This window comes from Coregonus clupeaformis, unplaced genomic scaffold, assembly GCF_020615455.1.
Source record: "Coregonus clupeaformis isolate EN_2021a unplaced genomic scaffold, ASM2061545v1 scaf0133, whole genome shotgun sequence".
In the NCBI taxonomy this organism is placed as follows: Eukaryota; Metazoa; Chordata; class Actinopteri; order Salmoniformes; family Salmonidae; genus Coregonus; species Coregonus clupeaformis.
This window is the reverse complement of record NW_025533588.1, coordinates 219,892-364,070: the sequence shown is the minus strand read 5'-3', so window position 1 is coordinate 364,070 and position 144,179 is coordinate 219,892. Positions and strand designations below refer to the sequence as shown.

The 144,179-nt window shown below is 42.6% G+C and overlaps 2 protein-coding genes and 1 non-coding gene across 9 annotated transcripts; 1 reads left to right on the top strand and 2 right to left on the bottom strand.

The window, feature by feature from the left end:
- Window positions 1-77,791: 77,791 nt before the first annotated feature.
- Window positions 77,792-128,888, bottom strand: LOC121555906 (nck-associated protein 1-like). 7 transcript variants are annotated; one of them, XM_045213638.1, is made up of 33 exons: window positions 128,610-128,888; window positions 124,731-124,748; window positions 114,895-115,005; window positions 111,942-112,034; window positions 111,648-111,704; window positions 111,369-111,511; window positions 111,186-111,276; window positions 109,526-109,663; window positions 109,149-109,197; window positions 108,487-108,643; window positions 108,231-108,257; window positions 98,844-98,900; window positions 98,641-98,737; window positions 98,173-98,279; window positions 92,682-92,814; window positions 92,489-92,570; window positions 92,296-92,354; window positions 89,782-89,927; window positions 86,372-86,504; window positions 85,638-85,757; window positions 85,164-85,303; window positions 84,829-84,960; window positions 84,239-84,457; window positions 83,812-83,942; window positions 83,369-83,466; window positions 83,077-83,170; window positions 82,759-82,841; window positions 82,311-82,391; window positions 81,909-82,002; window positions 81,534-81,650; window positions 79,294-79,403; window positions 78,609-78,698; window positions 77,792-78,145 (listed from the first exon to the last, which is right to left on the bottom strand). In XM_045213638.1, the coding sequence occupies exons 1-33, from the start codon at window positions 128,715-128,717 to the stop codon at window positions 78,029-78,031; spliced, it is 3,432 nt and encodes a 1,143-aa protein (XP_045069573.1). In that variant the 5' UTR covers window positions 128,718-128,888; the 3' UTR covers window positions 77,792-78,028. The 7 variants fall into 7 exon arrangements, with proteins under 7 accessions (XP_045069573.1, XP_045069574.1, XP_045069575.1 ...); XM_045213639.1 differs by having other exon boundaries at window positions 85,638-85,754; XM_045213640.1 differs by having other exon boundaries at window positions 111,942-112,028.
- Window positions 128,889-128,994: 106 nt separating this feature from the next.
- Window positions 128,995-136,437, top strand: LOC121555910 (dual specificity protein phosphatase 19). The gene is made up of 4 exons (XM_041869768.2): window positions 128,995-129,424; window positions 134,760-134,806; window positions 134,892-135,044; window positions 135,290-136,437. The coding sequence occupies exons 1-4, from the start codon at window positions 129,208-129,210 to the stop codon at window positions 135,470-135,472; spliced, it is 600 nt and encodes a 199-aa protein (XP_041725702.2). The 5' UTR covers window positions 128,995-129,207; the 3' UTR covers window positions 135,473-136,437.
- On the bottom strand, window positions 133,393-133,465 carry trnat-ugu. Its single transcript has one exon. It is a non-coding gene; the product is annotated as a tRNA-Thr (tRNA).
- Window positions 136,438-144,179: the final 7,742 nt, after the last annotated feature.

The window sequence follows — 144,179 nt, the reverse complement described above, 5'->3', positions numbered from 1 at the left end:
AGAGATCCTTGATGAAAACCTGCTCCAGAACGCTCAGGACCTCAGACTGGGGCGAAGGTTTATCTTCCAACAGGACAACAACCCTAAGCACACAGCCAAGACAATGCAGGAGTGGCTTCGGGACAAGTCCGGACATCTCTGGAGAGACCTGAAAACGCTCCCCATCCAACCTGACAGAGCTTGAGAGGATCTGCAGAAAATAATGGGCGAAACTACGCAAATACAGGTATGCCAAGCTTGTAGTGTCATACCCAAGAAGACTCAAGGCTGTAATCGCTGTCAAAGGAGCTTCAACAAAGTACGGAGTAAAGGGTCTGAATTCTTATGTAAATGTGATATCAGTTTTTTGTTTTTAATACATTTTCAAAAATGTTTAAAAACCAGTGTTTGCTTTGTCGTTATGGGGTATTGTGTGTAGATTGATGAGGGGGAAAAAAAACAATAATCTATTTTAGAATAAGGCTGTAAAGTAACAAAATGTCAAAAAAGTCGGGGTCTGAATACTTTCCGAATGCACTGGAATTTTTACTGTGCTGTGATGTTTCACAAAAGTCCTGAACCTTTCTATTGTCATAGTTTCTACATATTGTAAATTAAAGAGGTTTTGCTAAGAGTATTATTATTATATTATTTATTGATTGACTATGACTTTTCAAATTACCCAGCAGTGCTATTTGTGAGTTAGGCAGTACCAGAACAAGTGATCTAATGATTCTGTCTCTTCGCAGCAAAATTTGCAGAGCTGGGATGGTTATATCTCCCATATATATAACATTCTATTGGTTGCAAGAATTGTGTATAATAATTTTTGTATCAGTTCATAAACCATGTGCCATGGAAATTGAAAATGTCTTCACCAACTATTTTGCAACCTATATGGCACATCTGTACATTTTTTGCTCCTTAAATGAAACTGGTATACTTTTTTATTCATTACAATTTCCGTTAACCAATTTTGGTCTTTAATGCAGGGCTGACAGACACATGCCTTATCTTCTCCCCATTCCACTTGCCTCTTCCATTTTTGCAGTAATGCTGCAATTAGTTGGTTATAATTTTGAATAGAGTAGACATTTCCATACATTTGTGTTGGCTGCACGTGTGACAACTCCACCAGTCCTATTTATGATATCATTTACAAAGATTATACTGTTTTCACTTTTTAAAATCAATTAGTATATTTGAGTTTAACCATGATATTTGTTGTAATATTTGTTCTGTCTTTTCTGGTGGATTAAACTGAAATAGCAACCAATTTTATACTATTGGCAAAAGCAACAATCACAGCAAAATGTCAACGTATTTCTTATCAAAACACAGTTGAAGTCTGAAGTTTACATACACATTAGTCAAATACATTTAAACTCAGTTTTTCACAATTCCTGACATGTAATCCTAGTAAAAATTCCCTGTCTTAGGTCAGTTAGGATCACTATTTTAAGAATGTGAAATGTCAGAATAATAGTAGAGAGTGATTTATTTCAGCTTTTATTTCTTTTATCACATTCCCAGTGGGTCAGAAGTTTACATACACTCAATTAGTATTTGGTAGCATTGCCTTTAAATTGTTTAACTTGGGTCAAACATTTCGGGTAGCCTTCCACAAGCTTCCCACAATAAATTGGGCGAATTTTGGCTCATTCCTCCTGACAGAGCTGGTGTAACTGAGTCAGGTTTGTAGGCCTTCTTGCTCGCACACGCTTTTTCAGTTCTGCCCACAAATGTTCTATAGTATTGAGGTCAGGGATTTGTGATGACCACTCCAATCCCTTGACTTTGTTGTCCTTAAGCCATTTTGCCACAACTTTGGAAGTATGCTTGGGGTCATTGTCCATTTGGAAGACCCATTTGCGACCAAGCTTTAACTTCCTGACTGATGTCTTGAGATGTTGCTTCAATATATCCACATAATTTTCCTTCCTCATGATGCCATCTATTTTGTGAAGTGCACCAGTCCCTCCTGCAGCAACGCACCCCCACAGCATGATGCTGCCACCCCCGTGCTTCATGGTTGGGATGGTGTTCTTCGACTTGCAAGGGCCCCCTTTTTCCTCCAAACATAACGATGGTCATTATGGCCAAACAGTTATATTTTTGTTTCATCAGACCAGAGGACATTTCTCCAAAAAGTACGATCTTTGTCCCCATGTGCAGTTGCAAACCATAGTCTGGCTTTTTTATGGCGGTTTTGGAGCAGTGGCTTCTTCCTTGCTGAGCGGCCTTCCAGGTTATGTCGATATAGGACTTGTTTTTACTGTGGATATAGATGCTTTTATACCTGTTTCCTCCAGCATCTTCACAATGTCCTTTGCTGTTGTTCTGGGATTGATTTGCACTTTTCGCACCAAAGTACATTCATCTCTAGGAGACTAGAATGCGTCTCTTTCCTGAGCGGTATGATGGCTGCGTGGTCCCATGGTGTTTATACTTGCGTACTATTGTTTGTACAGATGAACGTGGTACCTTCAGGCGTTTGGAAATTGCTCTCAAGGATGAACCAGACTTGTGGAGGTCTACAATGTTTTTTCTGAGGTCTTGTCTGATTTATTTAGATTTTCCCATGATGTCAAGCAAAGAGGCACTGAGTTTGAAGGTAGGCCTTGATTGAAATACATCCACAGGTACACCTCCAATTGACTCAAATGATGTCAATTAGCCTAACAGAAGCTTCTAAAGCCATGACATCATTTTCTGGAATTTTCCAAGCTGTTTAAAGGCACAGTCAACATTTACATTTTAATTATTTAGCATACGCTCTTATCCAGAGCGACTTACAGTTAGTGAATGCAAACATTTTCATACTGACCCCCCGTGGGAAAAACGAACCCACAACCCTGGCATTGTAAACGCCATGCTCTACCAACTGAGCTACACGGGGCCAACTTAGTGTATGTAAACTTCTGACCCACTGGAATTGTGATACAGTGAAACTATAGTTTGTTAACAAGAAATGTATGGAGTGGTTGAAAAACAAGTTTTAATGACTCCAACCTAAGTGTATGTAAACTTCCGACTTCAACTGTAATTAATGTCACCTGAAATTAAAAGTACCAAAACAGACTTATTTTAGCAAAATTACATTAATTTGCATATTCTGTAAAACAAAAATATACATTTTTATTTTATACCATTTGCAGCTTTTTTCTAAGTACAATCCACATTAGCACTAAAAAGCTAATTTACCATAATTTGATTATAGTATCATTTAGTTTTCAGAATTGAAGAAAATATATATTTTGTCATATATATGTGGTAAAAACGACTGCAATTTAAAGGGGCAGTCCACCAAAATGTGCAATATCCTTAATTTTATTGACAAAATATCAAATATCAGTTCGTTTAAAAAAGTGATCCTGAGAGACATTTACTAACAATATGGTTTAGTTTTCTTTATTTACTTACCCCCACTGTTAGTGAAACAATGGGAGTGGTAGGGGCTATGGCAGCATGCTTCAAAAAGCATGCCCAGTTCTTCTAAGTCACTTCAAACCAAATGATATAGCACCCAAAATATCATAACAAGTTGCATATATAGAATATTGGATGATATTATAGGAATTCTGGTATATATTCTACTGAAAATGTGACAACTCTTTTTTTGGAGAATACACACCAATACAGCACAATGTGTACATTCAGTGAGCAGCTAGTTTCTGTTTTGCAGTTGTATCGAGTATTCATACCACTGACAGACTTTTATGAGCTGTTTTGTCAGCAAGATATATCTACGGTCATTTTTATTTTATACATGGTCATATCTAGTTATAATCAGTTATAGCCATAGGCAATTTTCTAAGGTGCTCCATCTCCGTAGGAGATTTGTCTCTCTGGTCAAAAGCACTGATACAGGTCCCCCTCCACCCTCTGAGTATATGTTCAACTTAATAGTAGTCTCCAGATAAACCTGGATTTAAATTAAAGGGTAGGAAGTATGAGTTTTTACTCACCAATGTAACAACACAGTGTGGTCAAAGACTTAGTAACTTAGTTGTAGTCACGAACTGGTTACCTATAAGTACAAATATAGTTATGTTTTTTAAGAGCAGTTGGAGGCTACGGAAGGAGTGTTGTATGGCATTGAAGCTCGTTTGGAGGTTTGTTAACACAGTGTCCAATGAAGGGCCAGATGTATACAAAATGGTGTTGTCTGCGTAGAGGTGGATCTGAGAGTCACCAGCAGCAAGAGCGACATCATTGATATACACAGAGAAAAGAGTCGGCCCAAGAATTGAACCCTGTGGCACCCCCATAGAGACTGCCATAGGTCCAGACAACAGGCCCTCCAATTTGACACATTGAACTCTATCTGAGAAGTAGTTGGTGAACCAGGCGAGGCAGTAATTTGAGAAACCAAGGCTATTTAGTCTGCCAATAAGAATGCGGTGGTTGACAGAGTCGAAAGCCTTGGCCAGGTCGATGAAGACAGCTGCACAGTACTGTCTAATATCGATCGCAGTTATAATCTCGTTTAGGACCTTGAGCATGGCTGAGGTGCACCCATGACCAGCTCGGAAACCAGATTGCATAGCGGAGAAGGTACGTTGGGATTCGAAATGGTCGGTGATCTGTTTGTTAACTTGGCTTTCAAAAACTTTCGAAAGGCAGGGCAGGATGGATATAGGTCTGTAACAGTTTGGATCTAAAGTGTCACCCCCTTTGAAGAGGGGGATGACCGCGGCAGCTTTCCAATCTCTGGGGATCTCAGACGGTACGAAAGAGAGGTTGAACAGGCTAGTAATAGGGGTTGCGACAATTTCGGCTGCTATTTTTAGAAAGAAAGGGTCCAGATTGTCTAGCCCAGATGATTTGTATAGGTCCAGATTTTGCAGCTCTTTCAGAACATCAGCTGTCTGAATTTGTGTGAAGGAGAAGCGGGGGGGGCATGGGTAAGTTGCAGCGGAGGGTGCAGAGCTGGTGGCCGGGGTAGTGGTAGCCAGGTGGAAAGCATGGCCAGCCGTAGCAAAATGCTTGTTGAAATTCTCGATTATTGTAGATTTATCAGTGGTGATAGCCACCCTTTGCCTTGATGAAAGCTTTGCACACTCTTGGCATTCTCTCAACCAGCTTCATGAGGTAGTTACCTGGAATGCATTTCAATTAACAGGTGTGCCTTCTTAAAAGTTAATTTGTGTAATGTATTTCCTTCTTAATGCATTTGTGCCAATCAGTTGTGTTGTGACAAGGTAGGGGTGGTATACAGAAGATAGCCCTATTTGGTAAAAGACCAAGTCCAGATTATGGCAACAACAGCTCAAATAAGCAAAGAGAAATGACAGTCCATCATTACATTAAGACATGAAGGTCAGTCAATACAGAACATTTCAAGAACTTTGAAAATGTCTTCAAGTGCAGTTGCGAAAACCATCAAGCGCTATGATGAAACTGGCTGTCGTGAGGACTGCCACAGGAATGGAAGACCCAGAGTTACCTTTGCTGCAGAGGATAAGTTCATTAAAGTTACCAGCCTCAGAAATTGCAGCCCAAATAAATGCTTCACAGAGTTCAAGTAACAGATACATCTCATAATCAACTGTTCAGGGGGGACTGTGTGTATCAGGCCTTCATGGTCGAATTGCTGCAAAGAAACCACTACTAAAGGACACCAATAATAAGAAGAGACTTGCTTGTGCCAAGAAACACGAGCAATAGACATTAGACCGGTGGAAATCTGTCTTTTGGTCTGGAGTCCAAATTGGAGATTTTTGGTTCCAGCCGTCGTGTCTTTGTGAGACACGGTGTGGGTGAATGAATGATCTCCGCATGTGTATTTCCCACTATAAAGCATGGAGGAGGAGGTGTGATGGTGTGGGGGTGCTTTGCTGTTGACAATGTCTGTGACCAGCAAGGCTACCACAGCATTCTGCAGTGATACGCCATCCCATCTGGTTTGGGCTTAGTGGGACTATCATTTGTTTTTCAACAGGACAATGACCCAACACACCTCCAGGCTGTGTAAGGGCTCTTTTACCAGGAAGGAGAGTGATGGAGTGCTGCATAAGATGACCTGGCCTCCACAATCCCCTGACCTCAACCAAATTGAGATGGTTTGGGATGAGTCGGAACGCAGAGTGAAGGAAAAACAGCCAACAAGTGCTCAGCATATGTGGGAACTCCTTCAATACTGTTGGAAAAGCATTCCAGGTTAAGCTGGTTGAGAGAATGCCAAGAGTGTGCAAAGCTGTCATCAAGGCAATGGGTGGCTATTTGAAGAATCTCAAATATAAAATATATTTTGATTTGTTTAACACTTTTTTGGTTACTACATGATTCTATATGTGTTATTTCATAGTTTTGATGTCTTCACTACTATTCTACAATGTAGAAAATAGTAAAAATAAAGAAAAACTCTTGAATGAGTAGGTGTGTCCAAACTTTTCACTGGTACTGTATATGTTGAAGTTGTTGTCTGTGAACTATCAAAAGTTAAAGTAATTTCAAACTCTTACCACGGATAAATTATGGCTGGCTGTTATTCATCATCCGTTAAAACTTACAGTATGTGCCTCATAGATAAACCATTGGCTCAATCAATTTTTAACAAGTAAAACATCTCTGTGTGGCCGGGACCTTAGAATAGATTACTGTTCCAAACTGTTCCAATCAGTGCAGATAAAAGATAAGTCTAATGTTGAGAATATTGAGAAATAGCCACATACTGTGCACAGACAGGACTCTTTGCCAATTTACTCCAGGTCACAATAGAGGAGTGCAAGTCATAGATCACCCCTCCAGAGTGGTTTCTGTCCACTCTCCATCCAGACATATGGTACCCAGCGACAAAGGAAATACAAGAGAGAGGAGGATAATCAATGACTGCTATCTCTGAGGAGAGGAAAAAAGGTCATTCCATGTTCTTACCCATGCAAGCGATACTTTAAGTGATTGGGCAGAAGTCCCAACGTGCAGGCAGACTGATCGATCCAGCTCGGGCTCTGGCTGAAACCTGTCAGTCGCTCTACATTTTTTTACTGAGTTACAGTTCATATAAGGAAATCATTCAACTGAAATAAATAAATGAGGACCTAATGTATGGATTTCACATGACTGGGAATACAGATATGCATCTGTTGGTCACAGATACTGTACCTTAAAAAAAATAAGGTGTGTTGATCAGAAAACAGTCAGTATCTGGTGTGACCAACATTTGGTTAATGCGGCGCGACTTTGACTTTGAGCAATTTAATGGGGGGATAGAAAAAAAGCAAGTGAGGGAGAAGAAGAGATTCATTTATTTGATTGCCATCCAAAGGTCTCTTTAAAACTTTTTTTTTTGTAAAAGTAGTATAAAATCAGAACTAATGAACAACCTTTAGCAGTTAGCTACTAAACAACCGTCTCTTCACCAGAACATCCGAACCCCACCGGACTTGAAACTAACTCTCGCCTCACTTTCTGAGTTGAATAAACTTATTTGAACAAGCCTGAAGAAAAAGGGGTGCTGAGGGATTCCAGTCCGCTGAACACGCTCATCACTCTTGAAATCGATTGGCCATTTCTCAGGTCCATGCAGATTGGCAGCCTATCCCCCTCATCCTCAAGCTGTCACTGGCCATGATTGAGCTTCTGAGTGCACCCAGACTGGCTAGCCTCCTGTCTTCCCATCGCTCTCTCTCTCTTTAAAGTAAGGTAAGAGAAAAACACAAGACCTTGGTGGTGAACTGCATAAATGATGCAGCCCTGTCATAAGCCAAAGCTCTGGATTAGAATCACTGAGGCAGAGCGGGTAAACAGCAGCACTAGAGAATGAAGGAAACATGAATGGTGCATGAAGATGCATGTTTTTTTCGGTACACTAAAAAGATTAGTACAGCTGGCTGCATTTTCTACCAATAACATTACATAACATGTAGTTGGAGAATACAAATAGCATGTACAGTTGAAGTCGGAAGTTTACATACACCTTAGCCAAATACATTTAAACTCAGATTTTCACAATTCCTGAAATTCAGAAGTTTACATACACTCAATTAGTATTTGGTAGCATTCCCTTTAAATTGTTTAACTTGGGTCAAACGTTTCGGGTAGCCTTCCACAAGCTTCTCATAATAAGTAGGGTGAATTTTGGCCCATTCCTCCTGACAGAGTCAGGTTTGTAGGCCTCCTTGCTCGCAAACGCTTTTTCAGTTCTGCCCACTAATTTTCTATAGGATTGAGGTCAGGGCTTTGTGATGGCCACTCCAATACCTTGACTTTGTTGTCCTTAAGCCATTTTGCCACAACTTTGGAAGTATGCTTGGGGTCACTGTCCATTTGGAAGACCCATTTGAGACCAAGCTTTAACTTCCTGACTGATTCTTGAGATGTTGCTTCAATATATCCACATCTTTTTCCTTCCTCATGATGCCATCTATTTTGTGAAGTGCACCAGCCCCTCCTGCAGCAAAGCACCCCCGTGCTTCACGGTTGGGATGGTGTTCTTCGGCTTGCAAACTCCCTCTTTTTCCTCCAAACATAACGATGGTCATTATGGCCAAACAGTTCTATTTTTGTTTCATCAGACCAGAGGACATTTCCCCAAAAAGTATGGTCTTTGTCCCCGTGTGCAGTTGCAAACCGTAGTATTTTTTACTGTGGATATAGATACTTTTGTACCTGTTTCCTCCAGCAATCTTACAAGGTCCTTTGCTGTTGTTCTGGGATTCATTTGCATTTTTCGCACCAAAGTATGTTCATCTCTAGGAGACCGAACGCGTCTCCTTTCTGAGCGGTATGACGGCTGCGTGGTCCCATGGTGTTTATACTTGCGTACTATTGTTTGTACAGATGACCGTGGTACCTTCAGGCATTTGGAAATTGCTCCCAAGGATGAACAAGACTTGTGGAGGTCTACAAAAAAAAATTCTGAGGTCTTGGCTGATTTCTTTTAATTTTCCTATGATGTCAAGCAAAGAGGCACTGAGTTTGAAGGTAGGCCTTGAAATAGATCCACAGGTACACCTCCAATTGACTCAAATGATGTCAATTAGCCTATCAGAAGCTTCTAAAGCCATGACATCATTTTCTGGAATGTTCCAAGCTGTTTAAAGGCACAGTCAACATAGTGTATGTAAACCTCTGACCCACTGGAATTGTGATACAATTGTTGGAAAAATTACTTGTGTCATGTCCTAACCAACTTGCCAAAACTATAGTTTGTTAACACGAAATGTGTTTAGTGGTTGAAAAACGACTTTTAATGACTCCAACCTAAGTGTATGTAAACTTCCGACTTCAACTGTATATGCCTTTTTTTTAACCTACTACATCAAATGTTTGACAAGTATACATTGCTGTTATGCTTACAGCCAAATTGGGCAAAATTGGGCTTGAGTTTGGTTCCTCTTGACTGAGCTTCATATTGTTCACAATACGGCACTCTTTATTCATAAGGAGAGCAGAGCATTCCACGTGTGCAGAGATATTGCTGACTCGTAATTTATCAGCGCTACCGCTGCCGCCGAACATAAATGAGGTGTGGTCATATGATAAAGCTAACCCTCGCTTACATGGTCTCCTCCCTCCTCGGAAGCCCATCTTTCACTCCCAGCAAAGTGGTTATTTTGTAGTAAATGTGGAGCGACGGGTAATTTGTGCTCGTGGAATATGAGCCTGTCTGTCTTTCCTTGGGTGATTTAACAGAGCATGAGAATGCCTCTTTCCTCGGCTCTGATGAGGATCCACTTTGTAATGGATCATTGAGGTTGAGGTGCAAGAAGAGGGGGACATTAGCTGGCACCGCAGACCTACATCGCTCTGGCGAAGACCCTGCCTGATCCCTAACGGTGGGCATTTACATTGGTGGCTTGAGCAGCAGACCACTGTCATTGTGAGGACACTTACCACATGCATGCACATACACATGCATACTCATACTCATACTTACACACACAAAGCAAGAGGTGTTTCATTAGCTCTTTCCTTCAATTACTGTAATGATATACTGTAGAAAAGTTGAAATCATGTTGCTGTCGCTCAGTATAAATCCCTACAATTTGTAGGGCCATAGGGTATGGGTAAAAAACGGATATATCATAGGCAGCATCACTTGATCAGAATGAAGGCCTTTGAGTGAGACAGAAAGTCAATGTGTAGACCAAACGGAATGAGGATAGTCAGAGATTAAGTCATTATGTTCAGGAGCCAAACTGTACTTTATAGCTGTTTCAGTGATTCTGTAATGACACTGTCACGGATTCAGCCGAGGCTGCCCCTCCTCGCTTGGGCAGTCTTCGGCGTTCGTCGTCACCGGAGTACTAGCTGCTACCGATCCATGTATCGATGTTCGATTTGTTCTGTCTTTATTGGTTACACCTGTTTCCCATTATGTAGTGATGTCTTCCCTATTTAACCCTTTGTCTTTCACTGTGTGTTGTGTGTGTTTGTTCATGTTTCGGCAGTCGTATGTGTGCAGGTTGTTCCCTCCCTGTGTGGAGGTTGTTGTTCTTTATTTTACCTTAGAGTAAAGTACGTCTTCTGATCAGCTCTGTGTCCTGCGCTTGACTTCGCCTACCGCATTTCACTGATGCCCTGACAGAAACACACACCATCTACATGGAGTCAGCAGGTACCGCGATGCCAGCCGGATCGATGGAGGAATGCGTACAACAACAAGCGGCCATGATCCAGGATCTCGGCACCGCCATGGAACGAGTGGTGAACACTGTGGAGCGATGGGAGAGAGGAGGTCTTCCTATACCTCCTCCGATTACACCACCACCTACCCCGATATCCATCGCTTCACCTCCTGGGTCCAGTGGGATTCGGCTCTCGCTCCCGTGGGCTTATGACGGTACAGCTGCCGGGTGTCAGGGTTTTCTGCTCCAGGTAGAGCTCTACCTGGCAACCATCCACCCGGCTCCCTCGGAATACGAGAGCGTGTCCGCCCTCATCTCCTGTCTGTCCGGTAAAGCGCTGGAGTGGGCCAACGCCGAGTGGGGGGGAATACACGCCGCAACTGTCAGCTATGCGGAGTTCACCCGCCGCTTTAGGGCGGTATTCGATCATCCACCAGAGGGGAGAGTGGCGGGTGAGCGTTTATTCCACCTCAAACAGGGGAAGAGGAGCACGCAGGAATTCGCACTGGACTTTCGGACTCTGGCTGCCAGCGCAGGATGGAATGAGAGGGCCCTCATCGACCACTACCGCTGTAGCTTGAGGGAGGACGTTCGTCGGGAACTGGCCTGCAGGGACACCAACCTAAACATGGACAAACTGGTGGATATGTCGATTCGACTGGATAACCTGTTGGCCACCCGCGGACGTCCGGATCAGGGGCCGTCCATTCCATCCCCCAGCACCTCCGACCCTACCCCTATGGAGCTCGGAGGTGCTGCTATGAGGGAGACCAGTAGAGGGGCCGTCCCCTACACCAACTGTGGCCGCAGAGGACACACTGCTGATCAGTGCTGGGGAGGGCCTCCAAGGAGTCGAGGCAGTAGGCAGCGCACTGATGGACCATTTCAGGTGAGTAGGCACCCAACTCACCCAGAGCTCCCTGTTGCGCATATGTGTATGAATGTTGTGTTTCCCGAGTTTTCTTCTCATTCCCAGCATAAGGCGCTAGTAGATTCAGGCGCAGCAGGGAACTTTATTGATCGTCAGTTTACCTGTAAGTTAGGGATTCCTATTGTGCCAGTCGAAGTGCCCTTCCATTTTACATTTACATTTACGTTTACGTCATTTAGCAGACGCTCTTATCCAGAGCGACTTACAAATTGGTGCATTCACCTTATAGCCAGTGGGATAACCACTTTACAATATGTTTGTTTTGGGTGGGGTAAGGTGGGGTAGAAGGATTACTTTATCCTATCCCAGGTATTCCTTAAAGAGGTGGGGTTTCAAGTGTCTCAGGAAGGTGGTGAGTGACTCCGCTGTCCTGGTGTCGTGAGGGAGCTTGTTCCACCATTGGGGTGCCAGAGCAGCGAAGAGTTTTGACTGGGCTGAGCGGGAACTGTGCTTCCGCAGAGGTAGGGGGGCCAGCAGGCCAGAGGTGGATGAACACAATGCCCTCATTTGTGTGTAGGGACTGATCAGAGCCTGAAGGTACGGACGTGCCGTTCCGCTCACAGCTCCGTAGGCAAGCACCATGGTGTTGTAGCAGATGCGAGCTTCAACTGGAAGCCAGTGGAGTGTGCGGAGGAGTGGGGTGACGTGAGAGAACTTGGGAAGGTTGAACACCAGACGGGCTGCGGCATTCTGGATGAATTGTAGGGGTTTAATGGCACAGGCAGGGAGCCCAACCAACAGCGAGTTGCAGTAATCCAGACGGGAGATGACAAGTGCCTGGATTAGGACCTGTGCCGCTTCCTGTGTAAGGCAGGGTCGTACTCTCCGAATGTTGTAGAGCATGAACCTAAAGGATTGGGTCACCGCCTTGATGTTAGCGGAGAACGACAGGGTGTTGTCTAGGGTCACGCCAAGGCTCTTCGCACTCTGGCAGGAGGACACAACGGAGTTGTCAACCGTGATGGCGAGATCATGGAACGGGCAGTCCTTCTCCGGGAGGAAGAGCAGCTCCGTCTTGCCGAGGTTCAGCTTGAGGTGGTGATCCGTCATCCACACTGATATGTCTGCCAGACATGCAGAGATGCGATTCGCCACCTGGTTATCAGAAGGGGGAAAGGAGAAGATTAGTTGTGTGTCGTCTGCGTAGCAATGATAGGAGAGGCCATGTGAGGAAATAACAGAGCCAAGTGACTTGGTGTATAGCGAGAATAGGAGAGGGCCTAGAACTGAGCCCTGGGGGACACCAGTGGTGAGAGCACGTGGTGCGGAGACAGATTCTCGCCACGCCACTTGGTAGGAGTGACCGGTCAAGTAGGACGCAATCCAAGAGTGAGCCGCGCCGGAGATGCCCAACTCGGAGAGGGTGGAGAGGAGAATCTGATGGTTCACAGTATCAAAGGCAGCAGACAGGTCTAGAAGGACAAGAGCAGAGGAGAGAGAGTTAGCTTTAGCAGTGCGGAGAGCCTCCGTGACACAGAGAAGAGCAGTCTCAGTTGAATGACCAGTCTTGAAACCTGACTGGTTTGGATCAAGAAGGTCATTCTGAGAGAGATAGCAAGAGTGTTGGCTAAAGACGGCACGCTCAAGAGTTTTGGAGAGAAAAGAAAGAAGGGTTACTGGTCTGTAGTTGTTGACATCAGAGGGATCGAGTGTAGGTTTTTTGAGAAGGGGTGCAACTCTCGCTCTCTTGAAGCGGTCAAGGATGAGTTGATGAGCGAGGTGAGATAAGGGAGAAGGTCACCGGAGATGGTCTGGAGAAGAGAGGAGTGGATAGGGTCAAGCGGGCAGGTTGTTGGGCGGCCGGCCGTCACAAGTCGCAAGATTTGATCTGGAGAAAGAGGGGAGAAAGAAGTCAAAGCATAGGGTAGGGCAGTGTGAGCAGACCAGCAGTGTCATTTGACTCAACAAACGAGGATTGGATGTCGTCAATCTTCTTTTCAAAATGGTTGACAAAGTCATCCACAGGGAGGAGAAGGTGGCAAAGAGCTTCCTAGGGTTAGAGGCAGATGCTTGGAATTTAGAGTTGTAGAAAGTGGCTTTAGCAGCAGAAACAGATGATGAAAATGTAGAGAGGAGGGAGTGAAAAGATGCTAGGTCCGCAGGAAGACTAGTTTTCCTCCATTTCCGCTCGGCTGCCCGGAGCCCTGTTCTGTGAGCTCGCAATGAGTAGTCAAGCCATGGAGCAGGAGGGGAGGGCCGAGCCGGCCGGGAGGATAGGGGACATAGAGAGTCAAAGGATGCAGAAAGGGAGGAGAGGAGGGTTGAGGAGGCAGAATCAGGAGATTGGAGGGAGAAGGATTGAGCAGAGGGAAGAGATGATAGGATGGAAGAGGAGAGAGTAGCGGGAGAGAGAGAGCGAAGGTTGCGACAGCACATTACCATCTGAGTAGGGGCAGAGTGAGTAGTGTTGGAGGAGAGCGAGAGAGAAAAGGATACAATGTAGTGGTCGAAGACATGGAGGGGAGTTGCAGTGAGATTAGTAGAAGAACAGCATCTAGTAAAGATGAGGTCAAGCATATTGCCTGCCTTGTGAGTAGGGGGGGACGGTGAGAGGGTGAGGTCAAAAGAGGAGAGGAGTGGAAAGAAGGAGGCAGAGAGAAATGAGTCAAAGGTAGACGTAGGGAGGTTGAAGTCACCCAGAACTGTGAGGGGTGAGCCATCCTCAGGAAAGGAACTTATCAAGGCTTCCCTGTCAATGCCCAGATAGTTGCCCTTTAGGGCCAGGTCTGATTAGGGACGTCATAGCACCCCTCAGGATGAAGACGCAGGAGGGGCATGAGGAAATAATTAGTCTCTATCTGATTGATTCTCCTGTGTTTCCCGTGGTGTTGGGGCTTCCCTGGTTAACTTCTCATGACCCACTATTTCATGGCAACAGAGGGCTCTCAATGGATGGTCTAATCAGTGCTTGGGGAGGTGTGTAGGTGTTTCCGTAGGGGCAACTACGGTGGAAAGTCCGAACCAGGTTCCCACCATGCACATTCCGTCTGAATATGCCGATTTGGCTGTCGCCTTCTGTAAAAAGAATGCGACTAAATGACCACCTCATTGACAGGGGGATTGTGCGATAAACCTCCAGGTAGGCGCTGCGCTTCCCCGGAGTCACGTGTATCCTCTGTCACAGGAAGAGACGGCGGCTATGGAAACATATGTCACCGAATCTCTGAGACAGGGATACATTCGGCCGTCCACTTCCCCTGCGTCATCGAGTTTCTTTTTTGTGAAGAAGAAGGATGGTGGTTTACGCCCGTGCATTGACTACCATGGTCTAAATCAGATCACAATAAAATATAGCTATCCATTACCTCTGATTGCGAGTATGACAGAGTCATTGCACGGGCCGCGCTTCTTCACTAAATTGGATCTCAGGAGCGCGTACAACCTGGTGCGTATCCGGGAGGGAGATGAGTGGAAGACAGCATTTAGTACCACCTCGGGGCACTATGAGTACCTCGTCATGCCATACGGTCTGATGAATGCTCCTTCAGTCTTCCAATCGTTTGTTGATGAGATTTTCCGGGACCTGCATGGACAGGGTGTAGTGGTGTATATGGATGACATTCTAATATACTCCACTACACGGGCCGAGAATGTGTCCCTGGTGCGTCGGGTGCTTGGTAGACAGTTGGAGCATGACCTGTATGTGAAGGCGGAGAAATGTCTATTCTTCCAAGAGTCCATCTCCTTCCTAGGACACCACTTGTCCACGTCAGGTGTGGAGATGGAGATTGACCGCGTTTCGGCCGTGCGTAATTGGCAGACTCCAACCACGGTGAAGGAGGTGCAGCGGTTCTTGGGTTTTGCCAATTACTACCGGAGGTTTATCCGGGGCTTTGGGCAGGTAGCGGCTCCCATTACCTCCTTGCTAAAGGGAGGGCCGGTGCGTCTGCAGTGGTCAGCTGAGGCGGACAGGGCTTTTAGGCATCTGAAGGACCTGTTTACTTAGGCTCCGGTGCTGGCTCATCCAGATCCTTCCTTGGCATTCCAGGTTGAGGTGGATGCGTCCGAGGCTGGGATCGGTGCTGTACTGTCTCAGCGCTCGGGTACGCCACCAAAACTCCGCCCCTGTGCATTCTTTTCTAAGAAGCTCAGTCCGGCGGAGCGCAATTATGATTTGGGGGACCGGGAGCTGTTAGCTGTGGTTCAAGCCCTGAAGGTGTGAAGGCATTGGCTTGAGGGGGCTAAACGCAAGGTGGGCCATGTTCTTCACTCGATTTGTGTTTACTCTCACTTACGGACCAGGTTCCCAGAACGCTAAGGCAGACACCCTGTCCCGACTGTATGACACAGAGGAGAGATCCATTGAGCCCACTCCCATACTCCCAGCGTCGTGTCTGGTGGCACCGGTGGTGAGGGAGGTTGATGCGGACATCGAGCGGGCGTTACGTACCGAGCCTACTCCCCCCCAGTGTCCAGAGGGTCGGATGTACGTGCCGCTCGAGGTTCGTGATCGATTGATCTATTGGGCTCACACGTCACCCTCCTCTGATCATCCTGGCATCGGTCGGACAGTGCACTGTCATAGTGGGAAGTACTGGTGGCCCACTCTAGCCAAGGACGTGAGAGTTTATGTTTCCTCCTGCTTGGTGTGCGCCCAGTGTAAGGCACCTAGACACCTGCCCAGAGGGAAATTACAACCCCTACCCGTTCCACAACGGCCGTGGTCCCACCTATCGGTGGACTTTGTGACGGACCTTCCCCCCTCGAAGGGGAACACCACGATCCTGGTCGTTGTGGATCGGTTTTCGAAGGCCTGCCGTCTCATTCCTATGCCAGGTCTCCCTACAGCCCTACAAACTGCTGAAGCCCTGTTTACACACGTCTTCCGGCACTACGGGGTACCTGAGGATATTGTGTCGGATCGGGGTCCCCAGTTCACCTCAATTGTCTGGAGGGCGTTCATGGAACGTCTGGGGGTCTCGATTAGCCTTACCTCAGGTTTTCACCCCGAGAGTAATGGGCAGGTGGAGAGAGTTAACCAGGATGTGGGTAGGTTTCTGAGGTCCTATTGCCAGGACCAGCAGGGGGAGTGGTCGGGTTATATCCCCTGGGCAGAGATAGCCCAAAACTCACTCCTCCACTCCTCTACTAACCTTACGCCTTTCCAGTGTGTGTTAGGTTATCAGCCGGTCCTGGCACCTTGGCATCAGAGCCAGATCGAAGCTCCTGCGGTGGATGAGTGGTTTCGGCGCTCGGAAGAGACCTGGAACGCTGCTCATGTACACCTGCAGCGGGCAATCAGGCGACAAAAGGCGAGCGCCGATCGCCACCGCAGTGTATGCACCGGGGGATCGGGTCTGGCTCTCGACCCGAAACCTGCCCCTTCACCTGCCCTGCCGGAAGCTGGGTCGGCGGTTTGTGGGGCCTTTTAAAGTCCTGAGGAGATTGAACAAGGTTTGTTATAGGTTACAACTTCCTATTAATTACCGTATTAACCCCTCGTTCCATGTGTCTCTCCTCAGGCCAGTAGTAGCTGGTCTACTCCAGGAGTCTGAGGTACGGGAGGTTCCTCCACCCCCACTGGACATCAAGGGGGCTTCGGCGTACTCGGTCCATTCCATCTTGGATTCGAGGCGTCGGGTGGAGGGCCTGCAGTATCTCGTGGAGTGGGAGGGGTACGGTCCGGAGGAACGGTGCTGGGTCCCTAGGAGGGACATCCTAGATCCCTCCATGTTGAGGGATTTCCACCAGAGTCATCCGACCCGCCCTGCTCCGCGTCCTCCTGGCCGTCCCCGAGGCCGGGGTCGGCGCACGGCTGGAGTCTTGCGTCAAGGGGGGGGTACTGTCACGGATTGAACCGAGGCTGCCCCTCCTCCTTGCTCGGGCAGGCTTCGGCGTTCGTCGTCACCGGAGTACTAGCTGCTACCGATCCATGTATCGATGTTCGATTTGTTCTGTCTTTATTGGTTACACCTGTTTCCCATTATGTAGTGATGTCTTCCCTATTTAACCCTCTGTCTTTCACTGTGTGTTGTGTGTGTTTGTTCATGTTTTGGCAGTCGTTAGTGTGCGGGTTGTTCCTTCCCTGTGTGGAGGTTGTTGTTCTTTATTTTACCTTCGAGTAAAGTATGTCTTCTGATCAGCTCTGTGTCCTACGCTTGACTTCGCCTACCTCATTTCACTGATGTCCTGACAGACGCTTTATGAAATATCGGGAACAATTATTAGAAATCGTCCTAATTAAAGATAGTGCTTTGTAGCAGTGAAGACATGGACAATTATTATGAGCGAGATTTCTGTAATTTAGTTATTGCTGTAATGCAGTGTAATGACATCCACTCATCAATACTCTAATGACTGTGTCTGTGCTCAGTAGGAAAGACATAGATAAATACCTGTTTTTATTATTATTATATTGCAGTCAAAGAAAAAGCAATTAGCAAGTAAGTAATGTCTAAGTATTCGTACTGATGTGATTTATTTTTAACTCGTCATTTATGATGAAAGCCCATTTCCAAACGCTGTACTGTACCAAGGATGGAAACCAGCTAAATGCAATCAGGGACACTATTGCTCTATCAAACTGTCTGACTCATTTTAGAAGTCGTTCTTGAAAGAAGTCAATATTGCATGTGTCACTTCACTTCATTTTGAACATTAAATCAATTATATAATCACGCCAATCCGAAAGCAATGTTTTAATGGGAAATGTTTAGGCCAATCCCAAGGGCTACGTCCCAAACGGCACCCTATTCCCTATAGTACACTACTTTTGACCAGACCCCTATGGTAAAAGTCCCCTGTAGCTCAGTTGGTAGAGCATGGCGCTTGCAACGCCAGGGTTCTGGGTTCGTTTCCCACGGGGGACCAGTATGAAAATGTATGCACTCACTAACTGTAAGTCGCTCTGGATAAGAGCGTCTGCTAAATGACTAAAATATAAAAAGTAGTGCACTATTGCATATAGGGGATAGGGTGCCTGTGTTACAAGTGATGTGTGAGGACTGACTGAGTCATGTTGGTTGTTTCCACCAGTGATATGTGAGTGTGAAAGCATGGCAGAGGCACTTCATTGAACTAGTGGAGCTAAGAGGTCTGTTCTGCATGGCGTGTCCTGATAGATGTACTCTGCTCTGTGCGGTGGCCCTGGCAGAGTAGGGTGGGGATTGAGGGCTAACGTTAGGGCCTCAGAGCCAGCTTGTAGGGCAGGAATCTAGCTGAGTGAATAGCAATTTATCAGGACTCTGCTTCGCTGAACCCATTGCTGTCATTAGAGGATGACTTAAATTCCATACCCCTCACATGAGCCATCAACATGGGAAATCTTTCTGCACTTGAAACACTGTAAGTGTGTCTACTGTATGTCCTCCAGGGGAAGGGGCGGTGGGGTATTGGGGAATAGCATGGTATGTCACCATTCTTTTAACCCAGTTCGAGTGTGGCCACTGGAATGTGAACCTCATAATAAAAATAGCAGGGGCATACACTCTTGCATCAGACCACACAACTACTGTAAATGTCAACAAATCCATCTTGCAGAATCCATGTCACCTATAGGGGACAAAACAACAACAGATTGCACCTTCATTGCACCTCTGAATAAATACATTCAGATGTATTTGTTTATGTGCACCTGTGGGTTGAGAGAATTATTTGCAAGTCTCTATTGTGATCTGTATGCTACCTGGCTCTCTGTTTTGGAGTAGCTGTGTGCAGAGGGTGGCAAGCTTCCTGGAGAGAGGAATAGCTCTGCTATTGGTTGTGTGATGTGATGTTATCTGACCCCTGAAATGTGTCCTGATGGACCATGATAATGGGCTATAAAAATAAAGATTCCATCTGTTCATCTATCGCCGCTCCAGCCCTGTTCCAGTAAAGAGGATGTTGTATTTATGTATTTGGTTTATTAGGAATGTCATTGAGAGTATTAAAGCACACAGCTCTTTTGCTTGCTGTGAAATGTAATGACTGTGGCCATGAACACAACAGTTGTGATACAATGGAGAGTTTTTCTGAACAAAAGTAATTCCACAACTGTTGTAGAGACACCGCACAATGGCTGTTTAAACATTTCTGTGCAGACAAACTTTCTGTTGTATGAAATGCGTTGTCAAATTGTTGTACATCAGTTGTACAACTTGAGTTTTTACAGGGCCTGTGAGGTAGACATCAGTATCCTGTTAGGAGGGTTGCTAGTTCGAATCTGGCGGGAGGGAGCCGGCAAACGACAGTTGCTGCCATCAATATCTCAGGTGCCCTTGAGCAAGGCACCTAACCCCTAACCTGCTCCAGTGCTGTTCTGTGGCTGACTCTACTGTTCCCGGCCTGTTGTCGGGGTGAGGCAGGGTACTGTGACAGCAAAATTATTAGGATTTTTATTTTTGCTTTGTAATTTCAGAAGATGTCCATAATACTGTATATCTGCAGTAATAGTGGAATGATAATGTTTCACAGTATTACTTACCCGCCAGGGTTGTGATTGGCTCTGATATTCACCAATTGATTTCTCCCACCGGAGCGGCATCTGATGTCAAAATGGGAAAGCTGGTTTGACTTTGTGGCTGTGTTATCTAGGGAAAACGGGTCAAGCGGCCAATATAGAAATCGCTCTGTCATTTACTGGTTGTTACACTGAACAAAAATATAAACGCAACATGTAAAGGGTTGGTCCCATGTTTCATGAACTGAAATAAAAGATCCCAGAAATTTTCCATACGCACAAAAGCTTATTTCTCTCAAATGTTGTGCACAAATTTGTTTACGTCCCTGTTAGTGATTATTTCTCATTTGCCAAGATGATCCATCCACCTGACAGCTGTGGCATATCAAGAAGCTGATTAAACAGCATGATCATTACACAGATGCACCTTTTATTGAACCCTTATTTTACCAGGTAAATTGACTGAGAACACGTTCTCATGAGAACACGTTCTCATTTACAGCAACAACCTGGGGAATAGTTACAGGTGAGAGGAGGGGGGATGAATGAGCAAATGGGAAGCTGGGGGTGATTAGGTGGCCATGATGGTATGAGGGCGAGATTGGGAATTTAGACAGGAAAACGGGGTTAACACCCCTACTTTTACGATAAGTGCCATGGGATCTTTAGTGACCACAGAGAGTCAGGGCACCCGTTTAATGTCCCATCCAAAAGATGGCACCCTACACAGGGCAATGTCCCCAATCACTGCCCTTGGATATGGGCGGCGCACAATTGGCCCAGTGTCGTCCAGGGTAGGGGAGGGAATGGCCGGCAGGGATGTAGCTCAGTTGATAGAGCATGGCGTTTGCAACGCCAGGGTTGTGGGTTCGATTCCCACGGGGGGCCAGTATAAAAAAATATACATATATGTATTCACTAAATGTAAGTCGCTCTGGATAAGAGCGTCTGCTAAATGACTAAAATGTCAAATGTAAATGTATATATATAGCTCACCTTTCATAGATTTCTATCAAATGTTTAATATACAGTATATGAGCAGTGAATCACAAACAAAAGATATGCTTTTGAAAATACAGAATTAAACTTTTAAATAAAAATCACAGTCTTTTAATATGCCCATAGAGTTTCATAAATAACTGTGTTTTTCTTTTCAACATATTTCTTGCTTTGCATGTTGGTCAAACATGTTTTTGAGAATGTGACAACATTTGTGACTCCACGGATTACATTTGTGACCTGCATTTTAGCTTCCTTTCCTAGCTTAATTTCCTTGAACTTTGTCCTTCCCTACTTTGCTTTCCTGGCTCTCTTTCTTCCTATCCTAGCTTCCTTCCCTCCTTTCCCAGCTCCTATCCTCTCTGAGCTTCATTTTATTTTCCTCGTTTCCATTTCCATTTTAGTCATTTAACAGACACTCTTATCCAGAGCGACTTACAGTAGGGAGTGCATATATTTTCATACTTTTTCGTACTGGTCCCTTGTGAGAATCAAACCCACAACCATGGCGTTGCAAGTGCCATGCTCTACCAACTGTACCACATGGGAGCTCCCTTTCCTCCTTTCCTTTCCTTTCCTAGCTCCCTTTCTTTCCTTTCCTTGGTCACTTTTCTTTCCTCCTTTCCTCACACTGAAGCTGGGAAAGGAAGAAAGGGATCTAGGAAAGGAGGAGAGGTAAGCAATCTATGGAAGGAAAGAGAGCAAGGAAAGGACAGGAGGAAAGAGATCTAGGAAAACAAAGGAGGGGAGGAAAGGAATGAAAGAGATCAAGTCACTTGGCTCTGTCATATCCTCACATGGTCTCTCCTATCATTGCTACGCAGACGACACACAATTAATTTTCTCCTTTCCCCCTTCTGATAACCAGGTGGTGAATCGCATCTCTGCATGTCTGGCAGACATATCAGTGTGGATGTCGGATCATCACCTCAAGTGAACCTCGGCAAGACGGAGCTGCTCTTCCTCCTGAGGAAGGACTGCCCGCTCCATGATCTCGCCATCACGGTTGACAACTCCATTGTGTCCTCCTCCCAGAATGCAAAGAACCTTGGCGTGACCCTGGACAACACCCTGTCGTTCTCCGCTAACATCAAAGTGGTGACCCGATCCTGCAGGTTCATGCGCTACAACATTTGCAGAGTACGACCCCACCTTACATAGAAAGCGGCACAGGTCCTAATCCAGGCACTTGTCATCTCCCGTCTGGATTACTGCAACTCGCTGTTGGCTGGGCTCCCTGTCTGTGCCATTAAACCCCTACTACTTATCCAGAACGCTGCAGCCCGTCTGATGTTCAACCTTCCCAAGTTCTCTCATGTCACCCCGCTCCTCTGTACACTCCACTGGCTTCCAGTTGAGGCTCGCATCTACTACAAGACCATGGTGCTTGCCTACGGAGCTGTGAGGGGAACGGCACCTCCTTACCTTCAGGCTCTGATCCTACACCCAAACGAGGGCACTACGTTCATCCACCTCTGGCCTGCTAGCTCCCCTACCTCTACGGAAGCACAGTTCCCGCTCAGCCCAGTCAAAGCTATTCGCTGCTCTGGCACCCCAATGGTGGAATAAGCTCCCCCACGACGCCAGGACAGCGGAGTCACTGACCACCTTCCGGAGACACTTGAAACCCTACCTCTTTAAGGAATACCTGGAAAAGTATAAAGTAATCCTTCTACACCCCCCCCATAAAAAAAGAAGAAAAGTGGTTGTCCCACTGGCTATCATAAGTTGAATGCACCAATTTGTAAGTCGCTCTGGATAAGATCGTCTGCTAAATGATGTAAATGTGAAGAAGAAAAAAAATATGTAAATGAAAGTAGGAAAGGAAGCTAGGAAAGTAGGAAAGGGATCTAGCAAAGGAGGAGAGGAAAGGAAGCAAGGAAATAATAGGAGGAAAGAGAGCTAGGAAAGCAAAGGAGGGGAGGAAAGGAAGGAAAGGGCTCTAGGAAAGGAAGCTAGGAAAATAGGAATGGAAGATGGGAAACACCAAGGAAAGGAAGCTAGGTAAGGAGGAAAAGAAAGGGAGCTAGGAAAGATGAGGAAAGGGAGCTAGGAAAGCAAGGGGGGGAGGAAAGTGAGCAAGGAAAGGAGGAAATTAAGATAGGAAAGGAAGCTAGGATGCCAAACAGATGCATTTCTAAAAGTTATTGTGATATATTCAGTTTGATCTTATTATGAAATGTAGGATGTTCTATTCTGGATGCTGTATCTTAAATCTGCACAAACAAATATCTCACAAATATGTGGAGCAACTCACTAATGTAAACCAACTAACTTACAAATGTAATGCAAGTCACAAATGTTGTCAATTTCACAGAAACATATTTGACCACTGTTGTGTTTGCAAAGCAAGAAATATGTTTATTAAATGTGCTCTGTTAATCCGAAAAAATTTATCTTGCATTTCTTTACTAATCATAATTTGCTTCTGGATCATCATGACATACAGTATGTGAAACTGTATGGGCATAGTTACAGACTGTGATTTTAATTTTCAAAACATATTTTTGTTTGTGACTCACTACTCATATTTTAAGCACTGAAAAGGCATTTGTCACTATTACTAGAGCTCCTGATAACCCATGGCCATACACTACATTTAACTATGGATTAGTTTCCTTGCTGACAAACATTTATGCGTCAACTAAAATGTTGAGTGTTACCGGAGGGGAAATGTTCCATGGCACTTGAGCTATTTTGCTATCAACCCAATTATTGGGTTTGAGGATTGTGAGAGTTAATTTGCAGATTACAGTCAACTGAACTACATTTCCTGCTCTCATTCTACCTCATTTCCTAGCTTGCAAAGCAGTATATAAACTGAGATATTTTGTATGCCTTTCATTCAGATGGCAATAGGCTACGCCTGTACCGCTTGTCATGAGAATCTAGTACTGTAATATTAAATACTTTGAACCAACTCTCCATCTAAGTGTTTAACTATTCTCTTGCATCCTGAACTCCTCGAAACCAGAAAACCCATCATAATAGATTGGCATCTGAACGAACAGGATACAGTTTACAGCCGAACTGACAGGTAAGCAGACTTTCATTTTTTTATTATTTTAAAATCTGCTTATCTGTGGTAAAGCTGAGCTGTAAAGAACATTTCAAATTCAATATTTTAAAGGGGACCATGAGTGGTGTTGAGTTATGTATAAGGGATGTAAGGAGAAAGATTAGACAATGACATGGTACTATGATTCTAAACAGGGTTTGTTCAGAGTAATGACTAAAAACAACAAAGGAGAAGGAGAGTGGGTTTAACAAGATTGGATGTGGGGTCTTTTAATGTGTACGACATTATAAAGATAGAGGTTTGAGACCTTTAATGTGAAAAATCATTATAAAGTTGTTAAGAGGTTCAAGTCCTCCACAATACGAGATTATAAAGTGTGATAAAGTGAGGTTTAAGTCCTTTGGTGTTGAATCATCATAAAGTGTGATAAATAGGTTTGAGTCCTGTGGTGTGAAATAATCATCATAAAGTGTTAGATTTGTTAAAGAGGTTCAAGTCCTCAACAATATTTGTTAAAGGTTAGTGTCCTTTGTAAAAGCCCTATGAGAAAATGTGTCCTTTGTGAAATTACTCAAAACGGTCAGGAAAGAGAGAGAGAACAATAATCATACTGCATAAAGAATCAGAGCAGATACAATTAAGCATGTTAAATCATGGCACCAATGACAAAATAGGCAAACTAAATGTTTATTAAGATCAAGGTGGGGATTTGATTCAAATATTGAATTACTAATATTGTATGAACTAACAATACAAGAAAATGGGGAGCCAATTCAGTATACCGGTTTCTGGCAAGACAGTGACAATTAAGAATAAATCAGAGCTAGATTTACCTCAAAGGGAATGAAAGGTTATGACAAAATTGTTGCAGACAAATCCGCATCTAAAATATATCTCTTTTAAAAGTATTGAAAATCAGACACCGCGTGACTGGATGTTAATTAAATTAGGATTTTTCTATGTGGAACCATATCTTAGTGATTTATCAGCATGGACAGATAATGACTATCCTCAAGATGGTAGTTTTAAAAGGGATAAATTACAAGTAGCACGAAAGTATATAATTGATAATACAGCCATAAGCAACCCGAAATGGGATTTAGATAATATGAAAGAGGTGTAAAAAGCATGGGATTTAATGAGTGCACAATGGCCTGTAAATATAATTAGGAAGGAGGAAAAGTCAGTTAAGAAATTACGTAATTTGGCAATGGAGCAACATAATCTACCTTCTGAAAAGAGTCAGTCCACATGGGCTATAAAAGGATCTGAAAGTATGAAAGGAATTTATCCACAGTTAGCGAACTCTATTCAGCCTCCAGCTTATAGTACAGAGGACGACGTAGAAGAGGATAGCGACATATATGATTGGTTATTTATAGAATCTTATGGGAGTCAGGCTAAGAAAAAAAATACTGCTAAAATCAGGTCAACATACATGTTTCCTATAGTTAAAATAGATAACTTTGAGATAATAATAATATAATGCCATTTAGCAGACGCTTTTATCCAAAGCGAATTACAGTCATGCGTGCATACATTTTTACGTATGGGTGGTCCCGGGGATCTAACCCACTACCCTGGCGTTACAAGCGCCATGCTCTACCAATTGATCTACAGAGGACCACACGGTGGCCCGAGGAATGCAGGGCATTGTGGTTACATCGGTTTGGCAGAGCTTTCGAAACGGCAGAAAGAAGGTTTAGAGGTCATACAGGATGAATAAACATTGAAAAAATGTGTGTGGAAAGTGAATATAAAATTATATTTGCATTAGTCAAACAAAACCAAAACGTCGATTTAAACGATAGATTAGCAAATCAAATTATGTAATTTTTTGTTGAAGCAGTGGAACGATACCAAATAGAGAAAAAGATGAACCTTGACCCAACATCCGCAGTCCAGACAAAGGATATACAGTGGGGAAAAAAAGTATTTAGTCAGCCACCAATTGTGCAAGTTCTCCCACTTAAAAAGATGAGAGAGGCCTGTAATTTTCATCATAGGTACACGTCAACTATGACAGACAAAATTAGAAAACAAAATCCAGAAAATCACATTGTAGGATTTGTAATGAATTTATTTGCAAATTATGGTGGAAAATAAGTATTTGGTCAATAACAAAAGTTTCTCAATACTTTGTTATATACCCTTTGTTGGCAATGACACAGGTCAAACGTTTTCTGTAAGTCTTCACAAGGTTTTCACACACTGTTGCTGGTATTTTGGCCCATTCCTCCATGCAGATCTCCTCTAGAGCAGTGATGTTTTGGGGCTGTCACTGGGCAACACGGACTTTCAACTCCCTCCAAAGATTTTCTATGGGGTTGAGATCTGGAGACTGGCTAGGCCACTCCAGGACCTTGAAATGCTTCTTACGAAGCCACTCCTTCGTTGCCCGGGCGGTGTGTTTGGGATCATTGTCATGCTGAAAGACCCAGCCACGTTTCATCTTCAATGCCCTTGCTGATGGAAGGAGGTTTTCACTCAAAATCTCACGATACATGGCCCCATTCATTCTTTCCTTTACACGGATCAGTCGTCCTGGTCCCTTTGCAGAAAAACAGCCCCAAAGCATGATGTTTCCACCCCCATGCTTCACAGTAGGTATGGTGTTCTTTGGATGCAACTCAGCATTCTTTGTCCTCCAAACACGACGAGTTGAGTTTTTACCAAAAGGTTATATTTTGGTTTCATCTGACCATATGACATTCTCCCAATCCTCTTCTGGATCATCCAAATGCACTCTAGCAAACTTCAGACGGGCCTGGACATGTACTGGCTTAAGCAGGGGGACACGTCTGGCACTGCAGGATTTGAGTCCCTGGCGGCGTAGTGTGTTACTGATGGTAGGCTTTGTTACTTTGGTCCCAGCTCTCTGCAGGTCATTCACTAGGTCCCCCCGTGTGGTTCTGATATTTTTGCTCACCGTTCTTGTGATCATTTTGACCCCACGGGGTGAGATCTTGCGTGGAGCCCCAGATCGAGGGAGATTATCAGTGGTCTTGTATATCTTCCATTTCCCAATAATTGCTCCCACAGTTGATTTCTTCAAACCAAGCTGCTTACCTATTGCAGATTCAGTCTTCCCAGCCTGGTGCAGGTCTACAATTTTGTTTCTGGTGTCCTTTGACAGCTCTTTGGTCTTGGCCATAGTGGAGTGTGACTGTTTGAGGTTGTGGACAGGTGTCTTTTATACTGATAACAAGTTCAAACAGGTGCCATTAATACAGGTAACGAGTGGAGGACAGAGGAGCCTCTTAAAGAAGAAGTTACAGGTCTGTGAGAGCCAGAAATCTTGCTTGTTTGTAGGTGACCAAATACTTATTTTCCACCATAATTTGCAAATAAATTCATAAAAAATCCTACAATGTGATTTTCTGGATTTTCTTTTCTCAATTTGTCTGTCATAGTTGACGTGTACCTATGATGAAAATTACAGGCCTCTCTCATCTTTTTAAGTGGGAGAACTTGCACAATTTGTGGCTGACTAAATACTTTTTTCCCCCACTGTAAAAGGAGTTTTATCTTGTATTTTAGATAGTGAAGTCAAAAATATTTCTTAGAGAGTTGAATTGATTGTGGATGATTTGGCAAGTAGCGATAGAAATAGACAATATGAAGAGGATAATATGCAGAAGGACGAAGTGATGGAACCACTTTTAGTCATGGAAGATAGGGTTTTGGATAGGCCACTTACATTAGCTGAAATATCTCAAATAATAAAAGATGCACCGCAGCCATTAATCAACCCACTAGGATTTATAAATTAGTGGCGCACAGCTTTAATGCATGGATCAATAAGTGTTAAAAACGTCAGATACATTTTAAATACTCTAATGCCAAATGTTAACATGGAAGCATTGATAACTTAATGTGAGACTTTATCATATGATAACGATGGGCCTGGAGATGGAAGGAATCCAGAAGACAGGTTTCCTTGGTTGAGTAGAGATCATAAAGAAGCAGATATCGAAGAACTTAAAATATTCTTAAAAGAACATGCTAGTCAGGAACAAGATGTTACCCAATTGTTAAATTGTAAACGTAAACCAACTGAAACAATGTCTAAATATGCAACACGTTTTCAAAAAACATGGAGAGAGGAGGCTAAATTGGAAATCAAGGATTTCGGAGGACACTTCTTTCATAAAACATTTTTGAATGGCATGGACCAAGAGTCTGCGTATACCAGTGGCGGCTGGTGAAAAATATTCTCGGTGGGGCTGTGCCATACTTTTTTTTTCCTGTAACCATCGCGATATATTTTAACACAAACTGCAGGACAGCAGTGCTCAGTGAAACATTCAGTAATTATTTAATGCCAATATTAAAAAGTTGAGGCATTCTTACACAAAAACATATTACACAAACCCAAGCCTTTCATTTGCATTTAAAGTGAACTTTTTACCATTGGTAGTAAACAGGCAACGCAACAGGGATGCTGTCAGAACAGAGTGGAAAGTGGACAATAACATGAAATTATTATAAAGTTTATAGGAAATCTTACACTGTATAAAAGGATGTATAATATAGAAATGGATATCAAGTGGATGAACTCAAACCTTTGACTGGAAGAATAGCATACAGTATTTTATGATCATACTAAATGTGACTAATTGTTAATGTGCTCCAGAACTGCAACAATTAATTGATACAAAACAACATATATACAGTAATATTAGCAAAGACACTATTAAGACTTTCTAGAGTACCATATATAACTGGATTTTTTATGCTAAGGTCAACTATATACAAAGAAACATGCGGCCAGAGCTGCTCTGTGTGTGTGTGTCTGTCATCTTATTTGTACAGGAATTTTGCCCGTCTGTCCTTCTGAGTGGCAAACCTCTCAATGACCCTTTGATTAAAGTCAGGAATGTCCCTGACAAGTTTCTTCTCCATGGAGAGCATGGCCAGAGCGTTCAGGCGATCCTGTGTCATGCTGTTTCTCAGGAAGGTCTTGATCCTTTTCAGTGTAGAGAAGCACCTTTCTGACTCAGCAGTTGTCATGGGTGTGGTGATGAGGATCTTGAGGAGGCTGGCAGTCTCTGTGAAAGTGCTCTGAAGGTTGTTCTCCATGAAGAACTGGTACAGGGGCACTGCACCACTACAAGCCTTGAACTCACTGTTCTCATAGATGAGGGACAGTTCGGTTTTGAGCTTGGCCTTGTTCAACATGGGGTACGCCTCCACGGTTGTTTCAAGCGCTGTATCGGGGAACTTCACACTGTGTTGTGGGAACAACTCTCCGTGCAATAGTGTTGCGCTGATGAGGTGCTGGGTGAAGGAGAACCTCTCTTTGGCATGACTCAGGATGGTATCACATACCTGTAAAAGATACATCATCAGCTTTAATTTGCAATTAAGCTATTTTGATGCAAGTGATCCTGACTGACACATGCCTATGTCCAACTCAAGTATATGATTACCAAGGTGCTGATTGTTCAGGGTTTTGGCTACATACTACCAGGCCTGAAAAAAGTTCTATGGGGAAACACTGACAATTACATCACAACTTACCTCTATAGCCAACCTCTGTTGTTCTCCTGGTCCCAGCATCCTCCGTCGCTTGATGGGCTGTTGCTGCTCGTCAGATGCGCTGTCCCCACACAAAGAGGGAATTGAGGCCCTGGGTCCAAAAAATAAAGTTTAATTTGATAACTTGCAATCAGACTTCTTAGCTCACTGTAATTCCCCCTCAACACACAACCAGTGACTTTTATATATATATATATATATATATATATAGACAGACAGACAGACAGACAGACAGACAGATAGTGTGTATATACACACAAACTATGTCTAGTAACTGCTTTTAACCTGTGATGTACATAATTAACTGATGTTATTACGTTTTAAAGCCTTTTTCTATTACATTTGTGAGAGGGATGCAACATAATTTTGTTCTGCTGTGCACTTAGCAATAAAGTTAATCTTCAATAACAACTAGGCCTCTTCTAGAAATTGACCTGGTGGACACCTGAATAATTATTACAAACTGTGTAGTACTTTCCTGCATTATTATCAACGTCTGATTGTGTCTTTTTGGACAAACACTTGTTCTCGTGGTCGAGTAACAACAACTGCGCTCCTTGAGTGACGGGGTGGTACTTGGTGAGAGAGGGAGAGAGACGACCCAAATTGCGGAGTAAACTAGAAAAACGGACGTTACACATGGCGGAGTGGCATTACCACATTTAACAAACCAAACATTGAAATACCGTTATAGAAGGTAAAGTAAAAACCCAAACTGGTCTGTGCATCAATACCGGTATATAGTAATATATAGGCAACATACCGTAAATCTGTATCAATTATGTATCAGTTTTACATGTGACCCATATCAAATTTGCGCATTCACACTGAAGGAGCACACAAATGCAATGCTCATTTGGCGTGATTGTCGTGGGTAACACAGGTGAAAAAAAATCCTGAATGGTATCCTAATGGCAGCCATTTTGGTTAGGGAGAAATACAAACAACTCTACTGCCATACATTCCAATTAGACTGAAGGCATACAGTTGTGTCCAAATATATTGGCACCCTTGGGCTTTTCTTAAATAATTCCCTATTTCTTCTAAAATCAGTTGAAATTTGAGAGGAAAAAATGGGTCTCCACACCTTTAATTATATTTCTGTAAACTTAAGTTTACAATTGTAATTTAGAAAATATAGACAAATGTCATGGACTAAATTATTGGCACCCTGGAGCTAGTACTTGGTTGCACAGCTTTTGGCCAAGATAGCTGCCAACATATGCTTATTGTAGACATCAATGAGCTTGCTGCACCTTTTCTGCTGGCAATTTGGCCCATTCTTCAGCAGCAAACTGCTGTAATTCTTGAATGTTTGAGGGTTGCACTCCACCAACTTCTTTTTTCAGATCTTGCCAAAACTAATGTGGTCCCGTGTAGCTCAGTTGGTAGAGCATGGCGCTTGCAACGCCAGGGTTGTGGGTTCGTTTCCCACGGGGGCCAGTATGAAAAAATGTATGCACTCTTAACTGTAAGTCGCTCTGGATAAGAGCGTCTGCTAAATGACTAAAATGTAATGTAAATGTCTTCTCTTTCCTTTTAAAATACTAAAACAAATATAATTGTGACGGCTCTATGATAATCACTCACTTTGATGACCAGACACATTTAGGCTTTTAAACTGTTGTAAGTGAACTATTCATCTTTCTAACAGCATCTTTATCAGCCAATAGTAAATATAGTTATTTACCTGATTGTTAGCATGCTTTCTGTGAACCTCTGGACAAGTGCTTTAATGAAGACAGGGTCGATGTTCCTCTTCTGCAGCTGGCTGAAAAGCATGTCCACATTTGGCATGATCTTGTGGAACAGTGCCAGGAAAAAACAGAAAGCCTCGTCTTCGAGCATCCTCACAAAGCCCCCCGCCTCTCTGACAGTCGGGGCATCAAAGTTCCCAGAGTCTCTGATGGTCTGGAAACACGTTAGGAGGTCATCCCTGTACTCGTACACAGTGTTTACAGCGCGACTGTGGAAGTTCCACCGTGTTGTAGAGGCTCTGGGGAGTCTATGCGCAACCACTTCGTCAAGCACGGTGGTTCGCTTGGGAGACCTGGAGAAGAAAGCAGAAAATCCTGCAAGGTCGGAAAAGAAAGTGCCGATCCTGGGGATGCGTGAAGTAGCCTGCTGCATGATGAGGTTCAGCTGATGTGCATAGCAGTGGACGTAGTGCGCATTTTCGTACACATCCACTATTTTACGCTGCACTCCGCCGGTGGCTCCCCTCATCACACTTGCTCCGTCGTAAGCCTGGGCAATAAGTTTGGCCTTTTGTCCATGTGAGAGTATGGTGCTGAGCCTCTCCAGCAGCGCTGTAGCGATGGTGTCGGCGGTTGCGTTCTCGATCAAAATGAACTCGAAAAAACGCTCTTGGACGTTACTTTTAGCATCGATGTAGCGTATCACAAGCACCAACTGGCAGTGGGTGGAACGTCAGTCGTCTCGTCAGCTTGAATGGCGATAAAATCAGCACTCTTTACTTCCTCCAGGATGTAATCCTTAAGCACTGACAACATACAGTCCAACAGCTCGTTCTGTATCGTCTTTGACGTGCCCTTAAAAACGGTAGCTGTCTTCAGGTGCTCCTCCAGCACACTGTCGAGGGAGGCAACAAAATCCACTAAGCCCCGGAAAATGCCGGGGTTGTCCGAGGAGTCAGTCTCCTCGTGCCCACGCAAGGCCAACTCAAAAGCCCCACAGAACTTCACACAATCGATAATTTTGGATAGAATGTGCCTGTTTTTATCCACCTCCTCATTGTGTTTCCTCACCGCAATCCTGTGGCCGTCATCCAGCTGCGTAGCAATGTTCACCCTTCCTAATACAGCTAGCTTTACAGAGTTGTCCATGTGTGCCCTGGTGTTCTCATGTTTCTTTACCTTCTCTGACAGGTGCTTCATATCCCTCACTCCGGTACCTGTCCATGCTGAATCTGACCCCGTCGTTTTAAAAAGCAAGCACGGAAAGCAAAATAAAGCATTAGCATCAGTGCACCCAGCTAGCCAAGCCTTCCTGGTGTACCAGCTACGGGAGAAGCCACGCATATACTGCTTCCCTTTCTCGCTAGCCTGCTGTCTGATTGAGAGGTCAGGTTGATCTGGGCCCAGCTCTTTCACCCGAACTTTCTCTGACAAAGTTCTCCTCTCAAACGGATCTTGGAGGAGAGATTTCACCGAGTTAGGGTTGGGTCTTGGAGGAGTAACGTTTGCGTTCGCCATTGTCGTCTAGTAAAAATGGCGCCACTGGAGCCCGGTCCTTATTTTATCAGGGGCGAGCTTGGGGCGATAAAATAATCGCCCTCCTTGGATTCGAATTAAAATCGCTGATTAGCTACATTTTATGTCATACATTCATATCTTAAATTAGCAATTGGCTTAACTGCTACGTAGACCCGCCTCCTCGGGGCACTTTCTGTATCGCCCAGAGCTGACGAGGCGTTTGACAGGCAGAGGAAAGGTTGCGAATATGATTTTCTATCATATCTTACACATATTACTGTGTGCATTCCATATTTCAAACACACAAATATTGACATACTGATGTTTTTATTATTATTATTATTATTTTTATTTTTTTATTTAAAAAAAATAATAATTTTATTTAAGGGGGCGGCGCCCTAGCGCCCTCTATCGGCCAGCCGCCACTGGCGTATACTCTGAAACTGTCTACACCTGAAATATATTCAATAAAACCATTACAGCTCTTAAAAAAGATTAGGGAATTAGAGGCAGTTGGTTTATTCAATGAGCAGAAACCTACAATTCAGGCACTGCGATGTCCCCAATACTAACAGCATGATAAACTGGTACCATTTCAGCAGCATACCAACGGGCAATTCGTACCTTATAATAATAATCGAGGGAGAGGCAGGTCCAATGGTAATTCCAGAGGAGGAAGAAGGAGGTTTAACAGAGACATGGATACTTGCAATTATTGTAAACAATGGGTACATGGGGTTCGAGATTGTAACGTGAGAGTACAGGATGAGGAGAGACGGCGATATGGAGATAGAGAGAGGGGGAATTGGAATCCTGTGGTTATTCAAGGAGAGTCACGTTATGGATGTTCAACGCAGGTTCTTATGGTAACACGTACAGCAGTTAAGGTCAACCACAGTGGATACATGCATCCAGGCTTAAAGTTGCACCTACGAGGCAAACACCAACTTCAGAGTCGTTGGGGAAGGAATGAAATTGAGAGGAAATATGTATAGGATTCGATAATCATTATAATGTTGTGTTATTCTTATATTTATTATCATTTCTTTGTTTGTTTTTTGTATTTCTTTTTCTTTTATCATACGTAGGTGGTGGAGGAGAGAAATGTGGGAGTTTCTGGAGGAGTCATGGAGAAAACCATGACGAGATGCAAACTCCTGGGAAGGATGAGTGGAGATATTGTATAAATAACATTTGTCATTGTCATGATAACGCTGACAAATGTTATCTCTGGGGGGCTAGTGATTGATAAGCCGAGGGAGAAGATGGTTATTAACAATACAGAGTCCAGAGAATCTAACAATGAGAATGGAAGTTTGAAACATGAATATAGGACAACAAATATAGGCATGAGCGTTAGCGACCATGACCAGCATCATGAGCGTACACATAGACAGGTTAGTCAGCCTGACGTGTACATACAGTGCCTTGCAAAAGTATTCATCCCCCTTGGCGTTTCCAAATTGGTGAAGTGAAATGAAAAATATAACTTGTTAAAAAAATTCTAAAAAATAAATAACAGAAAAGTGGTGCGTGCATATGTATTCACCCCCTTTGCTATGAAGCCCCTAAATAAGATCTGGTGCAACCAATTACCTTCAGAAGTCACATAATTAGTTAAATAAAGTCCACCTGTGTGCAATCTAAGTGTCACATGATCTCACTATATATACACCTGTTCTGAAAGGCCCCAGAGTCTGCAACACCACTAAGCAAGGGGCACCACCAAGCAAGCGGCACCATGAAGACCAAGGAGTTCTCCAAACAGGTCAGGGACAAAGTTATGCAGAAGTACAGATCAGGGTTGGGTTATAAAAAAATATCAGCAACTTTGATCATCCCACGTAACACCATTAAATCCATTATTAAAAAATGGAAAGAATATGGCACCACAACAAACCTGCCAAGAGAGGGCCGCCCACCAAAACTCCCGGACCAGGCAAGGAGGGCATTAATCAGAGAGGCAACAAAGAGACCAAAGATAACCCTGAAGGAGCTGCAAAGCTCCACAGCGGAGATTGGAGTATCTGTCCACAGGACCACATTAAGCCATACACTCCACAGAGCTGAGCTTTATGGAAGTGGCCAGAAAAAAGCCATTGCTTTAAGAAAAAATTAAACAAACACGTTTGGTGTTCGTCAAAAGCCATGTGGGAGACTCCCCAAACATATGGAAGAAGGTACTCTGGTCAGATGAGACAAAAATTGAGCTTTTTGGCCATCAAGGAAAACGCTATGTCTGGCGCAAACCCAACACCTCTCATCACCCCGAGAACACCATCCCCACAGTGAAGCATGGTGGTGGCAGCATCATGCTGTGGAGATGTTTTTCATCAGCAGGAACTGGGAAACTGGTCAGAATTGAAGGAATGATGGATGGCGCTAAATACAGGGAAATTCTTGAGGGAAACCTGTTTCAGTCTTCCAGAGATTTGAGACTGGACTGCAACACTCGAGTGGTTTAAGGGGAAACATTTAAATGTATTGGAATGGCCTAGTCAAAGCCCAGACCTCAATCCATTTGAGAATCTGTAGTATGACTTAAAGATTGCTGTACACCAGCGGAACCCATCCAACTTGAAGGAGCTGGAGCAGTTTTGCCTTGAAGAATGGGCAAAAATCCCAGTGGCTAGATTAGCTTATAGAGACATACCCCAAGAGACTTGCAGCTGTAATTGCTGCAAAAGGTGGCTCTACAAAATATTGACTTTGGGGAGGTGAATAGTTATGCACGCTCAAGTTCAGTTTTTTTGTCTTATTTCTTGTTTGTTTCACAAGAAAAAATATGTTGCATCTTCAAAGTGGTAGGCATGTTGTGTAAATCAAATGATACAACCCCCCCAAAAAATCAATTTTAATTCCAGGTTGTAAGGCAACAAAATAGGAAAAATGCCAAGGGGGGGGTGAATACTTTCACAAGCCACTGTAGAAATGGAGGTAATGGAACACGTTCCTGTGTCTGAGGATGCCATGCATTATTATGACATATTATCCTCTCAGAGCTACAGGGAGTAAGCCTTTTTATGTTAATAATGTTACTTTTGTAGTTCTAAGTGAGGAATTAACAGGGGTAAAGGTTTAGTTAATTAATTAATACTTATAATGTCATTAGCGGAAACAGGTGCTAACAAACCCACCATAAAATACTGTAATGAATTATGGAAAGGGATTGTCCTACCAACCCATAGTGGCCTAAGATAACATAGTAGTTAAAGTGGCATCCCTGTGAATAGATGTTTTGTTTGTTTTGACTATAACTTAACAATAATTTGTCACCTGCTAAAGTAACGTTAGATGGAAATACAGAGGTAGTGGATAATAGAGATTGTAGAGGGTTTCTTGGGTTAAAAGGAAAGTAGGTTAATTGGGAAATGAGAAATGTCGAATTGGATTGTTTGAGTAGACTGGTATTAAAATAATGCTTTCTAGTAATGTGAATGCAAATATGTTTATTAGGTAGTAGTGGTTTGTGGATAGAATTGACTAATGCCAAAAATTAATCAGCGGGTGAAAGAGAGTCGTGCTCGCTGGGCTATATCGGGATGTAAAGGACGCAGGGGGTAATGTGAAGCAGAGATCTGAATAGTTGAATAGGAAACGTTCTTTGACAATTTTTGATTATTGTTATTCAATTCTATAGTTTGCGTAACACCAGTGAGTTATGTAGACAGTTAATTAATTATAAAAGCGATAATCTGTTTCTGGTACATTGAGCAGTGGATGGGAGGTAGTGTTTACTATTACGCTGATGGGGAAGTATATTTTTTGTAATAATTTGTCATATATTCAATGCTTATATGGATTTCTTGGATTATTAATGAACTCAACCAAACTGTTATGTTCTGTCTTCTCTTGAGGTAAATACAGATGGTGTCTTGATGCATAGCAGGGATAATTCGGCCAAGAAAGATGTAAACCTAAAAAAGAAAAACGGCTGAAGATAAAAATCAGAGGTGTTCAAGACGTTCCTGTAGAGCACCACTTCTACCTGCAACCGGTCTACAACAGCCAATCGAAGCTATCAATGGATTTTCTCTCATGTCTTTTTTTCTCAGGAGTGGGACAGGAGTCCACAAGGAGTGAGGATGGAGAGAGATCTGTTCAAATACAACATTTCTCAAGTTGTTGGTATACTGGTTGGCAAATGGACATTACAGAATGAGGTGTAGAGATGGTGGTGACTCTGATGAGACATTGAAGTTGGGACATTGTCATGGGCAATTCATTTTGAACTATGAAGCTGTCTGAAGAAGATAATGAACAGATGCCAGAAGATTGAGTGCCGGTGAAGGAAGGGGTTGGTTGGCTGTGTCGATAATACATTTGGATTTATCTAAATTTGCTCATTTGGGTAGGAGGTATATGCACTGCTAAATAAATAGTACTAAGAATGCATTGAGATAATGATCTGTAGTTCTTTTCATAATGAGGAAGGTGATGCTAGAATTCTGGATTGTTATACTGTATGTAATATAAGTGTACATTCTGAGAGTGTCACGGTTTCGGCCAAGGCTGCTCCTCCTCCTTGTTCGGGCAGGCTTCGGCGGTCGTCGTCCCCGGAGTACTAGCTGCCACCGTTCGATGTTTCATGTTTGTTTGGTTTTGTCTGTTTGTACACCTGTCCCTTGTTAGTGTTTGATTTGGTTGCCTATTTAGTTTTCGTGTGTGGGGCCAGGTGTTATGTGGTATTGTTTATTGTCAAGCTGTTGCTCTCTGTATTACTCTCGTGTTTTGTTGTTTTTCGAGAGTCCGCACTGTGTGCGCTATCGTCATTTTACGCACTGTGGTTTTGTGCGTAATTTGTATTTTGCCTCCCGGTTGGGTTGGCTGTTCGCCTGTTTGGTGCTGCTTTTGTTTACTAAAGTCTGTTCCCGAACGCCCGTGTTTCCTGCGCTTGATTTCCACACCGCATCTACACTCAGCTACTGACAGAATACCACATCACATCATGGAGGTGCTGGCGCTAGAGAAAGGAGGAGTAGGAACCCGAGGGGGGCCGTCCCCTGCACCAACTGTGGCCGTGGAGGGCACACCGCGGCTAGGTGTTGGGGAAGGTCCCCCGGTGGAGGTGAAGGCAGGCCACGCATTGGGGAGTCCTCCCAGGTGAGTAGGCGCCCTACTTACCCAGAGCTTTCTGTCGTTCACATAACCTTGCCTGTTTGTTTTCCACAGGTAGCACCTCGTTCCCAGCATAAGGCGCTAGTCGATTCAGGCGCAGCTGGGAACTTTGTAGATCGCCAGTTCTGTGTAGAATTAGGAATTCCTCTCCTTCCCGTTGATAAGCCTTTCCCTGTACATGCCCTAGATAGCCGTCCGTTAGGATCTGGGTTGATTAGGGAGGTCACAGCGCCCCTTAAGATGGTGACGCAGGGGGGTCATGAGGAGACGATTCAGCTCTATCTGATTGACTCTCCTGCGTATCCGGTGGTGCTGGGGCTTCCCTGGTTGATTACCCATGACCCTACTATTTCGTGGTGAGAGAAAGCTCTTAAAGGGTGGTCTGCTCATTGTGAGGGGCTGTGTCTGGGTGTTTCCATAGGGGCGACCTCGGTGGAAAGTCCGAATCTAATGCCTGCACTGCATATTCCCCCCGCGAGTATGAGGATTTGAAACTGGTGTTTAGTAAGACTAGGGCGGCGCAGCTGCCGCCTCATAGACAGGGGGATTGTGCGATAGATCTCCAGTTAGGAGCAGCCCTCCCGCGGGAGCCATGTGTATCCCTTGTCTCAAGAGGAGAGGAAGGCAATGGAAACTTACATCGCCGAGTCTCTGAGACAGGGATACATACGGGCCTCCACTTCACCCGCTTCCTCGAGCTTCTTTTTTGTGAAGAAAAAAGATGGAGGTCTGCGCCCGTGTATTGATTACCGCGGTCTCAATCAGATTACGGTGAAGTACAGCTATCCACTTCCTCTGATTGCGACTATGACGGAATCATTACACGGTGCTCAGTTCTTCACAAAATTGGATCTCAGGAGCGCATATAACTTGGTGCGCATTAGAGAGGGCGATGAATGGAAGACAGCGTTTAGCACGACCTCCGGTCATTACGAGTATCTCGTCATGCCATATGGGTTAATGAATGCTCCCTCAGTCTTCCAATCCTTCGTCGATGAGATTTTCCGGGACATGCAGGGACAGGGAGTAGTCGTGTACATCGACGATATTCTGGTGTACAGTTCTACCCGAGCAGAGCATGTAGCCCTGGTGTGCCGAGTGTTGAGGAGGCTGTTGGAGCATGACCTATATGTCAAGGCAGAGAAATGTCTGTTCTTTCAGAAGTCGGTCTCCTTTTTGGGTTATCAGTTGTCTGCGTCAGGGGTGAAGATGGAGGTTGACCGGGTGTCAGCTGTGCGTAATTGGCAAACCCCAACCACTGTGAAAGAGGTGCAACAGTTCTTGGGTTTTGCGAATTATTACCGGAGGTTTATCCGGGGTTTTGGACAGGTGGCAGCTCCCATAACGTCTCTGTTGAAGGGGGGTCCGGTGCGCTTGCGGTGGTCAGCTGAGGCGGACAGGGCTTTTGGGAGACTGAAGGACCTGTTTACCTCGGCGCCGGTGTTGGCGCATCCGGATCCCGCTTTACCATTCCAGGTAGAGGTAGACGCGTCCGAGGCCGGTATTGGGGCCGTCCTCTCACAACGGTCTGGCACACCACCTAAGCTCCGCCCCTGTGCCTTTTATTCTAAGAAGCTCAGTCCGGCGGAGCGGAATTATGACGTAGGGGACAGGGTGCTGTTAGCCGTGGTACAGGCCCTAAAGGTGTGGAGGCATTGGCTTGAGGGGGCTCAACACCCTTTCCTCATTTTGACGGACCACCGTAACCTGGAGTACATCCGGGCAGCTAGGAGACTGAATCCTCGCCAGGCCCGCTGGACTATGTTTCTAGCCCGGTTTGTGTTTAAAATCACTTACATCCCTGGGTCCCAGAACGGGAAGGCAGATGCCCTGTCTCGGCGGTATGACACGGAGGAGAGGTCCGTTGAGCCCACTCCCATACTACCAAAGTCTTGTCTGGTGGCACCGGTGGTATGGGAGGTCGATGCAGAGATCGAGCGGGCGTTACGCACCGACCCAAGTCCTCCACAGTGTCCAGTGGGTCGGACGTACGTTCCGCTCGAGGTACGCGATCGCCTCATTTATTGGGCTCATACGTCCCCCTCCTCTGGACATCCAGGTATCGGCCGGACAGTTCACTGCCTTAGCACTAAGTACTGGTGGCCAACGTTAGCCAGGGATGTGAGGGTTTATGTCTCCTCCTGTTCGGTGTGTGCACAGTGTAAGGCGCCCAGACATTTGCCCAGGGGTAAGCTACAACCCCTGCCCGTTCCACAACGACCCTGGTCCCACCTCTCGGTGGACTTTGTTACAGACCTTCCCCCTCACAGGGGAATACTACCATCCTGGTCGTTGTGGATCGGTTCTCGAAGGCCTGTCGTCTCCTTCCCATGCCGGGTCTCCCTACTGCCCTACAGACCGCTGAGGCTCTGTTTACCCATGTCTTCCGGCATTACGGGGTACCCGAGGATATGGTGTCTGATCGAGGCCCCCAGTTCACCTCCAGAGTGTGGAGAGCCTTTATGGAACGGTTGGGGGTTTCGGTGAGCCTTACCTCGGGTTACCACCCGGAGAGTAATGGGCAAGTTGAACGTGTCAACCAGGATGTGGGTAGGTTTCTGAGGTCTTATTGCCAGGGCCGGCCGGAGGAGTGGGCGAGATACGTTCCGTGGGCCGAAATGGCGCAGAACTCTCTCCGCCACTCCTCCACCCAACTAACCCCTTTCCAGTGTGTGTTAGGGTACCAGCCGGTTCTGGCACCTTGGCACGAGAGCCAGATCGAGGCCCCTGCGGTGGATGAGTGGGTGCGGCGCTCGGAGGAGACATGGAACGCTGCCCACGTTCATCTGCAGCGGGCCATCCGTCGGCATAAGACGAGCGCCGATCTCCACCGCAGTGAGGGGCCTGTATACGCACCTGGAGATCGAGTCTGGCTCTCGACCAGAAACCTGCCCCTCCGCCTGCCCTGCCGGAAGCTGGGTCGGCGGTTTGTGGGGGCCATTCAAAGTCCTGAGGAGGTTGAACGAGGTGTGTTACAGGTTAGAACTGCCTATTGATTACAGGAATATTAACCCCTCGTTCCATGTGTCTCTCCTCAGGCCGGTGGTAGCTGGTCCACTCCAGGACTATGAGATAGAGGAGACTCCTCCGCCCCCGTTGGACATCGAGGGGGCTCCGGCGTACACTGTGAGGTCCATCCTTGATTCGAGACGCCGGATGGGGGGTCTCCAATATCTCGTGGAGTGGGAGGGGTACGGCCCGGAGGAGCGGTGCTGGGTGCCGAGGAGGGACATATTAGACCTGTCCCTGCTGACCGAGTTCCATCGGGGTCATCCTACTTGCCCTGCTCCGCGTCGTCCTGGTCGTCCCCGAGGCCGGGATCGGCGCACGGCTGGAGCCGCGCGTCAAAGGGGGGGTACTGTCACGGTTTCGGCCGAGGCTGCTCCTCCTCCTTGTTCGGGCAGGCTTCGGCGGTCGTCGTCCACGGAGTACTAGCTGCCACCGTTCGATGTTTCATGTTTGTTTGGTTTTGTCTGTTTGTACACCTGTCCCTTGTTAGTGTTTGATTTGGTTGCCTATTTAGTTTTCGTGTGTGGGGCCAGGTGTTATGTGGTATTGTTTATTGTCAAGCTGTTGCTCTCTGTATTACTCTCGTGTTTTGTTGTTTTTCGAGAGTCCGCACTGTGTGCGCTATCGTCATTTTACGCACTGTGGTTTTGTGCGTAATTTGTATTTTGCCTCCCGGATGGGTTGGCTGTTCGCCTGTTTGGTGCTGCTTTTGTTTACTAAAGTCTGTTCCCGAACGCCCGTGTTTCCTGCGCTTGATTTCCACACCGCATCTACACTCAGCTACTGACAGAGAGTGGTGATACAGTGGGGGAAAAAAAGTATTTAGTCAGCCACCAATTGTGCAAGTTCTCCCACTTAAAAAGATGAGAGAGGCCTATAATTTTCATCATAGGTACACGTCAACTATGACAGACAAATTGAGAAAAAAAATCCAGAAAATCACATTGTAGGATTTTTTATGAATTTATTTGCAAATTATGGTGGAAAATAAGTATTTGGTCACCTACAAACAAGCAAGATTTCTGGCTCTCACAGACCTGTAACTTCTTCTTTAAGAGGCTCCTCTGTCCTCCACTCATTACCTGTATTAATGGCACCTATTTGAACTTGTTATCAGTATAAAAGACACCTGTCCACAACTTCAAACAGTCACACTCCACAATGGCCAAGACCAAAGAGCTGTCAAAGGACACCAGAAACAAAATTGTAGACCTGCACCAGGCTGGGAAGACTGAATCTGCAATAGGTAAGCAGCTTGGTTTGAAGAAATCAACTGTGGGAGCAATTATTGGGAAATGGAAGATATACAAGACCACTGATAATCTCCCTCGATCTGGGGCTCCACGCAAGATCTCACCCCGTGGGGTCAAAATGATCACAAGAACGGTGAGCAAAAATCCCAGAACCACACGGGGGGACCTAGTGAATGACCTGCAGAGAGCTGGGACCAAAGTAACAAAGCCTACCATCAGTAACACACTGCGCCGCCAGGGACTCAAATCCTGCAGTGCCAGACGTGTCCCCCTGCTTAAGCCAGTACATGTCCAGGCCCGTCTGAAGTTTGCTAGAGTGCATTTGGATGATCCAGAAGAGGATTGGGAGAATGTCATATGGTCAGATGAAACCAAAATATAACTTTTTGGTAAAAACTCAACTCGTCGTGTTTGGAGGACAAAGAATGCTGAGTTGCATCCAAAGAACACCATACCTACTGTGAAGCATGGGGGTGGAAACATCATGCTTTGGGGCTGTTTTTCTGCAAAGGGACCAGGACGACTGATCCGTGTAAAGGAAAGAATGAATGGGGCCATGTATCGTGAGATTTTGAGTGAAAACCTCCTTCCATCAGCAAGGGCATTGAAGATGAAACGTGGCTGGGTCTTTCAGCATGACAATGATCCCAAACACACCGCCCGGGCAACGAAGGAGTGGCTTCGTAAGAAGCATTTCAAGGTCCTGGAGTGGCCTAGCCAGTCTCCAGATCTCAACCCCATAGAAAATCTTTGGAGGGAGTTGAAAGTCCGTGTTGCCCAGCGACAGCCCCAAAACATCACTGCTCTAGAGGAGATCTGCATGGAGGAAAGGGACAAAATACCAGCAACAGTGTGTGAAAACCTTGTGAAGACTTACAGAAATCGTTTGACCTGTGTCATTGCCAACAAAGGGTATATAACAAAGTATTGAGGAACTTTTGTTATTGACCAAATACTTATTTTCCACCATAATTTGCAAATAAATTCATTACAAATCCTACAATGTGATTTTCTGGATAGTTTTTCCTCATTTTGTCTGTCATAGTTGACGTGTACCTATGATGAAAATTACAGGCCTCTCTCATCTTTTTAAGTGGGAGAACTTGCACAATTGGTGGCTGACTAAATAATTTTTTTCCCCACTGTATGTGCTAAGTTGAGGGTTAACTTTGATTGATAAGGCCCATGTGAATCACTAAGCATTGACATTCTAAATTTGGGTTGAATAATTCATTTGTATATGTTGATGATTTTTCAGTAGACGATAGTTAAATCTATTCAGACTCAGTGAACTATAACATCAACATAGTTAATCAGTGAACACTAAGATAGGGTTACATCTATGTTGATATGCAATAACTTAATTAGTTCCTATCATTGGGTTTGGTGTGTGTGACATAGGAAGGTTTATGCTATTTTCATCCTATCTGACCTTTGGTTGAATTCCTCAAACCTAACTAGTCCAAGGCTGTACTGATTTATCAGTGGCTGAAACCAGAGTGTTATGTTATCCTTTGTATCTCTCCTCAGGCATATTATGGGAACAGAGTCAGGGTTGAACAGAGTTGAACATGGTACCTATTACCAGTCTTGGGTTTTCAAGCAATTGGGTCTGCAATGTCACTCATTTAACAATATGCAATTGATAATCGCATAGCATTGGATGCTATTACAGTAGATAAGGGGGGAAAGTATGCGATTATAGGGGGAGATGCATGGTGTACATACTTGCCATCAGAATAGGAAGGTTTTGGGAAATTAACTAAAGCTATGGGAAGTATTAGAGAAATACAGGATGGGATTATTGATTACAGCTAGAGATGTAACTTACAAATTGTCATGAATCAATGTATTTTCTGGGATGATATCATGAGGTTAGGAATTCATTTGAATGTTTGGTTTCTTTGGTTTAAGTAATGTTATATTGGTGGAATTTTACAGGCAACAACAAAAAGAAAGAAAATGAGGGAATTATATGATGTCTTTTTATACAGTATTTGTTAATGTCTTTGATCTTATGAGCTGCATGGGATTGGGAGGATGAGGACATTCCATGTATTTATTTATGTCAAGGTCGGTGCCAGAAGGTCTGCATGCCAAGATAGCTTGGGGGCCACAGGTGCTAATCTTAGAAGGAGTATGTAATGGAATATACTGACTAGGGTGCAACACGATACCATATAGGGTGATGCTATTGTAGGTGATGAGTGACACTCAATAATGGTTGGCAACTGTTGGATGGAATTAGCTTGCAAAGCAGTATATAAACTAAGATATTTTGTATGCCTTTCATTCAGATGACAATAGGCTATGCCCGTACCGCTTGTCATGAGAATCCGGTACTGTAATATTAAATAATTTGAACCAACTCTCCATCTAAGTGTTTAACTATTCTCTTGCATCCTGAACTCAGATACCAGAAAACTAATATATGCAAATAGACCATTGCCATATATGGATCTGTGCTGTTCATTTTGAACTGGACTGTTTTTACAGCATGAGCGGTCTTGAGTAGATGCGCTTGTTTTGAGATCAAAGCGAGCGCTACATGTAGCGACGTGTGCACATGTGTACATTTGTTCATATCCTTTGCTCGTTAGTAAGTTATTAGCCCAGTTATAGATCATTTGTAGTCAGCAATAGGGGAGTGATTGCTTCCTACAAGAGCACAAAACATGTGGATGTCTTTGAAAAGTGAGTCAGGTAAAGAGCTTTTTTTTGTATTGATGGGGCAGTGTTGTATTTTGAGACAGGCTTGAATGAGCTAAGTAGCCAATAGGCAGAGGGTAGCATAATTTGTCTGATTCTCTGTAATAATGGTATGGGAATCATTAATTATTTCAGCCACACCCGATGCTGACAGGTGTATAAAATCAAGCACACAGCCATGCACCTCCATAGACAAATATTGGCAGTAGAATGGCCTTACTGAAGAGCTCAGTGACTTTCAACGTGGCACCGTCACACTATGCCACCTTTCCAACAAGTCAGTTCGTAAAATGTCTGCCTTGCTAGAGCTGATCCAGTCAACTGTAAGTGCAGTGGAAACATTGTGAAGTGGAAACATCTAGGAGCGCGAAGTGGTAGGCCACACAAGCTCACAGAACAGGACCGCCGATTGCTGAAGCGGGTAAAAATCGTCTTTTCTCGGTTGAAACACTCACTACCGCGTTCCAAACTGCCTCTGGAAGCAACTTCTGCACAAGAACTGTTCGTCGGGAGCTTCATGAAATGGGTTTCCATGGCCGAGCACTAATGCTCTTGTGACTGAATGGAAGCAATTCCCTGCAGCAATGTTCCAACATCTAGTGGAAAGCCTTCCCAGAAGAGTGGAGGCTGTTATAGCAGCAAAGGGGGGACCAACTCCATATTAATGCCCATGATTTTGGAATGAGCTGTTTGACGAGCAGGTGTCCACATACGTTTGGCCATGTAGTGTATTTTGTAAAGTAGTTTCTTGCATCAAACAACACAACATTTTCAGTCACCTCCTTGTCTGAAGGACAAGTGGATAAACAGGTTAATGTCAAGCCCTGCATGGTGTTTTTCAAAAGTCTGAATGTAGGCCTACATTGAACAACACACATTGGCTGCTACTGTAGGCTGAACAATAGAACAGCTATTTCCATGTTAAAATGTTATGGGATGCATTTCCTCCATTGTTTTTGATGGTAGGCCACTCTGGTAGGCCTACATTATGATCAAATAGCCACAGTAGCCTACTTGACCACTGTTAAAACGAACTTAAAGCAGTTACAGCCTCAGTGTTCAGAGTAAATGCGCCGGAAGTTGCACAGAATTTTCACAACGTTCAAGTTTGCGCTCAGCAGACCTCAAATTTGCTCATTGGTGAAACATTTTTGAGGGAACATTGGTTAGAACCGGTTCAGGGAACAGAACCGAAACTAGGAAAATAACAAGATTTTTCAAAGAACAGAAATGGAACCATTAATGAACGAAAGTGATCCATACTGTTCCGGAACAGAACCATTATTTTAAAAGCATGGAAACTGGTTCATAACGTTATTTTACATTCCAGGCATTTTTTTCTAGTCCCACAAAAAAAAGCAACAAAGCGCCAATGCAAAGCCCTCACTCTGTCACTCAGAAACGTATTCACGGTGTCTGCCTGCAAGCTGGAAATCTTTGCCAGTTTGTGTGCGTGTTTAGGCTACCTGCTGCCCCCCCCTTACCTTAACTACAAAAAAGGTAAGATGTGTTTTTATTCTGGTGACGCTCTGCACACACAAGGTTGTTAGCTAGCTAGCTCAAGCTTGTTAGCTAGCTAGCTAGCTCAAAAGGACATTCAAAGTTCCTCCATAGAAGCCGCTCCTCCTAGGTATAATTCTGTGGACATCATAACAAGATGCCCAGTGCTTCAAGCCTCCTCCTCAACCCGCTCTCGCTCTCTCCCCACCCCCAAAATGTCAGGTCTTATCTTGCTCCATAGGCCACACTTGTCTGTCCATCACACATGTAAACAACTAGCTTGCCTGCTCTATCCACACTGATTGGGGAAGTAATTTAATGAGCTAAATATTTTTTTTAAACGGTTGATTTCACAGGTTAAAAAAAGGAACGATTTAAACCAGTACTTTATTTTGGTTTGACTGGTTCAGAACTTTATGTCGGAACAGTGGACTGGAACGAAAAAAATTATGGTTCTGTTCAGAACGAAATGATTGGAAAATAACTTCAACTAATGTGTCAAATGAGTTGTACAACTTGCGTGTGTAAAAGGGCCCATTCAATTCAACCCCATCCATCCTCTCCTAATGAAGTCCAAAACAAAGAGCTTTAATGTTTGCCTATAGTGCTTTTAAAGTCTTCTCAAAATGCTGCTTAGTGGGGCATCTTGCCATCAAGCCAGGTTGATAGGTCTGATGTGGTAATAATGAAGAGACATGAGGTTATGAGTCAAACTCATCCGCAGACTCAGTGGGACTAGATGAGTGCTGGCGACAGTCACTGGAAAAGATGGCAATGACAGTGGCAAGAGGGATAGATTACTTGCGCTATCAATCACAGTCAAGCCAAGGAAGACTAAACAATTACATCCTAATGATTTCTCCAGGACACCTTATTTCCGCCCAAAATTACACTGTTGACATTCATTGGAATTAATCCTCTCCAGACTTTCCACCAGGACTTTAATGGTTAGGTCTGTCATGAGCTGATTGGAATTGAGGCCTTTTCTGACTCAGTATATGCTCATAATAAGAGGAGAATCAGCAGGAAATAGAACAGTCTCATGTAAATAGATGAAATTAAACAAAACGCTTATAATACCATAGGGTTAGTACTGCATAATGCATACTGCATAATGTTACCATGCTTTTTGACAGGTAGCAAAGAGATTTTCTCTCTCTCTCTATCCTTCGCTCTACTCCACCACACACTTTGGCCCTCAGCAGGGATTCATTTGAATAGAAATGGTATTCTACTGTAACTCCTGTAGCATTTGAAACCATGGGAAGTGATAGAATGAATTGGCAGTGGACTAAAGCTAATGTTATTTAGGTAATGACTTGGTAGCAGAATGATTACTTAATGAAGCGAGATTGGTGAACACCAAGCTACTTCCTCTAAGCAGAATGTTTTTGCAAAACTTGTCCCATCGCTGCAACTCCCGTACGGACTCGGGAGAGGCGAAGGTCGAGAGCCATGCGTCCTCCAAAACAGGACCCTGCCAAGCCGCACTGCTTCTTGACACACCGCACCAATGTGTCGGAAGAGACACCGTACAACTTGCGACCGAAGTCAGCATGCATGCGCCTGGCCCGCCACAGGAGCCGCTAGACCGCGTTGGGACAAGGACATCCCAGCCGGCCAAACTCTCCCCTAACCCGGACGACGATGGACCAATTGTGCGTCGCCTCATGGGTCTCCCGGTCGCGGCCGGCTGCAACTTAGCCTGAGATCGAACCGGGTATATAGTGACGCCTCTAGCACTGCGATTCAGTGCCTTAGATTCCTGTATCTCAGATGGCCAAAATGCGCTTGTTTGTGTGAGAACCATTTTATACACTTGAGTGGCTGTGTGACTAGATCACTTGTTGTGAGTTGCAAACTAGAAGTAGAAGAAACATTTTGCTTTACTGTCTAATGCCACAGGACCTGGGCCGGGAAAAGTACTCTTTCTACCAATGCATACTGAACTACCAACAATGCAAAGGGAATTACCCCAATGTTCACGGAAATCACAGCGGATGTCGGCTCAAAGGTAAATTACCTTTATTAAAAGGCACCTTCAATATCGCCTAAAAAAGAGCAATGCGTTTATCTGCCAATGCTTTTCGGATTAAATCCCAGCCATTGACAATTGTATTTATTTTTATTTTTCCCAACCCCCCAAGACACACCCACAGACACACACCCATCTTTTGAGCTTCTAGTCATGAAATCTATGCAGCCCATTCAATCACTTTTTTATAGCTACTATTTACAGGCCTCCTGGGCCGTATGCAGCGTTCCTCACTGAGTTCCCTGAATTTCTATCGGACCTTGTAGTCATGGCAAATATTAGATTTTTTGGTGACTTCAATATTCACATGGAAAAGTCCACAGACCCACTCTAAAAGGCTTTCGGAGCCATCATCGACTCAATGGATTTTGTCCAACATGTCTCCGGACCTACGCATTGCTACAGTCATACCCTGGATCTAGTTTTGTCCCGTGGAATAAATATTGTGTATCTAAATGTTTTTCCTCATAATCCTGGACTATCAGACCACAATCGTATTACGTTTGCAATCACAACAAATAATCTGTTCAGACCTCAACCAAGGATTATCAAAGCTGCTGTCACGATCGTCTGAGGAAGCGGACCAATACGCAGCGCGTGGAGTGAACATGATGACTTTATTTATTAAAGCAACCACGAAAAAACAACAAACAAATGACGAAGTGAAGTCCACAGTTGCAATGACTGAAACATGGAACAATAACCCACAAAGACAAAGTGAAAACACCCAGTTTAAATATGGCTCCCAATCAGAGATAACGAGCCGACAGCTGACACTCGTTACCTCCGATTGGGAGTCAATGACCAAACATAGAAACCAACCCAACAGAAAAGCAAACATAGAAATACACCCAACAGAAAAATAACAACCCTGGCTCAAAATAAAAGTCCATAGAGCCAGAGTGTCACAGTACCCCCCTAAAGGTGCGAACTCCGGGCGCACCAGCATACAGTCTAGGGGAGGGTCTGGGTGGGCGTCTGTCCATGGTGGCGGCTCTGGCACTGGTCGTGGTCCCCACCCCACCATAGTCACTACCTGCTTACGTAGCCTCCTCCAAATGACCACCCCCCAACTAAACCCCACAGGATTAAGGGGCAGCACCGGACTAAGAGGCAGCACCGGACTCAGGGGCAGCACTGGACTAAGGGGCAGCACCGGGCTAAGGGGCAGTACCGGACTCAGGGGCAGCACCGGACTAAGGGGCAGCACCGGACTAAGGGGCAGCACCGGACTAAGGGGCAGCACCAGGATAAGGGACAGCACCAGGATAAGGGGCAGCACCAGGATAAGGGACAGCACCGGGCTAAGGGGCAGTACCGGACTAAATGGCGGATCCTGGCTGGCTGGCTCTGGCGGATCCTGGCTGGCTGGCGGATCCCGGCTGGACGGCTCTGGCGGATCCTGGCTGGCGGAAGGCTCTGGCTGATCCTGTCTGGCGGAAGGCTCTGGCTGATCCTGTCTGGCGGAAGGCTCTGGCTGATCCTGTCTGGCGGACGGCTCTGGCTCCTGTCTGGCGGAAGGCTCTGGCTGATCCTGTCTGGCGGAAGGCTCTGGCTGATCCTGTCTGGCGGAAGGCTCTGGCTGATCCTGTCCGGCGGAGAGCTCTAGCGGCTCCCGGTCTGGCGGACGGCTCTGAAGGCTCATGGCAGACGGGGCGGCTTTGCAGGCTCAGTACAGACGGGCAGTTCAGACGGCGTTGGGCAGACGGACAGTTCAGACGGCGTTGGGCAGACGGGCAGTTCAGGCGCCGTTGGGCAGACGGGCAGTTCAGACGGCGTTGGGCAGACGGACAGTTCAGGCGCCGTTGGGCAGACGGGCAGTTCAGACGGCGTTGGGCAGACGGACAGTTCAGGCCCCGTTGGGCAGACGGCAGACTCTGGCCGTCTGAGGCGCACCGTAGGCCTGGTGCGTGGTGCCGGAACTGGAGGTACCGGGCTGAGGACACGCATCTCAGGGCTAGTGCGGGGAGAAGCAACAGGGCATGCTTGGCCCTGGGGACGCACCGTAGGCCTGATGCGTGGTGCCGGAACTGGAGGTACCGGGCTGAGGACACGCATCTCAGGGCTAGTGCGGGAAGCAGCAACAGGGCATGCTTGGCCCTGGGGACGCACCGTAGGCCTGATGCGTGGTGCCGGAACTGGTGGTCCCAGGCTGAGGACACGCATCTCAGGGCTAGTGCGGGGAGCAGGAACAGGCCGGACCGGGCTGGCGACGCGCACCGTAGACTTGGTGCGGGTGGCAGGAACAGGCCGGACCGGGCTGGCGACGCGCACCGTCAGTTTGGTGCGAGTGGCAGGAACAGGCCAGGTCGGGCTGGCGACGCGCACCGTAGACTTGGTGCGGGTGGCAGGAACAGGCCGGGTCGGGCTGGCGACGCGCACCGTAGACTTGGTGCGGGTGGCAGGAACAGGCCGGGTCGGGCTGGCGACGCGCACCGTAGACTTGGTGCGGGTGGCAGGAACAGGCCGGACCGGGCTGGCGACGCGCACCGTATCCCTGGTGCGAGTGGCCGGAACAGGCCGGGCCGGGCTGTCGACGCACACCGTATCCTTGGTGCGTGGAGCAGGAACAGGCCGGGCAGGGCTGTCGACGCACACCGTATCCTTGGTGCGTGGAGCAGGAACAGGCCGGGCAGGGCTGTCGACGCACACCGTATCCTTGGTGCGTGGAGCAGGAACAGGCCGGGCAGGGCTGTCGACGCACACCGTATCCTCTGTGCGTGGAGCAGGAACAGGCCGGGCTGGGCTGGCGACGCACACCGTGGGCTTGATGCGTGGAGTAGGAACAGGCCGGTCCGTACTGGGAACACACACCACTGGCTTTAACTGGGGATCAGGAACGGGCCGGACCGGACTGGTAACACACATCAGTCTCTCACGCCGTGCCGCAACAACTTCCCTTCCTCTACTCGCCAATGGCTCCCGTAATCCGATAGCCTTCTCTCCACGTCTCCCTGTGGCAGCCTCCTGCTGCCCAGCCGCCCAGCCATGTGCCCCCCAAAAAAACTTTTTGGGGTTGCCTCTCGTCCTTCCAACGATGATGGCCCTGCCGACGCCGTTGCTCCTCTCTCGCCAGGGCCTTGATCTTCCCCCAAGGTCCCTTGCCCCCGAGCATGTCCTCCCAGGACCACGATTTGCCCACCTGGGCCATCGCCAGCCTCTCGATCTCCTTACCAGGCGCTTCCTCCCATGTCCAGCTGTCTTGCTCCTGGACACGCTGCTTGGTCCTTCTATGGTGGGTTATTCTGTCATGATCGTCTGAGGAAGCGGACCAATACGCAGCGCGTGGAGTGAACATGATGACTTTATTTATTAAAGCAACCACGAAAAAACAACAAACAAATGACGAAGTGAAGTCCACAGTCGCAATGACTGAAACATGGAACAATAACCCACAAAGACAAAGTGAAAACACCCAGTTTAAATATGGCTCCCAATCAGAGATAACGAGCCGACAGCTGACACTCGTTACCTCCGATTGGGAGTCAATGACCAAACATAGAAACCAACCCAACAGAAAAGCAAACATAGAAATACACCCAACAGAAAAATAACAACCCTGGCTCAAAATAAAAGTCCATAGAGCCAGAGTGTCACAGCTGCGCTATAAATTCTCAGACAACCCAAAGATTCCTAGATGCCCTTCCAGACTCCCTCCACCTACCCCAGGACGTTGGAGTACAACAATAAGTTAACCACCTAACCAAGGATCAAAATGTAACATTGCGTAATACCCTAGATGAAGTTGCACCTCTAAAAACAAAAAACATTTGTCACAAGAAATTAGCTCCTTGCTATACTGAAAATACCCAAGCCCTGATGCAAGCTTCCAGAAAATTGGAACGGAAATGGCGCTCCACCAAACTGGAAGTCTTCTGACTAGCTTGGAAAGATATCACGTGCAATATCAAAGAGCCCTCACTACTGCTCGATCAGCCTACTTTTCCAACCTAATTGAGGAGAATAAAAACAATCCAAAATGTCTTCTTGATACTGTTGCAAAGCTAACTAAAAAGCAGTATTCCCAGAGACAGGATGGCCTTCACTTCAGCAGTGATGAATTTGTGAACTTCTTTGACAAAAACATCATGATCATTTTTTAATCTGCGTATTTCTCCAAAACTCAGTTGTCTCGAGTCTGCACAGAACTGCCAGGACCTAAGATCAATGGAGACACACGTTTTTAAAATCCTGTATCTCTCGACTCATTCACGAAAATAGTCATGGCCTCTAAACCTTCCAGCTGCTTACTGGACCCTATTCCAACTAAACTATTGAAAGAGCTACTTCCTGTGCTTTGCCCTTCTATGTTGAACATAATAAACAGCTCCCTATCCTCCGGATGTGTACCAAACTCACTAAAGGTGGCAGTAATAAAGCCTCCCCTGAAAACGCCAAACCTTGACCCAGAAAATAAAAATCATATTCAGCCTATATCACATCTCCCATTCCTCTCAAACATTTTAGAAAAAGCTGTTGCGCAGCAACTAACTGCTTTCCTGAAGACAAATAATGTATACGAAACATTCCAGTCTGGTTTTAGACCCCATCATAGTACTGAGACTGCACTCGTCAATGTGGTAAAAACCTTAATGGCGTCAGACCAAGGCTCTGCATCTGTCCTCGTGCTCTTAGACCTTAGTGCCTGAGGACCGCCACAGGAAAGGAAGACCCAGAGTTACCTCTGCTGCAGAGGATAAGTTCATTAGAGTTACCAGCCTCAGAAATTGAAGCCCAAATAAATGCTTCACAGAGTTCAAGTAACAGACGCATCTCAACATCAACTGTTCAGAGGAGACTGTATTTGATCCCCTGCTGATTTTGTACGTTTGCCCACTGACAAAGACATGATCAGTCTATAATTTTAATGGTAGGTTTATTTGAACAGTGAGAGGCAGAATAACAGAAAAAAAATCCAGAAAAACACATTAATTTTTTTTATAAATTGATTTGCATTTTAATGAGGGAAATAAGTATTTGACCCCTCTGCAAAACATGACTTAGTACTTAACCCTTGTTGGCAATCACAGAGGTCAGACGTTTCTTGTAGTTGGCCACCAGGTTTGCACACATCTCAGGAGGGATTTTGTTCCACTTCTCTTTGCAGATCTTCTCCAAGTCATTAAGTTTCGAGGCTGACATTTGGCAACTCAACCTTTCAGCTCCCTCCACAGATTTTCTATGGGATTAAGGTCTGGAGACTGGCTAGGCCACTCCAGGACGTTAATGTGCTTCTTCTTGAGCCACTCCTTTGTTGCCTTGGCCGTGTGTTTTGGGTCATTGTCATTCTGGAATACCCATCCACGACCCATTTTCAATGCCCTGGCTGAGGGAAGGAGGTTCTCACCCAAGATATGACGGTACATGGCCCCGTCCATCGTCCCTTTGATGCGGTGAAGTTGTCCTGTCCCCTTAGAAGAAAAACACCCCCAAAGCATAATGTTTTCACCTCCATGTTTGACGGTGGGGATGGTGTTCGTGGGGTCAAACTTCAGACAGGCCTGTATATATGTGCTTTCTTGAGCAGGGGGACCTTGCGGGCGCTGCAGGATTTCAGTCCTTCACGGCATAGTGTGTTACCAATTGTTTTCTTGGTGACTATGGTCCCAGCTGCCTTGAGATCATTGACAAGATCCTCCTGTGTAGTTCTGGGCTGATTCCTCACCGTTTTCATGATCATTGCAACTCCACGAGGTGAGATCTTGCATGGAGCCCCAGGCCGAGGGAGATTGACAGTTATTTTGTGTTTCTTCCATTTGCGAATAATCGCACCAATTGTTGTCACCTTCTCACCAAGCTGCTTGGCGATGGTCTTGTAGCCCATTCCAGCCTTGTGTAGGTCTACAATCTTGTCCCTGACATCCTTGAAGAGCTCTTTGGTCTTGGCCATGGTGGAGAGTTTTGAATCTGATTGATTGATTGCTTCTGTGGACAGGTATCTTTTATACAGGTAACAAGCTGAGATTAGGAGCACTCCCTTTAAGAGTGTGCTCCTAATCTCAGCTCGTTACCTGTATAAAAGACACCTGGGAGCCAGAAATCTTTCTGATTGAGAGGGGGTCAAATACTTAAAAATGCAAATCAATTTATAACATTTTTGACATGCGTTTGTCTGGATTTTTTTGTTGTTATTCTGTCTCTCACTGTTCAAATAAACCTACCATTAAAATTATAGAATGATAATTTCTTTGTCAGTGGGCAAACGTACAAAATCAGCAGGGGATCAAATACTTTTTTCCCTCACTGTATGTATGTATGTATGTATGTATGTATGTATGTATGTATGTATGTATGTATGTATGTATGTATGTATGTATGTATGTATGTATGTATGTATGTATGTATGTACAGTTGAAGTCGGAAGTTTACATACACCTTAGCCAAATACATTTAAACTCTGTTTTTCACAATTCCTGACATTTAATCCTAGTAAAAATTCCCTGTCTTAGGTCAGTTAGGATCACCACTTTATTTTAAGAATGTGAAATGTCAGAATAATAGTAGAGAGGGATTTATTTCAGCTTTTATTTCTTTCATCACATTCCCAGTGGGTCAGAAGTTTACATACACTCAATTAGTATTTGGTAGAATTGCCTTTAAATTGTTTAACTTGGGTCAAACGCTTCGGGTAGCTTTCCACAATAAGTTGGGCGAATTTTGGCCTATTCCTCCTGACAGAGCTGGTGTAACTGAGTCAGGTTTGTAGGCCTTCTTGCTCGCACACACTTTTTCAGTTCTGCCCACAAATGTTCTATAGGATTGAGGTCAGGGCTTTGTGATGGCCACTCCAATACCTTGACTTTGTTGTCCTTAAGCCATTTTGGCACAACTTTGGAAGTATGCTTGGGGTCATTGTCCATTAGGAAGACCCATTTGCGACCAAGCTTTAACTTCCTGACTGATGTCTTGATATGTTGCTTCAATATATCCACATAATTGTCCTTCCTCATGATGCCATCTATTCATCAAACCAGAGGACATTTCTCCAAAAAGTACGATCTTTGTCCCCATGTGCAGTTGCAAACAGTATTCTGGCTTTTTTATGGCGGTTTTGGAGCAGTCGCTTCTTCCTTGCTGAGCGGTCTTTCAGGTTATGTCAATATAGGATTCATTTTACTGTGGATATAGATACTTTTGTACCGGTTTCCTCCAGCATCTTCATAAGGTCCTTTGCTGTTGTTCTGGGATTGATTTGCACTTTTCGCACCAAAGTACGTTCATCTCTAGGAGATAGAACGCATCTCCTTCCTGAGCGGTATGACGGCTGCGTGGTCCCGTTGTGTTTATACTTGCGTACTATTGTTTGTACAGATGAACGTGGTACCTTCAGGCGTTTGGAAATTGCTCCCAAGGATGAACCAGACTTGTGGAGGTCTACACATTTTTTTCTGAGGTCTTGGCTTATTTATTTTGATTTTCCCATGATGTCAAGCAAAGAGGCACTAAGTTTGAAGGTAGGCCTTGAAATATATCCACATGTACACCTCCAATTGTCTCAAATTATGTCAATTAGCCTATCAGAAGCTTCTAAAGCCATGACATGTTTTTCTGGAATTTTCCAAGCTGTTTAAAGGCAGTCAATGTAGTGTATGTAAACTTCTGACCCACTGGAATTGTGATACAGTGAATTATAAGTGAAATAATCTGTCTGTAAACAATTGTTGGAAAATTTAGTAAAAAAAGTAGATGTCCTAACTGACTTGCCAAAACTATAGTTTGTTAACAAGAAATTTGTGGAGGGGTTGAAAAACAAGTTTTAATGACTCAATCCTAAGTGTATGTAAACTTCCGTCTTCAACTGTATGTATGTATGTATGTAAGTATGTATGTATACAGTGGGGGAAAAAAGTATTTAGTCAGCCACAAATTGTGCAAGTTCTCCCACTTAAAAAGATGAGAGAGGCCTGTAATTTTCATCATAGGTACACGTCAACTATGACAGACAAAATGAGATTTTTTTTCTCCAGAAAATCACATTTTAGGATTTTTAATGAATTTATTTGCAAATTATGGTGGAAAATAAGTATTTGGTCACCTACAAACAAGCAAGATTTCTGGCTCTCACAGACCTGTAACTTCTTCTTTAAGAGGCTCCTCTGTCCTCCACTCGTTACCTGTATTAATGGCACCTGTTTGAACTTGTTATCAGTATAAAAGACACCTGTCCACAACCTCAAACAGTCACACTCTAAACTCCACTATGGCCAAGACCAAAGAGCTGTCAAAGGACACCAGAAACAAAATTGTAGACGAAATCAACTGTGGGAGCAATTATTAGGAAATGGAAGACATACAAGACCACTGATAATCTCCCTCGATCTGGGGCTCCACGCAAGATCTCACCCCGTGGGGTCAAAATGATCACAAGAACGGTGAGCAAAAATCCCAGAACCACACGGGGGGACCTAGTGAATGACCTGCAGAGAGCTGGGACCAAAGTAACAAAGCCTACCATCAGTAACACACTACGCCGCCAGGGACTCAAATCCTGCAGTGCCAGACGTGTCCCCCTGCTTAAGCCAGTACATGTCCAGGCCCGTCTGAAGTTTGCTAGAGTGCATTTGGATGATCCAGAAGAGGATTGGGAGAATGTCATATGGTCAGATGAAACCAAAATATAACTTTTTGGTAAAAACTCAACTCGTCGTGTTTGGAGGACAAAGAATGCTGAGTTGCATCTAAAGAACACCATACCTACTGTGAAGCATGGGGGTGGAAACATCATGCTTTGGGGCTGTTTTTCTGCAAAGGGACCAGGACGACTGATCCGTGTAAAGGAAAGAATGAATGGGGCCATGTATTGTGAGATTTTGAGTGAAAACCTCCTTCCGTCAGCAAGGGCATTGAAGATGAAACGTGGCTGGGTCTTTCAGCATGACAATCATCCCAAACACACCGCCCGGGCAACGAAGGAGTGGCTTCGTAAGAAGCATTTCAAGGTCCTGGAGTGGCCTAGCCAGTCTCCAGATCTCAACCCCATAGAAAATCTTTGGAGGGAGTTGAAAGTCAGTTTTACCCAGCGACAGCCCCAAAACATCCCTGCTCTAGAGGAGATCTGCATGGAGGAATGGGCCAAAATACCAGCAACAGTGTGTGAAAACCTTGTGAAGACTTAAAGAAAACGTTTGACCTGTGTCATTGCCAACAAAGGGTATATAACAAAGTATTGAGAAACTTTTGTTATTGACCAAATACTTATTTTCCACCATAATTTGCAAATAAATTCATAAAAAATCCTACAATGTGATTTTCTGGATTTATTTATCTCAATTTGTCTGTCATAGTTGACGTGTACCTATGATGAAAATTACAGGCCTCTCTCATCTTTTTAAGTGGGAGAACTTGCACAATTGGTGTACTGGCTTAAGCAGGGGGACACGTCTGGCACTGCAGGATTTGAGTCCCTGGCGGCGTAGTGTGTTACTGATGGTAGGCTTTGTTACTTTGGTCCCAGCTCTTTGCAGGTCATTCACTAGGTCCCCCCGTGTGGTTCTGGGATTTTTGCTCACCGTTCTTGTGATCATTTTGACCCCACGGGGTGAGATCTTGCGTGGAGCCCCAGATCGAGGGAGATTATCTGTGGTCTTGTATATCTTCCATTTCCCAATAATTGCTCCCACAGTTGAATCTTCCCAGCCTGGTGCAGGTCTACAATTTTGTTTCTGGTGTCCTTTGACAGCTCTTTGGTCTTGGCCATTGTGGAGTGTGACTGTTTGAGGTTGTGGACAGGTGTCTTTTATACTGATAACAAGTTCAAACAGGTGCCATTAATACAGGTAACGAGTGGAGGACAGAGGAGCCTCTTAAAGAAGAAGTTACAGGTCTGTGAGAGCCAGAAATCTTGCATGTTTGTAGGTGACCAAATACTTATTTTCCACCATAATTTGCAAATAAATTCATAAAAAATCCTACAATGTGATTTTCTGGATTTTTTTTATCTCAATTTGTCTGTCATAGTTGACGTGTACCTATGATGAAAATTACAGGCCTCTCTCATCTTTTTAAGTGGGAGAACTTGCACAATTGGTGGCTGACTAAATACTTTTTTCCCCCACTGTATATATATTCTACCTCTTGGTGGTCATTCCGATTCACAATGTCAACTTTCACCGCTATGCGGACGACACAGCTGTACATTTCGATAAAACATTGTGAAATGTAAGGGTTGGTGTGAGGTGTGACCCAGGTGCGGTGCAGGATAAACAGTAGGCAGTAGTCAAGGATGGTGAAACAAGGATATTTACTGGTGGTCCCAAAGCCAGGATACAAAACAACGGACTATACACGAAAACAAATGAGGAGCACATAGGTCTCCCAAAAACAGGCTGACAACAAACAATACGAAATACTAACTCTGACTGAAAAAACACAATGACACAGGGAGAACACTTCTCGAATACCTGTAACTCCGTCACGTTATCCGACACTGATACGTACTGCTTGACATCAAGGAACTAGCAGAGAAACCTGAGCAAGGGAACACAGGGAAGTGAGGGCATAAATACACAGGTGAATCAGATAGCCACAGGTGACACCAATAGGCAGATAATTAGTCCCGACTGTGAGTGAGGAGGTGCCTATGGTTGTCGGAGGATGACACCTAATGGGCCGTTCCGGAACTGCGACCCACTCCTGTAACAGTGAAGACCCAAAATGGCCTATCCCGGAAGCCTGTGTTTCAGATATAAGGAAGTAGATGCCGCAAATGTTTTATTTTAAAACTCGGACAAAGCAGAGATGCTAGGTCTAGATCCCAGGAATGAAAGAGATCTGCTGTTTGATCGTCTCAAATAAAACTGAAGGACCTCGGCGTTACTCTGGACCCTGATCTCTCTTTTGATGAACATATCAATAATATTTCAAGGATGTTTTTTTTTCCATCTTCGTAACATCCAAAAATTATGCTAATCCATGCTTTTGTCACTTCTAGTTTAGACTACTGCAATGCTCTACTCTCCAGCTACCCGGATAAAGCACTAAATAAACTTCAGTTAGTGCTAAATACGACTGCTAGAATCTTGACTAGAACCAAAAAGTTTGATCATATTACTCCAGTGAAGGCTGTGGCTGATTTCAAGGTTTTACTGCTAACCTACCAAGCATTACATGGACTTGCTCCTATACATCTCTCCGATTTGGTCCTGCCGTACATACCTACACGTACGCTACGGTCACAAGACGCAGGCCTCCTTATTGTCCCTAGAATTTCTATGCAATCAGGTGGAGGCAGGGCTTTCTCCTATAGAGCTAAATTTTTATGGCATGGTCTGCCTATCCATGTGAGAGACGCAGACTCGCTCTCGACCTTTAAGTCTTTACTGAAGTCTAATTTCTTCTGTAGGTCCTATGATTGAGTGTAGCCTGGCCCAGGGGTGCGAAAGTGAATGGCAAGGCACTGGAGTGACGAACCGCCCTTGCCATCTCTGCCTGGCCGGCTCCCCTCTCTCCACTGGGATTCTCTGCCTCTGACCCTATTATGGGGGCTGAGTCAAATTTAAAATTTCACTCTGTGAAAAGAGTCACTGACTCAAAGCCCTGACCTGTTCAACGGACGTGCTACCTTGTTCTCTCTCTCTCGCTCTCTCAGGCTGGGTTTCTGTATAAGCACTTTGTGACATCTGCTGATGTAAAAAAGGGCTTTATGAATACACTTGATACTCCTGTCTGAAAATGTGGGCACAATCAGAATGTGGACAACATCAGGGCAAAGGATTCATGTTAGAACCAGGCATAAACGAGGCCAAGGTGACGAATGACAAGTGAAATGTGTTCTCCTTCAGCTATTTGCAGTAAAATCATGTTATATCCCTGGAAATGCAAAAATTATACTAATGGTACTGTATGTAAAATGCCTATTACCTGCAGCTGTAATTTGATGTTTTGAGGTTCCGTCACTTAAATTGAAGGTATAAAAACGTAATAAAAAGGACTGTTTATGGATTATTTATTGTTTGCAATTTTGAGATATGCAGCGTCGAGCCATGGTATTTTGAAGAAACTCTAAGCTCTGGTATGAATGCAAAAGACAGCTGAGGCGTAACATAAATCAAAAACATATCTACCTCAGCACAATCTCATCTCTGCATTTCTTCTCTTCCGTGAAACTCTACTCTCTACATTGCAGTTTCTCTCCTACTCTGCTGCTTAATTTTCTGAAGTAAATACTCTGACAGCATAAATGATGGATCCTGGAGTAAATATGCTTAAAGACAAAGGCAGTTGAACTACAAGATCAGAGCAGGCGCTTCCTGAAATAACATCAATAGAGAGGTGGAGATAAAAACACAGAGAACAGATACTCCAATAGATCAATAGACCACAGGATCTAGACCGGAGGAAATTTCACAAATGGAGCAGTTCTATCGATGCCTGTGGAGATACTGTGGCGAGAACTCTGGTGCCTTTGAGGTTTGAACAGCACAGTAGCACAAAGCTTTGGAGCCATACACAACTTCAAATAGAGATAGAAACAACCACAACAAGTCTAAAATTCAATCAGGGGAACTGTTGAGGGGTGAAATGGTGTAGATCACTGACGTAATGTTACAGAGCATGGAGCTTGTCTGTAGGGACTGTTGTCAATTACTGTTTTCACAGGCTTTGTTAGTCCCCAAATTGTGACGCTGTGTCCGGGGTTGACAGGATGGATAACACTGCGACACACATCATCACACTTCAGTCACTTTGGATGCTTCAAGTCAATATCTAGCTAAATGCAAGGACATCCATCATACTGTGCACAAGTCACACACTTTTAATAGGAGAGTAAAAGTAATAGATAAGGTTATCTCAAAATTACATTGTGTAGTGATCCTAACTATATAAGCCACGTTGCAATTCCCACCAAGTGGGTTAGGTTAACCCTATTGGCGAGATGCATTGGGTGTTTGCCTTTCATGCTGGAAACCATTTTTTTCCTTTCTGCTCTCTCCATTGTTGTCAGATGTTGGATGGCGGCTGTGAGGCCATCGGAATGCACGTCCCGGACATGTGAGAGGGGCTGAGTAGCTGAAGCACGGGGACGTACCTTCCTGTTCAGATGGGGGAGTGTAGCGATCCTCGCTATATGAGTCACGTTACAATTCCCACCAAGTAGGTTAACCCTATTGGCGCGATGCATAGGGTGATTGCCTTTCACACTGGAGACCCGAGTTCCCTTCCCGTTCGCTGCAGTATTATTGATTATGTCTATCTGATTAGCTTGAAACGTGTTAAAAATACATTTTGGAAGAAGATTAATTTAGCCGAGCTTGTTAATTACATTTATTCAAGCTGAGCAACAGTTGACATATATACGAAGAGCCCCCTTTAAACCCCATTTCGGAAACAGTTTTAACTGGTCAAGAGGCTACGCTAAAGTAGGCCTATACTAGTGCCGATGTACTAGTGCTTTTCTATCAAGATAGGTCTTTCTACAGACATGCTCAATTTCTGATGGCTTGGGTAGTTATAAGCCATAAACAGGTGGAAATCGTAGTAGACATCAATGCTTATAGTTAAATAATGTTGGCTATAGATATATCTCCTAACACTGTCTCTCTGGGCTTTGTGGAGTCGCAGCAACACTTTGGTAGGTAGCTTATAGCAACAAGAGAAATGATAAGAACTCTCTGGATGTGTATGATTAGCTATGTCTGGAGGATCACTTTGAAGGAAATGAAAACAGATTTCCATCTTATCTCCTGGATATGTAGTAAATCTGTATGGTCTTTTGGTGTTGTATTTTCTCTCCCATTCCACAGATGTAGCCTACAGTAGTAGTGGTGAATTTACAGTCTGAAAAATACACACAAAAACCTGTCAAGACAGACATAAAAACACAAAGTTCAGGCATACCTTGGGATATCTACAAAGTGTGTGTACGTTTGCGTTTTCTCATTTCTCCCAGCAACTCAAAACATTACAAGAGTACTTGAATAATGAAGAAAACAAAGCTAGTAGATATGCTCTTTATTCTCCATACAATGGCTTCCTCCTCCACACTCTGTTGCCATCTGTTCCACAGTGGATGACCACAGGGCAGACTAAGACATCAGGTGATCATAGCAGCGATGTGACAGGAGGGAACCATGGCTCATAGGAGCTAACCCTCAAGGGCTTTTTAGACAATTGGAGGCCCATCTATTTTCAATCGAAGTTGGGCAGCGAAACGCTGGCGGTTGGTTTACCAAGCAGCACAGCTTGGCTTGGGCAGTGAAAGTTGAATAACTGGGAACAATACAAATTTAGTAGGAGGGGGTTAAAAACCAACTCAGTGGCACTCAAGGCACTGAACAAAAATATAAGCACAACATGTAAAGTATTGGTCCCATGTTTCATGAGCTGAAATAAAAAGATCCCAGAAAAAAGCGTATTTCTCTTAAATGATGTGCACAAATTTGTTGACATCCCTGTTAGTGAGCATTTCTCCTTTGCCAAAATAATCCAGCCACCTGACAGGTGTGGCATATCAAGAAGCTGATTAAACTGCATGATCATTACAGAGGTGCAAGGGAGAAGGAGAGTATAGAGGCACGGCGAGAGGAACTGGTTAGGCAGCAGAGGGAACGGAGGTTCATGAGGAAACCCAGTCCCGCTCCTCGCACCAAGCAAGTGGTGTGTGTCACCAGTCCGGTCCGGCCCGTTCCTGATCCCCGCACTAAGTTAGTGGTGCGTGTTCCCAGTACGGCCCGACCCGTTCCTGCTCCCCGCACTAAGTTAGTGGTGCGTGTTCCCAGTCCGGCCCGACCCGTTCCTGCTCCCCGCACTAAGTTAGTGGTGCGTGTTCCCAGTACGGCCCAACCCGTTCCTGCTCCCCGCACTAAGTTAGTGGTGCGTGTTCCCAGTACGGCCCAACCCGTTCCTGCTCCCCGCACTAAGTTAGTGGTGCGTGTTCCCAGTCCGGCCCGACCCGTTCCTGCCCCTCGCACCAAGTCCAGCTCCAGCCAGCGGGACCAGATCAGGGGCGCTACGGGGGGGGTAGCGAGAGGGTGGTAGTCACGCCCGGAGCCGGATCCCTCCACTGTTGGGTTTAGTTGGCGCGGTCGCAGTCCTCGCCTTTGGGGGGGGGGGTACTGTCACGCCCTGGCTCTGGGGACTCTTATATGTTGTTTCTATGTTTAGTGTTCTATGTTCATGTTCTAGTTCATGTGTTTCTATGTTGGCCAGGGTGGTTCCCAATCAGAGGCAGCTGTGTCTTGTTGTCTCTGATTGGGAACCATACTTAAGCAGCCTGTTTTGCACTTGTCATTTGTGGGATCTTGTTCCGGAGAGGTTTGTGTTTTGTTAACCTTAGGACTTCACGTATCGTTTTGTTGTTTTGTTATTGTTGAAAAGTACTCATTAAAAGATGTACGCATATCACGCTGCGCCTTGGTCTGTCTCTTACAACGATCGTGACAGACCAGCCACCCGGGCACTTTGAAGGAGCAGTGACCAAATATCTAGCGGCCATTTTAGGGATGTGGCAAGCCGCTCAAACAGAGTAAAATATACATCCAACTCCTTGTCACTGATCAACAACCAAAACGAAACAGGTGAGGTTTTAGGAGTGGTTCTGAAAGACACTTATGGGGGTGTCCACTGAAAGTTGATTAGCAACAACAACTGGAACCTAAAAGACACCTACCATGAGCGCCCACTAAATTTTGCCCAAGAAGAGGCAAACAAAATTAAAAACCCACACCAAACTTAAAGACAGGAAGCAAACCAAAAAAGTGGCGCAAAACAAATACAGACAAAGGAATGTTTTTCTAGAAATCAAATAGGGAGGGCCAACTGAAGGTGTTGACCCTCCACATCTCTCAAGACAACTGGAACATTGGGCCAGCCACTCTTAAATAGCACCTAGGCCAGCACAGGCGAAACGTCTAACAAGATGGCATCCAGAACAGGTGTAACACTGACTGACGAGGTGACACCAATCGATGCGCCCTATCTGCTAACGAGCTATACGTGCTAAAGTCCAACCTCAAAACATAAATGCAAAAACCAAAGCCTGTAACAAGTGTAACTGAAGGCTAAAATGGTAGTGGCCAGGGGTGGTCCGTTCCCTCTGGATCACAAGTACTGTCTAATACCACTGCGAGCATGGGTTCGAATCCGACCTACTGCTCTATCACTCTCTCCTCCTACTTCTTTCTCTATATCCTGTCCAAAAAAATAAGAAAGGAAGAGGTGGGACTGGCCCACTCCTGAAAACAAACTAATAAAGAGAGAGGGAATTCCAACACCTCCACAAGCTACATTGTGGTAAAAGGAATCAATCTTTGACCACAAAATTGTACCACAAAAAAGTACAAGAGCCAGTCAAATGACAGTGCACAGTACAGGTGTGCTAAGGGACAAAAAAAAGGTCCCATACAGGTCTTTTAGCTTACATACATCACAGTTACAGAGCACCTTCCAAAAATCAGAGAAATCCAGGAAAGACAGGGAGGGACAAAGCTCACTAGGGATGTCTCCACCGGAAATGTACATGTTATTAAAAACACGTTGGAAATACAATAATTACACGATAACAATCGTAATTGTAATGCACATTGTATTGTAACAGGTAAAAAATGCATTCCACCCCGCCTTTGCTTACACAAACACCAGAAAAATTATCTTGGAGTGCATTTTCAGTTCCTAAACATTGAAAATGTATTGGAAAGAGGTTATCAAGTCATTTCACATGCCATGGAACATGTTAGAATTGCAAAAGGAATTTGTTAATCTTGTGTCAAATTTCCTGTATGGGTGACTCAGACAGTGCCATTTAAGATTAGGGAGGACACTTTTTTTTTTCATGAGCATGGCCTTACTTCTATTACAGCATATTGGATGGCTGTCATATATTCCATTCACACAGCTCAATATAACATCGTTAGGTTTAGGCTACTAGATGATACTGGAATTTGCCCTATACACGCTTAGAAAAAAAGAGTTCCAACAGGGTTGTTAGGCTGTCCCAATAGGAGAACCCTTTTTGGTTCCAGGTAGAACCCTTTTTGGTTCCAGGTAGAACTCTTTTGGGTTCCATGTAGAACCCTCTGTGTAAATTCTTAAACCTGGAACCAAAAAGGGTTCTTCAAAGGGTTCTCCTAAGGGGACAGCTGAAGAACTCTTTTAGGTTTTAGATAGCACCTTCTTTTCTAAGAGTTTACCCAACATGAGGTTGATACAACCTAGCCTATTAATGAATGTTTATAACGTAGGTGCACAGGTCAAGAGACAAATTGGAGTAATCAAGGTGACTGACACATTAAATACCGCCTTGCACACTCTTGCCTGCATCTAGCTGATCCGGGGTGTAATCATTAGTTCCGTTTTGCAAATAAAACGAATGTTTCTATTAGACAAATTCAGGTAGGTCCATCCCCGTTTCGTTCCGCTTGCTTCCGTTTTATAAACCTTTTGCAACAGAATCGGTGGAAAAAATACACCCCTGATCTGTTTTAGTCAGGTTGTTGAGTAGGCTAAATTTGCTGCATTAGCTATTGTCGTATCTGATGAGTGGTGGCCATTATTGCTGTCAACAAAGAGTCCGTCTATGCTGCATCGTGTTAGAAGCTTTTATTAAAATCACGAGGTTACAGCATAAATGACAGGTGACATGACACCCGGAGAGCGACGCCTCCGAATGGCTGCTCGCTCTGACGTTCTTCTTCGTTTTCCCCCCTATTTATAACCAATGATGCTCCCTCTTCTGGCCAATCACCAGTCTCCCCTGTCTACACACACTTCCGGTCTGTTGGATATGGCGTTACACCTAAAACATTCCCTCTTGATACTAACATAAACACATTCCATTTCTTCATGAAAAACATTTAACAAAGGCATAATCTTCAGATACGATACTATCTAAGTAAATGAGAGGTAAACTGAAATCTCTCTCTCTCTCTGTTGCTTCTCCTTAATCTTTGAATAAATTAATTTGTTTAACTGTTCAACTATTGTCTTTCTCTCTCTTTGAGTCAACTACTTTCATTACTAGATTCATTCTTTGATAATTTGATTGGATGGACAACATGTCAGTTCATGCTGCAAGAGCTCTGATACAGTAGGTTGGAGGACATCCTCCGGAAGTTGTCATAATTACTGTGTAAGTCTATGGAAGGGGGTGAGAACCATATGCCTCGTAGGTTTGTACTGAAGTCAATGTACCCAGAGGAGGATGGAAAATAGCTGTCTCCGGCTACACCATGGTACTACCCTACAGGATGCTGTTAGACCATTATTACAAAACTGTGTGTTTTTCTATCAGTTATTTGGTGACATATGAATATATTTAGTATAGTTTTATCTAAAAAGGACAACATTTTATATGTTTCACTATTAAAAAAAGTTATTCCCCTTCCTCCTCTGAGGAGCCTCCACTGGACTCAGATATTCTCAGTGGGGATACAGCTATTCTCTCATAAGGGTACAGAGGAACATGAGCCCAGTAGTGTTTGAACTGTGTATTACCCAGTTCAACAAATTAATGTGACAGGGCCTGGACCTGAGGACTCCATTGTTTGTGCTTTGATTCTCCAGGGAAGTCTCCTGCATTTTACTTGTTGACCTGTGTAACAAAATAAAATATGTTTTATTTATGACTTCTTTACATAATTTTTTACTGAACTCGTTCAGTCGGTTGGAGGGGAGTGTTGTTGCATAATGTGTGTCTATTTGTGTGTGTGCGCATGTGTGTACGTGTATGTGTGTGTCATATAGAGAAGGGCAGGGGAGAAAGCAGGACTCTCTAGCGACTTAAGCAGATGAAAACAGTACCGCCATCGGAGGTCTTAGTGCCCCAGTCTGTACAAGACACTCCCTGGGACACTGCCTCCTACCAGATGAAGTGTACCAGAAGAAAAATGTCAGTTAACGACCAGCCAACACGTTGCATTAGCTGCCCTCACCTTTCATTCAACTGTATACTTCCATCACAGAGGGTCTATTGTCAACTAAACTTTCAGAACCTTTCTTTTTTCTTGTGATATGTTCAATGTGACCCAAAAAGGCAAATTTCCAATCAATCGATTTGAATATAAAGCCATCTCTATAAATTTAACTCTGTGATTTCCCACCTCTTAGTGGGATTATATTCTATTCCATTCCTTTATATTATATTTTATTATGCTATTATATTATATTATACTCTCTGTTTGTGTCCTTTAACTAGCAGGGCACTCTGAGAGTGAGATTCTTAATCTGAGGGACACAAAGGAGCAGGTTATCCTTTCGATACTTGGTTAATAAATAATTAACACTTGTCATGATCCACACCTCCATGAGTGAAACCAGCTGTCTTCAACACAATATTTAAAGAGATTGTTTCACATTAGGACCCCCCAAAGAATGATGAGAGGGTGCATATATGGGGCAGCAGGTAGCCTATGGTTAAAGAAGCGGGCCAGCAACCGAAGGGTTGTCGGTTTGAAACCCAGCAGGGAGGCTGATTTTTTTTGCCAGCGCTACAGACAGCTATATTGGTCTGCTAATACAGGACTAGTAAAGGCCCAGTGCACTACTTTTTATTTATGTTTTATATCTAAATATTTTTTTCATTAATATACTTTTTTTTTTATCTGATTTTTCAGGGGGTGCTGCAGACTCTCAGCACCCCTACTTCCTGTGGCTATGCTTACACCAGTCCATTCCTTTTAAATCCATGAGGGGTAGTGTGGGTGCACACGTTGGGAGAAGGGGTTGGGAGAAGGGTAGATCATTGTAATGTAGCCATACTGTTCAGCATCTAAGAGCAATGTCAAGCACTTTAGAAGTGCCATTTCCCCTGGAAACATCTCTTTGGCTTCTTATAAGAAACATCTTGACAATTATAATGCATTAAGCAACATTTGTTTTAGAAGTGCCATTTTTTAGATGGAAACACTAATGCATTAAGTATAAGCACTGCATGTATGTCCTACCATAATATTCTCCTTAAGAAAATATCTGCAGGATAAAATTTATCAGGAGGTAACACTCTCTCTATGCAAGAGTACTTTCTCCCCTGCTATTGAACTAACAGTACTATATTGGCCATGCTACTCTCACTTTGCCCGACAAGATGCATCCATTTCTTGTATGCTCCCCAGTATATTTTCCCAGTGCCAGCAGTGCAGTCAGAAAGTCATCCTAAATTATTCATAACAATGATTTAGGATAAACTGGTTCAGATTATGAAACATTAGAGCACAGTTCAGGATTTCAACAGCAGGGAACAAGGAGTAGAAGGGCTTGGCTGTGTGTGACAGAGAAGTTCATTGATGTTGTCTGTGCTGAAGTGCTGTATATCGGATACTCATTTTTACTTCTCAAATTAAACATTTATATACACTACCGGTCAAAGGTTTTAGAACACCTACTCATTCAAGGGTTTTTCTTAATTTTTTACTATTTTCTACATTGTATAATAATAGTGAAGACATCAAAACTATGAAATAACACATATGGAATCACGTAGTAACCAAAAAAAGTGTTGAACAAATCAAACAATATGTTATATTTGAGATTCTTCAAATAGCCACCCTTCGCCTTGATGACAGCTTTGCACACTCTTGGCACCATCTGTGTTCTGTTAGACAGGTAACTCTTTAATCACAATATAGCAGGGGGTGCAAAGCCAATCATCAGTCATTTGTGCCATGCTTGTTGAATGTCCTTCCCTATAAGCATGCTGAAAGTATGTTGTCAATTTGTTTACAATAAAATAGCATTGTATCTGGTCAAATATATATTTTTTCAAAAGTTTACTAAGGGTTGGTAACAGGCTGATTGGTCAGCTATTTGAGCCAGTAAAGGGGTCTTTACTATTCTTGGGTAGCGGAATTACTTTTGCTTCCCTCCAGGCCTGAGGGCACACACATTCTTGTAGGCTTAGATTGAAGATATGGCAAATAGGAGTGGCAATATCGTCCGCTATTATCCTCAGTAATTTTCCATCCAAGTTGTCAGACCCCGGTGTCTTGTCATTGTTGATTGACAATTTTTTCACCACTTCCACACTCACTTTACGGAATTCAAAATTACAATGCTTGTCTTTCATAATTTGATCAGTTATACTTGGATGTGTAGTGTCAGTGTTTGTTGCTGGCATGTCATGCCTAAATTTGCTAATCTTCCCATTGAAAAAATAATTAAAGTAATTGGCAATGTAAGTGGATTTTGTGATGAATGAGCCACGTGATTCAATGAATGATGGAGTGGAGTTTGAATTTTTGCCCAAAATTTCATTTAAGGTGCTCCAAAGCTTTTTACTATCCTTCTTTATATCATTTATCTTTGTTTCATAGTATAGTTTCTTCTTCTTTTTATTCAGTTTAGTCACATGATTTCTCAATATGCAGTACATTTGCCAATCGGTTGTGCAGCCAGATTTATTTGCCATTCCTTTTGCCTCATCCCTCTCAACCAAACAATTCCTCATCAATCCACAGTGATTTAAGTTTTTACAGTCATTTTCTTAATTGGTGCATGCTTATTAGTAACTGGAATAATTAATTTCATAAACGTGTCAAGTGCAGCGTCTGGTTGCTCATTACACACCAACAAATATTTGTTACATCAACAACATCGGAATCACTACAAAACTCTTATACACTATTTTAGGCACAGCCTTTGGAACTTTGGTTTTCCTAGATATGGCTACTACATCCAATGGATAAGGATACTGCCTTAAAGCAAATTTCTGCAGCATTAGTAAATGTTGATGATTTTATTCCTGTTCTGTGTGTAACTACCCTGGTAGGTTGACCCCCCCCACACCCCCAACACAACCCACCTGTCTCTACCTATGTATGTAACCACATGGTATTGTATGAAATACAGTACCTCATCCAAGTCCGTGGATGAAATACCTCATCCAAGTCCATGTTGTTCCTACTGAAAATAATCTGTGACACAACCTCTTCCATGTCCAAATAGGCCTACTTATAATAATATGGTTGTATGTGCTAAAACAGAAAGGTTTTCCTTGTTACTAAAGCCAATTCTAAAGTACAGTTTCACCAGGTCATCTAACTGCAGGTATTTCAACAGGAGCAGCAACAGGGAGCCAGGGAGACATGCAGTTAACCAAATCCCCTACTTTAGTCTTATAACTGTGACTTTATTCTCGAAATTACATTGAGTTTATTCTCAAAATTATTATTTTTCTGTACAAATCTATTAAAGACAGTTTATTCAAAACATTTTTAAAATGACAATTATATCCTTAATGTGATATGGCAAAATATTTTGTATTTCTCCTATCCATTCTCTATCTTATCCGGAGAACTCCCACAGGATTACATCGCAACATTTTCAGTGATTTTCAGCTGCCTCGATTCTTGCTCCCATCATCTCATGGCCTGCTTCACGGGACCCTATACTTCTCAGGCTGCAGTTCCACAGCCCTGCATCCACAAATGGCTTGAGCCTGTCACTCACCCTGATAGCTGCAACTGTTTACGCCTAGTCAAGTCTCCAGAGAGCCTCTCTCTCACTTACTCACTCCATCTCTCTTATTCGCAAGCGCACGCTCTCTCTCACACACACCTGGAAATGTCAATGGAAAATAAAATAACACAAATTGCACTGTGACTCTCATCTCACACTCTGTTCTCCCCAGCCTAATCATCTACTACCACAACACAATACCACTCATATGCTTGCCCACTCAACGCTATCTGCATCCCTATGCAAAGCATCATCTTACTTTCACCTGTAGGAAGCCATTCAGTAGCCTCGGAAGGCCGGGCTCACAAGTCAAGAAGACGGGATTTAGACAGATGGCCACGTGAGACTACCCATTCAGTGATCTCGCACCAAGATTGCTGTATCTATGCAAGTGCAAATGGGATAACTAATTATTTTTCATTGGACAGAGGCCTAGAGGATAGCGGTCTCCATGTACTGTTATGGATTAGTCTGCCAAGAAGCATTGATTACCTAACAGTCTCTGTGTAACAATACATATTTTGCCTTGGCCTCCTTCTATAGCTGCGACCCCGTGCTGTAATAGCGCCTTAAGCCAATCCAACACTTCTACAGTACAAGAGGCTGTGCTAGCCACGCAATTATGAGCTGTTTGCTTTACAGAACTGAAACAGCTTGGTATGAATATTTGGCCAGCTCACCACAGCACCACCTCTCTACATTTAATGAAATTGACAAATTAAAGTACAGCATAGAACATGAATATATCTTATTGCCAGTGACAACATCCCTTTAATTACCCTAGTATGTTTTAATTGTATAACTGCCTTAATTTTGCTGGACTCCAGGGAGAGTAGCTGCTGCCTTGACAGCAGCTAATGGGGATCCACAATAAATACAAATAGCAATCAGATTTGTAGAATTCTGCAGTACAACTATGTGTTCTGTATGATGTTCCAGGGAGGGATAACTGTGGCCATTTGTTCTAAGATAGGTGTCCAGGCACAACCCATAAAACACCAATACCAACAACTAGTTCAGGGCCCATATCCACAAAGCATCTCAGAAAAAAAACCTGTTTTAAGACAAAAGAAACTCCCAACTCAAGTCAGAGTAGGTTTTAGGATGATGTTAAGACATTGCCCAGACAAACTCTGAACCTGGAGTAAAATCAACGTATAAAGTTTTATCGCAGCTGACGATGACGGTTATTGACATTGTTGCAAATGATTGGGAATAACCAATTATTTATATATACACTAGATAACTGACAGGGGGCGCTGCTTGAAGCCGCCTCGCCTCCATCTTGGCACTCCCCCACCTTTGAAAAATCTAAATTATGTGAGCTAAACAGTTTTTAAAATATTGAATAATAATTTTGGGAAAGTTCTAATGTTACTAGAAATACATGTAATTTTGTCCTTGAAACATTTCATTTAAATACTGTATAATTCCATTCCTTCCTATGGAGGACTGCTTCTTCTGGGGAGTGCCAATACGGCCGACCGGTGACTTCAAAGCCTCTCAATGGCAAAAACATAGCATCAGCAATCCAGGGTTTATATACATCATTGGGAATATCCAATCGCGATGATGAGGCATCGCCAGGTGTGAACTCTATAGCACGCTTCACACAACCACAGTGAATCTGACTGTACATCAAATGTTACAATGGTAAAACGTTTGATATAATTTTCTGACATGATCACTTTGCCCCAAACTTTAAATCGCTTTGGCACAGTAGGCATCAAGTCACTTGCCGATAATGTTGCATACAACATTTGAAAGGTCTATAATTTTCATTGAACACAATCAAAGTTAACATAAGCACTAGATTCCTTCAATTGCCTCGTACGCATGCCCAATTTAGGTTGCCTGGCTACCCAGACTCCTTGCTCCGGTCAAACGCTACATTATGCCCACAGACATTAGTTTCTTCTCCGCCCAATTGACTCCCATTCACTCCTTGAAGGAGAGCTTTCCTTGTCCCAGAATTGGCCAGAAGGCACCGCGCGGCCCATTAACAAAATGGGCAACGTACATAATGGCCGTTAATACGATTCCAATGGAGTTTCTCATCTCCTCAAAAGTATCCTGGGTACATCCCTGACCCTTCACCGAATGCGAACACATTCGGGGTCGTCTGATTGGTCCAGAAACCGATGGATCGGGCCAGAGCCAGAACACACGTGGGTAAAACGGCAGTTAGAAAATGTGCCATTGGCTTTGATACTCTGATTGGTTAGAGACAATCTAATCGCTGATGACTTGGTTTTGTACAACACCTTGCGTGCCACCTCTTCACCACAAATAACTTAAATGATGGCAGTCTCAGAATAAAGTATGTAGTGAACGACAGAGCAGCGTAATAATTTAATGTGAGTTGTCAGACTATGTGGCACCGTCATAGGATGTCACCTTTCATACAAGTCAATTTCTATGTCACCTTTCCAACAAGTCAATTCCTACCCTGTTAGAGCTGCCCCAGTCAACTGTAAGTGATGTTATTGTGAAGTGGAAACGTTTAGGAGAAACAACGGCTCAGCCACGAAGTTGTAGGCCACACAAGCTCACAGAACGGGACCGCCGAGTGCTGAAGCGCGTAAAAATCGTCTGTCCTCGGTTGCAACACTCACTACCGAGTTCCAAACTGCCTCTGGAAGCTACGTCAGCACAAGAACTGTTCGTCGGAAGCGTCATGAAATGGGTTTCCATGGCCGAGCAGCCGCACACAAGCCTAAGATCACCATGCGCAATGCCAAGCGTCTGGAGTGGTGTAAAGCTCGCCGCCATGGGACTCTGGAGCAGTGGAAACACGTTCTCTGTTCTTGTGCTGACGTCTGGCAGTCCGACGGACAAATCTAGGTTTGGCGGATGCCAGGAGAACACTACCTGCCCGAATGCATAGTGCCAACTGTAAAGTTTGGTGGAGGAGGAATAATGGTATGGGGCTGTTTTTCATGGTTCGGGCTAGGTCCCTTAGTTCCAGTGAAGGGAAATCTTAACACTACAGCATACAACGACATTGTAGATGTCGTTGTGCTTCCAATTTTGTGGCAACAGTTTGGGGAAGGTCCTTTCCTGTTTCAGCATGACAATGCCCCCGTTTCTCAAGATCGGTGTGGAAGAACTTGACTGGCCTGCACAGAGCCCTGATCTCAAACCCATCGAACACCTTTGGGATGAATTGGAATGCCAACTGCGAGCCAGGCCTAATCGCCCAACATCAGTGACCAACCTCACTAGCATGTCCCCGCAGCAATGTTCCAACATCTAGTGGAAAGCCTTCCCAGAAAGGGGAGGCTGTTATAACATATTAGTGTCCATGATTTTGGAATGAGATGTTCGACCAGCAGGTGTCCACATACCTTTGGTGATGTAGTGTATGTGGTGGTAAATGTTACCAGTGCGCCCTTGACTGTACAAAGGAATGAGGGGGCCATCTTGTGGCCAAGCAATGAAAAACAACACCCCAAATAGGTATATTCTGGCTCGCAGAAATCATCAACATGTATTGATCACATCTTTACTAATGCTGCAGAAATTCGTTTGAAAGCAGTATCCAAATCCATCGGATGTAGTGATCACAATATAGTAGCCATATCTAGGAAAACCAAAGTTCCAAAGGCTGGGCCTAATATAGTGTATAAGAGGTCATACTATAAGTTCGGTAGCGATTCCTATGTTGTTGATGTAAAGAATATTTGTTGGTACGTGGTGTGTAATGAGGAGCAACCAGATGCTGCACTTTACACATTTATGAAATTGCCTATCCCAGTTACTAATAAGCATGCACCCATTAAGAAAATGACTGTAAAAACTTAAATCCCTGTGGATTGATGAGGAATTGAAAAATGGTATGGTTGATAGGGATGAGGCAAAATAAATGGCAAATAGGTCTGGCTGTACAAGCGATTGCAAACGTACTGCAAATTGAGAAATCATGTGACTAAACTGAATAAAAAGAAACTACACTATGAAATTTTGGGCAAAAAGACAAACTCCACTCCATCATTCATTGAATCAGATGGCTCATTCATCACAAAACCCACTGATATTGCCAACTACTTTAATGTTTTTTTCATTGGCAAGATTAGCAACCTTAGACATGTCAGCAACAAACGCTGACACTACACATCCAAGTATATCTGACCAAATTATGAAAGACAAGCATTGTAATTTTGAATTCCTTAAAGTAAGTGTGGAAGAGGTGAAAAAAGTATTGTTGTCTATCAACAATGACAAGCCACCGGGGTCTGACAACTTGGATGGAAAATTACTGAGGATAATAGCAGATGATATTGCCACTCCTATTTGCCATATCTTCAATTTAAGCTTACTAGAAAGTGTGTGCGCTCAGGCCTGGAGGGAATAGTAAAGCCCCCTTTACTGGCTCAAATAGCGACCCATCAGCCTGTTACCAATTCTTTGTAAACTTTTGGAAAAAATTGTGTTTGTCCAGATACAATGCTATTTTACAGTAAACAAATTGACAACAGACTTTCAGCACGCTTATAGGGAAGGACATTCAATAAGCACAGCACTTACACAAATGACTGATGATTGGCTGAGAGAAATTGTTGATACAAATATTGTGGGGGCTGTTTTGTTAGACTTCAGCGTGGCTTTTGACATTATCGATCATAGTCTGATGCTGGAAAAACGTATGTGTTATGGCTTTACACCCCCTGCTATATTGTGGGTGTTCTTTAATGGAAGCCTCTCCAACAAAATCCAGGTAGAATCAGGAATTCCCAGGGCAGCTGTCTAGGTCCCTTACTTTTTTCAATCTTTACTAATGACATGCCACTGGCTTTGAGTAAAGCCAGTGTGTCTATGTATGCGGATTAATCAACACTATACACGTCAGCTACCACAGCGACTGAAATGACTGAAACACTTAACAAAGAGCTGCAGTTAGTTTCAGAATGGGTGGCAAGGAATAAGTTAGTCCTAAATATAAAAAAAAATAAAAGCATTGTATTTGGGACAAATCATTCACTAAACCTCAACTAAATCTTGTAATGAATAATGTGGTAATTGAGCAAGTTGAGGAGACTGAACTGCTTGGAGTAACCCTGGATTGTAAACTGTCATGGTCAAAACATATTGATACAACAGTAGCTAGGATGGGGAGAAGTTTGTCCATAATAACGCGCTGCTCTGCATTCTTAACAGCACTATCAACAAGGCAGGTCCTACAGGCCCTAGTTTTGTCGCACCTGGACTACTGTTCAGTCCTGTTGTCAGGTGCCACAGAGGGACTTAGGAAAATCGCAATTGGCTCAGAACAGGGCAGCACGGCTGGTCCTTGGATGTACACAGAGAGCTAACATTAATAAATATATGCATGTCAATCTCACCTGGCTCAAAGTGGGGGAGAGATTGACTTCTTCACTACTTGTATTTGTGAGAAGTATTGACCGAGCTGTCTGTTTGAACTACTGGCACACAGCTCGGACACCCATGCATACCCCACCAGAGGTCTCTTCACGGTCCCCACGTCCAGAACAGACTATGGGAGGTGCACAGTACTACATAGAGCCATGACCACATGGAACTCTATTCCATTTCAAGTAACTCATACAAGCAGTAAAATCAGATTGAAAAAAACAGATAAAAATACACCTTATGGAACAGCGGGAACTGTGAAGCAACACAAACATACGCACTATACACACACGTACAAATTGATTTTTTGTTGTAGATATGTGGTAGTATAGTAGTAGTGGCCTCAGGGCACACTTAATATGTTGTGAAATCTGTTGTAAATGTATTGTAATGTTTTTTTAAATGTATAACTGCTGGACCCCAGGAAGAGTGGTAGCAGCTAATGGGGATCCATAATAAATACAAATACTCACAGATAATGAAGGAAAAACTATTGCCCCCCCCCCAATAAGTCAAAGACCATTTGGCCTTGTTTCTCTCTCAGTGGTGTTCAGATTGACCTCGGTTGCTGGCACTGCTCTGACTGCGCACTTCCTGAAGCTAGGTGTATGAATCAGATGTTAGCTTTCTTAGTGTGGTCCTCTGTAGCTCAGCTGGTAGAGCACGGCGCTTGTAACGCCAAGGTAGTGGGTTCGATCCCCGGGACCACCCATACACAAAAATGTATGCACGCATGACTGTAAGTCGCTTTGGATAAAAGCGTCTGCTAAATGGCATATTATTATTATTATTTAGTACATGTCTGAGGGGTATCCTACAAAGCAAGATCAATGACTTAGCCAGCTAACTTACCAGAATATTCTGAAATAATGATTTATTTCTTTGATAAGCATAAAATGGGCATGGTCTAATTGACTCATCAACCAAAAACACCTATGAACCAGAAAATCAATAGTTATTTCAGGTTGTTTATCAAAGTTAGCTGGGTAACTCATTGATCCTGCTTTGTAGTATATCCCTCTGGTCTGTCAGATGTGAAATTAGCTGGGTAGATAAGCATCTAAGTGGCCATTGATGAGCCCCCTCCCTGACAACTTAAGTTATTAAAACTAAATGAAAGACAGCTGTTGCTCATGGAGTCAGTTTACACAGTTGAAGTTGAGTGGTGAGCATTGTTGTGCACAAAAGGTTGAGAGTTTGTGTCACCGTTGGGATGGAACTCACTCTGTTACAATGGTCCGTCAACTGAATGCTGCTATATATACACTAACAGAGCAGTTTGATATAACCTATTGTTTATTTATGTTAAGGAAGTTAGTGGAATTTTCAAAAATGTAAAACATAAAAAGGTGTTAAGGAAGAACAATTTATAAACATTCCATAAATATGCAAGAATGTTTATAATACCATATGGGCAGGTACAATGGTGAGTTAATGCCACTGAGGCATCATGAGTTAGTAAAAAAATTATACTATGCTTTTTACAAACACCACCATCTGTTCATCTTATTATATAGCTACCAGCAACAATGAGATGCATGTGTCAATCATTTGGCAAATATAAAAACCAAACTGTAAAAAACACACAGAATAACCCATAAAAATCTAGAACAACCACCTAAACAAAATCACTGTTCATCATTAAAGCGCCGGTCAATAAACAAGCAACATTATTATTAATGAGAAAGATATTTGTTATTTTTCCATAACACCTTTTTCTCTACAACATTTTGTATGTAAAAAACGGCTGCTTTTCATTCAAAAAATGTTTTGCGTAGTGTCAATCTTTTTTTTTTTTTATCAACCAAAACTCATAGGTTACTATGACTCCTTTAGGAAACGACGGGTCATTAATGCAATTTCATGAGGAGAAAAAAATGTATCCCACAACTTCATACTGTAGTGTAGTTTTAAGACCAAGTGAAATGAGCACATGGCAGTTTATGTTAGCAAGGCTCCCGTGGTCCACTTGATGTCCCTGGTGAGGGACTTCTGTTCTGAAGAGGAGACTTATGCAGAGGAGCTGATGCTCTGCTTGTAGACGGCGTGGTAAGCGTTTCTCAGTAGCACGTAGGGGAAGCAGGACTCCAGGAGGTCCATGGTGAGGAATGGAGATTCTTGGACAATCTGAAACCAAACCAAAAACATGTATTTTGTGCCGGAATCTGTTCTAGTGGTAGCGCTTCCGACTCCAGACTACACCTCTTGCAGCATGGGTTTAAACCCCACCTGCACCTTCTGTATTTCTCTACCCATCTGTCTCCCCCACTCATTTATGACTTTCTATCTCAATAAAGTGAAAATATGAATATAAAAAATACAGTATGTATAAAAAAGATTCTCAGAGAAAATGTGTGGGTGTGAAAACTTTTATTTATCATACATATGCATAATGATAATGGGTGACATTCATAGATGGAATGGGCCATTATTTAAGGCCATTTTCTGTTTAAATAATTGGCTCCTTCCCATGGACATCGCATAATAAAAGTAGCTAAATCACTAGTTGCAGTATTCGGAAATCTCCTTGGATAATGTGCCATGCCGTATTGTGCCATCCCAAATGTATTGAATCAGCACATATACTCACCATGTCCAGCAGCAGGTACACAGACTCCCTGTTTCGTGTCGTCATTTTGTCGGTCTCCTGGCCGATCTTCAGCAAGCTGGAAGATGCCAGCTGTAAATATCAAAACAGCAGAGTATTAAAGGTCTGCAGCAATACTGAATTATTTTGAAGTTGCTCATCAATTTAAAAAAGAAGTTTGAAGTTTTCAAAGACAATGCATTCCAGAAACTGCTCAGTAGTGGGGAAAAAAGTAGTGACAAATCCATTTGTAATGTTAAAGTCAATTTGGGACAGCTGAGGGATGGGGCTGGAGAAATGTAGCCACTCTCAAATTCATAGACAGAGCCATGATACAATGACTGGCCATGAGATCAAAATGAGTTTTAACTATGTTTTGAAGCTATACAGAGTTTGTTTACAAGTACTTTGCTTACAAACAATGGGGTAAAACAAGCTGGCATTTTGGGTTTGGATGGGGTAAGACAGTTGAACTAAACTCAAGAGGTATTTATTTATAAGTTCTATCCAAGAATCAATGGCTAAATATAATTCATATAAAAGTAAAGAAAGGGATGCACCAATACCAGATTGCCCATTTAATGTGATTAAATCACAGGGAGGGAGAGGAAAATATGCATATAATATATAAATGTTGACAATGCATTCCATAGCGTCAATAGTCAGAAGAGCGACATGTTGCACTTACAGCCAGAAATTCTTTGAGACGATCTTCAATGCTTCCCTTGTGAATGGTGAACAAGGCAGCAGCTATCTGGTTGACAGCTTTCGCCAGACAGTGAATGTTGTTGCAGTGCCCTTAGAAAGATTGAAGAAAACATTTACTTCTCAGTTATCACAGTCCAACAACAATTGCTCTAGACTGTTTACCTTGGCTACCTCAATCTCGCTATAGTTATAAACAAAATCATCTCAGGCAATAAGACACTGGCTGTGTCTGAAAAAAACTCAGCAAAAAAAGAAACATCCTCTCACTGTCAACTGCTTTATTTTCAGCAAACTTAACATGTGTAAATATTTGTATGAACATAACAAGATTCAAAGGGACAAGTAACAAAATCAAAAGTAACAGTCAGTATCTGGTGTGGCCACCAGCTGCATTAAGTACTGCAGTGCATCTCCTCCTCATGGACTGCACCAGATTTGCCAGTTCTTGCTGTGAGATGTTACCCCACTCTTCCACCAAGGCACCTGCAAGTTCCCTGACATTTCTGGGGGGAATGGCCCTAGCCCTCACCCTCCGATCCAACAGGTCCCAGACGTGCTCAATGGGATTGAGATCCGGGCTCTTCGCTGGCCATGGCAGAACACTGACATTCCTGTCTTGCAGGAAATCACGCACAGAACGAGCAGTATGGCTGGTGGCATTGTCATGCTGGAGGGTCATGTCAGGATGAGCCTGCAGGAAGGGTACCACATGAGGGAGGAGGATGTCTTCCCTGTAACTCACAGCGTTGAGATTGCCTGCAATGACAACAAGCTCAGTCCGATGATGCTGTGACACACCGCCCCAGACCATGATGGACCCTCCCGCTCCAGAGTACAGGCCTCGGTGTAACGCTCATTCCTCCGACGATAAACGCGAATCCGACCATCACCCCTGGTGAAACAAAACCGCGACTCGTCAATGAAGAGCACTTTTTGCCAGTCCTGTCTGGTCCAGTGACGGTGGGTTTGTGCCCATAGGCGACGTTGTTGCCGGTGATGTCTGGTGAGGACCTGCCTTACAACTACAAGCCCTCAGTCCAGCCTCTCTCAGCCTATTGCGGACAGTCTGAGCACTGATGGAGGGATTGTGCGATCCTGGTGTAACTCTGGCAGTTGTTGTTGCCATCCTGTACCTGTCCCGCAGGTGTGATTTTTAGATGTACCGATCCTGTGCAGGTGTTGTTACACGTGGTCTGCCACTGCGAGGACGATCAGCTGTCCGTCGTGTCTCCCTGTAGCGCTGTCTTAGGCGTCTGACAGTACGGCAATTTATTGCCCTGGCCACATCTGCAGTCCTCATTCCTCCTTGCAGCATGCCTAATGCACATTCACGCAGATGAGCAGGGACCCTGGGCATCTTTCTTTTGGTGTTTTTCAGAGTCAGTAGAAAGGCCTCTTTAGTGTCCTAAGTTTTCATAACTGTGACCTTAATTGCCTACCGTCTGTAAGCTGTTAGTGTCTTAACGACCGTTCCACAGGTGCATGTTCATTAATTGTTTATGGTTCACTGAACAAGCATGGGAAACAGTGTTTAAACCCTTTACAATGAAGATCTGTGAAGTTATTTGGATTTTTAAGAATTATCTTTGAAAGACATTGTCCTGAAAAAGGGACGTTTCTTTTTTTGCTGAGTTTAGTTCTTGCCTACTACTTACTAAAACTACATACTGTGTACTAATCAAAATACGTATTACTATAGAACATACTGTTTAATAAAAACATATGCAGTAAGCAACACATATCAACATACTAGGCTCATTCATACTGAGAAGGCATCATATAATGTGCAATCGTGCTTTTCCCCCCCTTCATTCATTTTGGAAGCGCATGTCTCCTTATCTGATGATCAGCTGTTTTCGAACACACGTGGGTCTGAAAAGACATGCCTCTTCCTCAATAGCATTCGTACTAGATGAAAAGCTGAAATGAGTATACCATCCTGGCATTTAAAGCATACCAAATGTTCCATATTTCACATTGGCCTACTATAAATTATTATATTTTCGCATACGCGATCAGAGTACTTACTATTTAGAAAGGGTATTCGGACATGTACTAACCATACTATTAAGGATATAGGGCCTGTCTGTCTGAATACCCATACTTGTTTTCTAAAAAGTACTCGACAGATCTACACCTGCACCTGGTGGGTTCTATGGGTAATCAGACACAGCCACTATTACCCAAACGACCATTGACACATCGAAATTATATAAATACCTTCGATTGCAGGGCTATATTGAGACATGACGTTGCTGGCCAGAGTTGGCATGGAAACGGCAACGAAGACCATGAGCAGACAGGCGATCTTATACTCCTCCTCCGGGCTGATGTTTTCTGGAAAGAGTGGTATTATGTACAATTAATAACTGGATGTCAATCAAACAGTTGCTCTTAGAAAACAATGTCAAAGCTCTGCCAACTACACCATAATCATGTTTATGTTTTTTCCAGGTAGCAGTATTCAATATGGCCAGGCTTTCCTTTTGTAATGTTTAGAAGTGACACATAAAATGAAAATATTCCTAAAATGTGTTTATTTCCATTGGCAAACACTTTGTCAGCCCTTTGCAGGGGCCTAGTTCTGGCTCTCACCTGATTTCTGTGAGGAAAGGGCCACCACTAAGGCTGGGTCTATCTCACAGGGCAGGCCTGCTGCAGACGACAGCTCATACACGTTCATGGCCACCTGACAGGAAGAGGAAATCACAGTCTCAAACATAAGATCATCATCTACAAAAGTGTTTCCAAAATCTATCCTTGAGTACAGGGGACACTAGTTCCACCTATTTTATGTATTCCAGAACTAGCACACCTGATTCAACTAATGAAGGGCTTGGTGTTTGGTTAACCAATTTAATCAGGTGTGCTTGTACTGGAATACATCTAATAAGTCAAACTGTCTGGGGGTACTCGAGAGAGGTTTGGGAAACACTGATCTAGACTGTTTTCCCATTCTAACCCAGTGAGAAAGGTCCTATACCCGTTGCCTCCTACCTTCATGTCTGTCTCTCTGGGAATGTGGTCCTTGAAATCCTCGACGGAGCTCACCAGGAAAGGAATGTGGCAGGACAGCACCTGACGACGAATGATGTGACAGAAAAAGGGGTCACATTTGAGTGCCGGTATGTTGTCATGTTAAATCTAGTTACTGGCATCTTTCTTTCACTACTTTCATATTTTTATATATTTTATTGGACAGAGAGAGAGAAAGTAGGGAATAATAGGAAAAGAGAGTGCGTTTTCAAACCCATGTCGACACTGGTATACAAGTGCTGTAGGCGGTGGAACTAACCACTATCTCACCCAGGCCACATTAATGGCAATTTTGACTTGATCTTATTTGAATCCAGATATACAGCAGAGGACTTCAGTGATGATACAGAGGCCCAGTTTGTGACAGTGATACAGTATTGGTCAGGATAAGTGTCGTGACTGGACTTACATCGCGGAGTGCTTCCTGGGCCAGTGATCGGAATGACAAGATGACTCCAATAATGGTCATCCTTTTCAGGACGCTGTCAACAGCTACAGAACACAGACAAAGACATAACACAGCTTTAACCTCCTGTAAAAGTGTTACAAAACTCAGTACAGTCTTGATCTGAGGGAAAAACATTTAGAAATATGCTAAAAGGGAGCACATCTGGACTCATTACCATATACAGGATGTGCTTAATATGGCAACAAGTACACTGATAGTCACACTGCTTCTTCTGTTTTGGGGCTACGAGAGTAAGACATGTGCAAGAGAGAGACATACATGAGAGCTTCTTAAAGAGGGCAGCCATCTGCTCTGGCTTATCAAAGCTGGTCCTCATCTGGTTAAGAACTTCCACGTTGTCCACCACCAGTTTCTTTGGAAGTGAGAGGGAGGGGGGAGAGAGAGAGAGAGACAGACAAACAAACAGAAAGAACAAAAGAAAGAAAGAGAGAGGTACTATTAATGAGATTCAACAGAGATATAGAGCCCAGGGGCATCAACATGAGTACAAACAGCTCTGAAGGAAAACAAAAACAAACAAGAACACCTCAGATTCAGTCAGTGACCACACCTTGAGTTCTGCCACCTGGGAGGATATGTGCCACATGAGGCTCTCGCTGAGGAACTTCATGCCATAGGGTCCCAGCAGCTCCGACAGTGACCTCATCTCTGTGGGAAAGAGAGAGCAGGGGTATGTCAGAAATGCTTTGTGTCAATAGGTCACTATTCATACTCCTCTCGCTTATCCCCAATGCTTTTGGGATTTAAGTATGTAGGTGGCCATGATTAAAATGTACACATATTTAACCCAATAAAGGCTGCAAGGCTTTCCCCACCAAAACACTTGTTGTCCTAGAGCAGCAGAATATTCACAAAACTATATTCACTACACAGCAGCCTCAGTATACACTATAACCATCACATCACATTGTCCTATACAGGAGAGGCTAAAAATTCCTGCTCAAAGTATTGCAAGCCTCTATTACGTCTAATAAATGGTTCTGATGATCTCACCGGATATATCCGAATACTCCTCAGCGTTAAAGATGAGCTCGTTCTCCGTGGGCAGGTTGACAAAGGCCTTCATGGCAGGGAAGTAGGCAATGTGGCCATTGCTTACCTGCCGGAGCAAGGTCTCCAGATACCTATGGACACACAAGCAGACTCAATCTCACTGGATGACACGATAGAACGGATTTCAACCTGTATGTAGGAGTGCTGATCTAGGATCATGTCCCCCCTGTCCATGTTATCTTATTCATTGTGTTCTAAAAGGAAAAACTGATCCTAAATCAGCACTCCTACTCTGAGACGCTTAATACATACGGCCCAAATCTCCATCCACTCATTGGACATTTATTTTGTCCTGGTTTCATGAGGAATCACCCAGATGACATAATATGTAAACTGAGGACTGGTGTGTTGGTTGGGCGGGACTCACCAGTTGGTGTAGAGGCTGGTGATGGTGGGCTCCCCGTGGCTGTCCAGGTGCTGGGTCTGCTGCAGCAGCACGTTGTTGAACACCCGCGTGATGTCGATCTGCACATAGTTCTCGATGGACTGCAGCACCGTCATGTAGGAACGCACGCTGGTGAGCAGCTCGGAGGGCTTGGCGATCTCCTGCGTGGCCTGGTTGTACATGGTCATCCCCACAATGGACCTGAGAGAAGAGGGAGCATCATGAGTCTTGGATCGATCTATAGATCGTATCTATCGATCATATTGTTTCAATCCATGGTAATGTATCATATATTTCGTAATGTATCATATCTATCTATCGTACTATCTATCGTATCTATTGTATCTATCGTATCATATCCATTGTATCGATTGTATCGTATGATATCCTAACACAGCATAAACACTTGAGGACCAGAAGGATAGGAAACATTGCTGTTGAAATATGGCTATGTCCCAAATGGAAGCCTATACCCTATATAGTGCACTTAGGGCCCTGGTCAAAAGTAGTGCACTAAATAGGGAAAAGCTCACCATTTGGGAGGTATCCTATGTGTGGGTGGGTGGACTCACTTGGTGAAGCGGATCTCCAGGTGGGAGGTGAGGTACTCGCGGGGGGTAAAGGTGTGCTCCCACACCACCATGTTGGGCACGTAGTTGATGGAGAAGCACAGCTCCGACAGCGCCGTGTGCAGCTTGTCCAGGCTGGAAGACACAATGAGATAGAAATTAACATCAGCAACTACTGACACACCTTTACCCTCCGCGAGTACCTCACCTCCCACCTGGAGATCCGCTTCACCAACCACACATACCATCACACACACACACACACAGACACACACGCAGCCACACACACAAACAGTCACACACATATATGCACCCCGGCACAGACACATGTAACTCACTTGGTGACCAGGAGCCTGTTCTTCCTCATGCTCTCAACACCCGGCTTCTCTCGCTCCGGCTCACCTTTCTTCCCAGTCTGCTTTTTAGACTTCTTGTTCACTGCCTGACTGATGGTTTTCGCACAGTGTTTAGGGAGCAGCTGCAGAGAGAGAAAATCTACATCTGAATGAAAATCTATGTGCAATAATTGTATCTATACCTTGATAAGAAGTTATCATAGGATTCCATGAAGCTGTCAGATTGACGATAAACTATAAATTAGGCTCACATCAATATTGCCCCTGTCCATTCATTATGAAAGTCAAAACCTAAAATCAGCAGCACTCCTACTCTGGATCACATACACATACTAAAAATATATGCAATTACTGTACTGAAGTCACTATGGAAAAAAGTGACCGCTAAAGTGACAAATACATCATTATATACCCTATTCCACAAGGACACCGGTCTCCATGGCAATGGCCCCTCACCTGGTCACTGAGCGTGCACTGCTCGGTGCAGATGTCGGTGATGAGGTTGCGCGCCTGCTTGGCCATCTCGTCCAGGAACATGTTGCAGAGCGACAGACTGCGGTCGCCAATGTGATGCCGCTGGGAGAACGCAGGGAAGGGACAGGTAGTTAACCACTCAGGAGCAGTGTGAGATGGGAATCTTAGTGCAACATTTTCGAAGTGCAAAATAATTATGCAAAATGCAAAAATGACAATAAACCTCATTATAATCTCACAGTGATTTAATTTGAAACGTTTGTTGTTAGTAAACTGATCAATACATAAATCACTTTGTTATGCACATTGCACATTGTTGAAGAAAAGTTTCAAATTATTTCACACTGACAGATTATAATGACATTTATAGTAGGTTTTGCACTTTGCACAATTATTTTGCATTATGAAAATGCTGCCCTTAGTGTTTTATGAGAATCTCAAGTTGGGTTGCTAAATTACAGAAACTTTGCCAAAGTTCCCAGGTTTTTCAAAAATCCCAGTTGGAGGATTCCCGGAATCAGGAGGGAAAATGCAGGGAGGGAATACTCTAACTGGGAATCCTCCAACCGGGATTTCTGAAAAACTCAGGAACTTTAGGAATGTTTCCTGAATTTTGCAGACATAGACTTACAAAATGAATTCTAGATATGGATGTGATGGTTATGCTTCATAAGGTTTTCATTCAACCATTGGTTGCTTTGGTTGTGGGGCCTTACCTCTTCGGGACAGAGCTCGTGGGTGCAGCTCATGAAGTGTGTGCACAGCAGGGGGAACGAGATAGAGTGGCGCGACTGTGAGGGCAGCTCCAAACACTGCTGAAACATCTTCTCAAATGCTCGGCTGTAGAAGCTATCACCACGAATGAGACCGGGACACCAAGAAAGTCAGAAACTCAAAATCCATCTAGAGCAATCATATCCAAAACAATCAATAAATGAATCTTGTTTTCATATCTTGTCATTAATATATATTTTCATGAATATTTCTTTACATTTGTGTTATGCCTATTTATTATCGTTAGTGCTCATGTTTATAGCAAATCATTTGACCGTGCGCCTTGCTGGTTGATATCATTCTATTTTACGTTTTTTGTAAAAATAAACGGTTACTGGACTGTATTATCTACTATAACTCTATTACTAATTGAAAGTATTGATAGGTAAATACAAACATGCTACGTGTTGCAGTAGCCCTTCAGATTAATGCAAAACATATCCTTGACTCTATTCGCGAACTACACCTAAACTATACCGAAACTAATTTCACACATAATAAGAGAGACAATATTATCAGTTGTCAAATTGTAAATGAAGAGATGGGCGCAGCTTGGAATTAATTGACAGAGGCAGGGAAAGGAGCACCACTTTATCAAATCCTCCTTCAAATCACATGCAGGTAAAACGCTTTGATTTATTAGAAAGAGCATATTCTGCAGTTTCTAAGACACTTACCTTTGTCAAATAGCTCTCAAAATTCGTGAGATGCAGCTCTATCTCCAAATATCACTTTTTAAAAAGTCCATGCGTTCAGCACATGAGCACTCGCACGGCAGCATCGCTCAGGCCACTAAGCAAAGATTAGTAACAAAATAAACTTAATATATATATATTTTAAATACATGTATTATTTTCAATGTTTCTTTAAACCTGCCAAAATGAAATTATAATGGATTTCTGTGTTATGGATTTTATTCTTTCATTTTACTTATAGCCTACAGTAACATAAACTAATGAAAATGCTATTATGTTCTTTGAAGTAATAGTTTTTTCGTATTCTAATGTTACCTTAAGACCTTCATAAACACAACCAAATGATTATTCTTCCTATAGCATATATGACATGTATTTATTAGACTGTTCGAATGTTGACCCGTCATTGGCTGGAGGCCATGTGTATGCTATTGTCCCGCGACAACATTCTCTAGCGGATACTTATAGGCTGAAAGGCCTGGCAGTTCTAGTGTGAAGGAGGAATAATTTACCCAGGTCTACGTCTGTCTAAAGTGCAATCAAAATGCTGAGCTGAAGGATCGGATGATCACACTTCAAGAGGGAACTGAAGAGTAGACTGAATTATCGCCAAGAGGCTTCTAGAGTGGATGCGGCCTACGAATATACGCTCCCTTGGGGCGGGTCTGCCATTGAGGCAGACCGGGACGAAAACTATGAGGTTGACTTCCCAAACATACAGCTACACAATGGCGTTCCGACCAGCTCTACCCCGATGCCATCTACCCAGTCCCAGCACTGGGTGACATTCGCTGGTAAAGGTAAAAGCCGAGGGAAAGGTAGAAGAACGAGCCACTGACGACAAGCGCGGTCTGGGCTGTTCCTGGCCAATCAATTTCAGCCTGGAATCTCCACTCCCACAGCAAGATTCGCAAGAAGGACGTCCGGAGTCCCCATTGTGAGTAATGAGCGGTCCGCGGCTCCCAGTCCGCTGAGGGCTACGAGAACACCCGATGTGAGTTCAAGGCTCCCCCCAGCCCCAAACTCCAGCGATGTTCGAAATGGGGGAGCAGCAGGAGGTGCTTCGTCTGCCCCAGTTGGAAGGAATCATCCTCCATGTAGCACAGGGCTCTCCAACCCTGTTTCTGGAGCGCTACCGTCCTGTAGGTTCACGCCAACCCTAATCTGGCACACCTGATTCTAATAATTAGCTGGTTGATAAGATGAACCAGGTTAGTTACAACTGGGGTTGGAGCAAAAACCTACATGAGGGTAAGCTCTCCAGGAACAGGGTTGGAGACTCCTGATCTAGCATCATTGCTGAAACCTCCATGGTTTGTCATGTTGCGTCCCAGATGCAAGTACTCTTTGTTACCTGGGGGCGTGCGTGACGGATTTACAAGAACTGTTCCCAACCATCAAAAAGCAACTCCCTGACACAAAACGAGTTGTGATTCGTATCGGATCAAATTATGTCATGCGAGTGAAAGCAGAAAAGCTCAAATCCATTTTCAAACAGCTTATCGAGACCATATAGGAGTCGAGTAAACAACCCATAATCTCCGTTTCTATTCCGTCTGCGCATTGGAACTGTGAGAAATTCAGCCGTATGTGGTCTCTACATGTTTGGCTGAGAAACCATTGTATATCTATTTCATCCTAAGGATCCAGACTGCTATCCACCAACATTGGCTCGGTGCTAAGAGCCGTTAGGCCTACTCGAGCAAGAACAGGTCCTTGCTTGAGGCATATACCCAATGGTGCAGTTCTATGCAATCTTATATCTATAACAGGACACAACGTGTGCTTACTGATGGTATCAAATCTAGTTTCCTCAATATTAAGAAAGATGTGCCGCAGGGGTCCATTTTGGCCTCCGTTCTTTTCACTATTTATATTTTAAAAATGGTCTATTTGTTAGAACCTGTAACAATCTCTACGCAGATTATAGTTATTTCATTCATGACCTTCAGCATGGTTTTGACTCAATAAAATAAAAAATTGCTTACTGATCTTAAACTAGTGCTAAATCCTAATAAAACCAGGTTTATGCTGTTCTCTAGGTCTCATAATATTGACCCTGAGGACCTGCGTATTTACACATTGAAGGGAGCCCAAATTGTGCAAGTTCCCCATTATAAGTACTTGGATTGACGATCTTTTAAAACACACATTGAAAAGCAGAGAATTAAGATTGGTTTCTTTTATAGAAATACATCCTGGCTCAATTTTGAAAGTAGGAGGAAGATTGTTCAAGCAACGCTTCTCCCAGTCCTTGATTATGGTGATACAATCTACATGCACGCGGCAGCCTCTGTTTTAAAACCTTTAGATTCAGCACTGCGTTTTATTACTGGGGACCATTTCCGTACACATCACTGCTTTTAGTTTTTATACCCACCAGCTAATGGAATAGCCTTGAGGCCACCTTGAAGTTAGACTCGCTGGTCTCCATTGGACAGATTAGACCAAGTTTAAGGGCGGTGATATATGAAAGTTGTGCTTGTTTTAATTAATCTTGTTGTATTGATATTTTTACATTATATTGCATTACATTTTATTCACATGGCTCCCTTGTAAATGAGATCTAGTATCAATGCTGACCTACCCAGTATATATAATTTATATATGCAAAAATATATATATATATATTTTCTGTCTGTTGGGTTATTAATTACCAGAAGATGGAGATGTCCGAGGTTTCCACCAGCATCTCCACCAGGGAGTCCACCATCTTGGTGTGGAATATGATGGTGTTCATCATCTTGCCCAGCTCCCGGTGGTCAGCGATGCCCAGAGAGGTTTTGGACACACTGGTGTAGGCCTGGAGAGAGAGAGCGAGAGAGAGAGAGAGAGAGAGACAGACAACATAGTATGATTACATCAATCAAAATACCTTGAGATTCAATCAAAACCATTCTCCCTTTCAGCTAGCATCATATTCCAGTCTCTCTTACAACTGGTGTTTAACCCCCTAGAGTAGATTAACATGTCAATCTAAGTTAAATAACAAAACAAGAGGGATATCAGTTTTTTTTTTTGCATTGGATGAGTCTCAATCAACCGCATCCGCCAGTGTCGCACTTCCGCATCTGCAGTGAAAGCTGGCAGAGCTAGAGCGGTGTTTGTCAGACCATGAGATGTCCCGAAAATCTGTTTTCTCACGGAAATGTCTGTAGCGTCTGAACGATATGACCTACAAACTACACTGAACAAAAATATAAACATAAAATGGAAAGTGTTAGTTCCACGTTTCATGAGCTGAAAAACAAAATCCTAGAGATGTTCCATACGCACAAAAGCGTATTTCTCCCAAATGTTGTGCGCAAATTTGTTTACATCCCTGTTAGTAAGCATTTCTCCTTAGCCAAGATAATCCATCTACCTGACAGGTGTGGCATATCAAGAAGCTGATTAAACAACATTATCATTACACAGGTGCACCTTGTGCTGGGGACAATAAAAGGCCACTTTAAAATGTGCAGTTTTGTCACACATCACAATGCCACAGATGTCTCAAGTTTTGAGGGAGCGTGCAATTGGCAAGCTGACTGCAGGAATGTCCGCTAGAGCTGTTGCCAGAGAATCTAATGTTCATAAGCTGCCTCCAACATTGTGTTAGAGATTTTGGCAGTACGTACAACCGGACGTACTGCCAAATGGTAGAGTGGCCACTCAAGGACATTCAAAGACATGTCCCGAAGCCACTCCTGCGTTGTCTTGGCTGTATGCTTAGGGTCGTTGTCCTGTTGGAAGGTGAACCTTTCGCCCCAGTCTGAGGTCCTGAGCGCTCTGGAGTAGGTTTTCATAACGGATTTCTCTGTACTTTGCTCCGTTCATCTTTCAGACATGACGCTTTGCATTCAGGCCAAAGAGTTCAATCTTGGTTTCATTAGACCAGATAATCTTGTTTCTCATGGTCTGAGAGTCCTTTAGGTGCCTTTTGGCAAACTCCAAGTGGGCTGTCATATGCCTTTAACTGAGGAGTGGCTTCCGTCTGGCCACTCTACAATAAAGGCCTGATTGGTGGAGTGCTGCAGAGATGGTTGTCCTTCTGGAAGGTTCTCCCATCTCCACAGAGGAACTCTAGAGCTCTGTCAGAGTGACCATCGGGTTCTTGGTCACCTCCCAGACTAAGGCCCTTCTCCCCCGATTTCTCAGTTTGGCCGGGCGGCCAGCTCTAGGACGAGTCTTGGTGGTTCCAAACTTCTTCCATTTAAGAATGATGGAGGCCATTGTGTTCTTGGGGACCTTCAATGCTGCAGACATTTTTTGGTACCCTTTCCCAGATCTGTGTCTCAACACAATCCTGTCTCGGAGCTCTGCGGACAATTCCTTTGACCTCATAGCTTGGTTTTTGCTCTGACATGCACTGTCAACTGTGGGACCTTCCAAATGTATGTCCAATCACAGGTGGACTCCAATCAAGTTGTAGAAACATCCGAAGGATGATTAATGAAAATAGTTCAATTTCGAGTCTCATAGCAAAGGGTCTGAATACCTATGCAAATAAGGTATTTCTGTTTTTTGCCATTTATGAATTGTGTTATTCAATGCGTTTCTATGGGCTTTAGTAGAAAAGACCAAAATCAAAATTTTATCAAATCAATTTTTTATATATAGTTTTTTATACCTAAAGGGGTCCTAAAATTCTAAACCAGATAGCTAAATGATCCATAGTATGACCAGCTTAAAACAATTCCATATGTCAGCTTAGCACTCCCTCCTCCCCCAAAGTCTTCGATTCTAAAGAATTAAGGGGGGTAAACACCACTGTTGAAGTGCTGTAAATGCTGCAAACTAATTTACCCAGGATACAATGACAAAACGTAACTGTTTTGTTCAATTTATGTTGCTCTGGTTCTAAAATGTGTATAATTTACTGCCGAGACATCTCGCTCACTAAATAGCGGCCAAATCGCTAGCTGTTGACTACTATATACCCCCCTTTGGAATACAGCATGCAGCACATTGTTTACAAATGGACATAATATTCATAGGGACAGTTTCCCAGACACAAATTAAGCCTAATACTATTCTAAAAAGCACTTCCAAAGGAGATTCTAATCTGGGTCCAAAAAACTGGCCCATAAGGGTATAACTAGGGTAGCATAGAGTTATTGAGTTTTTGTAATACGAGGACAGTTTTTGATATGGCTACCATAATTAGCCCTGGGCTGTCAGTGGCTTACCTGCAGACGGAACCAGTCAAGCCTCATGCCCCGGAAATCAAACACGTCTCCGTCCTCCACTGCAACACAAGCACAAACACTCCTCATTTCCTGATGTCAACATCCGCACCCACCACAGTGCCCATACATAAAGCAACACTTGGGAAGGAGGTAGCAGCAGGCGGGTTAGTATCTTAAATGTCAGGCTGAATACCTTGCTTCACGCTGAGGGAGGTCATGGTGTTCACAAAGGAGGACATGATGATGGATTCGTCCTCAGGGCAGACGGAGAGGTTCTGGAAGGGGAGGTCTACGTGTCACTGTCTTGTTGTTGTTGAATGCAAGAAACTAGTATGCGTGTGTCAGCGTGCACGTGTTAATGTGTATATGGGGGGAGGGGGTCTCACCTGCACAAGCTCGTTGAGAACCACAGCGTCAAAGCCGGAGAGGTACTGCACATAGTACCGTTGCATTACGGGACCATACTTCCTGACGTGTGCCCTGAGCTCCTCCATGTAGAAGATGAGCTCTGCAATGTGCCTGAGAAGCAACAAGAGAAAAGGAGAAGTCAGGGGTGTATTCAGTGGTGCACACCGTAGCAAAACAAATGTTTCTTATGGAACAAGTTCAAGTTAGTCTAGGGCAGCCATGCCATACTCAACAATATTTCAACTTTTGGAAATCAGTCAGGCTTTTAACTTACTGCTGTTGAGAGTTGTAATAGCAGAAGGCACAAGGTGCAATTTCGAAAATATGGTAATCACGGACAGACCTTGGAGAGCTATTTATAACCTGTCAGAAATGTTCAGTTGATCAACTACTAGCCCATGTTAGCTAGGTAGGTAAGTAAGGCTAACCAGCCATCTAAATCTTGTAGTTATTATGGCCAGATTAAGTGCCCGGGGGTCTCCATTATTTTTTTATTTGTTTTATTAGGATCCCCATTAGCCGACGCCAATGGCAACAGCTAGTCTTACTGGGTTCCGACATATAACGAAAAATACATTACAGACAAAATACTTTATAATTTACATACATTTAAAAACATTAACATGTAGTGTGTGTGTGCATCGATCAGTTACACATACATGTCAGTACACAACAAGTAGGTCACATGGGGGAGTGGCGTTGTGCTGTGAAGTGTTGCTTTATTTGTTTTTTGAAAACAGGTTTGCTGTTCACTTGCGCTATATAAGATGGAAGGGAGTTCCATGCTCTCATGGCTCTGTATAATGCTGTACGTTTCCTTGAATTTGTTCTGGACCTGGGGAATGTGAAAAGACCCCTGGTGGCATGGCTGGTGGGGTAAGCGTGTGTGTCAGTGCTGTGTGTAAGTTGACTATGCAAACAATTTGGAATTTCCAACACATTAATGTTTATTATAAAAACAAGAAGTGACACAGTCAGTCTTTCCGCAACTCTTAGCCAAGAGAGACTGGCTGCATATTATTTATATTAGCCCTCTGATTACAATGAAGAGCAAGACGTGCCACTCTGTTCTGGGCCAGCTGCAGCTTAACTAGGTCTTTATTTGCAGCAATAAGCCTGGACATTAATAAAGATAAGATCAAACTAGAGCCTGAAGGACTTGCTTTGTGGAGTGTGGGGTCAGAAAAGTAGAGCATCTCTTTATTACGAACAGACCTCTCATCATCTTTCACTATTTCCAGAACAGCTACCTTGTTCTTGAACCTCAGGAACTTGACCACTATCGGCCTGGGTCTGTCACCTGGGCCAGTGGTGGGTTTTCCAGTCCTGTGGGCGCGCTCCACCTCAGTCTTCCTGTGGTCCATCTTCAGTTTCTCAGAGATCATTTCCCTCACTTTGTCTTCAGACTACGTCCACGTCTCATGTGGAGATTCTGCAATTCCTTCCACAACCATGTTGTTCCGCCTTGATTGTCCCTCGAGATAATCAGATTTCTCTGTCATTCACATTCAGAACTGATGTCCTCTCTCAATGACTTACAGATTGCGGTCATCTTGCCGTTCTCCTGTTTAAACTCATCGAGCTGACCCTGGGAGAACTGCAAACTGTTCTTCAGGTCCTGGACCTCTCATCAGGTTGTCCATTATTTTATTAGTTGACTCCACCAGTATTTGGACAAAACACTTGAAGCTATGTTCTTGTTGTTGTAACAACTGCTTGTAGAACTCTATTTGGTAGCAATGATTTTGTTGAGTCACTCAGGTATCATTATGAACATACATATAAGACATTGCAAAATGTGTAGAATTGCAGAGAATTAGCTTTAAAAATTCAACATTTTAGGGTACATGTGTTGCGAGGTGGGGGTTTGTTACTACGCCTATAAATAACAATATACATCCTGACCTTTGCCACCTAGGAAATGTGTGTGACCGGACCTTCTCAAATAGTATTTGAGTACCCCTTGGGCTTGGCGATATTGCCTAAAAATCTACTAAATGTTTTTAAACTTATGGGCGACACACGAAATATACACTATATCTACAAAAAGTATGTGGACACCCCTTCAAATTTGTGGATTTGGCTATTTCAGTCACACCCGTTGCTGACAGGTGTATCAAATCGAGCGCACATCCATGCAATCTCCATAGACAAACATAGGCAGTAGAACGGCCATACTGAAGAGCTCAGACTTTCAACGTGGCACCGTCATAGGATGCCACCTTTCCAACAAGTCAGTTCGTCAAATTTCGGCCCTGCTAAAGCTGTCCCGTTCAACTGTAAGTGCTTTTATTGTCAAGTGGAAAGGTCTAAGAGCAACAACGGCTCAGCCGCGAAGTGGTAGGCTAAACAAGCTCACAGAGTGCTGAAGCGCGTAGTGCGTAAAAATCTTCTGTCCTCGGTTGCAACACTCATTACCGAGTTCCAAACTGCCTCCGGAAGCAACGTCAGCACAAGAACTGTTCGTCGGGAGCTTCATGAAATGGTTTTCCATGGCCGAGCAGCCGCACACAAGCCTAAGATCACCATGCACAATGCCAAGCACCAGCTGGAGTGGCCTAAAGCTCGCTGCCATTGAACTCTGGAGCAGTGGAAACGCGTTCTCTGGAGTGATGAATCACGCTTCACCATCTGGCAGTCCGATGGACGAATCTGGGTACAGCATACAATGACATTCTAAACGATCTGTGCTTCCAACTTTGTGGCAACATTTTGGGGACAGCCCTTTCCGGTTTCAGCATGACAATGCCCCTGTGCACAAAGCGAGGACCATAAAGAAATGTTTTGTTGAGATCTGTGTGGAATAACTTGATTGGCCTGCACAGAGCCCTGACCTCAACCCCATCGATGAATTGGAATGCCGACTGCGAGCCAGGCCTAATCGCCCAACATCAGTGCCCGACCTCACTATTGCTCTTGTGGCTGAATGGAAGCAAGTCCCTGCAGCAATGTTCCAACATCTAGTGGAAACCCTTCCCAGATGATCAGAGGCTGCTATAGCAGCAAAGGGGGGACCAACTCCATATTAATGCCCATGATTTTGGAATGAAATGTTCGAAGAGCAGGTGTCCATATACTTTTGATCATGTAGTGTATATCAATATTTTAAAATGTTCTCTAAATAGGCTTTGTTGTACAATGAAACATCAATATACTACATTTCAAACAGTCAGCTATAATCTAATGAGCTCAGGGCATGTAAAATTATAAGCCTTCCACAACTTTATAGTCAAACGTTATCCATATACCAGCAACAGTCATTTTTTACTCTTTTGTCATCCTACTATGATCTGGTTTCATCCAAATATCATCCAATCTGCTGAAATCAAAATTGTATTTGTCACATGCGACGAATACAACAGGTATTGGATACATAATACAGTTTCTTCTTCTGTTTGTTGAGTTTAGTCACATAATTTCTCAATCTGCAGTAAGTCAGAAATGCTTACTTACAAGCCCTTAACCAACAATGCAGAAGAAAGAATACAATTATTTTTTTTACAACAAAAAAAGAAAAAGAAAAAAAAAAAAAAAGTTACTAATAATTAAAGAGCAGCAGTAAAATAACAATAGCGAGGCTATATACAGGGGGTACCGGCACAGTCAATGTGCGGGGGCACCGGTTAGTCGAGGTAATTGAGGAACGGGGGGGCAATGCAAATAGTCTGGGTAGCCATTTGATTAGATGTTCAGGAGTCTTATGGCTTGGGGGTTGAATCTGTTTATAAGGCTCTTGGACCTAGACTTGGCGCCCCAGTACTGCTTGCCGTGCGGTAGTAGAGAGAACAGTCTATGACTAGGGTGGCAATCTTTGACAATTTTTAGGGCCTTCCTCTGACACCGCCTGGTATAGAGGTCCTGGATGGCAGGAAGCTTGGCCCCAGTGATGTACTGGGTCATACGCACTACCCTCTGTAGTGCCTTGCGGTCGGAGGCCGAGCAGTTGCCATACCAGGCAGTGATGCAACCAGTCAGGATGCTCTCGATGGTGCAGCTGTAGAACCTTTTGAGGATCTGAGGGGGAATAGGTTTTGTCGTGCCCTCTTCACGACTGTCTTGGTGTGCTTGGACCATGTTAGTTTGTTGGTGATGTGGACACCAAGGAACTTGAAGCTCTCAACCTGCTCCACTACAGCCCCGTCGATGAGAATGGTGGCGTACTCGGTCCTCTTCTTTTTCCTGTAGTCCACAATCATCTCCTTTGTCTTGATCACGTTGAGGGAGAGGTTGTTGTCCTGGCACCCCACGGCCAGGTCTCTGACTTCCTCCTTATAGGCTGTCTCATCGTTGTCGGTGATCAGGCCTACCACTGTTGTGTCATCGGCATACTTAATGATGGTGTTGAAGTCGTGCCTGGCCATGCAGTCACGCGTGAACAGGGAGTACAGGAGGGGACTGAGCACGCACCCATGAGGGGCACCCGTGTTGAGGATCAGCGTGGCGGATGTGTAGTTACCTACCCTTACCACCTGGGGGCGGCCCGTCAGGAAGTCCAGGATCCAGTTGCAGAGGGAGGTGTTTAGTGCCAGGGTCCTTAGCTTAGTGGTGAGCTTTGAGGGCACTATGGTGTTGAATGCTGAGCTGTAGTCAATGAATAGTATTCTCACATAGGTGTTCCTTTAGTCCAGGTGTGAAAGGGAAGTGTGGAGCGCAATAGAGACTGCATCATCCGTGGATCTGTTGGGGCGGTATGCAAATTTGTGTGATTCTAGGGTTTCTGGGATAATGGTATTGATGTGAGCCATGACCAGCCTTTCAAAGCACTTCATGGCTAGGGATGTTCCATAGTTTGAGTAGAGTAGAATATCAAGTGCATTTTGTGTAGCCTCCTGTAGCTCAGTTGGTAGAGCATGGCGCTTGCAACGCCAGGGTTGTGGGTTCGATTCCCATGGGGGGGCCAGTATTAAAAATGTATGCACTCACTAACTGTAAGTCGCTCTGGATAAGAGCGTCTGCTAAATGACTAAAATGTAAAAATTTCAACTTTTCTGCTGTCTGTGATGATGGAACCAACCTCTTAGCACTTCAGCGCCATTCTCACACTGGTCTGCTGCTGTTGATGCTTCACTTGACAGGTGCGGTTACAACATGTAGTTAAGGCAGGTCAGGATTGGTAGATAACTTTTCGAAACATGGTGCATGTGCTGTGACACAGTTGAGGTGTGCAGAGGTGTGAGATGCCGCATATGCCGATGTTATAACAAAACGCTTATAAAAACTTTACTATACAGGTGTTTCCTATTACACACAAAAAAAAATGCTAATGAATTGCCAAAACAGGATTTATCGCCCAGCCTTAAGTTAGTCCATCCCCATTACGACTGTTTGCTTCCGTTTGGCTCCTAGTGAATACACCCCAGGTGAGAGGATTTCATATAACCAAACCACTGTTAATTTGAAGCAAAGAATCAGCAGTCGGCTGTAGCATTTTCCCCCCAGATGTTTTATACCGTTGAGAATACAGCTTACTTGTCAATGAAGTCATCTGTGCTTTTTTTCTGTATATTGTCTGCGTGGCGGAGGAGCCAGATGATCTCGTCCCGGGCGAAAGAGAGAGCCATGAACACAAACAGAGCCTGTGGAAAAACAACCCGGCCTTTAAACTCAAACACATCTTATTACATTATCACATAAAAAGGGAAGAGAACACTGACGCAAAACACATGAATTGAGGAGTAAACTAAAGTGAATAGGAAATTCCGCAACTCTTGGAGAACAGTGGAAGTTGATTAAAAAAAGCCTTTATCAACTTCCACTGTCCTCCAAGATTTGCTGAATTTCCTCTTCAGACTATCACATATAACATAGATAATGTGTTTTACTTATCGAAGATGACTTGTTAGTGACAGAAGCAAATAGCACACTTATTCAACAATAATGCCCATACATATCCATCGATAGATTAAAAAAGGGGATATTTCTGGGGGTTGGTTTTACCTTTGGGCCCAGCAGTCCAGGCTGGTCAGACAGAACTGTGGCCAACTCTTTCAGGGCAGACCTAAGAAACTTGCGCCTTTCTCTATGCATGGATCCACTGCAATGAATGCAAAATTAATGTTTTATTGACTTAGCATTATGAAAATTATATTGCAAGGCAGTATAAAAAAACTACTGGGGGACAATGAAGAGGATATACTTACGCGTGCGACAGTGCTTGTTCTTTGCATTCTTTGATGTCATTTAGACGTTTATTGTAGCTGGAAAACAATTAACGGTGTTAAAATACTGGAAGATGAAGGGAGTCTTCTGTGCAGATTTACTATGGTACTTTTATTTTGTTATAATGTCTCTCACACACACAATGCTCTCAAGGCTCCAATTACAGTACAACAAAATGTGTCTGAATTAATTTATTATGTCTCTCTCTCTCTCTCGTAAAGTTACTTGGTTCTTACATGTACTAACGACTCAGCTATGATCGAAAATACACTCTGCCCTTGAAACTAATGCCTGAGTTCAAAGTTGCAGCTAGCAGTCTTTCCACACTGAGCTTTCAGAAGAACAAGTTTGGATTTACACAGCATTAAGATGAGACTTGACTTAGAATTCAACAGTCCTGTCGTGTGTGCTAGTTAGATGACATATCTGGCAGGTTCATCACCAGTACTGGTTGAGCAGATTAAACAAAAAATCAAGGGTAAACCCACCAGGAAAAAACATGTTGAATCAATTGTTACAAATCATCTATAACTGTATGTCATGCTTCATAAAGGGTTCATAAATGTGGCTTAACTGTGTGACATAGCCACCAATGTCAAATGTGACGTAACCCACTAAGTAAAATATGACATAAACCTGTGCTTTATAAAGGGTGGCATAAGTACTGCTTAATAAAGGCCTTATGAATCATATTAAATTGACGGTTCACAAAACATTTATAACCCTGTCATGTATCTTGGTAGAGCATTGCAACGCCAGGATACTGGGTTCGATTCCTGGGACCACCCATACGTAAAGATGTATTCACACATGACCAAGTCGCTTCGGCTAAAAGCACCTGCTAAATGTTATATTATATTACTCTAAAACATTTCTAGGATGGCCCAACTTCTTTCCCTCTTGGGTGCATAGTCAATATTTGACCTGACCTCAACTTTCCCCAAAAAGCTGTGCTGAAGGATGACAGCACATGCACAGCAAAAAACTTTGGTGAGGCCTTTTAAAGTCTGTTTACATTTTTTGCCTACTTCTGTTTTTTTCCCCAAATTACAATTTCTCAGTTTGGTTTTTCCAGGTTTCGGATTTCCCCCATTCTTTCAGGTTTTGTCACACTTTTTAAATATAAAAACAACATTAGATTTTCTGTGTTCACAACAATGCTTTTGATGTCTTTGAAAAGTCTTAGAAACCTAGATTTTTGAGTGTAGTTGCTCTTTAATTCAGTGTGCTTGCCCTGCACTGTTGTTTGGATAGAAGGTTTTCTGTAGCGCAGTAATTGCACACGTGATGTTTTCCATATACAGTGATTTGAATTGTGGCCGCCAATGGAATGGGTGGAGTAAAAGAACAGCAACACTCCGTATTATTCAGAGCCCCATGAAATGACACCATACAGTATATACAGTTGAAGTCGGAATTTTACATACACCTTAGCCAAATACATTTAAACTCAGTTTTTCACAATTCCTGACATTTAATCCTAGTAAAAATTCCCTGTTTTAGGTCAGTTAGGATCACTACTTTATTTTAAGAATGTGAAATGTCAGAATAATAGTAGAGAGAATTATTTATTTAAGCTTTTATTTATTTCATCACATTCCCAGTGGGTCAGAAGTTTACATACTCAATTAGTATTTGGTAGCATTGCCTTTAAATTGTTTAACTTGGGTCAAACATTTTGGGTAGCCTTCCACAAGCGTCCCAAAATAAGTTGGGTGAATTTTGGCCCATTCCTCCTGACAGAGCTGGTGTAACTGAGTCAGGTTTGTAGGCCTCCTTGCTCTCACACGATTTATCAGTTCTGCCCACACATTTTCTATTGGATCGAGGTCAGCGCTTTGTGATGGCCACTCCAATACCTTGACTTTGTTGTCCTTAAGCCATTTTGCCACAACTTTGGAAGTATGCTTGTCCATTTGGAAGACCCATTTGAGACCAAGCTTTAACTTCCTGACTGATGTCTTGAGATGTTACTTCAAAATATACACATATTTTTCCTTCCTCATCATGCCATCTATTTTGTGAAGTGCACCAGTCCCTCCTGCAGCAAAGCACCCCCACAGCATGATGCTGCCACCCCGTGCCTCACGGTTGGGATGGTGTTCTTCGGCATTCAAGCACCCCCTTTTTCCTCCAAACATAACGATGGTCATTATGGACAAACAGTTCTATATTTGTTTCATCAGACCAGAGGACATTTCTCCAAAAAGTACGATCTTTGTCCCCATGTGCAGTCCTCTGTAGCTCAGCTGGTAGAGCACGGCACTTGTAACGCCAAGGTAGTGGGTTCGATCCCCGGGACCACCCATGCACACATTTTTTTTATGCACACATGACTGTCAGTCGCTTTGGATAAAAGCGTCTGCTAAATGGCATATTCATTTATTTTATAAACCGTAGTCTGGCTTTTTTATGGCGGTTTTGGAGCAGTGGCTTCTTCCTTGCTGAGCGGCCTTTCAGGTTATGTCGATATAGGACTCGTTTTACTGTGGATATACAGTGGGGAAAAAAAGTATTTAGTCAGCCACCAATTGTGCAAGTTCTCCCACTTAAAAAGATGAGAGAGGCCTGTAATTTTCATCATAGGTACACGTCAACTATGACAGACAAAATTAGAAGAAAAAAAATCCAGAAAATCACATTGTAGGATTTTTTATGAATTTATTAACAAATTATGGTGGAAAATAAGTATTTGGTCAATAACAAAAGTTTCTCAATACTTTGTTATATACCCTTTGTTGGCAATGACACAGGTCAAATGTTTTCTGTAAGTCTTCACAAGGTTTTCACACACTGTTGCTGGTATTTTGGCCCATTCCTCCATGCAGATCTCCTCTAGAGCAGTGATGTTTGGGGGCTGTCTCTGGGCAACACAGACTTTCAACTCCCTCCAAAGATTTTCTATGGGGTTGAGATCTGGACACTGGCTAGGCCACTCCAGGACCTTGAAATGCTTCTTACGAAGCCACTCCTTCGTTGCCCGGGCGGTGTGTTTCGGATCATTGTCATGCTGAAAGACCCAGCCACGTTTCATCTTCAATGCCCTTGCTGATGGAAGGAGGTTTTCACTCAAAATCTCACGATACATGGCCCCATTCATTCTTTCGTTTACACGGATCAGTCGTCCTGGTCCCTTTGCAGAAAAACAGCCCCAAAGCATGATGTTCAACCCCCATGCTTCACAGTAGGTATGGTGTTCTTTGGATGCAACTCAGCATTCTTTGTCCTCCAAACACGACGAGTTGAGTTTTTACCAAAAAGTTCTATTTTGGTTTCATCTGACCATATGACATTCTCCCAATCCTCTTCTGGATCATCCAAATGCACTCTAGCAAACTTCAGACGGGCCTGGACATGTACTGGCTTAAGCAGGGGGACACGTCTGGCACTGCAGGATTTGAGTCCCTGGCGGCGTAGTGTGTTACTGATGGTAGGCTTTGTTACTTTGGTCCCAGCTCTCTGCAGGTCATCCACTAGGTCCCCCCGTGTGGTTCTGGGATTTTTGCTCACCGTTCTTGTGATCATTTTGACCCAACGGGGTGAGATCTTGCGTGGAGCCCCAGATCGAGGGAGATTATCAGTGGTCTTGTATGTTTTCCATTTCCTAATAATTGCTCCCACAGTTAATTTCTTCAAACCAAGCTGCTTACCTATTGCAGATTCAGTCTTCCCAGCCTGGTGCAGGTCTACAATTTTGTTTCTGGTGTCCTTTGACAGCTCTTTGGTCTTGGCCATAGTGGAGTTGGGAGTGTGACTGTTTGAGGTTGTGGACAGGTGTCTTTTATACTGATAACAAGTTCAAACAGGTGCCATTAATACAGGTAACGAGTGGAGGACAGAGGAGCCTCTTAAAGAAGAAGTTACAGGTCTGTGAGAGCCAGAAATCTTGCTTGTTTGTAGGTGACCAACTACTTATTTTCCACCATAATTTGCAAATAAATTCATTAAAAATCCTACAATGTGATTTTCTGGAGAAAAAAAATCTCAATTTGTCTGTCATAGTATACGTATACCTGTGATGAAAATTACAGGCCTCTCTCATCTTTTAAGTGGGAGAACTTGCACAATTGGTGGCTGACTAAATACTTTTTTCCCCCACTGTAGATACTTTTGTACCTATTTCCTCCAACATCTTCACAATGTCCTTTGCTGTTGTTCTGGGATTGATTTGCACTTTTCGCACCAAAGTACGTTCATCTCTAGGAGACAGAACGCGTCTCTTTCCTGAGCGGTATGATGGCTGTGTGGTCCCATGGTGTTTATACTGCGTATTATTGTTTGTACAGATGAACGTGGTACCTTCAGGCGTTTGGAAATTGCTCCCAAGGATGAACAAGACTTGTGGAGGTCTACAATCATTTTTCTGAGGTCTTGGCTAATTTCTTTTGATTTTCCCATGATGTCAAGCAAAGAGGCACTGAGTTTGAAGGTAGGCCTTGAAATACACCCACAGGTACACCTCCAATTGACTCAAATGATGTCAATTAGCCTATCAGAAGCTTCTAAAGCCATGACATTTTCTGGAATTTTCAAAGCTGTTTAAAGGCACAGTGAACTTAGTTTATGTAAACTTCTGACCCACTGGAATTGTGATACAGTGAATTATAAGTGAAATAATCTGTCTGTAAACAATTGTTAGAAAAATTACTTGTGTCATGCACAAAGTAGATGTCCTAACCGACTTGCCAAAACTAGAACAAGAAATTTGTGGAGTGGTTGAAAAACAAGTTTTAATGACTCCAACCTAAGTGTATGTAAACTTCCGACTTCAACTGAGGGAAAAAAGTATTTGATCCCCTGCTGATTTTGTACGTTTGCCCACTGACAAAGAAATGATAAGTCTATCATTTTAATGGTAGGTTTATCTGAACAGTGAGAGACAGAATAACAACAACAAAATCCAGAAAAACGAATGTCAAAATTTTTATTAATTTATTTGCATTTCAATGAGGGAAATAAGTATTTGACCCCATCTCAATCAGAAAGATTTCTGGCTCCCAGGTGCCTTTTATACAGGTAACGAGCTGAGATTAGGAGCACACTCTTAAAGGGAGTGCTCCTAGCCTCAGCTTGTTACCTGTATAAAAGACACCTGTCCACAGAAGCAATCAATCAGATTCCAAACTCTCCACCATGGCCAAGACCAAAGAGCTCTCCAAGGATGTCAGGGACAAGATTGTAGACCTACACAAGGCTGGAATGAGCTACAAGACCATCGCCAAGCAGCTTGGTGAGAAGGTGACAACAGTTGGTGTGATTATTCGCAAATGGAAGAAACACAAAATAACTGTCAATCTCCCTCGGCCTGGGGCTCCATGCAAGATCTCACCTCGTGGAGTTGCAATGATCATGAAAACGGTGAGGAATCAGCCCAGAACTACACGGGAGGATCTTGTCAATTATCTCAAGGCAGCTGGGACCATAGTCACCAAGAAAACAATTGGTAACACACTATGCCGTGAAGGACTGAAATCCTGCAGCGCCCGCAATGTCCCCCTGCTCAAGAAAGCACATATACAGGCCCGTCTGAAGTTTGCCAATGAACATCTGAATGATTCATAGGAGAACTGGGTGAAAGTGTTATGGTCAGATGAGACCAAAATGGAGCTCTTTGGCATCAACTCAACTCGCAGTGTTTGGAGGAGGAGGAATGCTGCCTATGACCCCAAGAACACCATCCCCATTGTCAAAAATGGAGGTGGAAACATTATGCATTGGGGGTGTTTTTCTGCTAAGGCGACAGGACAACTTCACAGCATCAAAGTGACGATGGACGGGGCCATGTACCGTCAAATCTTGGGTGAGAACTTCCTTCCCTCAGCCAGGGCATTGAAAATGGGTCATGGATGGGTATTCCAGCATGACAATGACCCAAAACACACGGCCAAGGCAACAAAGGAGTGGCTCAAGAAGAAGCACATTAAGGTCCTGGAGAGGCCTAGCCAGTCTCCAGACCATAATCCCATAGAAAATCTGTGGAGGGAGCTGAAGGTTCGAGTTGCTAAACGTCAGCCTCGAAACCTTAATGACTTGGAGAAGATCTGCAAAGAGGAGTGGGACAAAATCCCTCCTGAGATGTGTGCAAACCTGGTGGCCAACTACAAGAAACATCTGACCTCTGTGATTGCCAACAATCAATCAATCAATCAATTTTATTTTATATAGCCCTTCTTACATCAGCTAATATCTCGAAGTGCTGTACAGAAACCCAGCCTAAAACCCCAAACAGCTAGTAATGCAGGTGTAGAAGCACGGTGGCTAGGAAAAACTCCCTAGAAAGGCGAAAACCTAGGAAGAAACCTAGAGAGGAACCAGGCTATGAGGGGTGGCCAGTCCTCTTCTGGCTGTGCCGGGTGGAGATTATAACAGAACCATGCCAAGATGTTCAAAAATGTTCATAAGTGACAAGCATGGTCAAATAATAATCAGGAATAAATCTCAGTTGGCTTTTCATAGCCGATCATTAAGAGTTGAAAACAGCAGGTCTGGGACAGGTAGGGGTTCCATAACCGCAGGCAGAACAGTTGAAACTGGAATAGCAGCAAGGCCAGGCGGACTGGGGACAGCAAGGAGTCACCACGGCCGGTAGTCCCGACGTATGGTCCTAGGGCTCAGGTCTCTCAGTTGGCTTTTCATAGCCGATCATTAAGAGTTGAAAACAGCAGGTCTGGGACAGGTAGGGGTTTCGTAGCCGCAGGCAGAACAGTTGAAACTGGAATAGCAGCAAGGCCAGGCGGACTGGGGACAGCAAGGTGTCATCATGCCCGGTAGTCCTGACGTATGGTCCTAGGGCTCAGGTTCTCAGAGAGAAAGAGAGAACGAGAGAATTAGAGAGAGCATACTTAAATTCACACAGGACACTGGATAAGACAGGAGAAGTACTCCAGGTATAACCAACTAACCCCAGCCCCCCCGACACATAAACTACTGCAGCATAAATACTGGAGGCTGAGACAGGAGCGGTCCGGAGACACTGTGGCCCCATCCGAAGAAACCCCGGACAGGGCCAAACAGGAAGGATATAACCCCACCCACTCCGCCAAAGCACAGCCCCCGCACCACTAGAGGGATATCCCCAACCACCAACTTACAATCCTGAGACAAGGCCGAGTATAGCCCACAGAGGTCTCCACCACAGCACAAACCAAGGGGGGGGTTTTGCCACCAAGTACTAAGTCATGTTTTGCAGAGGGGTCAAATACTTATTTCCCTCATTAAAATGCAAATCAATTTATAACATTTTTGACATGCATCTTTCAGGATTTTTTTGTTGTTATTCTGTCTCTCACTGTTCAAATAAACCTACCATTAAAATTATAGACTGATCATTTCTTTGTCAATGGGCAAACGTACAAAATCAGCAGGGGATCAAATACGTTTTTCCCCTCACTGTATATATTCTACAAACCCTACTGAGTACTCCCTACAATACCTTCACTGCGGCACCCAAGATAGTTTTTGTTCTATAAGCCAATATGTATTCCATAAACAGTGATCCGCATTGGGGGCATTTATATGACCTTGGAACATGTTTTAAAACCCACAGTTAATGCAAATGTCACTTAAACATGAACAAATATGAATCATTGTTAATGTTTAGACAATTATTTTTCATATAACATTAATAAATACAGGTTGTTGACACTTTTAAACTATTATGAGGGAGACTTTAAATTTAGCAAATTTCCAAATTTGTGACCCCGAAGTACTTTTTTTAGTGTTGGTGACGAGACGCTGATCAAGCAAATCAAATGCCCAATTGTGGTGCCACCGGACAGCGAAAAACAATTAAGTTAACCTTTATTTATTGTAATTAAAATTTGCTTGTAGTAGTTAAGTGTTGAGTTAGATGACATACTGTAGCTACCTGTCGTTATTTCAAATAATTTCGGTGACATCACAGCAATTGTTCTCCCGAGTGGCGCAGTGGTCTAAGGCACTGCATCGCAGTGCTAGCTGTGCCACTAGAGATCCTGGTTCGAATCCAAGCTCTGTTGTAGCCGGCTGCGACCGGGAGACCCATGGGGCGGCGCACAATTGGCCCAGCGTCGTCCAGGGTAGGGGAGGGAATGGCCGGCAGGGATGTAGCTCAGTTGGTAGAGCATGGCGTTTGCAACGCCAGGGTTGTGGGTTCGATTCCCACGGGGGGCCAGTATGAAAAATAAAAAAAATATGTATGCACTCACTAACTGTAAGTCGCTCTGGATAAGAACGTCTGCTAAATGACTAAAATGTATGCATGTGTTATGAATGACCAAAGGTGTCTGACTTTAAATGAAGTATTACAGGACACTACATTAAGTGTCAATAAATAGGTTATTAACGTTCTTCTGATTTATGAAGGTGCTCTCATGATCCACAGGTTACTGTAGGATGTGAGGGGTATTTAAATGGGTTGATGGACCTGCAAAGCTTGTGTGTGTGTGTCAAAGCCAAGATGATTTGGCTTAGTCCAACCTGAGACCACCGCACCAGGTATTCCTCTTGTGTTCCCATGCTGGTGAACAGTACTTGATTACAACCTGTTATAATGGTGCCAACCTTTTGTGGCTGATCTTTCAGCGGGGGAGTGGGTGACTGTGTCAAAGACCTGATGGGCCCAACACTGCACGGTATGGCTCGTTTTTGTTGTGTGCAAGTTTGTGTACTGAGGAACATGTAACTTGGTTGCAGAAGAAAGCCACTTTCAATTTCTTTAGGTTGGGTGCTTTCATCAAGGTAAGTGTTTCTTGGTGTAAGCCTGGGATATCAATAATTCAATGCTGGCCTTTGTGGAAGTGACCATATAATTCTATAGGAGTGACCTTACTGAGTAAAGTATGTCATCGTCACTAGTTAACACAGTAAAAAAGTAATAATTATGGCTAAATCCTGCCCATTTCCACAATTTATCGTCTTAAAGTTTTATTTTAAACTAATGAAGGCCAAGTTTGATTTGGGCGGAAGTGTCTGGGAACAAGATTAGGTGTAACGTGACTAACATGACTTCTTTTAGAGCGTATTCCAATCCGTTGACCCAACATTACCCTTTATAAAGCAAATGTTTATCACATTCGACATAGTGGGTTACGTCACATATTGACATTGGTGATTATGTCACACAGTTATAAATCACGACATACGGTTATAGATACTTTGTAACACATTTGTGTGGTGCTTATGAAGGCATTATGAAGGCTTTATGAAGCCTTTATAAGCTGAACGTCATTTAACACGGGACCAAAATGGTCAACTAAAACTTAACCTAAAACTACAAAAAAACTACAACTAAAAAGAAATGGGTCTCTTGTGTAAAAACTAAATCAAAACAGGGATTGAAAACTAAACTGAAACTTAACTTAAATGAAAAGTGAAAATAGTATAATAACCTTGGTACAGATGACTTTGGACTGATACTTCAAATTCAGCATGAAAAAAATAAATACAAAATAAATAAATGTTTCAATGGTATTTAAAAGGTTTCAATGGTATTTACGACTTGTATCAGTCCTAGAAAACAAAACATTTACAAGATATACTTAATGAATCCTCCTGCAGTTCCTCATAAGAAAGGCACAGAGAGGGGTGTATTCTGAGTGGTTTGAGGGTGGTGTGTGGTGTGTTGTGTGTTGGCGAGAGGCTTACCCACGGATGTTGACGAACAGGTCCTCACAGGCCTTGTGGATGTGGAAGACCTCATCCCTGAAGAGACAGAGGCAGGTGCTGCTCTGGAGGGCCAGCTTCCACAGGCTCAGCGCTGCTGGGTCAGTATTCAGCACCGCGTGGCACAGGACGAACCCGACTTGCGGAGGGACGGGAGGTTAGTTCAGTAAAAACTGCTAAATGCTGCACTAAAATTGCAAATATAGTAAGAACATTTGGGTATTTCTTGTGACTGGTATAAAACAAGATTTTGGAGCCAGGATCTAGTTTTAAGTAAGTAAGCAAGCCTTGGACAAGTAAAGACTTGTCCGAGCTAGAACAGCCCATTGGGGCAGGAGCCTATCTCCTGTTAATGTAGCGCGAGACAGGTTGATGTATAAGTACACCCCCTGGACAGGACACTAGTCTGTCGCACGGCCTTACCCCCAATCGCTCTCCTTATTGCGGAGTGCCAAGCAGAGGCATGAAGTCACATGTTTTGGTGTGACTTGACCGGGGATCGAACCCCCAACCATCCAATCTCAGGGCAGACACTAAGCACAAGGCCACTGAGTTGGTCTAGTTTTAAGCCAGGACCCAAAATGAATCCTCCCTGACCAATGTGAAACATTGTGTTAACTCAATAACTTGAGCAGTAAACTTACACACAATCCATTTCTCCATACAGTCTAAGGAGAGGTATTCACAGGGCATCTAGAACAGAGACCAGAGGTTTGTCAGGATAAATGCAATTCAAATCAATTCACAGATGAAGTTTGAACTGAAAATATATTATTGGCCTGCTAATAATGTGGACTATAAAAACAGCTTGTCCAAAACATCTATGAACACAATTTTCCAAATGGAAGAGCTGGCTACTACATTTACAGAATGAGTAGAATAAATGGTAGAACACATGGCATGTCAACCAGATAAGGTGCTGGATGGGTGAGAGGTGTTAACTGATTGGTGTGAAGGTGGGTTTAGTATCAGTTTAGTAGTTGTAGGGGCCTAGGGAGTTGACTGGGCAGTGGGCACTGACTGTGTCTGACTGGGCTGGGTTGAGCATGGTACTGGGGGCGCTAATCAGGCTCAGAAGCTGGGCGTTCCTCCACTGGTCTGCGGACAGGTTCCTCCTGGGGTAGACCATCTGCAGCGAGATGAGTGCGTCTGACAAAGACTGCATCGCCATCGGAACAGAAAGAGAAGGAGATTAATTGGAGGTACAGTGGATTGCGAAAGTATTCACCCTCCTTTGCATTTCCCCTATTTTGTTGCCTTACAACCTGGAATTAAAATGGATTTTGGGGGGATTTGTATCATTTGATTTACACAACAGGCCTACCACTTTGAAGATGCAACATATTTTTTATTGTGAAACAAACAAGAAATAAGACAAAAAAACTGAACTTGAGCGTGCATAATTATTCACCCCCCCCAAAGTCAATACTTTGTAGAGCCACCTTTTGCAGCAATTACAGCTGCAAGTCTCTTGGGGTATGTCTCTATAAGCTTTGCACATCTAGCCACTTGGATTTTTGCCCATTCTTCAAGGCAAAACTGCTCCAGCAACATCAAGTTGGATGGGTTCCGCTGGTGTACAGCAATCTTTAAGTCATCCCACAGATTCTCAATTGGATTTTTAAATGTTTCCCCTTAAACCACTCAAGTTTTGCTTTAGCAGTATGCTTAGTGTCATTGTCCTGCTGGAAGCTCAATTTTAGTCTCATCTGACCAGAGTACCTTCTTCCATATATTTGGGGAGTCTCCCACATGCCTTTTGGCGAACACCAAAAGCAATGGCTTTTTTCTGGCCACTCTTCCGTAAAGCCCAGCTCTGTGGAGTGTATGGCTTAAAGTGGTCCTATGGCCAGATACTCCAATCTCCGCTGTAGAGCTTTGCAGCTCCTTCAGGGTTATCTTTGGTCTCTTTGTTGCCTCTCTGATTAATGCCCTCCTTGCCTGGTCCCTCTCTTGGCAGGTTTGTTGTGGTGCCATATTCTTTAAATTTTTTAATAATGGATTTAATGGTGCTCCGTGGGATGTTCAAAGTTTCTGATATTTTTTTATAACCCAACCCTGATCTGTACTTCTCCACAACTTTGTCCCTGACCTGTTTGGAGAGCTCGCTATGTTTCCGCTTGCTTGGTGGTGCCCCTTGCTCTCTGGGGCCTTTCAGAACAGGTGTATATATACTGAGATCATGTGACAGATCATGTGACACTTAGATTGCACACAGGTGGACTTTATTTAACTAATTATGTGACTTCTGAAGGTAATTGGTTGCACCAGATCTTATTTAGGGGCTTCATAGCAAAGGGGATGAATACATATGCACGTACCACTTTTCCGTTATGTATTTTTTAGAATTCTTTGAAACAAGTACTTTTTTTAATTTCACTTCATCAATTTGGACTATTTTGTGTATGTCCATTACATGAAATCGAAATTAAAATCAATTTAAATTACAGGTTGTAATGCAACAAAATAGGAAAAACGCCAAGGGGGATGAATACTTTTGCAAGGCACTGTATTTCTGGCTGCTGACCATTTCTACAGGAATTTACTTGGTAGTTAATAGGAAATTGTGGACATTTCTTACATGGTGGCATCTATGCCATATATGTAATAAAGTGCTATCTATTTTTCGTTTGTATATTAGTGTTACTGAGGAATATATTCACAGACGTCTAGTGTCTCACCTTCCCATGAGGGACAAACTCTTCCATCATCTTTTTCAGAGGATTCTCATAGTCCACGATCATTTGGCCCAGCCTTGGGTATTCCCTGTCACTGGGCGCGGAGGAGAGAAAGAAAAACACAGTCAAAAGACATCACATAATACATTTCACAGAGGATAGTCCTGCTCATAGCTCTAGCTGTACCTGGCCCCGTGTGTCATTTCATGGGCGTAGTTGTAGAGTCCAATGATTGCTTTCCGCTCTTCAATACGGGACAGTAACATCATTAGTGTAGTGTAGGTGACAACTAAGTCAAGGTAGTTCTTGGTGAGGTCAAAGTTAACCGTCTATAAAGACAGAATGAAAAACTTTAGTTAGCTTTGATTAGGATTATAGAAAAAGGTATAATCTCTTGAGGAGATTTGAAGAAGAAAAAAAAGTGTTATACCAAATAAAGGGAATTGTGGAAAGATGAATACTTACAACATCAAAGAAAACCTGGCAAGCGTCAATAGTGTTCAGCAATTCAGAAACATGGTCCTAGAAGAAATATAAAATTCATACTGTAACACTCATGTCTGGATTGTACAGGTGCAACATAGCTAAATTGTATAGGGTTGTACAGGTGCAGCATTTTCTACCACTATTCAGAATAATGAAGAAATGGCTACTCAGACATTAATCTAGCCTAATTAGCACATCTATAAAGCATATTACATTATGCTTATTATTACATTAATATACCTATCAAGTAGTTTAAAAAATGAATTTCCTTACCTTGAATTCCATGACATCCACAAATGTGAAGTAATATAGAGCTAGATTCTTTAGTATTTCAGACTTTTCTTTTTGAAGCTGTGTAAGCTGTTGCTGTAAATGTAGAAGAAACAACTTGTTAGGTCTCTCAAGGAGCATGTCAAGGTAGTCAAGTCAAACTTATCTGAAAGGTTCACTTCTTTCACCAGCAGTAAAACACCATGTCATTCTACTGGTTTGATGGTTGACATTTTACGGCACTATTATTTTGACAAAAGGTTCACTGATTTCTATGTTTCATTGCATATCTAACTTTTGAATTTTGCCAATGACCTCTTGAGTTGAGTAAACCATTTGTCAAATTGTACATGAACCTTGCATTAAGTTTAGACAGTTTTAGTTTTACTACACCAGTAAGCCTTTGGTACCATCTCCCAGATCTTATTAGCTAATGACTTTGTGACAAGAATGCACTGTAGTGAACCCGTAGGTACTGAGTGACTATCCAGTATTTTCTAAAGGATGGTTTATAGTTGTGGTATGTATGACTCCAATATTACCATGAGCTATGCTTTATTGCCAAATCGAGACTAAATATTGGTCTATGTTTATCTAAATCAGCTCTAGCATTAGCTATATACAAGTATTCATTGTATTCTCTTAAATATATTATAGGACTGTCTTGTATGTCAGTAAAATGTTATAATGTTAATGCACCGATAAGTATGTTTGCTCTGAAGATAGTAAGTCATTTGAGGCGGTTAGGTTAACCAGAATACCCATGCCCCATATTACATTTCATGGAAGACCAATACAATAAAAACATTTTTCATTATTAATTCTAAACTTTTCTCTTCTGCAAAAATCAAAATACATTCTTAGTTGTTACATTTTCACGTGAACAATGCTCCAATCAAAATCTTAACCATACAATTCAATATTAGATTTTTTAGCTCGGCCAAATAGTTCTGACATAATATTGCCTCAGAGTTTAATAGCATGAGGGTAAAGGGGTTTAGCTTTTACATCTTTTCAAGACAAATTAGCAAGAACAAGTTTTTTTGTATTTGCATGTGCTACTTTCCCCACTGATAAACTGTGTTTACACAGCAAGCTCAATTCTAATACTTTTTTCCCACTAATTGCTCTTTTGACCAATCACATTAGATCTCCTACATCAGCTCTTTTTCAGAGCTGATCTGATTGGTCAAAAGACCAATTAGTGGCAAACATATCAGAATTGAGCTGCCTGTGTAAACACAGCCTTAGGGTTAGTGTTACACAGGCAGCTCAATTCTGATATTTTTGCCACTAATTGGTCTTTTGACCAATCAGATCAGCAAAATATCAGAATTGGGCTGCCTGTGTAAACGCTGCCATAGAGGCCTAGATTGTATTGTATATGTGTAGTCTAATTGGTAAGAATAATGACAGAGATGATTCAAATAGAATGGTTTAATGACCAGATAACCTAGTAATGTTTAGATGCACTATAATAATAATAATAATAATAATAATAATAATAATAATAATAATAATAATAAGCCATTTAGCAGACGCTTTTATCCAAAGCGACTTACAGTCATGTGTGCATACATTTTTACGTATGGGTGGTCCCGGGGATCGAACCCACTACCCTGGCGTTACAAGCGCCATGCTCTACCAATTGAGCTACAGAGGACTAGGCTATACGAAGGAATCCAAGAGCTGAAGAAGAATTAAACTACATTAAACTGATTTCCCCCCTGAACCTAGATGGTCTGATTGGTCAAAAGACCAATTAATGGCAAACATATCAGAATTGAGCTGCCTGTGTAAACGCAGCCTTAGGGTTAGTGTTACACAGGCAGCTCAATTCTGATATTTTTGCCACTAATTGGTCTTTTGACCAATCAGATCAAATGAAACAACTTAGATTGCTTTGCATAGTCTATCAGAATAAGAAGCAATAGGCTAGATGAGAACTAAAACTGTTCCACTACAAAAAGGCAGACTAAGCAAAGCTAAGCAAAGCAAAATGGGATTCCAAATAGTACAAACTTACCAATAAGAACAATCCAGAAAAAGCCAAGTTAAGCATGCAAAACATTGAACAAAAACAAAGAAAGAAACATAAGGGACATATTGACACAGTTAAGCTCCATCATTCCAATAGACAGTTAGCTACACATTTCACACAAACACAACAAAGGCAAATAGTAAAAAGTAGCATATATATGACAACACAAATGTACAGTATACATAACGTACATACGGTATGACTATGTGATCATAAATTTAAAAGTTACACTTTTTAAATGATGAGAGACAATTTCCTGGGACACCATGGCTAGAATCATTTTCATGAGTGCACAAAACATTATGAACACCTGCTCTTTCCATGACAGACTGACCAGGTGAATCCAGGTGAAAGATATTATCCCTTATTGATGTAAATTGTTAAATCCACTTCAATCAGTGTAGATGAAGGTGAGGAGACAGGTTAAAGAAGGATTTTTAAGCCTTGAGACATGGATAGTGTAATGTGTACCATTCAGAGGATGAATGGGTAAGACAAAAGATTTAAGTGCCTTTGAACGGAGTATGGTAGTAGGTGCCACACACACCGGTTTGTGTCAAGAACTGCAACGCTGCTGGGTTTTTCATGCTCAACAGTTTCCTGTATGCATCAAGAAGGTGTTCTTAATGTTCTGTACATTCAGTGTATTTAAATTTAGCAGATGCTCTTATCCAGAGCGACTTACAGTAGTGAGTGCATACATTTTCATACTGTTCACCCGTGGGAATCGAACCCACAACCCTGGCGTTGCAAGCGCCATTGCTCTACCAACTGACTACATGGCAGTTACTGCCTCTGAACACTCACAGACAAAATCAATAACATTTATAACATTAATACAATATTTTGTTACACCAACTAGGCCTACTACATAAATAAGGAAGGTCATTTGAATAAACTTAAAACAGAACTTACATTATTGTTTCGTGTCTCTATTGCTGGGAATTTCCGTACGATAAACTTAACCGCCGACTCCAAGTTTTTGTCTACCAGGTATGACGGCTTTGCTTTGGGGTCCCCGCATGCCTAAAGTGGAGAGGGAACAGAACAAGAGAACAGAAACAGCTAAAAATGCTACAGCTACAGCAGTCATCTTTGAATACTGGCTGATTCTCATTGAGCGCCATTGTTAATCAAATAAGAAGGTTGTTAATGAAGTGCATGATTGACAGGATGAACAGGCAGAGTGAAAAGGGTTTGATTTTAGCTGAAAAATGGAGTGAGCAAATAGAGAGAGGAAAAAAAGAGAACAAACATTCTACGCAAGGTCTCCTGTTTAGGTCTTGTAATTATAAAATGCCAACTGGAATCAATAGGTTAAATGCAGTTTGTTTTGTCCTAAATTATGATCAGTTTTCCATTGGGCAGCTCTCCACAAAGGGGATTGTTCTTAAAGGGGAAGTATACCTAAAACCAAACATTTCACAAGTGATTCCATACATTGAAGATAGTTAGGTGGAGTTAAGACTTCTCCCCTTGCAGCCTAGAACTGGAAAGCTGCAAAAACGGGTCACGTGATTCATGATGTTTCTTTGTGCACTACCAACTCTGCTCTGTTGTCAGTCAAAGAGCTATTGTAGACTAATTCTTTATTTAATTGAAAGCATACGACCAAATTAGCTACTTTAAATCAAAAGCAGCATTGGTTTTGAGTCAGGAAATGTATACCTTTTCACTTAAAACTACTGTGATTATTTTATGTGGCCGACTGCAGCAACAGCGGAGATGGGTAACAACTGCGCATGTGCGCTCTTGTGGGGCAATTCGGAAAGTATTCAGACCCCTTCCCTTTACCAAAAAAATGTCTGCAGCATTGAAGGTCCCCAAGAACACAGTGGCCTCCATCATTCTTAAATGGAAGAAGTTTGGAACCACCAAGACTCTTCCTAGAGCTGGCAGCCCAGCCACATTGACCAATCGGGGGAGAAGGGCCTTGGTCAGGGAGGAGGTAACCAAGAACCCGATTGTCACTCTGACAGAGCTCCAGAGTTCCTCTGTGGAGATGGGAGAACCTTCCAGGAGGACAACCATCTCTGCAATCAAGCCTTTATGGTAGAGTGGCCAGACGGACGCCACTCCTCAGTAAAAGGCACATGACAGCCTGCTTGGAGTTTGCTAAAAGGCCCCTAAAGGACTCTCAGACCATGCGCAACAAGATTCTCTGGTCTGATGAAACCAAGATTGAACTTTTTGGCCTGAATGCCAAGCGTTATGTCTGGAGGAAACCTGGCACCATCCCTACGGTGAAGCATGGTGGTGGCAGCATCATGCTGTGGGGATGTTTTTCAGCGGCAGGGACTGGGAGACTAGTCAGAATCGAGGGAAAGATGAACAGAACAAAGTACAGAGAGATCCTTGATGAAAACCTGCTCCAGAGAGCTCAGGACCTCAGACTGGGGTGAAGGTTCACCTTCCAACAGGACAACGACCCTAAGCACACAGCCAAGACAACGAAGGAGTGGCTCCAGGACAAGTCTCTGAATGTCCTTGAGTGGCCCAACTAGCGCCCGGACTTGAACCCGATCGAACATCTCTGGAGAGACATGCAAATAGCTGTACAGCGACGCTCCCCATCCAACCTGACAGCGCTTGAGAGGATCTGCAGAGAAGAATGGGAGAAAGTCCCCAAAGCCAAGCTTGTAGCGTCATACCCAAAGAAGACCAAGTTTGTAGGTGCCAAGCTTGTAGCGTCATACCCAAAGAAGACTTGAGGCTGTAATCGCTGCCAAAGGTGCTTCAACAAAGTACTGAGTAAAGGGTCTGACTACTTATGTATATGTGATATTTCCGGGTTTTTTTTTATACATTTGCAAACATTTCTAAAAACCTGTTTTTGCTTTGTCATTATGAGGTATTGTGTGTAGATTGATGAGGAAATAAAGATTTTAATCCATTTTAGAATAAGGCTGTAACGTAACAAAATGTGGAAAAAGTCAAGGGGTCTTAATAATTTCCAAATGCACTGTATATGTCCTTATTTGGAGCTTGACGTCACAGATGCAAGTTTTATTGGGGGGGCTGCACTTTAAATAAGACATTTTGGGAAGAAGGCACAAAGTTTCACTCTTTTCCGTTGAAAGATACAGACAGATGCAGAAGATGGCTAGTAGCGATAAAAACAGTAAATACTATGCAAACATTCCTACAGCCAATATTGCAAATCTACATGTGTAGTAAGCACTTCATCGACAATGACTACGAAAGAGACATACAATCGGCAATGATGGGAACAAAACACTGAAGAAAACTCAAAGATACAGTTGTTCCTTCTGTATTCCCATGGACTGAATCCTGTGCCATGCCAAAATACAGTGGCGCTTTTGAGAAAAGTGTAAATTCGAGAGTGCAGAGGTATGTAGTCTAATCATTGCAGTTCATATTGATCTTATTGTGTTGTAACCATTGCACCATATCATGTAGACATAGCCTAGTCGCTCTACCGGTTAGCACTTGTGCCCTGTCTTTATGACAAGGGGGTTGAGGAGATACAGTAATTGTGTCACCTTACATTGTAATAGACAGTAATTGTGTCATCTTACATTGCAGAATAAAAATGAAAAGGTGTTGTTGCATTTTAATTACTTAGGATCTTGTCTACTCGCTTTTTTAAAATAATCATTATCTCCTATGTCTTATGTGTTGGCTAGCCATGTTTGCATTACATTTTTTCATGCTTTTAAGCACTGTATAGCCTTGCGTGAAATACATGGCCCCAGGAACCACCTGGGGTAGGCCTATTTGGATGCATGTAGTCTGGTCTATTGTGTATTCGTAACCCCAACCTCCCCTATCGATAGTGGCCATGAGTATCCTAACAATATAATTACTTTTAGCCCCATGGCCATAAAACAATCATTACGATTATAAACATGGCATCACATTATACTTGTGTTAGGATGTAAGTTTTTGTTTGTCAATACACATAATAATTTGGCATATAACCCAAACGATATCAACAGTCAATACCTTTCATTATTTGCATTTCAGGCAACTGTATAGCCTTGTGTGGAAAACGTAGCCACGGGAACCACCTGGGGTATAGGATTTCTCATAGTCTGGTCTATTGTTTATTTGTAACTCCCTGCCCCTGTCAATAGGGGCCATGAGTATCCTAACAATTTAATTAAGTTTAGCACAATGGCCGTTACAAAAAGGTTTTATAGGTTAGTAAACATAGCATCACTTGACTGTGTTTGGGTGGAAGTTTTTCTTTGTCAATACACATAATACTAATCTGGTATATAATACTGATAATGTGGACAGGGAACAAGCTACACCTGCCAGTGGTACTTGAATAACTTGATAAACCTAATTTACTTTACGTAAGTATTTTTATTATAAAATGTATCACGCATGTACATCACATTTTGAATACATTATGTCTAGCATAATATAAAGTACCATATTTCCTGTTACAACATAAGCTACCTGTATTTTGTGAAACACAAAAATGATCATTTAGAATAAGTCTGTGTGTACCATGTAAACATGTCTAACTGTACTCTGCATTAATAGTGTAGGTGAGAAACACTTCAAGGCGGTGTTCCCAAAACAGTCCAAGCAGTGGGTGGGCAAAAATATTCTAAAAATAAATGAATAAAAAAACTGTTGCAGTTCAGGGAGAAACTGGTTGACCAGGTGCTGGAGAGGCAACAAGATACAATGGTGGTTTACAGGAATCCTTCATCCCACCTGCCCAAGCCAACTGTAATCTTCCAGCCAACATTACCAGAGGAGAAACTTGAGAAAGGACCTGGTTAGAAGATATCACTCCAGGATAAACAAGTAGACACAAACAAAGACTTTTGGGATGCACATACATTATGTTGTATAGTAGTTTTTATATTTTTTTATATGTAACTATACAATGTTTGAATGTTTTGTATACCAGTTTTTGTGACAAAAATATATTACAATACTTGCTTTATTGGTCCATTTGCATGGATATTCTTTATGTTTGCAGTCACAGTACCTAACCTGACACACAACACACACACACATCACAGGCTGGGAGCTGCACATACCTGTAACTTTGACAAGTCCAGGGAGTATTCCACTTCCTGAAAACCAGTGTAGGCAGTGGATATTTGGCTCGTATGGTATTTACCACGCAGGACGGGAGAGGAATCCAGACTCCCGGACCCAGTGTCTCACCACAGAGGAGCCACTCAGAAAACTATGTGGTCTGAGACTAGGGATGGGCATGTGACATTTTTTGACTGTTGAGTACTCGCATGAAATATCTCATTTACACCCCTGAGTCAATACTTTGTAGAAGTACCTTTGGCAGCGATTATTATTTTATTTATTTATTTATGCCATTTAGCAGACGCTTTTATCCAAAGCGACTTACAGTCATGCGTGCATACATTTTTGTGTATGGGTGGTCCCGGGGATCGAACCCACTACCTTGGCGTTACAAGCGCCGTGCTCTACCAGCTGAGCTACAGAGGACCACTGGATTACAGCTGTATTGCACCTGGATTGTGTAACATTTGCCCATTATTCTTTTCAATATTCTTCAAGCTCTGTCAAATTGGTTGTTGATCATTGCTAGACAACCATTTTCAGGTCTTTCCATAGATTTTAAAGTAGATTTACATCAAAACCGTAACTCTGCCACTCAGGAACATTCACTGTCTTCTTGGTAAGCAACTCCAATGTAGATTTGGCCTTGTGTTGTAGGGTTATTGTCCTGCTGAAAGTTGAATTCATCTCCCAGTGTCTGGTGGAAGGCAGACAGAACCAGGTTTTCCTCTAGGATTTTTTATCCTGATAAACTCCCCAGTCTTTAAAGATTACAAGCATACCCATAACCAGTGGCGGCTCCTGAAAAAATTCTCAGGGGGGGCAATTTTTCTGATGATTTAGGTGACCTACACACATTTTAAAAAAGATATGTCCAGCAACAACATGAAGACAGGGGCAGCATATAAGTCAATACTGATATACACATTACTTGCTTCAAAAAGGCCTCATGGTTGAATTGGAAATATGTGCACCTGAGCATAATTCACAACAAGCAAGCAGGAGCTTTTGATAGAGGCTACTGAAAACATTGATGCAAGTTATTGGTAATAGGAAATGTTTATACACGTCCATATTCTGCCCTCTTGTATAGATTTGTGAAAATGAACAGTGATAGACATTTTGCCTGAAAACAGAATTTGAAAATAATTTCTAGAAAAGGTAAACACAGCTATCTGTATGGCTTTGTAAAAATGAACAACCATATTCTGGCCAATTGTATAGATTTGTAAATATGAACAACCATATTCTGGCCAATTGTATAGATTTGTAAAAAAAAAAAGTTTTACTTTTTTTTAAATGAAAAATAACTATTTTAAACAACATCAACTGTGAACTGATTTGGGCGTGTGTGTGTTAAAGAGACAGACAGGGAGGGACAAAGAGAGAGAGAGGCTACATTACTTGTACTGAAACTGTTCTCTTCTCTCTTTCAATGCAGCAAAGCGGTCAATGACTTTCTCATTGAAATCAGGCATAAAATTCAGCTGATGCACATAGCAATGCACGTAATGGGCATTCTTGAAATGCTCACGTACCTTTTGCTGCACACCAGCCTTCTCTCCCCTCATCACACTGGCTCCATCGTAAGCTTGCGCAATGAGTTTGACTCTCAGTTTCAGTCTCTCCAAAAGCACACTGGCGATTGAGACTGAGGTTGATTCCGAGATGGGAAGGAACTCAAAAAAGCGCTCCTGCACTCTGTGGTTGCTATCTATGTACCTCAGCACCAGCTGTGTATGTGTAGAAACGTCCGTGGTCTCGTCAGCTTGGATAGCTACGAAGTTCGCCGACTTCACCTCCTCCACAATATGTTCCCTCATGACCGCTAGCATACACTCCAGTAGCTCGTTTTGAATGGTCTTTGATGTGAACTTCTTTCAAAGAGACAATCGAGTTGCACTGAACGCTATAGCCATCTTGATAGTAGTACGTGAATTGATTGACGCTGCTACCCGCTCTTTTCTTAGTTACGTTCATGGTTATGTTACGTATGACGAAAGCGCGTAAGTGCAAGCCCTCAGAAACCCATAGAGATTGTATTGAAAGCTCTGATATTTGAAAAAAAAGATTTTACATGAGAGGCTATGAGAGACTTCTGGGCGATTTTCAACCTGACTGAAATCGCCCCAAAACGGGCGGGGCCATTTGAAGCACGACTTTAGCCTGATTGGACATTTAGTGGCAGATCAGACGTCTAGATTAGAACACTGATAACTACTGTTGCCGTGATATAATTGATTAGAAAAAAAATCCCTTGCTTTTCCCGTTTGGCAGTGCGTCGCCCATATCGCCCTAATGAACACACCGCCCCTGCCCATAACATGATGCAGCCTCCACTATGCTTGAACATATGGAGAGTGGTACTCAGTAATGTGTTGTATTGGATTTGCCCCAAACATAACACTTTGTATTCAGGACAAAAAGTTAATTGATTTGCCACATTCTTTGCAGTATTACTTTAGTGCCTTGTTTCAAGCAGGATCAATGTTTTGGAATATTTGTATTCTGTACAGGCTTCCTTCTTTTCACTCTGTCAATTAGTGAGTCCATGCAACTTATTATGTGACTTGTTAAGCACATTTTTACTCCTGAACTGATGTAGGCTTGACTTAACAAAGGGGTTGAAAACTTATTGACAGCTTTTCATTTTTAATTCATTTGTAAACATTTCGAAAAACATAATTCCACTTTGACATTATGGGATATTGTGTGTAGGCCAAATACAATATTTTTTGTGCAATTTAATCAATTTTAAATTCAGGCTGTAACACTATAAAATGTAAGTTATGAAAGTATTTGATAGTACTTTGATTTTTTTAAATAAATGCTAATTCAGCCATAAGCTTTCAATAAAACAAAGAATGTGCCTCTCTTTGATTGACAGCAGAGTTTGCAGTGCACAAAGACACGTCACGTGACCCGTTTTAGCAGCTTTCCCGTTCTAGACTGCAGGGAGAGAGAGAGGGATAAGGAAAACTCCACCAAGCTAGTTTCAATGCATGGAATCACCTGGGACATTTAACATGGTGTAAAAGCGGGCATGCGTTTTGGGTGTCATAAGGTGAACAGGATGCTGTGCATGCATGTGTTGTCATCACAGAGGTTAATAATGATACAGTGTCCACACACCATAGGGTTTAGTAACTAACTGGAATACTATACCACAATCATTGGAGGAAGTAGGCTTACATATGAAAACGGTGGGCAGTCAAACATCAGGGTCATGTTCATTAGGGCACACAACAGAAAACATTGAAACATGTTTTTAAGTTTAAAGCGTTACGCCCACAGAAAGCGAAAATTAGTGTCCAAGAAGTCCCTCCTTGTTTCAGTCCGTTTTCTTCCGTTTGATGCCTAAAGGACATGACCCTAATTGTAACCTACACAACCTTACTGTATTAATGTCAGACTTCCACCTTATCAAGCCTGAATAACCTAACAGTACAGCATGACAACCATGCACTGTTTGCTTTCATTTTGCATGGTGTTGCAATCAATTTGAAATGCCAAAATGAAAATACACAGAATGATACACACTAGCCTCTGTAGGTGACGTGTCCTCATCCACTATAAAGCCAGTCATCGTTGGTCAACAATGAATTGGCAATAACAATATCACACCTTTAAAAAGTAACACGCATTCAATTAGACAGTTAAGCTCTCTCTTCGTATTTAAAACAGTGATTGGATTAACTGGTTGAACTGGCTAATGTGGCTCTGTGGGGTGTCAAGCTTTCTAATGCTGTCCTGGTGTTGCCTACAGTAGGGTTGTCACGATACCAGTGTCGTGATATTCAGAAGTATTATGGCAAAGAAACAAAACATGAAGCAGACTTAAAGCTCAGACACACCGGTAGGATTGTCAAATATTTGCCTGCCGACAGTACTTAGCACCTCTGAACAGAGTGTCCGCAGTCAATCTCTTTTGTGTTCACACCGCAATGACCTTGGTCATCAGCCACTCAGCCTTGTTAAAATACTCCAAGCCAGAAGGTGGCAGTAGCGTTGTTTGGCAATGCATATCCGTTCGTATTGCTTATGGCCTTGATTCCAAGCTACCTGCGCTAATGTTGCTATTTTGCAGAAAGCCCTTGTTGATACTAACCAGATGGCCACAGCTAGATAACTACATAGCAAGATGACGAATAAACACTTTTAATTCACTCTCCATAGTCCCATACTGCCAGTGCCAGCCCATAGCCAAATGTTTAGCCAGATAGCAAACGTTAGCATATTCGCTAGCTAGCACAACATAGCTAGCTAGCCAGCCAAGGACTCTGCACTAACTCGGCAGCTAACACAGGCAGCTGTTTCATGGAAACTAGCTAATCCATTGTGATTTAATTATAATGTTAATACTAGCTACAGTGGTTAGCTAGCTTGGAGGAAGTATTTAGTGTTGTGTGCACTTAGCTAGCTACCATCCCATAGCCTACATTGCATATGAGCGGGCGGCAGGTAGCTTAGTGGTTAAGAGCGTTGTGCCAGTAACCGAAAGGTCGCTGGTTCTAATCCCTGAGCCGACTAGGTGAAAAATCTGTCGATGTGCCCTTGAGCAAGGCACTTAACCCTAAATGCTCATGTAAGTCGCTCTGGATAAGAGCGTCTGCTAAATGACAAAAATAAAATATAAATAAAATAAAAATATGAAGTGTGACTGGCTCATGTATGGAGAAAATGCCCTCTTTTGTCATTTTTTTATTGACTCCCCCACGTGGGGGTTCGTGCTCTCTGATTGGCTCAAAGTCAAGTTGTTGGCCACTGACGAGTATTGCGATTCTACAAGTAGAATCAGTAGGTTCGTCGTTACCGGGTCGGCAGGCAGTAGGTACCGCTTTTGTTCTAGCAAGAGAAGGAGGGCCTCCCACTGTGATAAGTACCTATCGGCAGTTAGATTCTCTGTGTATTTCATGCTTTACGTTCTAGAGGAAAACAGTCCTAATGTTGGAAACAAACAGCCTTATGTTGTCACCCAGAGTCACATTTGTTTATTTCCCAAGATATAGCACAGCAAGCTCTTAAAGGACCAAAGAGTTTAGTCTGCTTTGAGTTTTCCATAGAAAATGTAGCATAGTAGTATTGTGACACTGGTATTGTGACGACCCTAGCCTACAGGTGCAGTTAGTATGGATGATGTTGCTAGCGACATAACAGCAGTCTTGATTTGAGAAAGAGGGGCGATACGAAGATCTGAGACAAAACAGAGAGCATGTAGGTCTAAAAGAGTGCCATTAGGTGTATTTTTTGTTCAACAAATAGGCTATAAAGTTACAACATGAATGGCATGCAAGTATCTAGACTATACTACACATATAGGCTAGGTGGTTTGCAATGCACAACTACTGAAGGACGAGGACTTAAGAAGACTGGGAGAGAAAAGTACAACATGAAACACGCTGCTTCTCAAAACACACAGCCACACACAGTAGCTGTCAATCAAAAGCCTTTCTAATATAAAACTCTGCCAATGTTTCCTCTACCGCTGCAATGTGAAGGCAAATTAGTCTGCCCTTCAAGACCATTTTTCTGGCAACAGCTCAATGAGATGGGAAACAAAAGCGTTCCGATTTGGCAACACAGACCTCTTATAGCAGCCGTACAACACTATGTGCTAAGGCACTGTGGTTAACATAGAGAGGGGGTCATGAAACATGAGACTAGGCAGAAGGCGATAGGAAAGGAAGGTTGAGATTTAGGGGAAGGCAAAAAGCTGTGCAAACCTTCCAAACTTGTCCTTGCTGGGGGAGAAGCATTGTAACAGAAAGAGAGAAAGGTATACATCAACACAGGATCTAAAGTAACTAACATGCATATCTAATTGAAAACAACTGGTTTTGGAGATAACTGTAACATATTAGAATGTAGAATTATACAGGCCTAGGACTTAGGCCTATGTTATGCCACATAGGGGGGAAGTTATCCTTCTTACTAGCCCTACATTATGTAGGCCTATGTGGCTGTCCCAAACTGTCGTTCATTCTCACTGATGCTATTAATTATGATGTAGTCTACGTTGTCCCTACTATAAGAACCTTGACCTCCAGGAGTGGGGTGCTCTGTAAGCTTCTCTCTGTCTAGCCTATAGGCTCCCTGAGGACACGGAAGGAACAGCATGCAAGAGAAGCATAAATCAACAGTCATCTTATTTCAAGGCTGTTCAATAGCAACATGGTCTCATACAAAAGCAAAAAGGGGAGAATCATTGTCATCAAGTAGTAGTATAAGGTTACCATTCTCTGCCACTACTTGGATAGTGAAGACACTGAACATTCCTTATTCAGCCAAAGTTAAACAACTCTCTTGAGCCAATATATAGGACTAAGGACCTAAATCCTACAGCTTCCCAGTGTAAATTAGGTACTGTACAACTCACACACTGACTATTAAATGGTCTAATTAAATGTGGGGAAATCTTAGCCTAATTACAGAAAAATCACAACAACAAAAAAATATAAAACGGGGCTAATAGATTAAGATGAATACATTTTCTCATCTTTGTCAGCATCTCTCTGAAAGCTAGTTGCCAAGCAACATGACTACTAAATGATTAAAGTGATGATTAAAGTTCTCCAGACGCCTTGAGGTTTTAGAGAAACAATTAGCCTATAGCCTAACTTGATCTAACCTAAATAGCCTAATATCAACAATAGCCTACAACATTCCAAGTGAGAATGGCCATCATGGGAATAGAGAATATGTCAAATGGAGACATAGGCCTAACCACAACAGTATGATCAGAAGATTAGCCTAAAAAAAGATCAGCCTAAAACCGTAGTTGGGGGGGGGGGGAATCTGCACCTGTTACCTACATTTTCACATCACAGAATGGTGATAGTATCCTAGTGAAACTACTGCATGATTGTGTGGATAAGACAGTTTGCCTGACTCAATAAATTGGATTATGGCCTACACTTCGCAGCCAGGAGAGTGAATAGAATAGAAGCATCACATGGCTGACACTGGGCTCCGACACAGTCCTGTTGCTATGGTTCAGAAGGACAGAGACTGGCCGGGCAGGCCAACAGCTCACTATGCCTCATTCACACTATAGGCCTACAGCCAGACCAAGCTGAGCTATAGGCCTGTATTGGGCTTGCCTGGTTACAAATCCACCATAGTTGCTAGAACTGTGATGGAAACGACAATATGAAAATAAAATAATCTGAGCCAGCACAGTACAGTTCGGGTAGGCACTGTGTAGGGATGGACACGTTTATCCGGATATCCGAATGGACGTTACTATTCGATTACTTGAGTGACTGCCAAATGATTATTTGGTATGTTACTTTGGTGTTGATTTTACAGATACAATCCATAACATGTCCTGCCATTCAATAGAGAGCAATAGTAATGGCGTATTTTTGTAGGCACTACTCCGCCATGGCTCGTTGGCCAAAGCTTATGGGGAAATTAATATTTATGGGGGATAAACGCCGAAAATAAGGTTTGTGGTAAACACAGGTTTAGGAGATTGTTTTGTTCTATGAGATACCGTATGTAACCACTCTCAAATTCATAAACAGAGCTTTGGATGCAAGGACTGACCATTCATAATATCAAAATTATAGTTTTAACCATGTTGAGGCTATAGGCCTACAGTTTATTCTTTACAATTACATTGTTAACAAACAGTGGAGTAAAACAAGCTTATATTTTGGGTTCTGATAGGGTTGAGTTGAACTAAGCTCATGAGGGATTTTTTTGTTATATTCCTCAAGAATTATTGAGCATGACATTAACGCTTGTCCGCTTGGCAAGTTTAAAAAAAATTGTTGGACAAGCAGATTATAGATTGTCCGTATGGACAGTAAAAAAGTCACGCAAAAATCAATGTCAAACAATTAGGCTACTCCGATCAGAACTGGATCAAAGTGTTCTCCGGATGTGATGTGTTGCGCACTGTCCTGCCAATCTCTGCAGAGTGCATCGGAATATAATTATTGTAGGCCTGCATTGACAGGCACAAGCAGTCTTTCAATCCTGCAGTCACGAGACACGCATGTGCACGTGTTGATATTCATTGCTAGTTAGTGAGTTGTTTGCCCAGTTAGAGAACATTTTTGGTCTGCAATGGAAAAGTCAAGGTGTGTGCATCACCTGCGTGTGTGCCAGTGCAAGTGGGCCGTTGCCAGAGAGAGAGAGAGAGAGACATTGCAGCAGCATGTAAAATATTACAACAGATTAACTTGATTCAATTCAAAGCATATTGTGTAGTTTGGCTGGTTATCTTGCTAGTTAACTATTTAGCTATTAGCATGTATTCATGTAATTGTCGTGTGTGACTCTAACCCTAACCCTGGCTGAAACTAATCCTGGACCTGCGTGAGTAGCGGGTCCAAGATCTAGGACCAAAGCACCATGTATTTATGGCAGCGCGAACCGCGCTGAACTTTTTTGCCCATTGTAAACAAGCTAGCTCGCTAACGTCATGTAGAATGTGCATCTTCCTAGTCGCACCCTGAAACTGTTACTTTCAGGTCTTTTGAAAGCAAACGTATTCTGTAGAATACTCACAAACACTCCAGAAAACCGAACCAGGGTACCGAATTTCATATGTGTAAACGCCCTAAATATAAAAAGAGAAACATAATCTAAGTGTCTCCATCTAAATACACTTACTAAGAAAGTATATTGAATGTCACAATGTAGCCAAGTATCTGTACGTTGTCTGTCCCTGCGTGGGGATAAAATTATGCATCAGTTGGGAAATAGCCAGGGCCTATGACAAAACAAAGGTAAACAATTCAGTATTTCAATGGGCTTTACAATAACTGCTCAATAAGCATGGACAGTCAGTGTCATAACTTCTATTGTCTAATATTTCCCATTGCAATGGCATTTTTGCCATTTACTTAGCTATGTGAATCTACTGTTAATATCAAAATATTCATATAATATAATTTGTTGACTGTGATGAGTGAGTGTGAGAGTGTGCTGATATCTAGCTAGCAGGGCTGGAAATTGCTAGGGACCTCACGATACGATATTATCACGATACTTAGGTGCCAATATGATATGTTTTGCGATTCTCACTACTTTGTATGTATTGTGATTCTATACTGTGATTTTATTGTGATTCGATGTTCCAAACATATTGTTCACCATATGTCTGCTGCAGAGGGACAAGAGAGAGCCATGAGAAAACTAGTTTTGATCAGTCATGGAAATAAAAGTGCTGAAAACATATTGCGATATTGTCAAAACGATACGATATATCGTCAAAAATAATATCCCGATATGTAACTGTATACATTCTATGCTATCTATGATATCAACGTCGATATTAGACCATACAGAATGCCGTTTCTGGCTATGCACCCACCCGAGCTCTCTGACTAACTAGCTAACGTTAGCTACTACAAGATGAGGACGACTAACTAGCAGTCTGGCTACCATTACAAACAGGCTAGCTAGCATCAAGGCCTTCGCACTGATTCCTGACCATTCCCGATGCTTTGCACCACAGTCATGTATATTATTAGAACTAAACACAGGTTTCTATTTACTTACCTAAGAATGGAGGCATGTATATATATTCTTAACTAAGGCACGTGTGCATGATTTCGTTATTAAATGTAACACAGACATATCTTAGTTACCTTTTTGATGTTATAGATCCGGGTGAGCATCCCGATTCCCCTGTCGTTAAGGATGGTGAATTTCTCTGCCAGCTTTTGCTGGCTCGGCTGCATTACCCCCCGTGACATTTTACTTGTTCAAGGTGTTCCTCAAACCAAAATGTGTCCTGTATCTTCGCAGTATAATGTTGATATATAATAAATACTTGGTATAATAAAAATCGTTTTGTAGTGTTAGAATTCGTCCATTTTCAAGGAAAACATCAAGGCTAACAAACCCACACTCCACCCCGCTGTCTCCCTGTTTCTTCTTTTTTTTTCGCTGCCTAGGTGTTGCCCCCTCTCAGAACGAGGCTGCTTCCTGCAACACGACTCTGTTCACGTGACACAATTCCATTCATATTTCCCATTTGTATTACCATGACAGGTGGTAGCCGGATAGCTAGCGTTCGGAAAAACGTTCGTTTGCAATAAAACGCGAGCACTTCTTTGGATTTAAACTGGATAACAATACAATGTTGCGAAAACGTTGATCGGGTATGTGTAGCTAGCTACATTAGCGTGTCTCAGTGTTAGTTTCTCAGTATTGGTGCTTGCAAAGCCCCGCTTGACAGATGCAATGCATTCACTTGCACAGGAAATTCAAGGATTTTCGAAAACAAAACTGAAAAAGCAAAGCACTGTTGTGACAACTGTGCTCGGGCGACGGCACATAGAAACAATGGACGACACCAACATGCACGAAAATGAGGACCCAGTGATGTCAGGCTGTGGATTTGTTCAAGATACTAGCTTGGATCTTCAAGTTGGCATTATCAAGCCATTTCTACTACTCTGTAAGACATCATCATTAGTTATGTTTCCATTAACTTGTCCAGTGATTTGTTTGTTCGTTTTTTTGTCGACATTTAGAAAGTTAACATAGAAAATAGATCCGACAATTGTCTTCTATCGAGCGTTTCATTTTACTCTCTTGTTTATTTTTTATTTATTTTTTACATTTCAAATTACAATAACAAAAACAACAGGACATCACTACACATATTTTCTCTGGAGAAACATAAAATAACATTAAAGTAAAATAATAAAATCAATACACATGAATTTTGTTTCAAAAGTTAAAGTACCTAAAATAAAATAAATAAAATAAGGTCAGGGGTTACAAATGTACAAACCTATGATAGAGTTGTAAGAATTCATTGTTTTTCTTGTTATTGATTAATTCTAGAGATTTTATTAAATATTGGATTTCAAGTAAAAATATATTGCATTTGGGGACAGTTTTCAAATATTTGTTTTTGTGTATATAAAATTTACCAGAGAGAATAAAGGAATGAACGACTAATTCAGTAGTTTTGTTCTCATTTGAATAATAACATATTATATCTTTCATTGTAAATATATGGGTCTTATTAATGAAATAAAACATGTAGATACTTAACTCGCTCCAAAATAACTTCAGAGTCACATTCATAAAAAATGTGTATAATAGTTTCCCCTTCTTTATCACAGAAAAGCCATATGTCCTCTAAGTCCATTAATTTAGACAAGTTATTGCAAGGGTATATTTTGTGCAAGATTTTAAAGTGAATTTCTTTTACTTTATTTGATATGCAACATTTGTGAGGGAGCAACCAAGCTTTCTTACATTCAATTTCAGCAATATATGCATTCCAGAAGAATTTCCCTCAAGGAGAGATCTTGGAGTTAAAAAGTTATCTTAAGAATGTAGTATTACATTTCTTATCCAGCAGGGGGAAACCTTCTAACATAAATTGTGCATCTATCTTGACATGTTCTCCAAATCACAATTGAGATTTCATTAATTAAGTCCTGAAGGTATTGCTTTGCATATAGAATTACATTCTTTATAATGTATTGGGAAGTTATATGTTTCTAAGAACTTTCTATAAGAGAGTATATTTCCTTGTTTATCAAATAAATCAAGCACAAATATAATATTTCTTTCAAACCACTTAGGGAAGAACAAAGACTTGTTTTTAACAACAATATCTTTGTTGTTCCACAGAAGTGCCTTTTGTGGGGAGAAGTTGTGGACATAGTTTCCAGGCTAAAAGGGCTTGTTCATGAAATGTGGACAGTTTGATGGGTTAATTTTGCTGGAGAATAGTTGCACTTCCACAAAAATTGAAGACTACCCAATTTCATAAAAATATGACAGTGAATTAAGTACCATATAGATTCAGAGCTAAGCATGCATATTTTTATCCAGGTGCTTTGCCCTTCTTCATAGATTTAAGCGCATCTCTAATCTCTACTATAGAAAACTCATCTTTACATATGGACTTGAACTCATCAGAAATAATTGGAACATGAACATGTTCGCATTCAGTCCCATTAAAATTAGATTTATACAGATTTTCATAGAAAGAATTCACAAAGCTAGAGATGATCTTAGGGTCTTTACACAAGGTATTGTCAATATTTAAGGCAGAAAGAGATTCTCTCTTATAGTTCCTTTTTTCAATGGCAAAAAAATTGCTTGTGTTTTTCTCACCACCCTCAACCCATTTTGCTCTAGATTCAGGAGTGAATTATTATGTTTCCAGTATCCTCGAATGCCACTGGATTTTTCAGAACATTCTAACTTCAATAATATCATTTTTATGATCAGTGAAAGGAGCATGTTTATGATTTCTTGTACAAACTGTAAAAGTGGGGGAGAAATGAGAAACAGATCAATTCTGGATCTGACCATCATTGACCTATTACACCAGGTGTATTCTTTTAAGTTTGTATTCAAGAAACGCCATGTATCAACCACTGTCAGTTTACTGCAAAATGAGGTGATGATGTCACTATTCTGAGCTCTTTGAGCTATTCTAGGGGGAAATCTATCAGGTGTTTCATTAAAGTCTCCAGTTATTATAAGCCATGCATTTGTATACTTGTTTTGCAGCTCAGTAAGCTTATCAGCAAGATCCAAAAAGAAAGTCTTATTTGAGGTGTGAGAATTGTACCCATACACATTGCATATAATAAAACAAGCATTATCTAGTTTGGAGATCAATATAACCCATCTCCCATCTTTGGACACACAAGACTCTGAAATATCACCTCTAAATTTATGAAGCAATATCATAGTACCAGCTGAGTGATTAGACCCGTGACTATAATAAATAGTATTTCCCCATTGTGATTTCCAAAAACTAGAATCTGAATCGCCAGTCTCCTGGAGTAGAATGAAATCTGCCTTAGAGTGCTTTTTCTTTTAGTTATGTTTCATAAACCCCTGGCATTTAGAGATACAATATTTAGTGCATTGAATTAAAAACGTTTCATAACCTGAAAAAAATTACAATAATAAAACAAATACAGTGTAGTGATATGAATAACTGATTAACTAGTAAGCTAGGTAGCTAGTAAGGGAATCTGAGCTTAGAGAAAGAACTGGACTACCCTAAACTGAGGTAGTTGTGATCAATATGATGAACCCATATTCACATTTACGAACCTGGTGATATAAAACGGGATGAATGTAAAAATGACAATCAACTTATTACTCGAGTAATTTAGCTAAATCTTAACGTTTTCATTTGACTTAGAAATAATAACAAACATCGATTTCAAGTCAATGTAGCTAAACGTCCCTTTTTCAGGACCCTGTCTTTCAAAGATAATTCATAAAAATCTAAATTACTTCACATTTCCGCTTATAAATCTGTGTACACCGTATATCGAAATGGCTTGCATTTAGCGATAGCCTTGGTTCCCACGGGCACATAGTATATTTTCTGAGCCTGTGTGATGTAGGATGTGAAATCGGAAACCACTTGAAGCTGGGATGTCCCTCCAACCATTTAATTTGCTCTTCCGACTTCATCAACTCCTGGCTGAACCCTATATCTTAGTCTTCTTCTTCTCCGGTATATTGGCGATCGCACAATTTAATGTGCATCTCGCCACCTAATGTGCTGGATGGAAAGAGGATTCCCAAAAATGGAACAAAATACATTTGAGCTCTTTATCAAAAAACAACAGGACCGACAGACTTTCTTCTTTTTCCCCATTCACCCAGCGGGTCAGACGCCGGGCATCAACCACACCAGGAATTTTCTTCAGGTATTCAACCGGAACATCCGTTGTCACCCCTGAGATGACTCCTTTGATGGGTGCTCTACTCCGAAGTTCAAAACACACAACTTCTGTTGTCCGGATTCTTTTGAGGCTCACTGCAATCTTCCTCTGTTCTTCAGAAATACAATTAATCAAAATAAGACCACTCATGGTCACTCTCACAGACTCCACTTTTCCTAGCGCATACTTCACCGTTTTCGACACCTCAAACGGGTTTCCCACATATGCGTCCTTACTCAACAAACGCATCCCAACAACAAGTGATTCATTATCATTCATACATGTATCCTCCACTCAGATTTTAGACAATCTCCTTTTTGTTCTAGTTTTCGCTACTACGGTTGTCCATTCAAAACCTTCATCAACTTTGCTCGACGCGCTGCTTAATTCGAACTCAGAATCCACTTCCGCCATCTTTCCCTACCAACCCTCCGAACCCTGTCACAGCCACTGACAAAGCACATGCCTGTAATCGTAGCGCAGAAGGAGAGAGTGGTGTCATCACAGTAGCACATTCAGAGATCGATTTATAGCCATTAATCTAAAATAATTAATACATTTTAAACAAACACTTTCTGTTTGTCATAGACGGACAAGATTAATATGAGAGGAAAGACATTTACATTACATTTTACATTTTAGTCATTTAGCAGACGCTCTTATCCAGAGCGACTTACAGTTAGTGAATGCATACATTTTTCATACTGGCCCCCCGTGGGAATCGAACCCACAACCCTGGCGTTACAAGCGCCATGCTCTACCAATTGAGCTACAGGAGTCCACGACAAGTTCAGGAAGCCAAGTTAGAGCTCTAGACGTTCACAGCGATGGGGGCAGACCTTTTGATCAAGAGAGACCTTTAGAAAATATGCACAAAATACACAAATATGTATTTTACAATTTATATGGAACGTAAAATCTCATAGTTAGTTGTTTTATAATTTGATTTTACTATATTTATAAAGAATATGTCATTTCAAGCCTTATTCATACAGTTTAGTTGAATAGGAAATACATCATATAAATGTTTTCATATTTGTATCATATTTGAATTGTGTAGTTGAGCTTGTGTCCTCAAAAGTGACTACACCTCAGCAATTTATACCTGTTTTTACCAGAAAGGTGAGATTTTAACCTTTCTTTGAGTATGCAGCATTACTAGTTATTTGTGGCCCTCATTTTCGATTACATTTAGTTACATTTAACTTTTAAATGTGGAGCTTATGGTTACATAACATCACGTGCCCCGCCTACCTTCAAAAGTATTCAACAATCATCATATATTCGAAAAACACGGTTTCCATCATCAGTTGTTGCAATAAAGAAAGTTCAACAAAAGAAAAATCCACCCGTCGAACAGATAAAATGTTTGTTGAGAACATTTCTCCTATATCTACCGTTTCCATTACACATGTCGAAATGTTGTTGTTTTCTGGCGACATTGCTTTTGTCGAATAAACCTGGGTCAATGGAAACCTGCCTAGTGTTTATTGGGGCTGCTTTATACCCTCCATAGACCCTAGTGTATATCAGTGGTTCTCAACCAGGGGTCCTAGGAAAAGCAGAGAGAACTAGCAAATAGAAAATAACTGCACTAAGTCCAAAATAGCTCACATTATGGAAGAGAAGTGTTTTAAATACTTTCAAATATTACAATGTTTTCAATTTCACATTTTGAATGTTGACAATAAATTAATATTGAGCAGACCGTTTACTCTTAAAAATTGGATATCTGATGTAGGGGGTCCTCAGAATATCCGGAAGTGTTTTTAAGGGGGACTTGGGACAAGTTGTAGAACTGCTGTGTATGTGACTGGGTTCAAACCCAGGTCTCCTGTGTGCCACATGACTGTAGGTTGTATAAGCCCACTGAGCTAAAGCCTAGGGATAAGCTTAGGGAGATAACGCAAGTCTTCAGGTCTCAGTCAAGGTTACTCATCACACAAGCGTGATTCACTGAACCATTAACTTCAGACTAAACTATTATTTCCTGTACAGTCTAGTTGACACATGTAGTAGCCTGCCTTGTTACAACATTGTGTAGGCATGATACAGATTTGTCTATTTTTGCAGCATCCCAAGACGCAGCCCAAGATATAGAAACTTTGAAGAAATTTAAGGTAACTCGCCTGTTGTGGTGTACATTTCAATTAAACAATAAAAAATGTACAAATCCCTAACGTAACACTTTTCTCTTCCTTGCAGGTTTCACATGTGTTGAATGTTGCCTATGGTGTTAAAAATAGCTTCCCAGATCTATTCAGTTATAAAACGGTGACCATTCTGGATATTCCGGAAACAGACATCACTTCATATCTCCAAGAATGTTCACAGTTCATAGATCAAGCTAAAACTGAGGTAATATAAGAATGGAGATGTGCATGTATAAATTAATGAATATTTGTGTTTTTAACTGACCGTGTCAGACAGTAATTGTGATTTGCAGTAACAATAAAACAAGTAAATAAGGAGTGGGTATGGTATTTGCTATGAATAGTAAACTGTGCACTGTATAACTTTTTGTTTAACTATAACTGTGTAACACCTTGTTGCCACATTTCTCAAGTCATTAACTTAGATTTTCCCCCCCATTTTCTCTCCAGAGCGGGGTTGTCCTGGTCCATTGCAATGCCGGAGTCTCTCGTGCTGCCTCAGTATTAATTGGGTACCTCATGGACAGAGAAGGTTTGGGGTTTGATGAAGCATTTGCCCTTGTGAAGGAAGCAAGACCCTCTATCCGTCCCAATCCAGGATTTCATGAGCAAGTGAAGAATTACAAACCGTAGGCAACTAACACAATGTAAATGCAAATCAAGAAATATAAATGCAGTGTCTTATGTGGGCTGAGCATCTTGAACATGCAAGACACTCTAATAATAAAATACATTTAAATCAAATGGGCAAATATGTTTGATATGAAGCCAACAGAACAGAGGGGCATACTACAAAGCAGATTCAATATGTTAGCCAGCTAACTTGCCTAAATATTCTTACATAACTTTTTTTTTTTTTAGAAAGATAAGGTTGAAATAGGAATGATCTAGTTGACTCAACACCCCCAAAAATATCTAAGTTTAGCATTCTGGGTCTTTATCAAAGTTAGTTGGCTAACACATTAAACTGCTTTGTAGTATACCCCTCTGATGGGCAACATTGACAGATTAATTCAGTGTATTGATAAGCATTCTCCTTCGATATAATGTATGCAAATTTCCCCTAAACACTTACATTTACATTTTAGTCATTTAGCAGACGCTCTTATCCAGATCGGCTTACAGTTAGTGAGTGCATTTTTTTTTTTTTCTTCCTGTGGTATTTGTTTTTGCCCTGATATTTTGAATTGTATTCAATATAATTGTAACAATATACTTAGGCAGTATATTCGACCAGCAGAAAATGAATGTCCGAGGTACGCTAAACCAATGTGAACTTTTATGCCTTTTCCTAACCCTTACCTTAACCTCACTGAAACTATACCTAACCTTAACCTCACCCTCGTTCCTAAACCTAACCTTAATTAATTTCGACCCCTATGGCGAATCTTTTTTTTCTTCTTCTTTCTGCCGGTCGAATATACACTTCCTAAACTTTATTGATCCCCAGAGGGGAAATTGGATTCGTCACCAGCATAAGATTTTATACGGGGACAATAGCCAACTTGTCAGTCTGACTGTCAGCTACAGTTGAAGTCGGAAGTTTACATACACCTTAGCCAAATACATTTAAACTCTGTTTTTCACAATTCCTGACATTTAATCCTAGTAAAAATTCCCTGTTTTAGGTCAGTTAGGATCACCACTTTATTTTAAGAATGTGAAATGTCAGAATAATAGTAGAGAGAATTATTTATTTAAGCTTTTATTTCTTTCATCACATTCCCAGTGAGTCAGAAGTTTATATACACTCAATTAGTATTTGGTAGCATTGCCTTTAAATTGTTTAACTTGGGTCAAACGTTTCGGGTAGCCTTCCACAAGCTTCCCACAATAAGTTGAGTGAATTTTGGCCCATTCCTCCTGACAGAGCTTGCTCGCATACGCTTTTTCAGTTCTGCCCACAAATGTCCTATAGGATTGAGGTCAGGGCTTTGTGATGGCCACTCCAATACCTTGACTTTGTTGTCCTTAAACCATTTTACCACAACTTTGGAACTATGCTTGGGGTCATTGTCCATTTGGAAGAGACATTTGCGACCAAGCTTTAACTTCCTGACTGATGTCTTGAGCTTCAATATATCCACATAATTTTCCTCCCTCATGATGCTAGCTATTTTGTGAAGTGCACCAGTCCCTCTTGCAGCAAAGCACCCTTACAGCGTGATGCTGCCACCCCCGTGCTTCACGTTTGGGATGGTGTTCTTCGGCTTGCAAGCATTCCCCTTTTTCCTCCAAACATAATTTTCTGGAATTTTCCAAGCTGTTGAAAGGCACAGTCAACTTAGTGTATGTAAAGTTCTGACCAACTGGAATTGTGATACAGTGAATTATAAGTGAAATAATCTGTCTGTAAACAATTGTTGGAAAAATGACTTGTCATGCACAAAGAACTATAGTTTGTTAACAAGAAATGTGTGGAGTGGTTGAAAAACGAGTTTTAATGACTCCAACCTAAGTGTATGTAATGTTCCGACTTCAACTGTATGTTTGACATCAAAATTAATGGGAAGTATTGGCATTGATGATGATAAAATGTACGTATACTGACCTGATTCAAATAAAAATCATGTTGAGAAATGTATTCTCTCCTAATATAAAATATTGGTTGCATTCCATATGCTGTCAACTATCAGTATACAGTAGTATTTATTTTATTCAACGAGGCCATGAAGAAAGCAACCTCTCATAGTTAACTGTATCTAAGTGCTGCCTTGCATGGAAATTATCAATTCAGCTACTGAAGGTGTTCTTCTCCTTATTTTTTTATTTAACCTTTATTTTAACAAGGAAGACATATTGAGACCTAGGTCTCTTTTTCAAATGTGCCCTGTGTAATACGCAACGTGCAACAATTTCAAAAATGTCACGGAGTTACAGTTAATGAGGAAATCAGTCAATTGAAATTCATTAGACCCTAATGTATGGATTTCATATGACTGAGAATACAGATATGCATCTGTTGGTCACAGATACCTTAAACAAAATGGGCCTCACAATGGGCCTCAGGATCTCGTCACCGTATTTTTGTGCATTCAAATTACCATCGATAAATTGCAATTGGGTTTGTTGTCCGTAGCTTATGCCTGCCCATACCATAACTCCACCGCCACCATGGGGCACTCTGTTCACAACGTTGACATCAGCAAACCGCTCGCCCACACGATGCCATACTCATGGTCTGCGGTTGTGAGGTCAGTTGGATGTACTTCCAAATTCTCTAAAATGACGTTGGAGGCAGCTTAGGGTAGAGAAATTAGCATTCAATTCTCTGGCAACAGCTCTGGTGGACATTCCTGTAGTCAGCATGCCAAATGCACACTCCCTCAACTAGAGACATCTGTGGCATTGTGTTGTGGTACAAAACTGCACATTTTAGAGTGGCCTTTTATTGCCCCAGCACAAGGTGCACCTGTGTAATGATCATGCTGTTTAATCAGCCACTTGATATGCCACACCTGTCAGGTGGATGGAGTATCTTGGCAAAGGAGAAATGCTCACTAACAGGGATGTAAACAAATTTGTGCACAACATTTTAGAGAAAGAAGCTTTTCGTGCATATGGAACATTTCTGGGATCTTTTTTTTCAGCTCATGAAACATGGGACCAACACTTTACATGTTGCGTTTATATTTTTGTTCAGTATATATAAAAAAAAATACAAAAACACAGTCATGGGAAGCACACATAAAACATCACAAATCACCCAGAAAAACAGTTACATTCCTCCACAAATAAGTCCCCAATCAGTACTTTAAATTGCCCGAACGGCACTAGAATATCAAGATGACATGTATTTTGAATTTTGTTCCAGCAATACGGTGCATTAAAACTAAAAGCAGATTTACCTAGCTCGATGGAGACCATAGGAACCTCGAGGTAACCAATACTGTGAACGGTTTTATGCAACTCCGGTGTCTGTACTTCAACAGCAAAGTTAGATAAGACGAAAGTTTATGAAGTAGGGCCTTATAAACAAAAAGGGAGTAATGTAGAGATCTATGGGTCTTTAGCGAAGTCTAGCCAACCTTTTGATACAGGATGCAGTGATGAGTATCAAAACTGTCACCTGTAACAATACAAAGGGCACTATGGTAGATGGCATCCAAAGGTTTAAGAGTAGTAGCAGCTGTACTTTGATAAATATTATCACCATATTCAAGAACAGATACAAATATTGACTGAGTAATCTGCTTCCTACTGCTTAGAGAAAGGCACGATCTTCTTCTGTAGAAAAATACAACTTTAAATCTTAGCTTCTTAACCAGCTCATCTATATGTTTTCTAAACATCAAATCCATATAAATCCAAATGCCTAAGTATTTATATGCGGGAACATGTTCGATTGGAGAACCATCTAATGAGTGAACATGTAGTTCATCTGAAATATTCTTACGAGAGGTTAAAATGAATTTAGATGTATTTCGTTTTTTCTTCTTCTTCGTATTAAGCACAAGTTTTAAATCAGTAAGGGATTCCTGCATAGCTATACAATCTGACTGTAGTTTTGACACAGCCAGATCAACTGTCAAGGCAATAGCATAAATAATAGTATCATCCACATATAAATGAAGTTTACCATTTTTAACAGATTGACCAATGGTGTTTATATAAATAGTGAGGAGAACAGGTCCCAAAATCGACCCTTGTGGTACACCTATATGTACTTCAAGAAATTCAGACTTAATCCTATCAGTCACGATGGCCTGAGTTCTGTCATTAAGATAACCGTGAACAGGCGTCAGAGCTCAAGCCTATTGAGGACAACTTATTAAATAAAATAGCATGATCAACAGTATCAAAAGCTTTTGACAGGTCCACAAACAAAGCAGCACATTTAATTTTAGTGTCTAATGCATTGACAAGATCATTAACAACTAAAGTGGTTGCCGTAGTGGTGCTATGCCCAGGCCTAAACCCTGATTGGTGTACATTCATAATACATTTCTCAGATAAAAAAGAGCAGTTGTACATTTACCAAGGATTCAAGAATATTAGCTAGACAAGGAAGCCTTGAAATGGGGTGCTAATTATTAAAATCACTACTATCCCCGTCCTTATGGAGTGGCAGCACAAGAGCTGATATCCATACTTTCTGAATATTTCCTGATAACAATGTTAAATAAAAAATGTGGGTTATTGAGCCAACAATGATGGATGCTGCACACTTAAGCAGACCAATATCCAATTGTTCTTGTTGTCTATTGCTAGCAAAGCATCCAGACTTAAAAATGTTTGAACGGAGCATGATTATACACAATAGTATTGAAGACATCTCCAAAAAGGTTCAAAGCTAAATCAGGTTCAGGGATAGCTAAAATACAATCAAGGTCACTAAAATAAAGATAATGTAAAAAAGCATGTTCACTTAAGTTTTTTAAGTTCCTCTTAGTGATGACATATAAATCTTTATTTTATAAATCTTTATTTTAACAGGGAAAAACAGACTGAGACCTGGATCTCTTTTACGGCTGTGCCCTGTGTAAACATGTTGACATGTACAGTTTTAGACATACAGACAAGAACATTTCAAACATACAAAACAAAAAACACAATTCAACAAAAACAATCACAGACAACATCATATTGATCCTCCATAACATTTTTAAAATGGGCAAGGGACACCAGAGTGTCTAACTTAAGTTGGATCTGCAGTTTGTTCCATAAATAAGGTGCAAAGGAACTGAAGGCAGTCCTACCCAACTCTGTGGAGACCACAGAAGTCTCTAATGTAATCCACATCTGTGATCTGGTTTTAAAATTAGTATATCTAGTGGAAATTAATGATGATATATATGGAGGTAGTTTTAAAAGAAGTGCTTTATAAATAAACAAGAGCGCATGTTGCTCTCGCCTCACAGATAGAGAGGCCCAACCCACATGTTGATATAGGATACAGTGATGAGTTTTGTAACTATCACCCGTGATAAACCTGAGTGCACAATGGTAAATAGCATCCAGTGGTTTTAATGTGTTTGCCAATGCATGCATATAGATAATATCACCATAATCTAAAATGGACATAAAAGTAGCCTGCACAATTTGTTTTCTATTTACGGAGGACAGACAAGCCCTGTTTCTGCAAAGGAACCCTATCTTGAATTTGAGCTTTTTTCCCAATTCCGTAACATGTTTTTTAAAAGAAAGCCTATCATCTAACCATACCCCTAAGTATTTATATGCAGAGACCTGTTTGATTTGAGTACCATCCAAGCTAGTGATTACAAAAGTGTTTCTAATTGAGAGTTTAGACCTTGAAAAAACATGACATTTTTTTCTTAGCATTTAAAACAAGTTTAAGCTGTGAAAGAGACCCCTGTAGTATCCTAAAATCAGACTCCAACTGCATTAAAGCTTGGTCCGCTGTTGGAGGAATAGAGTACATCACTGTGTCATCTGCAAATAAATGGAATTTACAATATCTGACATCATCACCAATGTTGTTTATATAAAGTGAGAACAATAGTCTGCCAATTATTGAACCCTGAGGGACCCCTTTAAGTAACTGTAAGGGGTCAGACTTGACCCCGTCGACCATGACGGCCTGAGTTCTATCTTTAAAATAGTCATAAAACCATCGACAGGCATCAGTGCCCAGTCCTATAGATGACAGCTTACTCAAAAGGATAGCATGGTCTACAGTGTCAAAAGCTTTTGACAAATCTACAAACAACGCAGCACAGTGCTTTCTATCATCTAAGGCATTTGCAATATCATTTACAACAAGCATAGTGGCCGATGTGGTACTGTGTTTAGATCTAAAACCAGATTGATTGGGGCTAAAAATACTGTTAACAGAAAGAAAAGATTGTAACTGTTTGTTGACTATAGATTCTAGGATCTTTGCCAGACAAGGGAGCCTAGAGATGGGTCGATAGTTATCCAAATCACTACCGTCACCTCCCTTATGTAATGGCAGAACAAAAGCTGCTTTCCACGCCTTAGGGATATTTCCTGTGCTTAATGTTAGATAAAACATGTGTCACTGAACCAGCAATGATAGGTGCAGCACACTTAAGTAAGTACGGGTCTAAATTGTCAGCGCCTAAGGATTTCTTAGTATCAATGGCACACAGGGCAGCTAGAACCTCTGCTTCAGTTATTTTCTGGAAACTAAAAACAGGGTTACTATTTTTCAGAGTAACAGTTGAAAAGCAAGACGAAAAATCAACTAACTGGCCAGTACCACAATGGCCACTTTTCTTTTCAAATAAAAAACCAGCAGGGATGAAATGCTTATTAAAAGCATCACAAATATCATTTTTTTCACTTAGAATACAGGAGTCTGAGATAATTTGCTTAGGAAGAGAAACAGCAGAATTCCCCTGTTTCAGTGAATTAACGGTTTTCCAGAATTTTGCAGGATCTCCTGCAGAATCTGTCATAGCATTAAGGAAGTAATTTGATTTTGCCTTTTTGACAGCTGCAGTACATTTATTTCTCAATTGCCTAAAAAACAGCCAATCAGCTGGAGTACCTGTTTTCCTCGCCAAGGCCCAGGCCCGATTCTTTTGCAGAAAAAGACCTGACAATTCAGGAGAGAACCAAGAACTGGTTCGGTTTCTTACTCTGTGCTTCTTAAGCGGGGCATGTTTATCAGACATAGAGGTAACAATAGAAGAGAAAAAAGCAAGGGCTAAAACCGGGTCCAGAAAGCAGCAAGTGGATAAAAGCTCAGAGTGATATAAGTCAAGGATAAAAGCTTGCTGTGAGAAATGTTTATAATTTCTCTTAGAGATTATACAGGGATCAGAGTGTTTCAGACTGGTATCTCTAATACAAGCAATAGAGCAGTGGTCACTGATATCATTTGAAAAAAAAACACTGACTGTGTATTTATGTGGTCCTCTGTAGCTCAGCTGGTAGAGCACGGCGCTTGTAACGCCCAGGTAGTGGGTTCGATCCCCGGGACCACCCATACACAAAAATGTATGCACGCATGACTGTAAGTCGCTTTGGATAAAAGCGTCTGCTAAATGGCATATTATTATTATTATTATGGGGGGTATTTGTTAGAATAATGTCTAGTAGAGTAGATTTTACTGGATTCTTAAAGTTGGGACGGGTTGGTTTAGTTATCAGCTGAGTTAGATTTAGCTCAGGACAAATATATTTTAATTTATCGGATACTGGTGAAAGCCAATCCAGGTTAAAATCTCCCAAAATCAGTAATTCAGAATTTGCATAGTTAGACAGTATATCAGATAATTTGCATAGAGTACAAGGAGGAGCTGAGGGGGGGCGATATACCCCTACTAGAGTTAAATGAGCATTATTACCAAGTACCACATTTAAAACTAGACATTCATATTGCTTTGGGACAGAGGTTGATATGGACACAGAAACATTCAAGAAGCATTTTACATAAATCGTGATACCACCACCTCTACCAACTCTATCAGCTCTATAAATATTGTACCCAATCAACTGAACATCTGAATCAGGTACAGAATCACACAGCCACGATTCAGATACAATCAGTATGTCAACATTTGATTGTGAGACCAAAATTTCAATAAATTCCAACTTTTAGATCAGGCTTCTAGCATTCAAATGAATTATTCCAATGCCGTTGCTACGGGAATTAATATCAGATGGAGTATCCAAGGAAGCACCTGAAGCTGCACTGAATGAGCAATAAACCATTTTCGGGCTATTGACAGAGCTCAATTTTATGGGGACAAGATTACTACTCACAATACCTCTCTGCATGTAAGTAGTATTCGCAATACGGTGATTGGACAATAATCTAGGAATTGCAGAAAGGTTGTTAGCTGAAGTTTGTTCCATATTTGCAATTGAGGGAGTAATTAATGAAACTGGGAGAGGAGCATTGAACATAGTCTGATAGGGGAGCGTACAATACCAAAAGTCAACCCCCGAAAAGACACAACGTCAGGTATCAAAGGCTCTACATGAGGCAAGAGTAAGAGACATGTTGGTGGAGAGGATGCTGGAGCCATACCTGTTAAGATGTAAATTGTCCCGAAGAAATAGACCTGGTCGGTCTGTAAAAGCTGCAAAGTTATCCACAAAAGGAATTCCCATCGTGCAGCAGTATCCCTTAAGCCAGGTGTGTAATTGGCGTATACGACTAAAAACCATATCCGTGTAGCGTGGGGATGGAAAAGGACCGGAAACAACACACTGCTTCCCAAATTCCAGCAGCGTATTTATCAATGTTTTAAAATCGTCTCTCAATTTCTCTGACTGCTGGAGTTTAATGTCATTTGACCCAACATGGACAATGACAGTTGAAGCGGCGGAGTGCTTGCTAATAAGTAGTGGTAGCATGGAATTTAGGTCAGGGATCCTAGCGCCAGGGTAGCAGAAAGTCTCA

What these genes read in the sequence shown, in the direction of transcription:
- LOC121555906 (XM_045213638.1), bottom strand. Translation starts at nt 128,717, where the DNA reads ATGTCACGGGGGGTAATGCAGCCGAGCCAGCAAAAGCTGGCAGAGAAA. An exon ending in ACGAGCTCTGTCCCGAAGAG is followed by an intron (nt 85,758 to 86,371) that starts GTAAGGCCCCAC and finishes GCGTTCTCCCAG; the next exon opens with CGGCATCACATTGGCGACCG. An exon ending in ATATAGCCCTGCAATCGAAG is followed by an intron (nt 79,404 to 81,533) that starts GTATTTATATAA and finishes AATCTTTCTAAG; the next exon opens with GGCACTGCAACAACATTCAC.
- LOC121555910 (XM_041869768.2), top strand. Translation starts at nt 129,208, where the DNA reads ATGCATTCACTTGCACAGGAAATTCAAGGATTTTCGAAAACAAAACTG. An exon ending in CAAGCCATTTCTACTACTCT is followed by an intron (nt 129,425 to 134,759) that starts GTAAGACATCAT and finishes CTATTTTTGCAG; the next exon opens with CATCCCAAGACGCAGCCCAA. An exon ending in TAGATCAAGCTAAAACTGAG is followed by an intron (nt 135,045 to 135,289) that starts GTAATATAAGAA and finishes TTTTCTCTCCAG; the next exon opens with AGCGGGGTTGTCCTGGTCCA.